Source organism: Salmo salar, chromosome 09 (assembly GCF_965601325.2).
Source record: "Salmo salar chromosome 09, fSalSal1, whole genome shotgun sequence".
Taxonomy (NCBI): domain Eukaryota; kingdom Metazoa; phylum Chordata; class Actinopteri; order Salmoniformes; family Salmonidae; genus Salmo; species Salmo salar.
This window is the reverse complement of record NC_138299.1, coordinates 119,789,200-119,933,378: the sequence shown is the minus strand read 5'-3', so window position 1 is coordinate 119,933,378 and position 144,179 is coordinate 119,789,200. Positions and strand designations below refer to the sequence as shown.

The 144,179-nt window shown below is 43.8% G+C and overlaps 4 protein-coding genes, 1 long non-coding RNA gene and 2 other non-coding genes across 9 annotated transcripts; 6 read left to right on the top strand and 1 right to left on the bottom strand.

Moving 5' to 3' along the window:
• The first annotated feature begins 4,431 nt into the window (after nucleotides 1-4,431).
• LOC123723727 (bone morphogenetic protein 2) lies at nucleotides 4,432-15,965 on the top strand. Of its 2 annotated transcripts, XM_045724373.2 has the most exons (4): nucleotides 4,432-5,068; nucleotides 11,711-11,788; nucleotides 12,213-12,565; nucleotides 13,239-15,965. In XM_045724373.2, exons 2-4 carry the CDS (start codon nucleotides 11,739-11,741, stop codon nucleotides 14,309-14,311), a joined length of 1,476 nt encoding a protein of 491 aa, XP_045580329.1. In that variant the 5' UTR covers nucleotides 4,432-5,068; nucleotides 11,711-11,738; the 3' UTR covers nucleotides 14,312-15,965. The 2 variants fall into 2 exon arrangements, with proteins under 2 accessions (XP_045580329.1, XP_045580330.1); XM_045724374.2 differs by lacking the exon at nucleotides 11,711-11,788 and having other exon boundaries at nucleotides 4,434-5,068.
• A 24,472-nt stretch (nucleotides 15,966-40,437) lies between these two features.
• On the bottom strand, nucleotides 40,438-50,736 carry LOC123744718 (uncharacterized). Its single transcript, XR_006771127.2, has 3 exons — nucleotides 50,597-50,736; nucleotides 50,176-50,225; nucleotides 40,438-41,002 (listed from the first exon to the last, which is right to left on the bottom strand). It is a non-coding gene; the product is annotated as an uncharacterized LOC123744718 (long non-coding RNA).
• Nucleotides 50,488-108,551, top strand: LOC106612384 (protein phosphatase 1, regulatory subunit 37). Of its 2 annotated transcripts, XR_014378862.1 has the most exons (14): nucleotides 50,488-52,495; nucleotides 80,896-80,993; nucleotides 91,981-92,026; nucleotides 92,112-92,212; nucleotides 93,693-93,812; nucleotides 95,397-95,547; nucleotides 95,677-95,832; nucleotides 96,370-96,482; nucleotides 102,783-102,924; nucleotides 103,109-103,275; nucleotides 103,516-105,913; nucleotides 106,134-106,232; nucleotides 106,356-107,322; nucleotides 107,495-108,551. XR_014378862.1 is itself a non-coding variant. In XM_082956163.1 (13 exons), exons 1-12 carry the CDS (start codon nucleotides 51,706-51,708, stop codon nucleotides 106,220-106,222), a joined length of 4,371 nt encoding a protein of 1,456 aa, XP_082812289.1. In that variant the 5' UTR covers nucleotides 50,488-51,705; the 3' UTR covers nucleotides 106,223-106,232; nucleotides 106,356-108,551. The 2 variants fall into 2 exon arrangements, 1 of the variants encoding a protein (XP_082812289.1); XM_082956163.1 differs by having other exon boundaries at nucleotides 106,356-108,551.
• A 9,928-nt stretch (nucleotides 108,552-118,479) lies between these two features.
• On the top strand, nucleotides 118,480-124,918 carry LOC106612386 (proton-coupled zinc antiporter SLC30A1). Its single transcript, XM_014213470.3, has 5 exons — nucleotides 118,480-118,785; nucleotides 119,640-120,431; nucleotides 120,562-120,921; nucleotides 122,344-122,800; nucleotides 122,904-124,918. The coding sequence occupies exons 2-5, from the start codon at nucleotides 119,645-119,647 to the stop codon at nucleotides 123,223-123,225; spliced, it is 1,926 nt and encodes a 641-aa protein (XP_014068945.2). The 5' UTR covers nucleotides 118,480-118,785; nucleotides 119,640-119,644; the 3' UTR covers nucleotides 123,226-124,918.
• Nucleotides 124,919-127,848: 2,930 nt separating this feature from the next.
• Nucleotides 127,849-127,935, top strand: trnastop-uca (transfer RNA opal suppressor (anticodon UCA)). Its single transcript has one exon. It is a non-coding gene; the product is annotated as a tRNA-Sec (tRNA).
• Nucleotides 127,936-138,779: 10,844 nt separating this feature from the next.
• Nucleotides 138,780-138,866, top strand: trnastop-uca (transfer RNA opal suppressor (anticodon UCA)). Its single transcript has one exon. It is a non-coding gene; the product is annotated as a tRNA-Sec (tRNA).
• A 1,017-nt stretch (nucleotides 138,867-139,883) lies between these two features.
• Nucleotides 139,884-140,948, top strand: LOC106612387 (large ribosomal subunit protein bL28m). The gene is given in 6 exon segments (XM_045724375.2): nucleotides 139,884-139,896; nucleotides 139,899-139,994; nucleotides 139,997-140,133; nucleotides 140,269-140,403; nucleotides 140,610-140,699; nucleotides 140,853-140,948. Coding segments are annotated over 6 exon segments (567 nt in total).
• Nucleotides 140,949-144,179: the final 3,231 nt, after the last annotated feature.

Below are 144,179 nucleotides of genomic sequence, written 5' to 3'. Positions count from 1 at the left end.
TAAGGCAACACGGAACCGTGTAGAACCTTGAATGAAGCAGCTGTCTGTTATTTCAATGTTCCGTGAGATCGCCAATTAAAAACAGGTATTTTGCTGACGATTACGGACGAGAGTGGACAGGTTTTCGAGAAGTCGTTCAAGACAAAGCTTTACTCCTCTGAGGTCACTGTCATTTGCAGTCACACATTTGTGTGTGTGTGTGCTTGTGTGTGTTGCATAGACCGTTTGAGCAGATGGATGATGAAAAGGCTTGGCCTGCTCTAGACAGCTTGAATGGGGCTAGTGGGGAAGTCCCCTGTGCTGCTCTAGACAGCTTGAATGGGGCTTGTGGCGAAGTCCCCTGTGCTGCTCTAGACAGCTTGAATGGGGCTTGTGGCGAAGTCCCCTGTGCTACTCTAGACAGCTTGAATGGGGCTTGTGGCGAAGTCCCCTGTGCTGCTCTAGACAGCTTGAATGGGGCTTGTGGGGAAGTCCCCTGTGCTGCTCTAGACAGCTTGAATGGGGCTAGTAGGGAAGTCCCCATTGCTGCTCTAGACAGCTTGAATGGGGCTTGTGGGGAAGTCCCCATTGCTGCTCTAGACAGCTTGAATGGGGCTAGTAGGGAAGTCCCCTGTGCTGCTCTAGACAGCTTGAATGGGACTCTAACCTCCACACACACGCTCATTTATAAAATCATTGTCTTGATAACAAGGACGAACACTCCCCCCACACGCATACACACACAATCTTCAACACACACCCTGGTCCACGTTTGCCCGCTCACCGACCTTGTCTTCAGTATTTGCTCTGATGATGTCATTGAATGTGTTTCTGGGGGAAGGAGCGGCGGGATGTCAGATAGTCAGTGTGTTTGTGTGTGTTAGGGAGAAAGTAAAAGTTTCATCAAGTAACCTGAAAGGAAAGTGTTGGTACTGCAGGTATTGTCATGCATTTGCAGGAAAAGTTTCAGTCAATAGGACACAGAGAGGAAACCTGTTGGCTCTCATAGTCCCCCGATGAGGTGGTGGTGGAGGGGGAGTCTGAATGAACAAGGGGGAGGGAGGCCAGAGGGTTGTTTGCATGACTGACCTCCTCCTGCCACCATCTCCCTCTCCCTGACTCTGTCTCGGAAACAGTGAGCTCAGGAGAATGGAATCTTATCTCTGCAAAAATGCACTTTGGAATTCCTTGCCAGTGAATTCAAAACGTCAGCTCTGTGTGTGTGTGTGTGTGTGTGTGTGTGTGTGTGTGTGTGTGTGTGTGTGTGTGTGTGTGTGTGTGTGTGTGTGTGTGTGTGTGTGTGGAATGTGTTTGTGGGTGTGTACGTGGTGTGTGGTTTGTGTGCACGAGAGTCTGTGCGTGTGTGTTTGTTTTGTGGTCCATGACTTAACCCAATTATTTAATGTGAACTGTTAATGAAAGTCTTCCTCTGTGTTCCTCCTCGCCCTTCACACTGCAGTCCACTCTCTGACATCAAGATCAAATTGTACTACCCAGCACGCTACACTCACAAATCATCCATTCCACTTTTTTTCTCGCAGTGCCATTCTTTCAGAGGCCAAACCCAGTATAATTTGTTCTCAACCTTCTAATGGCAACTGCATGCACTTTGGATTATCTTTCCTTCAAATGATTAAAGATGAATACTTTAATTTGATCTTCAGTATATTTTTGAATACCGTATTAAGCTGGTGGTGCTGCCAATCAAATTTCCCCATATACAGAGTTAGGATCTTAATTTGAGACAGTTTGCTACAGCAGGAAAATAATCCTGCAGCAACATGAAATGTGAATTATTATGTGAATTATAATGAATGGCCATTTTTTGTTCGGGCAAATCAAGTCTGACATTTTAAAGTGGAAATTACAAACTTTAGAAGCCTTTTTAAACCTTGAATACACTACAAGTTTGCATTTCCTGCTGTTTTGGAAAATTCTCAGCAACAAAAGAGTGATCAAATTAAGATCCTACATCTGTAAATAATTGTTTTTTATTTTCAATGGAATTTTTTCATCCAATATTGGTACAAAATTACCAGTGCACAGTTAAGCAATAAGGCCCAAGGAGGTGTGGTATATGGCCAATATACCAAGGCTAAGGGCTGTTCTAATGCATGACGCATGATGGATACAGCCCTTATCCGTGGTATATTGGCCATATACCACAAACCCCCTAGGTGCCTTATTGCTATTATAAACTGGTTACAAACATAATTAGAACAGTAAAAATACATGTTTTGTCATACTTGTGGTATACGGTCTGATATACCACGGCTTTCAGGCAATCAGCATTCAGGGCTCGAACCACCCAGTTTATAATAGGCTTTATAGCACACCATTGGCTATCTTATATACTTACATAGTGAGGTCAAAGAACGTGTGTCATGCACCGTGTGTGCAGTTCTAACTGAGTTTAATGAGGAGGTTACCTGAGCAAACAGATGTTTAGTTGTGCACAGATAAGGAGTGCGGTTTGGACCACTCATTTGGAACTTTATCGCAGATATAAAGTGTCTCGTAAACTCTCCCATTATCGCCTGCGAAGCAGTTATGCTCAAGCTGAACACTAGTTCAGCTGTTTGTGTTATTGCTGAGGCCAAGGATCACGCCATTGTCTATACAGCTGTACTGCTCTTCTCCCCACCTCACTGCCTGATTTTACGCCTAGGCTACACTATTTTCAGTCCCACCTGACTCTACAATCCATCATCTTTAATTCAGCAGTAACATGGATGCGATGTCTCTGGATGGTTGTCAGCCATGTTGAAGTTCAATGAATCAAACCACAACAAAATTAGGCCCTTGTGTGCAAGGTCTATTTCTTTGTTGACTTTTCCCATTTCAGACACACCAAGGGGCAACAATGTTCATACAATACAGCATTCGTACATTAAGTGTGTGTGCTGAATGCTAAAATACGCCGTGATGATGATATAGGTAACAACTTCAAGTGAAGGGTACAGAGGGATTAAGGGCCCTCGTCTCTGTCCCCTCTCCTCCAGATGTGACTCCAGTCAGGGTAGTGGACAGGAAAAGGATTGAGAAATGGTGGGGGGGGAAGACTCCGGTCGGCTTGTTAAGAGAGCGGTGAGCGGTATTACTTTAAAAGCTCCTCCACCCCCGTCGGAATGTGGAGGGGGACGTGGGACAGCGGACGTCTTTTCCAGAGGACGGGAAACCTGGAGGAAGAAGTGGAGTTACCACTGCTCTTGTGATGAAGGGTCCTTGCAGTAGCCTACTCTGACTGAAGGGTCCATATGTAGCAGATGGGAGTCTGTGAAACTCACTCCTCAGCCTGAACTATCCCCACTTACGCTGCCGAATAGCTAGCTTTTCGGTGGTGTAATTGGGTAAGACACTTAAGGACGGTGGTCACGTGTTTGCAAGGCAGAGGTACTGGGTTTGAGCCTCGGTAAGAGCTGAATCAGGAGGAAGTGGTACTCGCTAAGCAAGCAACGTGATGTCCTTTACACATACGTTAGCCTACTCACTGAAGGGTCCATCCTGTAGCCTACTCACTGACAGACTGGACAGGATAATGTTATGGTCACACCAAACATGTAACAGCATGTGTTGCTTCCTAGTGGCCTCTTATTTGGTTAGAATGTCCTCACGAATCCATAGGTACAATGAAAAATACTGCTGTGAAACATACTGTAAATAATTACAGTGTAATTGTTCAGATGACGCAGATAACATTAGATAACTGTCCTGTAAATTGTCAGAGCCCACAGATGGGAAGGCGTGTGTGTTGTCCCTCTGGCCCAGGGTAATTCATCAGACTGGGTGAATTGATGGGAGTTGGGGTTGTGTGTGTGTTTGGGTGGGGGAGGGGCAGACGGACGGGAAATAAAGTGATTCTCCAGATGAAATCTAATATGTGAGACGATACATCCTAAAGAGACGTTTCCTCATAGCCCTGCCCGATGAATACCAATTCGGTGGCCGCCGCTGGAAGGACGATTGCACCTTGCTTGAACAATGCAGTGGAGAATTACAATGTACCTTTTTTTGGGCTCGTTCCATCCAATCACATCCCCCAAATTGTAGTGACTTTATCCTCTCCTATGAGTCATCCATTCATGCCTTGGTCTGGTAAGAGAATATGTTTGGTCTTATTCAGTAACATAGTTATGAATGAATTGATAATGGAGATTGTATTGTCTGTGAACATGTCAGCATGTTAGCTGATAATGAAAATGGTGTCAATGAAAATCAGTGGGTGAGTTTGTAATAATGGAAAATAAAATAATTTGCCAGTCCACCCTGACCTTATCTCTAACTGTGTGTGTGTGTGTGTGTGTGTGTGTGTGTGTGTGTGTGTGTGTGTGTGTGTGTGTGTGTGTGTGTGTTTGATGGTAGTGGGGGTGGTCTGACTTAGTGACATCACGATCAGGGAGGATCCAAATGACCAGGAAAGTCAATTAGAGTTAAACTGAGTTTACCAGCTGGACTCTCGGTATAGCATAAGAGAGAGGGAGAGAGAGGAAAAAGGGGAGGAGAGACAGATAGAGAATGAGAGACAGTTAAAGAGAGGAAGGGAGACACATTTAGGAAACTGAGGAGAAGAGGGCATTTGTTTTTTGGCCAGTTACAGAAAACTCTCCAGACTTATTTGTCTTGTGCAGGTCCATACAGTAGATATATTGCATGTCTATCTATCTCTCTGTGTCTGAGCAGAGGTGGAAGTGTCGGCGACAGAGAGAGGGAGTTGCCTGTTTGAAGAGGTCAGGCAGGCAGGGGAAAGCCGGTGGATATTTTTTAAGAGGCCGCTTATCTGAAACTGACAACAGGATGAGAGGGTGAGTGAGAGGGGAAAGCCCAGCAGTACAGGGGGAGAACCATGGAGAGTATAGCATCCTCATCCACAGCCCACTCACAGAGGAGACACAGACACAGGCTAACCTAAGAGAGACAAACAGAGATAGAGAGAGAAAGAGAAAGAGGGAGAAGGAAAGAGACAGGAAGAGAGGTAAAGAGTTTACTTTGTCCATTCTGTCCAACGGAGAGGGAGCGAGAGACGACGGTTCGTAACACTGGAGCTCAAGGATAAACCATGGACTCTGCACACCTCCTACCACGCCTGGACGTGAGTACAGACACACTCTCTCTCACAACACACGCAAACACACACATATACATGTATGCCAAGCCAACTCTGCCTGGCCACGGGAACTTCACTGCTCAAACCATTAGCCACTCTAGGGAGAACAAACACATGCTCACATACACGCAGATGCTGGCATACTGTGTTGCTTGCAATCAAACGCATATAAGCGAGGGTCCAAGAATAATGTCACTATTATGTTTTCAGAAGACCTAACTTACTTCTCTGTAGGGGTGTAAAGGCATGAACTATTCCTCAGTGTTGATGGTAAACACAGGTTTCATGTGAACCAGTGCCGTTTTTGTCTTTTCCACCTCTGTCTGTGTCGACAGGACGTGTGAAGTATTTGACGTGTCTGATGTCACGTGTCGTGCATGTCACTGTTTCCACCAATGCTTCTGCCTCCGCAAGCCTCCTGTTAACTACAACCCAGCCTCCCGGTGTCTGTCACTTAACTCCCTGACTCTCCAGTCATCCGAACATAGCTCTGAGTGAAACGTGTGGATCACAGCGAAAAATGGCGTGAACACTGAGGCATGCGATTGTGAATGTCCTAGTTGAAATAGATGAAGATATACAAGAGCTGAAAAGCTTCCACTGACTTATAGTTCTGGTTGAAATAGATGGAGGTAAAGGGTGACCTGTTGATGTCCTGCACTGTATGTGCTAGTTAGAGTCTTTTAAGAATGTACCTGGGAATGAAAGTCCTGGCAGTGGTGACTACTATACTGTACATTGTGTATCTGGCTAAATGTCTTTCCTAGGGTACAGGTAGCTAACGTTCCAAATCAAATCAAATGTCTTTTGTCACATGCTTCGTAGACAACAGGTGTAGACTAACAGTGAAATGCTTACTTATGGCTCCTTTTTTAACAATGCAGAGTTAAAGATAAACATATAATACATTTTAAAAAGAATAGAAATAGTGAGATGAGGAATAAAACACACTGAATAATGAATATAAATAACATGGGTATATGCAGTGGGTTGCCAGTACTGATTCGATGTGTAGGGGTACGAGGTAATTGAGGTAGATATGTAAAGTGACTAGGCAACAGGATAGATAGACAGTAGTAGCAGCGTATATGGTGACTGTGAAAGTGTGTGTGTGTGTGTGTGTGTGTGTGTGTGTGTGTGTGTGTGTGTGTGTGTGTGTGTGTGTGGTGTCAGTATGCAGGTGTGCTCGTTTTATATGCGTGTGGGTGTCTGTAGTGTGTATGTCAAATCAAAGAAAATTTTATTGGTCACATACACATATTTAGCAGACGTGATTGCTGGTGTAGCAAAATGCTTGTATGTATGTAGGTGTGTGTTGGGGTGTATGTATGTGTTAGTGTGTGGGCAGAGTTCAGTGTGTGAACATAGTCAGTGCACGAGAGTTAGTGCAAGAAAGGTCAATGAAGGTAGTCCGGGTAACCATTTCTTTAGCAGGTCTTATGGGTTGGGGGTAGAAGCTGTTCAGGGTCCTGTTGGTTACAGACTGGTACTGCTTGCCATGCGGTAGCAGAGAGAACAGCCTATGACTAGGGTGGCTGGAGTCTTTGACAATTTTCTGGGCCTTCCTCTGACACTGCCTGGTATAGAGGTGCTGGATGGCAGGAAGCTCGACCCATTGATGTACTGGGGCCATACACACCACCCTCTGTAGGGCCTTGTGGTCGGGTGCCTTGCAGTTGCAGTTTCTAGTGATGTTGTGAGAGTGTTGGTTGATTCCCCAGTAGCTGGAAAGTGTAATCTCAACCCTGGCAGCAGACACTGCATTCTCCTCCGAGTGTGTGTGTGCGTGTGTGTGTGTGTGCGTGTGTGTGTCCAAGCATCTGACATTTTTTGCGATTGTACGTGTGTGTGTCCAAGCATTTGACATTTTTGCGATTGTGTGTGTGTGTGTGTGTGTGTGTGTGTGTGTGGGGGGGGGCGTCCAAGCATTTTACATTTTTTGCGATTGTGTGTGTGTGTGTGTCTGTGTGTGTGTGATGCATGTGCAGCGCTATGCATGAAAACATTCTTATCGATTGGCTTTTTCCATCATATGCTTTCACATACACACACACACACACATATTTGTACCTCCTGGCTTGTATTTCCATGTACGTGTTTGCACTCTGCCTGCGTGGTGCGTACGCGTGGAGCCGTGCATCATGGGCAGTAATTACCATAAAGGTTTGTTGAGGAAGGCGAGCGGCGGGCTGAAGTCTGGGCTGCCCGTGTCATTAGCCTCTTAATCGCCCCAGCTGGGATAAATTATAATACACTTTAATAAAACCCCACAGCAGGCAACCAGGAATATTATTCTAATGATTTCAACTGTCATGCTTCGAACAATGTCACTCTTACCTCCAGCCTGATACATGAAATCATAAAGCAGTGAATGCGGTAGTCGTTAGAGAGATCTGCCGCGTGTTAGCGATGGATAGAGAGGTGTGAGGAACATTCCAGATGCATTAGGTGTAGGTTTCAGGTGATTTTTGAGAATGGTCCACAGAGATGCGGGTTGAGCAAGTTTGAAAAAACAACATTCTTGGGATGTGTGTTTGTGAGCTTGTACAAAAGCTGAAGAACATAAGCACATCCAGGTACTTTCTGAAAGGTGCTGGAGTTGTAGACAAACTCATGGAAAAGAGAAAGGAAAACACTGCACACTGCTGCTCATGCAATATTTATTCATTTACTAGGCAAGTCAGTTAAGAACAAACTCTTATTTTCAATGACGGCCTAGGAACAGTGGGTTAACTACCTTGTTCAGGGACAGGACGACAGATTTGTACCTTGTCAGATCGGGATTTGAACTTGCAACCTTTCGGTTACTAGTCCAATGCTCTAACCACTAGGCTACGCTGCCGCTTCATAACAACGTGTCGACCGTTAGGTCCTCATCAAGCATCCATATCCCAGGTGGGGGTGGAAGGTCCTATATATAGTGGCAGTACTTAGTGACATCACTTCAATCAGGGGGGAAGAAACACAATAATTTGGACATTTTGAAACTATAAAAACAGTTTCAAGTCAAACTCCTGGTTAAGTCCAAGAGGAGTGTGTTGTGCCTGTGGATCCAGGCCATGAGCAGCAGTGTGTTTGTGAGCTTGCACATGTCTGTGTGTGTGTGAGTATAAGATTTCCAAGACATACAGTAATTATGACATGGGCAGAGAGTCTATGTGTGTGTGTTAGAGAGCAAGGGAGGGAGGGAGGGAGGGAGAGAAGGAATCTGGGTAAAGAAAAACGGGAAGAACAACAGGAAGGGAAAGTGGAGGGACCAGGCGTAACACGAAGACAGCGGCCGCGGATAAATCAGCCAGCTGCGGTGACACTGGGCCCTCTCGCCCGGCAACACTCAGCAGCACTCTTCCGCAAAAACACCATTCATTTAGAGGGCTTAGGAAAAAGACCAACACAAGAGAGAGAGGGGTAGATAAATAAAGATAGGGAGAGAAAGAAAAATAGAGATTGGGAAAGAGAGAGACATGCAGATAAAGAAGAACGGGGAGACAGGGAACACAGAGGGGGGGCAGGGGAAGAGATATGGAAAAGGACAAGTGGTGATAGAGAGACAGAGTCAAAGAGAGAGAAGGGGGATATATCTCTGTATATCTTCTTCCCTTCTCTTTGACTCTCTCTCTATTTTCTAAATCCATCTTTCCTCTGCCCCCCATAGAAGATATACGAGAATAGATTTGAAAGAAATGGAGAGGAACTAAGAGAGAATGAGAGGAACAGAAACAGAAAGGGAGGGATTGATGCAGAGACAAATTAAGGAGACAGAGGAACTAAGAAAAGGAGAGACTAAAAGAGAGAGAGGGAAAGAGATATACTTATGTTGGTCTGTTTTGATCTGTGAGTTCAGAGGAACAGCCTGATTACCACCCATCTCTCGTCTGCGTGCGCCTGGGGTCACGCTACTGTCTGCTCTGGGTCAAACACCATCTAATATGTCTGAGAGCACCACCTCACCCCTCACCTCCCCTGGAACACTCAATTAGTCCCATTTCAGCAGAGAGAGAGGGGGGGGGATGGAAGGAAAGCAATCGCATGGATGTCGCCATCCAGGATGAATGGAGAGGGGGGGGCAGATAAAGAGGCCAAATTAAGTTTAGGAGCTTTTCTCCCAGCTTAGATTAGCTGGAGAAACACAGGGAGATGGGTGGACGTACTCCTCTCGATGGATGTACGGCAGGGTGTCCTCTGACCCCCCCCCCAACCACCACCTTCACCCTCCTCCCACTTCTGAAACAAACCTTTGAACCTTCATTAAGGGGGTGGGGGGAGGGAGGGGTATCCTTAATCTAGTTGACGAGCCACAGGACGCCATGGGAAAGGGTGTACAGTCATCCTCTAATTCTCCTGTAGTGTTGCCTCAGGTGGAGAAGCATGGGGTGGAGAGACATTACTTGGGGTGGTGGAGCTGACTGAGCTAATGGGTAGTGAACAAAGTCCCACGCTCACAGCTTATTTTCCCAGGGTATTGCTGTGTCTGTTCGCGCACACACACACACACACACACACACACACACACACACACACACACACACACACACACACACACACACACACACACACACACACACGCACACACACACACACACCCTGTGACCTCCTTGTAAAACTTTACTCTGACACTATGGCATGATTCGCTGTGATTACGGCGCAGTTATGTGTTCGTTGTGCCATAAACGCCTCAGTTATCCTGCTATGTTGGACTTAATCAATCCTCAGCTCAGTACAGGGATGTGATAGGCAGGGAGAGTTAAGATAAGAATGAGAGCTTCGCTCTAGTCTGTAGGGAAAAACAGGACGTTGAGTTCTATTTCGTTTACATTCACTGAGACGTATCTTTTCTTCTTAGAGTAATGATGACACTTCTCATTTCTTTAGCTGTAGGAAGTAGGATGATGGTAAAGCAGATAGGTTGGGAGAAGAAAAGTCATGGCCCAGCCCAGGTCTCAGTCTCTACAAGAGCCTACTAGCTTTGAATGCCTCGAACCAAATCTAGGGTCAGCTTACCCTCTTGCTAACGGCAAACTGACCTTCTCGTTAAGTGTCCGGGGCCAACTTCATCCTACTTTGAACAATAGACAGGTCAGACACCACTACCCTGACCCCTGACCTCCTGACTCCAGAGAGCACAAGGCCATTAAGGCCTATAGTTTCTAATTAGTCACTCAATCATTAACACCTGTACTACAGAGACATGGGGTGGTAACCTGGCTGGCTGGGGCATGAATGCTATGACCTCCAGCACTGGGTCTTTTCCTGCTCAGCACATAGGCCAGTTAGCAACTATGGTCTCAAGTATTTGGTTGAAGTTACTGTATAGGTCCATTCAGCAAATATGCTCTGGAGAGTAAATTAGAGCAATAGAGATAAAGTACAGTAGCTACACTAGTTATTATTCTCCATTAAAGTCAACTAACTTTAGCTAATTTATGATCTTAGCAATACTACTATTAAAGCTGTGCTAAATCACACAGACACACTGAATATAGTCTCTGCTTAATCACTCGTATCCCCTTGTGATTGAGTTTCCTAGGAGATGGGGCCTTGGCAACACATAGCAATAAATTAACATTAAGGAAAACAAAGTGGTGCTGTTTTTACAGCCATGTGTATCCAGCAAACAACTTCACATGGACTCCAGCAGTACATTTCTTGATATCGCACCAGTATTACATCATAATAGCCTGATGAGCAGTGTGTGAATTACAGGGGGGCTTTGGGGGGGGGGGGTTCTAATTGAGCCATTCTCCTAATGGTTTAAAATGCAAGTTTGTACTGCTACAGTGGTAAATATGAAAATATTTAAAAAGTTTATTCCAAATTAAACAAACACCCCCACCTCTCTCTCATGGTTTAAGGCCAGTGACAGTTGATTCAGGTTCTTTTAAATCGCATTCATCTCTCTCCTCAGCCGGAATTCCTCTCTCTCTGCCTTGAGCTTGCGCTAGAAAACTTGCAGCGTCGTATCGACTGGGCCGCGCCCACTAGCGACCTTGCAACATTATCAACCGGGTCCAGTCCGCTAGCCGAACTTACATAATTGTTTCAACCGGGTCCTCACAGTTTCCTGTGCCAATGCACTCGGGACAGACAGAGCTGTATTTGCATCCCGTATTTTAGCCCCTTTTTCAGATGTCCCGACTTTTCTTTTGACAAAAACATGTACATTAGTCAGCAAGACTCATCTATTAGACCTCGGGTTAAGACCCAGATGCAGACAGTTCAAAGTAACAAAAGTTTTTTTTACAAAAACAGGGGACAGGCAAACGACAGGTCAAGGGCAGGCAGAGGTCAGTAATCCAGGGCAGAGTCAGAAAGGTACAGAATGGCAGGTTCAGGGTCGGGGCAGGGGAAATGGTCAAAACTGGGAAAACTAGAAAACAGGGACTAGAAAGAAAAACAGGAGTACGTGAAAAACGCTGGTAGGCTTGACAAGACGAACTGGCAACAGACAAACAGAAAACACAGGTATAAATGCACAGTGGCTAATGGGCGACACCTGGAGGGGGGTGGAGACAAGCACAAGACAGGTGAAACAGATCAGGGTGTGACAGCATCTATTCATTCAGGCTACAAGTTTAGTACTAATGGCAATTGCCCAATGTCATAAAACGTTTTGATGTTTTGTAACAGATGTCTCTTTCCATTCATCAAATGGGAGATGCACTGTCTGGATGCTGGACCTATTCTGGAGAGGATGAACATGCGCAGGTAGCCTACTTTTTTAAGTGACTTGTTTGGCAATCAGATAAACATCACGACTGGTTGTGTTCAAGCCACATTAAAAGGTAATACATGTTTATTGTCTGAATGTCACGGTACGATTCATACTCTGCTGACGAGGAATTAGTATGGTGGGGACTGGGAGAGGAGAAAACAAGCTGATGATATAGTGGTAGTAGTTTCTCTCATAAGGTTTAAGTTGTGAGTAGTGGTATTTAAACCCCCCCCCCCAACTCCAATTTACTGAAAGACATTAAACATATGGTATATGAATCTCAATGAACACTTGTGACTTTAAAGGGCACCACTGGAAGCGTCAAAAAGTGACAGACTTAAGCATTCCGTTTCCTCCTCTCCCTGAAATAAACCCTAACTTAACTCCTCTCCTCACCTTCTCCTCCCCCTCATCTAGATCCACCATGTTCCCTGCTAAACTCTTGGTCCTGATGGTCCTACTGCTACCTCAAGCTTCGTCTGGTCGCCAGGGCTTTGCCACCGAGCCCGATGGCAGTGTGCCGTCGTTGTCACCGTTATCACCCACCCCCCTGGAGCCCAGCCTGGCCCAGACAATCCAGAACCTGTTGCTGAGCCGCCTGGGCCTGCAGTCCCACCCCAACCCCCGGCCAGGTGCGCCCATCCCCCAGTACATACTGGACCTCTATCGCTTCCACTCCCAGCAGTACCACCTAGTCCAGGATCCACACTTCAGCTACCCCAGCCAGCATGTCCAGGAGGCCAACACCGTACGCAGCTTCCACCACACAGGTAACAATACACATAGGCCCATATCCAAAAAGCACCTCCGAGTAAGAGTGCTGATCTAGGATTAGTTTTGCCTTTTAGATTATAATGAATAAGATCATATGGACAGATCCTAGATCAGCACTCCTAATCTGAGCCAGTTTGTGGATAGTTTGCAAAGCTGTTCTACCTTGTCCTGCCCCCGTTTGGTATCAGTTCCCCAATACGTTTTTAATGGACACTGTTCTACACATTCCATTTGTAGTTTCAGTCAGGGTTAGATGGCATTGATGACGACAGGGCTGTGATACCCAGTCTCTTTCTGTTATGACTCCACCTTAGCAGTTAGTAGGCTCCAAATCCAGACCATCTATTTTCCATTTGATAACATGGATGTTTCCATAACACTCACAAGCTAACCAGCAACAAGTGGAGGTCCTATTCTGATGCTAGTGTGTGCAAAGAAAAGCTTATCTAACTGTTTATGGTACTGAATGTGTCTGACATTTAAGTTAAGGGTTGACAGGTCAATTTACATTGTATTTGACATTGTGAGATTACAATGTTTGATTTAGAAAATCCTACAAGAGAGACCTCCAAGGAACTGTGGAGGACATCAATTTTGTTTTACAAAAGGAACCACCTTCTTTGACCGATCTTAACCTCTCTCTCTTTCTCTCTCCCTCCTCTATCTCAGAGTCTACCAGCCCCAAACTCCCCCTTGAAAAGAGGCTGACCACCGTGAGCAACAACAAGGTCCCCATCTCCTTCAACGTGTCCTCCATCCCCCAGGATGAGTGTGTGGTTTCTGCCGAGCTGCGTTTCTTCCGAGGTGGTGGGGCTAGCCTAGGCCCCGGCGCCCACAAGGTCAGCCTGTTCCTCGATGGAGGCACTGGGGACTCTGAGTCTGAGCCCACTCTGCTGGAGTCACGGCTCCTCACAGGGGCCCCCAGCACTAAGCCAGCTGGCTCCTGGGAGGCCTTCAGCCTCAGCACTGAACTCTTCGTAGGGGCCCACGCTCAGACCGGCAGCCTGGCCTTCCTCCTTGAGGTGACCCCTCTGGGTAACACCACCCTCCTCACCCCCCCTGACCATGATGCTCTACCACTCTCCACTGGGGAGGAAGGGCGCAGAGAGGGACACCTGAGGGTGCGCAGGTCTCTGGGACAGGACGAGCACAGCTGGGCACGGGAGAGACCCCTGCTGGTTACTTACAGCCATGACGGGCACGGGGAGCCACTAGCCGCCCATGGCCGGAGAACCTCTGACACCGCCCAGAGGATGAGGGGGAGGAAGCGGGCCAGAGAAAGGGGCAGGAGCAACAGCAGGGACCGGGAAAGGGACAGAGACAAGGACAGGGACTGGAGCGCCAGCCCTGGCTGGGGCGGCAGCTGGAACGAGGGTGGAAGGGTGAAGCGCAATGGTGGCCGGGCAGCGAAACTGAATCGTCTGTCCCGCGCCCGCTGCCGCCGCCACCCGCTCTACGTGGACTTCAAAGACGTGGGCTGGAACAAGTGGATCGTGGCGCCTAGTGGCTACGACGCCTTCTTCTGCCTGGGGGAGTGCCGCTTCCCACTCACCCACCACATGAACTCATCCAGCCACGCCATGGTGCAGACGCTGGTGAACTCGGTGAACGGAGCTGTGCCGCGGGTCTGCTGCGTACCCACCGCTCTCAGCCCCATCGCCATGCTCTACCTGGACCCGCAGGACCGCGTGGTGCTCAAAAACTACCAGGACATGGTGGTGGAGGGCTGTGGATGCCGGTAACGGAAAACAAAAGAGAGGGAGGGAGGAGAGCAAGGGAAGGAGAGATTGATTAGCTAGGGAAAGAGGACAAGGACAGAACCCAGACCAGCAGGACCATGTGAGGCAAGAATACCTGGACCTTCTGGTGGAGGGATGAAAATTCTAGTAGCAGGGGGGGGGGACAGATTGATGAGGGAGGAAGGGAAGAGACAGGAATGTAGAACCCAATCCAGCAGGACCAAGTAGTTTCTAAGAAGTATAGGTGTTGGAGGGCCACAGCTGTCAGTAGTGGAAATAAAGAGAGGATAGGGAGAGAGAGAGAGGAAAACCAGAGACAGAGGAGCCCCCTTAGAACACAGTGCAGTGCTTCAGAACTACCACATAGTGAGAGAGAAGAGACGGAGAGAAACACGAAGCAGTCTTCCACATCCCAGTAGGGGTAGAGGATGCTGCTGACAGACGAGAGAAACGACAGCCAGGAGTAGAGGAGAGAATCCTCCCATTAGCCCCACCTCTTCTCCTTCTATAGAACTCCTGGGCTTGTTCAATGCTCACTCGCCAGCCGTGTCTGTAATGTGTCTGTGTCTCTCTGTGCTCAGTGTGTCGCTCACATCCTCATTGCAACATCAATCTGTAAAAGAGATGCACTCGACCAGTGGAGTGGAAGACCAAGGGGACTGGCAAGAGATGAAGATATCAGTGCCAGAGTATACTATCTATACGGTGGACATGTTATCAAGAGTAACCTATAGTACAGAGAAAGCTGTCATGTGGCCCATATGAGGAGGATGAAACATATAACCTTTGCATCAGTAACACCATCCTTAAACTAACTCATCTAACATATCTGGGCCAATGGACAGCTACTGATCTCTCATCAAGAGAGACATTGACAGACACTCCTCATAGACTGAATGGATGTGGACTTCTCAGATAGACACACAGACAGACAAATTGTCCGCGCCAAGCATTCCGTCATGAGATATTTAAAACCACAACAATAATACGGAGGAATTATTATGCTATTGTTTAAATGTACTACTATCATTATTATTTAAAAGATACATTTTTTGTACATTTCCTTTGCAGAGATTAAGAAGAAAATTCTGAAAATTTGTCATCAAAGTAATTCCATTAAATCTAACTTAAAAGTCACATTAGGTATTTAAATAGCAACCACATACTGTGTATTTAACCTTGAAAATATTTAAGATATCTGCTCTACAAAGCCACATTTACAGTACCGTAATACGTCTAAAACTGGAGCCTGCAGTCCTTATAGTAGCTTTGGTACAGCAAGTTATGGTGGCTTTTGGTGTACTACACATAATGGAGCAGTCATAAGCTCAAGAAATACCACATATCAAGGCTCTGTGTATTGCAATCTACTGAATCGTGTAACAACAACACAATGTCATCATCACCACAGATGTCTTTTCTAGCAGAGTGCATGTTTAAAAAAATTTAAAATAAATAAAAGAACGGCTAACGTTAAAGCAGTTGATTTCCAGTGCCTTTTCGGGGCTTTGCAGGTGTTTTTGAGTATTTTGAGCATCTTTTCCAGTCATTTGCTTTTCCCTCTATTTAAATGGAAGCGTTTAAACAACAGTCTGTAAAATGTTTGACATTGTCTGAAGACGTGGTGATACCTGTAATAAACAGAGACAAAGCAGCACCTCTGTCACGTGATTGAGTTTTTCAAATCAACCACATTTCCTTGCTGTTGTTCCTCTGCTAGTGTTCTGAGGACATATTGCGCTGAGCCTATGCACAAGGACAAAGGGAGAGCAGAGGGAGACTGTCAAATCCTCCCATTGGTCATACTCTTTCAATCACAAATTGCCTCATAGATTGACAATCGAGCTAACATTATCCATGATCAGAAAGGAGGAAGGAAGCCAGTGCTCCCTTGGGGAACCCGGAACAAACCAGATTTGGCTATAGGCCTCGAGTACCTATATAGTCCCACTAACACATACAGGCCTGGGATAGAAGGGCATGAGGAGAATGCTATACATGGGGCAGATCTCTTACTGGCAAAACCACTGCACCATCTTATCAATTCACACCCGGCCTATGATGCAGCCCACATATGTTTCTGATCCCCAGATGTTACCCAGATAGCTTCTGAGTCTCTGAGCTTACAGCAGTCAGTGTACTCGGCCACGGGTCATTCCTCACGTTGTGAATGTGGGGGTCAAACCAACTCAACAGCTTTCTTGAACCCGCATTCCTGTGTGTTGAAAGGAACTACCCCCCCAGATGGATCGGCTCACTGCTTGTGAAGGATTGGGAGGTGAACAGTGTGAAACCCACAGCCGCGTTGCTCTATCCTAGGGAGGGGCGACCCTCCTCCCCTCCTGTCAGACGCTGGACGGGGTCCAGAGCTCATCGGCTACAGCTGGAGCTGTCCAGATTCTTCTTACATATCGCCTCTCAACAGCTGTCAACAGCAGCACGCTGCCACTGGGGCTCCTGTGTGTGTGTGTGTGTGTGTGTGTGTGTGTGTGTGTGTGTGTGTGTGTGTGTGTGTGTGTGTGTGTGTGTGTGTGTGAAAGTGCGTGCGTGTGTGTGTAAGTGCGTGCGTGTGTGTGTAAGTGCGTGCGTGTATCTGTCTGCCTGCGTGCGAGAGAGCATTTATGTGTTTGTATGTAGATGTGTTTAGATAAGTAGCGAAAACCATCTCATGAAATACACACAGCATGAGTCACCCATGCATGGGCAGGAGGATAACCTTTGCCCCATAGAGGGTCTGTATCCTCCCTAACTTCCCGAACTCCCCTCTAACCTATCCTTCCCCCAATTCATCCCTCCCTCACACATCTTCCCTCACCACCCAGCCCATCCCTCACCCACTGACCCATTCCTCATCCCACCCTCCCCTCTCGCCAAAAGCTCATTTGCTTATCACCCACCTCACTCCTTCCATTTTCTCTCATCCCCCCCTCCGTAACCCCTCCCTCACCCTCCTCTCCCAGATGGTGGATTATGACTGTGTTCAGGGTTTGGAGCAGGATTGGGGGGTGGAGACAGGATATGGCCAGCTTATCTTGTCAGGTGTGTAGGCTCTATGAGCCTGGATAGCAGTGGCCTTGACCCAGTCAACCCTGTGGAACACCTTCCCTCAGCCCTGGGGGCTTCCAAACCCACCCGACCCACAGAGACAGGGCCCCAGGGCTGCACCTACAACCAGGTGCCTGTGATGGACCCCAGACAGGCAGGGGATTACACATTTCTCACATTACATAGCCCTCTTTCTGACGTACAGATTTTAGCTGCATTCAGGGAAAAGTTTACGATAACCGCTTTACAGGAGCCGAGCCATGTTCAACAGGCCCAGTGCAGTTCCAGCCACAAATGTATGGAATGTTCAGATAATACAGTTGTGATTATAACACTATGCCTCTAGAAAAGATTTTACTGCGGAACTCAAAGTCTGTGTTACATGCAGATGGAAGTTAGATTGGAACATTCAGTACTGCGTTACAGCATTAGTAGAATGTTCATGTGAACAGGGCCAAGGGATAGGCCCAGAGGTGCCTCCATGTTGGAGTGTGGAGTTCATGGAAATTAAGTTAAACCCAGGTTTGACAAGCTCTCCGTCAACCTGCCAATCCAACCAGCCACACAGGCAGGGCCAAGGTAAGCCCAGAGCAGGCCCCATCCCTAGTGTACCCTACTAAGTGACAGGCTCCTCCCCCCCCCCCCCCCCCCCCATTCACCCTGGCATAGGGAAATAACCCCACTGCCGTCAGTTCCTCTATACTCCTGTCTGTCAACTTACTGTGTGTCAACTGTACAGCCCACCCACTGTCCACATCTGGCCCCAACACACATACTTGTTCATACACCTACACAGACTCGCACAAACACACACAAATGACCATGTTGAAAATCGCTCTGTGCCAACCTACGGTGGTATTCAATCCGAGCGCACTTTGTCGGCAACGCATGTTTTAAAGGCAATGCTCCCACGTTCGTCAAAACCACATGTACGGTAAACGCTGCATATGCCGGGCTCAATCTGAAATTACCTTTAAATACCGCATTGTAAAAAATCCACGATTGGATTAAATCCTGGCCCTAGACTTTCCACATTTAGGACCACAAGGCCCAAAGCATGGTTTAGCATCAGAACCTGTCACGCTGGTATAAATGATTCGGGAGACAGGCGCAGGAATGCGTAATCGTTTTTTTTTAAAACTCAAATTACGGCGTGCCGTGTAAAGGCACGGGGACGAAGACCAAACAAACACGTAACAAAACACAGGGTAGAAACCCAAAACAAAAGAGCGAGGAGTACCTCGAATAAATAACACGTGCACAATGATTAACACATAGGAAGAGACCCGTAATCATCTGCGCAATCCACAAGGGCACGAAAGCTAAAACACACAGCACAGGTACTCACACGCACCAACGGACATGGGACCAATAATCAACAGCACCATGGTGCACAAAGGGCACATATATACAAACACAATCAGTGGGAATAGGGGCCAGGTGTGCACAATGAAAGTTCCAGAGGGATCCATGACAGAACCAGTGGACTGACTAGTCTGGCTACATAATAGGTTGACGTTATCAAGTAAAAGCTCCTGGCTTGACTTCGCTTTCGAATAGTCCAAAATATGCTTCAGACTAGTTTAAAACTCTGTAGTAGGATAACATCAGTGATGTAGGAAAGAGCAGTACATGCTCCAAAGTGATGTATTTGTTCCAGGTCTGATTTCAATAAAACTCTCAACAGCAGGTCAGTGGGGCCACAAAGGTTTCCATGTAATATATCAAACCTGGTTTTCAATCACGGATCACCCCACATGTAAAATATATGATAGATATTCTGTTTCATAAGATAAAACCCTCCATAGCAGCTGTGGTCAAAGCCTCCCCAGTTAGCATATTTGGTTCCTTGGAAGTTGTGGGAACGAAGCCATAAGTTTCCTGACCAGTAAAACTGAACTTTTTTTTTATATTCTGAGAACGGAAGTTAATTTTTTTCCTGTCCTGGGAATGTGAATTTTTAGGTCGCAGGGAGGTTCTGATAGCGTTTTATTCCGGTTCCTAGAAAGTTTTCCTGAGAGGTTTTAACGTTCTGAGAACGGAAATGATAGGGGATTTGAAGGTAGTTAAATAACATTCTGAGAACAGAATTTTAATAACACTGCTAGCTTAGGTTAACTGTTTTGAGCTCCAAGCAGAGATAGGACACATGGAAATGAATTTGCTTAGGCATTATTCACGCAAACACATTTATTTTTTATTGTGGCACGGCGTCAATAAGATTCAAACCTATGATCTTCTGTTTTTTATTAATGGAATTAGTCCACAGCGCCACCAGGATGGAGCTAACATGCCGTGTTTCTTTTACACTTACAAAGAGGTTAATTTTAGTTTATTCAAACAGACCCCATTTCAAAGGAAACTAGCACTCATTGAGATCAGGTGTGGCCAATTAGTAGGCATGGCCAACACACCTGAACACATTAAACAAAAAAAAAGATAACAGTTTTGTTGACGCTGAGAACAGAATGTATACGTTTTGAAATAGACCATGGCTACTGATACAGATTTTTCACCCACGCCCCGCCCCTCCGGAAACCTATTTCTTAAAGCTAAGGATCCGGATCATGTCCTGCGCATGTGTTATTTTACGCACGCATTCGTTTTTCTAACATACCTGCTGCTCACACTCCCCCCTCACTTCTCTCTTTACACAACGTCGCTTTGCCATCAGCGTCGTGTCAATGTGATGTTCTACCTGCTACACAGAATGCGTTGTTTTGAGAGTGGAGAGGAGCAGAGGAGAAGAGCGTTTTTATTACGTTAATATTTTTTGCATGGGCAAATTGGGATACAGAAACTCAGTATCCGTAGCCACTCTGTTCTTTGAACGTTACTAATGTTTTCCTGTGTTTTTTATGGAACGTTTTGTTAATGTCAGGAGAGCATTACTTTAAATAGAACCATGAGGAAAACTGTAGAAAATGTTATGCTGAAGTATTGAAATTCCCAGAGAAGAACATTCTCGGAACTATTTGAGAACATTCTCAATGTCAAACCAGTTGGAGAACGTTCCTAGAACACTACCAAAATTGAAATGAAATGAAACCATGTTTGAACTTTTAGGAAACGTTCTGTTAAAGTAATGAAATACCAAGAAATAATGTTTTTTTGTTAAGTTCCTTAAATGTGCTGAGAACGTTCCAAAGCCAAGCAAATATCCTGCGCCATTCCCAGAAAGTTGTGAAAAGATTGTGTGCAAGATAAACATATGATAACCACGCTCTCACCAAGCTCTAAGAAACGCATGGTTCTCAGAACGTTATGTGCTAGCTGGATCCAGTTTGCTGAGTTGGTGGTTGGTCTGGAACACAGAAAATAGATAGCCAGGGTTTTGGGTTTCACCTATGGGCTTCAAAGATGGACCCATTCTGGAATGATTGACAAAACATGGACCTCTGGGTGAGTGGGTCACAGAACGAGGCAGGTGCTGTGGAAGCCAGCCTGTCATGAAGCTACGAAGGCTGACCCGAATCCCCATCCTGGAAGCAGACCGGAGCTCCGGGAGAGCTGGGGTGGGAGTCACAGGGTCTGGGATTGGTATGGTGGGCTGGGGGTGGTTTGTGGAATTGGAGGATGATGGTGTGGGTAACTGGGGGTTATGGAGGTTTGTTTGGGGGATGAGTTAGGACCAGCTGGTGGTCTCTGTTTGTGCTTGTTGCATCCCTGTATCCCGTTTCTTCCTGGAATCCCTGTTGAAGTCTTGTACCAGAGTCCTCGCCATGGAAATGTAAGGCTGGATAACGACTTAGGGGCGAGAGAAAAGCATGAATCCCCCCACCCCCACCCCCAGTCCCCACCCTCCGGCCAGCCATGCTCCCGTTCCCCCTCCGTTTCTCCCCTTCCCTCCTCCCCTCAGTCCCGGGATGAAAAATTATGTTTTTACAGGTGTCTCACGATGCGGATGCTGTCTGCACTCGAATGGAAATCGCATTCGTCCCTCCCTTCCCGCCGTCTCTCCTGCCATACTCTCCCTTCTGCCGGCTTTTGCTTTGCTGTCAACGCTGGAAGCGGGCGTTAAGGGGAAATATATCATCAAAGTTGAGAGGAGGGAAGTGATCTTCCTTAAGTGTTGCTTTAATGAGCAACTTGTTGACAATAAAGGCAGTGTTTTGAATCCTGTCATCACCTCAACCCCTAAACTCCTCACTCCCCTCATCCCTTCAACCCCCCACCGTGTAGACCAGACCCTCGTTTCTCTATGGGTCAGCCCCCTTAATGACCTGATGCTCTTCTAACCCTAACTCCCAGAGAGGGGCTTCAGACGAGCCCCAGATACACCCTCCTCATCTTTCCTAACTGACTGATTCAGACAGAAATAGCAAGGCAGAGAAAGGGAAAGAGGGAGCGAGAAAGAGAAAGGAGCTGGTGGAGGACAGCTATTGGTCTGTTTACTTGGCTGTCACTCTTCTCCAGATGTTCTGAATCCCACAGAGGAAAGGGAGTGGGGGGACAGAAGCGAGAGAGGTGGGGGTAGAGGGGCAGAGGGGTGTTTGTGGGTCGTTGCCAGGATAGAATCATCATAGAACGCATTTTATGACTTTCACATTCAATGTGCTACGTGGTCAGGTACTGAGGGTCAACAGTAGGAGTACCAGGCCCCGGGGCCCCGGTCTGTGGCAAACACATTCCAAACAGTCAGAGCCCAGCAACACAACAAACAGAGATTCCCTGTCCAGCTGCTCTCCTTGATTAATTCACTGATGTGTTTGGTTTTTATATGCCTACATATGATAGATATCATTGTGTTGTATATTGAATCGGTCTCCAGTACTGTACAAATGATGGGTCATAGCAGACTCCATTCCCATTTACTTCTCAACACTTCATGAGAATCTCACGTCATTGATATTATTTGTGGACGTTTCTGATAGTACTTCTGTTTCTTGTCTAGCGTGTCTGGGGTGATACAGGTTAAACCACAGGGTTGAGGTTTGCAGTCACATTAGGAGAGTACAGTTCCTGAACATGTACATCCGTTGAGTCGGGGGGAGCTGTCACTGTATTTCAATGTGATTACTGTATTAGACAGACTACTCTTCCTCCCTGGCAAGAGATTGAAGGAAGGAGGAAAGGGAGAATTGTGGCGAGGAAAGGACCAAAGGGGGAGGAAGGTAGAGACGGGAGGAGAGAGGGATTCAGTAGTCAAATTTCAAAGTATGCCCTTAAACTTATCCAATATTTTACTATGCGATGGCATTACGATCCCCTTGGTTCTTTACCGGGAGCAAAACTGTAACATTTTGATAGTCAGAATATGGGTAAAGGAGACATGGATAAGCTGAATAACTGCTTGAGTAAAAAATGTGAGTTCATCGAATGTGATGAATGGTCTCCAGGGGTGACATAACCAAACAAGAAACAAGCCCCTCCCTCCCTTCTTCTTCACATTTTTTAAGGTGGCTTTGTGTTTTGCCTGAGTGAGTAGGGATATTTTTATCTCCTTTTTTTCAGGCAAATCTCCCTCATTGCATTAGCACATGTGTCTAAGCCTGAGAACAGGGCCGATAACAGGCGCATGAATAACTGCGGGCGATCTCTGAGCAGTACACGGTGCTCCTGAGGAACATTAACATGGGCTTTAGCCCATCCAGAGTTAAGAAACAAGGAAGAGAATCAAGAAAAAAGGATGGAAGGGAGAGAGGAGGGGGGAAAGGCCTGGCATAGAGATTAGATTAGCACTTTAAAACATCTGTGAATTTGTCCGGCCCAAGCTACCGCTTCCCGACAGATCTGGGCCCGATCTCACATTCTCTTCCCCCTCCCGCCATCCTCCACCGCCATCATCCCCTCTGGTTTGTCTGTTCTGTTTTTTCTCTGTGTGAGTGCATTTGTTTCTTTTTGTGACTCTTCACTTCCTTCACCCATTCATCCCCAAGCTGCAAATGTTAAATTGGTACAACTTATATAAAACAAATGTCTACAGAGCACAGATCCTACAACCCAATGGTTGGATGCTTTGGTGTCTCTTGTGCCTCCATGTAAGTCAGCGTTTCCCAACCTATGGGTCATGGAAAAAAATTGGGAAAAGAAAAGGGTGCTTGGTTCATAGAACCGGGGTTACATGAGTAACCTCCGGTAGCCGCTAAGTACTTTTGTAATACGGTTGTTTCTGTTTTCTTCCTAGAAATTTGGCTCTAACGTTTGAACGGTTTACGTTACAAACTTTTATGACCCCATTCCTGAAAGATAACTCTCACAAACATATATGTGTGGTTTGTTTCCCTCAGAAACCCTAGAACAGAGTGTACTGGACCAGCCAAAAAATAAGACTGGTGAAAAAAGAACATCAATGATGATGTTCTTTTCTACACAGAACATCATTCACAATTACTGCCCGATGATCTTCCTTGATGTTTTCCTGAACTTCCCAATACCTTTCTGATGCATTTCAAAGCATGCTTCCTTCAGATTAAATATTACTACAAATCATTCTAAAGCAGTTTTTGACAGACTGTCATAGCTCCAATTAAAAAAGTCAACATTAGTCGTTGACGACATAACTTCTTTTTGACATGATGGGGTTGAGACTATAATTTTTTTTATATCCTAATGGGGTCACAGAGCAGAAACATTTGGGAACCCCTGATATAAGCCTTTGTGTGACACTATACAGACCATACCCATGGCATAGCCCAATAATGTACAACTAACTACTTCAAGCATAGTACTAATAATCAGTTTAATTGATTATTCTTCCTCAATACCACACCCATCACTAAACACCACCCCATCAAGGGGACCGGACTTGTTGAGTGCCTCATTCTATCATACAGCTCACAAGGCTCACCCCCATGTGGTGTTACACCATCAACACTCCCACCTGCCTCAGGGGCAGTGATTAAGGTCCAGTGATCTGTTTCTAAGGCATGATAATGCTTGATGTGCTAAACACCCTCGCCCGGACAATCCATCCTAGTGAGAGAGGGTGTGAAAGGATAACATCCCCCCCCAACCCAGGGAAGGCGTGGGCCTGGTTTGGCGCGACCTACGCCATTCCCTTCCCTTTAATTACGACCTCTCTCCCAGCACCACTGAGCTGCAACTCCAAAGGGAGGATGGGTTGGTACGGCGTGAAGACAAAGCTATGGGGAGGCTGATACGGTATATACCCTCTTATCTCCAGTGGTGGGCCGACCAGGGCTTAATTACTCTGGCCGAGTCGCCGCGCAGAGACTTTGCTGGGAGGAGAGTAGCTAACAGGTGCTAACAGCTAACGTAATACACTGTTAACGGAGCTGCAAGCTAACTGAAGCATGCTACCGAAACCCCTCCCTGGAAACCCAGGCCCAATCTCCACGCCAAACTAGTTCTTGGTAATATAGCGTACCGTATCCTCACTGGCCAGTAAACTCAGTCTGCTGGCTACTGCTGTACTTGGAAATGTAGCACTCTCTCTCTTGCTCTCTTCTTCCTCCACGGACTGAAGACTCAACAACAAGGAGAGGGATGACTAACATGTCAAACATTGTTTCACCCACAGGAGGTTGCTGACACTTTAATTGGGGAGGACGGGCTCATGGTAATGGCTGGAGCGGAATTAGTGGAATGGTATCAAATACATCAAACACATGGTGTCCATGTGTTTGATGCCATTCCATTCACTCCGTTCCAGTCATTATTATGAGCTGTCCTCCCCTCAGCAGCCTCCACTGGTTTCACCCCAAGATCTGGTGATGCCTATGGAAAGTTCTCTAGTGACAGAAACTCAGATGTCACTCAGCCGAACTCAAATGTCACTCATGTCATGTGTCAAATACAAATCTCTCTCTGTTTCCACCTTGTTTCAACCACAGTTTACATTTTTACATTTTAGTCATTTAGCAGATGCTCTTATCCAGAGCGACTTACAGTAGTGAATGCATACATTTCATACATTTTTTTTTTTTTTTGTACCACATTTTACTATAGGAGACATAGATGGGAAATATCCTCTGTCAACACATAAACCACATGGTCTCTGCTTTCCGTAACTTACTGTAAATCACGTTCAGGTGTATAGTCGACTAGCCCGCATGTTCTCACATGTGGGTGATTCAGACTCCGAGCTTTTTTGGGAAGGAAGAGAAAGAGAGGAAGCCCCACTACCTCAGCTTGCACTTCATCCAAAACGCTTATTGGCTACGGACAAAGCCTCCGATAACAATGAGAGCTATAACAGCGCACCATGACCAGATTGTCCTTATTTCACAGTCACCTGGCACAGAGCTCGAGAAAAACATTATTACACGGTTTCCTTTTAATATGTGACTGTATTGTGTTTCATTGCATAGGGAAACTGGGCCAGATTGTGGTTGCTTATGGCAAGAGAACACCAAAACATCCACCCCCAAGGAGGAAGTGACAATGTCAACATGGCGATGACTGGTCCATTTACTACAAATTTCCTGGCTGCTACTAGGGCCAGACACAATCCAAAAGGTCAGCCTTACTCTAGACCAACACCAGACCGACAGTCAAAAATGAAAGGTCCTGCAAAACTGCGATTGAGCAATCAACACCTGTTTTCCTCCATCGCTCTGTCCCTCCTTCCTGTTTTGGCCTGAGCAATAGCACAATAAGATAAATCAATCACAGAATGAGAAAAACAAGCCTGGGAGAATGTTCTAGACTATGCATCTGCCTTCCCAGACCTCCAAGCTCTCTCCACACACACACACACACACACACACACACACACACACACACACACACACACACACACACACACACACACGCACACACACACACACACACGCACACACACGCACACACACACACACACGCACGCACACACACGCACACACAGGCATGAGAAGGGCCTTGGGCGGTCATCAGAGGGACCTCCATCCTCCTGCAGGTTATTTTTATAATCATTGACAGGCACGGAGGGACTGACCTGAGCCCCGTAAGGGAGGGAGGGAGGGAGGGAGGGAGGGAGGGAGGGAGGGAGGGAGGGAGGGAGGAAGGGAGGGAGGGAAGGAAGGCAGAGGAGAGGAGAGTGTGGAAGGGGAGAGGAAAGGATGTAAAGGGAGAGGGCGAGAGGAGGAAGAGAACAAGCAAATGGGAGACGATATGAGAAGTACCGTTACCTCTCTTTCCCCTATGCGACGGCAGACAGGGAGGTTGAGTGGAAACGATCGACCACAGAACCAAATCAGTTCCACAGACGTCCATGTCCCCCATTTCCCTCCTCTCTCCCTTCATCTGCGCATCGTCTGTTCTGGACCACCTCTGAGAGTCTGGGCTCTTCCTCGACAGAGATTTGTGGTCGCCTTAATGTCTGGTTTTCTTGTCTGTTTGTGGCTTTGTGGTGTCAATGTGTAAATCTATTTCAAATCTGAGACCATAGAAAATGTACCTAAGTTATTATGAATCTAAAACACGTTGTTTTTATATTGTTTAGGCATTATTTTTGTAGCCATGCAGAAATAGTTTTAATGGAGAAAAACATCTGGAACGATCATGATTGGCAGCACAAGGGTGGTTTGTGGTTGGTTCAAATCTTGTTAGACCCTTTTATTGGATTTCTGTCCTAGGAATCATACCTTACAAATTCTCGGAAATATCCAGCTGTGAAATAGACTAATATGTTTAGTATATTAGAGGTGAGCCATAGAAGATGTCCTGGGGACGAGAGGATAGTGTTGGTAAGAAGGAAGAGGTTAGCACAACAGCTATTCCATAACAGAATCCCAAGGCCACCAATACCAAATTAACAGTGACCTGTATGGATGGGGACTCTCGCTTTCTCACTTCCCTGACCCTATTCTCTAGCTGGGAATAGGATCGGGAAAAAATGGGATTGGGACTGGAATCGGATGGGAAGGGACACAATACCATGGTTTTCAGGGAAGCGAGAACACTGGGAACAGGAAACCCTTCAGAGCATATCCCAGTCAGACGGAAATGAATATTTGAAATTGTGTGTGTGTGTGTGTGTGTGTGTGTGTGTGTGTGTGTGTGTGTGTGTGTGTGTGTGTGTGTGTGTGTTGGAGGGACAGGAGAAGCAGGAGACGAGAGAAATCTCTACTCAAGAAGAATGATTGAGGGATATAGACATGGGGTGTGAAAGAGAGACCCAGCGAGTTATGGATAGAGAGAGGAAGATGGGATAGAGAGAATAAACAGATGGTGGAATAAAAGGCAGGAACGGACGGAGGCTTAGCACAGGTGGGATGGACGGGTGGCTGGATGGATGGATGGATTGCAGTGTTGGAAAACCGCCCACTCTTTCTTCCCTCTCTTTTTCTCCTAATGACGTGGCAGTGGAGCCGAAGCCCCTCTCTGTTCCTTGTCAGTCCCCACACACAGGTGCTCAGTGACAGATCAAATCCTCATTTGATTTTATATCTCTCAGGGCCCGCCTTGTATTTTCATAATGTTTAAAGAGAAAAGCGTTTTGATTGGGAAACCGGGTGGACATATGGTAGCCATTAGAGCTGGCTGAAAGCTGCAATATATAACTTTTTAGGCGACCCTACCAAATTCACATAGAAATGTGAGTTATAAACCTGTCATTCTCATTAAAACCAAGTCTAAGAAGCAGTAGATCTGTTCTATCTGCATTTTTCTATGCTTCCCGTTCTTACATTTCGTTTTTGCGTCTTTTACTTTCGCTTTTGTACACCAGCTTCAAACAGCTGGAAAATATATCTGACAGCCGTTTAGAATGTACAAGGATTCTCGACACTATACTTGCTTGTTTTGTCACAAACTGAAATTAGGCAAACTTTTAGAATTTTAGCAACCAGGAAATGTCAGAGCGATTTCTGCATAGTGCATCTGTAAGACCTGAGGAGAGGAGAGGCTACCATCAATAACGCCCCTGTACCTACCCCTACGCTAATCTCCCCGACTAGGCCTTCCTCTCTCCAGACTCCCCTAAAACAGAGGAGATCCAGAAATACATTGCACAGGAAATACCAACTCTGGAGACAGAGCACGCATATAGATATTACATTCCCAGAATGAGACTGGTCCTATTTTCAGGATGGAGGAATACTAAACGAACACACAGAAGTCTTCCAACAAAAGTAGTTCCAGTTAAACATGATGACTTTCAGAACTACTGTACTACCACAGACAGACAGAGTTTTGGGAAGCAGCAGAGCATCCCCAGCAATAGTAAACCTCTGCCAGAGACAGCAAAGTGACACAAGACACAAGAGTAGTGAAACACCTTTAAATAATGTAAACCCTGCTGGAAAAAAACAGCATAGACCAGCATAAATTTCAAGCTAGTCAATGCTGGTCCATGCTGGTCAAGCTGGTCTGACCAGCGTGGTCTAGCTGGTTTGGCTGGCCGACTAGCTGGTCATGCTGGTATGCTGGTATACTGGTGACCAGTTTATGCTGGTATACTGGTGACCAGTTAATGCTGGTATACTGGTGACCAGTTTATGCTGGTATGCTGGTGACCAGTTTATGCTGGTATGCTGGTGACCAGTTTATGCTGGTATGCTGGTGACCAGTTTATGCTGGTATGCTGGTGACCAGTTTATGCTGGTATGCTGGTGACCAGTTTATGCTGGTATGCTGGTGACCAGTTTATGCTGGTATGCTGGTGACCAGTTTATGCTGGTATACTGGTGACCAGTTTATGCTGGTATGCTGGTGACCAGTTTATGCTGGTGAGCAGTTTATACTAGCATGCTGGTGACCAAACTGGTCAATGCTGGTCCAGCGTAGTCTATCTGGTCAAGCTGGTCTGCAAAACCACATCCTTCATATTTTCCAGCATGCTCGATTGCAGTTAGATTTTAAGAATTGTTTGTTTCAATATGTTTTTTTATTTGTTGTGTTTTTGCATGTACATTGATTGATTATTGACTTTTAAGCAACACAAAGATAAATAATATACATTTTTCTAAACTAATCCAATCTGTTGATTGGACTTGCACCCGTTACTGAAATGGATGTTCCAGTTTAGATGGTTGAGGTAGTCTCATTCTTTTTCATTCTGGGCATAATTCTGAATGCAGATTGTGGGGAAATAAAAGTTTAAATTGTTGGATATCCACGTTCTGACTGGATTCCAATAGAAATAAACATCACTTTGCAAGCCAGCATAATTTGACTTGACGCTGGTTTTGCCGGCGACCATTTATAGCTGGTACGCTGGTCACCAGTGTCCAAAACACAGCGAAGGCTGGTCACCAGCAAAAACACTGAAGGCTGGTCACCAGCAAAAACACAGTGAAGGCTGGTCACCAGCAAAAACACAGCGAAGGCTTGTCCCCAGTGTCCAAAACACAGCAAAGGCTAATCACCAGCATATGCTGGTAAATGCTGGGGGGTTTTCAGCAGGGAAAGCTATGCGTTTCACATTCTACTGCTATAGTTCATTTTCATTCATGCTCTTTGAGTGTCTGTGTGTTTCTCCAGCTCTGTTGAACATCCCTGTGGTGCATTGGAGAGACTGCCCACACACTGGTTGAATCAACATTGTGGAATAGACACTGAACTGACGTCTGTGCCCAGTGGGTAGAGCCCTCTGAAATGGCCAGAGTTGGCCTCTACATCAAGGCCTGGGAACAGGGTCGCTCCCCATCATACGGCCTGGAACTGTGTGTGTGTGTAGTGTGCATATCATGTATTTGTGTGTTTATGTGTTTGCGTTCTTGTGTGTGAAGATTTGGGTGTATGTGCAACGTACGTGTGTGTGTGTGTGTAAACAAGTGTGTATTTTAGTCTGTAGTGTGCGCACATGCATGGTCTGAGTTTATTACTGACAGTTTACAGTAGACAGTTTACTGTGTGTGTTTGTGTACATAGAGGTCATAGATCAAGTTGCATCCCCCGGTCAGCTAGTTTTTAAGTACAATTTCTGTAACTGGCTCCGTCTCTGCCTGCCCCTAATTCTCTCTTTTTTTTTGGTGTCTTGGTACAAAGCGATACAATTCATTTTTCATATCTGGTGTACCCATGTACAATTTCGATCAGGAAAGTACTGGCTATCAGGTATGAATGTTAGGCCCTAGTTCAAATCAAATCACAATTTATTTAAAGTGCATTTATACAAAGTCTCCACACACTTTACAATTTAAAAAAAAGTCAAAAAACAACAGAGAAACAGACATACAGACAGTACATTGACACCAAAAACAAGACGATACAGGGGAAATACATGGGGTTAAGACAGTAAAAGATGAGGGACATTAGTTGTTTATCATGTTCAATGGGAGGGAGGACAGCTCCACCCAGTGACAGAAGCCATGGTAAACCAATCATTAACAGCCGAGGTCCATTATCGCTTAGGGGACGTGGGAGAAGGGGACAAGTGGAAGGGCCCGCAGGACCAAGTGACCTTAAGAGAGACAGGCTCCACAGTGGGTGTCCATAAAGACTATCCATGGGTATTGTTGTTAGTGACACATCAGCCAAACTGTGGTAGTTGTAATTGGGTCATTACCACCAATTACAGGCAAGTAAGACTATCTGTTTTGTTGTTGTGGTTACTGCATTATTATCACCATTGTCTGTGAATCTATGAAATTGGTTGTTGATAAAGAAAGACATTGCCAACGATACTCAAACATTTGTAGAGGCTTGGTCATTTTCGGAGAGGGTTATTCTGTTTTAGCTACAACGTGGAGGCCCTTGATTCCACCAGCAGCACTTCCTTGCGTGTGTGAAACAGATCAGAGATTGACTCTTGGATTTGGTTTATTTAGAAGATTGATTCCTTCCTCGGGACCCAGGGCGACCTCCCCCAGTCCTCGCCTGACATCTCCATAAAGCAGTGGAGAGGAAAAAGGCATGAGTCAAAGTAACAGTGCAAATCTCCTAGTCGCCACGTTCCAGAATTTATGACCGACTAGTGGGGGAGGCCCCCTGACTGACTCCCATCCATGGAAGATCTGCACTCAAGCAAAACACGCTCCCGTTCCCTGCACAGCACCTGTCTAAGCCACAGCTACACACTTAAAACCGGCAGGTGGCTGTTTGTGATGACAGGTGTTGTACCCAGACGTACTAATGTCATTCTCTCCTTTTGATGATGAATGAATTGATGACGAATTGGAAAATTGCATGGTTCAAAGAAGTGCTGCAAATGAGGTGGCAAACAAACCTTTCGATATTGCCAATAATAAGTCTGAAAATGTGGACGTTAAATGACAACATTGAACAGTGAACCATCATATTTTTGTATGAAAGATCTAATAAGGAAAGATAAGGATTGCTGTTTTGAATTTGATCATGTTAATGTGGGAGAGTTGGAAAATTATTGTTATCCATTAATAATGATAAGGCACCAGATATAGACAACCTTGATGGGAAACTATTGAGAATGTTAGGGACTGTATTGCCACCCCTATTTGCTATATCTTTAACCAAAGCCTAGATAAGTGTGTGTCCACAGGCGTGGAAGGAAGCTAAGGTAATTCCACTGCCTAAAAATAGTAAAGCACCCTTTGCTGGCTCTAACAGCCGCCCATCAGTTTTCTGCCTGTTTTTAATAAACTGATGGAGAGACCAATTTTTCAGAGAGAACTACTGACTTTCAGCATGCATATAGAGAAGGGCACTCAACTTGTACTGCACTGACTCAGATGAATGATGATTGGTTAAAATAAATGGATAACAAGGTAGTTGGAGCTGTATTGTTAGATTTCAGTGCAGCCTTTTATGTTAATGAAGAATCTCACTAGCTATGGCTTTACATCGCCTGCTGTGGCCGATGTGAGTAAGACATTTAAGTGTGTTTGTTAACCCTCGCAAGGCTGCCAACCCAGACGGCATCCCAAGCCTCATCCTCAGAGCTTGTGCAGACTACTTGGCTGGAGTGTTTATAGACATATTCAATCTCTGCCTATCCCAGTCTGTTGTCCCCGCTTGCTTCAAGATGTCCACTATTGTTTCTGTACCCAAAAAAGTGAAGGTAACTGAACTAAATTAACTATATGGCCCAGTTGCACTCACTTCTGTCATCATGAAGTTCTTTCAGAGGCTAGTCAAGGATCATATCACTTCCACCTTACCCGACACCCACTACAATTAATATACAATTATTTACACACCAACAGATCCATGGATGATGAAATTGCCATTGCCTTCGCACTGCTCCATAGTGCTGCAGCATACCCTGATAAACCACAAATGTAAAAATAATTCATGTATAAAAAAATGTAAAAAAGAGAATGTATGGGGGAAAATGTTTTATTAAATTAGTGCACTGGTCCTTTAATGCTTCTGTATGAGCGGAGCCGAGCAAAATACGGCGAGGAATGCCCCCCCAATTGAAGTGGGTTTATCAAGTGACATCAATTAGGGACCATAGCTTTTGCATTGATTCACCTGGTCAGTCTATGTCATGGAAAGGGAAAGAGCATATTGTTTTGTACACCCAGTGTAAATAAACAGCACCTGCCTTCGGAAAGTATTCAGACCACTTGACTTTTCCACATTTTGTTACGTTACAGCCTAAAATAGATTAAATAAAATAAAAATCCTCAGCAATCTACACACAATAATGGCAAAACAAAACTGTTTTTTTAGAAGTTTTTGCAAATGTATAAAAGATAACAAATTAAATACCTTATTTACATAAGTATTCAGACCATTCGCTATGAGACTCAAAATTGAGTTCAGGTGCATCCTGTTTGCATTGATCATCCTTGAGATGTTTTTACAATTTGATTGGAGTCCACCTGTGGTAAATTCAATTGATTGGACATGATTTGGAAAGGCACACACCTGTCTATATAAGGACCAACAGTTGACAGTGCATGTCAGAGCAAAAATCAAGCCATGAGGTCGTAGGAATTGTCCAGAGAGGTCTGAGACAGGATTGTGTCGTGGCACAGATCTGGGGAAGGGTACCAAACTATTTCTGCAGCATTGAAGGTCCCCAAGAACACAGTGGCCTCCATCATTCTTAAATGGAAGAAGTTTGGAACCACCAAAACTCTTCCTAGAGCTGGCCGCCCGACCAAACTGAGCAATCTGGGGAGAAGGGCCTTGGTTGGGGAGGTGACCAACAACCCGATTGTCACTCTGACAGAGCTCTAGAGTTCCTCTGTGGAGACAGGAGAACCTTCCAGAAGGACAACCATCTCTGCAGCACTCCACCAATCAGGCCTTTATGTTATAGTGGCCAGATGGAAGCCACTCCTCAGTAAAAAAGGTACATGACAGCCCACTTGGAGTTTGCCAAAAGGGACCTAAAGACTGTCAGACCATGACAAACAAGATAGTCTGATTGATGAAACCAAGATTGAACTATTTTTGCCTCAATGCCAAGCGTCACGTCTGGAGGAAACCTGACACCATCCCTACGGTGAAGCATGGTGGCGGCAGCATCATGCTGTGGGGATGTTTTTTTCAGTGGCAGGGACTGGGACACTTGTCAGGATCGAGGGAAAGATGAATGGAGCAAAGTACAGAGAGATCCTTGATGAAAACCTGCTCCATAGTGCTCAGGACCTTAGACTGGGGCGAAGGTTCCACTTCCAACAGGACACCGACGCTAAGCACACAGCAAATAATGTCCAACAGGACACCGACCCAACGCAGGACTTCCTTCTGGACAGTCTCTGAATATCCTTGAGTGACCCAGCCAGAGCCTGGACTTGAACCCGATCGAACATCTCTGGAAAGACCTGAAAATAGCTGTGCAGCAACTCTCCAATCCAACCTGACAAAGCTTGAATGGATCTGCAGAGAACAATGGGAGAAACTCCCCAAATACATACCCAAGAAGACTCAATGCTATAATCGCTGCCAAATGTGCTCCAACAAAGTACTGAGTAAAGGGCCTGAATACTTATGTAAATGTGATTCAGTTTTTACATTTTGTACATATTAGCAAAAATGTCTAAACCTGTTTTTGCTTTGTTGTTATGGGGTATTGTGTGTGTATATTGACGATTTTCTTTTGTTAATCAATTTTAGAATAAAGCTGTAATGTAACAAAATGTGAAAACATCAAGGGGTCTGAATACTTCCCAAAGGCACTGTATGTACACTGAGTGTACAAAACATTAGCAACACCTGCTCTTTCCATGACATAGACTGACCTAGGTGAAAACTATGATCCCTTATTGATGTCACTTGTACAATCCACTTCAATCAGTGTAGATGAAAGGGATGTGTGCCATTCAGAAGGTGAATGGTTAAGACAAAATATTTAAGTGCCTTTGAACGGGATATAGTAGTAGATGCCGGGTGCACCAGTTTGTGTCAAGCCTTCCCTGTAGCTCAGTTGGTAGAGCATGGTGTTTGCAACGCCAGGGTTGTGGGTTCGATTCCCACGGGGGGCCAGTGCGGAGAAAAAATTTAAATAAATGTATGAAATGTATGCATTCACTACTGTAAGTCGCTCTGGATAAGAGCGTCTACTAAAATGACAAAAAAAAAACTGCAACGCTGCTGGTTTTTTCATGCTCAACAGTTTCCTGTGTGTATCAGGGAATGCTTGTTCTGATATTTCTTATTTTCTTTCTTTTTATTTTGGGGGATTTGTGTGTACTGTTTTGTATTGTTATATATTACTGCACTGTTGGAGATAGAAACATAAGCATATCGCTGCACCTGCAATTACATCTACAAAATATGTGTACGCGACCAATAAAATGTGATTTGATTGAGATTTTATCTCAAATGGTACGAGAGGTTATTTATCCAATAGAACCCAGAGTATTCTTCAATGGAAGCTTCTCTAGCATACGATACACTACATGACCAAAAGTATGTGGACACCGGCTCGTCGAACATCTCATTCCAAAATCATGGGCATTAATATGAAGTTGGTCCCTCCTTGGCTGTTATAACAGCCTCCACTCTTCTGTGAAGGTTTTCCACTAGATGTTGGAACATTGCTTCCATTCAGCCACAAGAGCAAAACTGAGGTCGGGTACAGATGTTGTGCGATTAGGCCTGGCTCGCAGTCAGCGTTCCAATTCATCCCAAAGGTGTTCAATGGGGTTTAGGTCAGGGCTCTGTACAGGCCAATCAAGTTCTTCCAGACTGATCTCAACAAACCATTTCTGTATGGACCTCGCTTTGTGCACGCGGGCATTGTCATGCTGAAACAGTAAAGGGCCTTCCCCAAACTGTTGCCACAAAGTTGGAAGCACAGAATCATCTAGAATGTCATTGCGTTAAGATTTCCCTTCACTGGAACTAAGGGGCCGAGCCGAACCATGAGAAACAGCCCCAGTCCATTATTCCTCCTCCACCAAACTTTATAGCTGGCACTACGCATTGGGGCCGGTAGCGTTCTCCTGGCATCCGCCAAACCAAGACTCGTCCATCAGACGAGTGAAGCGTGATTCATCACTCCAGGTGAAGCGTGATTCATCACTCCAGGTGAAGCGTGATTCATCACTCCAGAGAACGTGTTTCTACTGCTCCAGAGTTCAATGGCGGCAAGCTTTACACCACTCCAGCAGACACTTGGCATTGGTCATGGTGATCTTAGGCTTGTGGGCGGCTGCTCGGCCATGGAAACCCATTTCATGAAGCTCCCGACGAACAGTCCTTGTTCTGACGTTGCTTCCAGAGGCAGTTTAGAACTCAGTAGTGAGTGTTGCAAATGAGGACGGACAATTTTAAAGCACTACAAGCTTCAGCACTCGGCGGTCCCATTCTGTGAGCTTGTGTGGTCTACCACTTCGCGGCTGAGCCGTTGTTGCTCCTAGACATTTCTTCTTCACAATAACAGAACTTACAGTTGACCGTGGTAGCTAAAGCAGGGCAGAAATTTTACAGACTTTCTTGAAATAGCCAAATCCACTCATTTGAAGGGGTGTCCACATACTTTTGTATATATAGTGTATGTACAGTGCTGTGTCTCTCAGGGCAGTTGCCTTGGGCCGTTACTCTTCTCTATTTTTACAAATGACTTACAACTGCTCTTACACAAAACTAGAATGACTATGTATGCAGAAGTTTCCACAGTCTTCATGTCATCTCCCAAATCCAGTCAGTTCACTGAAATTGTAAATAAGGAGTTAGTCAGTCAGTATCAGAACATTTTACATTTACATTTTAGTCATTTAGCAGACGCTCTTATCCAGAGCAACTTACAGTAGTGAATGCATACATTTCATACATTTTTTTCCCGAAAGGGTGAATAATAATAATAAACTGGTCTTGAATACAGATTGTTTTAAACAAAACAATCTGTAAGACCGCAACTGGAGTTGTACATAATGGGTGTGACCATTGAGCAAGTTGAGGAAGCTAAACTCCTAGGTAAACTCCTAGGTATAACAATGGATGGTCATGTTTTGTTTTTTTTACACAAAAATTAACTGTACTAGTTGTTCAGGCTCTGGTCTTGTCCTATCTTAATTACTGTCCGGTAATATGGTCAAGTACAGCAAAGAAAGACAAAACAGAGCAGCACATCTTGCCCTTAACTGCACATACAGAACTAACATCAACAACACTCATGCCAGTCTTTCCTGGTTGAGGGTTGACGAGAGATTAACTGCTTCTGTTTTAGTTTTTAATGTAAATATTATTGTGATAAATTCCAGATTGTCTGCATGATCAAATAATATTCAGCTCCGAAACCCATACATACCCCACAAGACATGCCACCAGGGGTGTCTTAACAGTCCCCAAGTCCAAAACGAATTCACGGCAACACACAGTATTATACAGCGCCATGATCGCATGGAACTCCCTTCCATCTCCAATTACTCAAGTAAACAGCAAAATTATCTAAATGGATAAAACAACATCTCATGGCACAATAGGGACTGTGAAATGGCACACACACAGACACACTATCACACAATCTACAGACATATTCATTAGTTGTATTGTTTGTATATCGTTGTATTTTAAAGTTGTGAGACTGTTCTTGTCTATCAGTACATCAGTGGTTTGTTACTTGTCATGTGTTTTTGTGTGGACCTCCAGAAGAATAGCTGTTGCTTTGGCAAAAGCTAATGGGGATCCGAATAAACTAATAATCCTATAGGGTGATGGAGTAGGGTGGAATAGGGTGGCAGCAGGAGGATTAGGTGTTTGAGAGGGTTTGATTTCTGCCATGACCAACTCAGTCATGGCTGAGTCATCCATAGAGTACTGATTTGGCCTGCTTGGAGGAAAATTCATGACTACTCCAATATGGTTTGCATGAGTAATCTTGTTACCCCTGACCTTCTGAACTTTCCAAATGTGAGTTCCGAAACTTTCACTGCTTTCCCTAGTCTCTCTTCCATCTTCTCTCCTCACTCATCAAACAGGCCACTGTGACCAGCTACTGTCACTAATAAATACAGAGAGCCTTCCGCCCTTGTCCTGAGCACGACTCTCACAAGATACAGACAAAACAAATAGCTTGTCCCAACGATGACATCCCACATGATGAAAACCTAGACGGTCACATACGTTGATCCATTTTTCGCAGAATGAAAACAAATTGTGTTGGGATCTTCGCACAGTGTGATGGCTGGCTTCACCTTACACACACTCACTCACCTAACAGGAAGACCAGGCGGATCTGTAGCTAGCAGCCTGTCTATGACAGCTAGTGAGTGCTCTCCTATCTCCCACTTCAGAATCAGATCAAAATCTGTCCAAGGACAACCTCTGGGAAGGTCCCAGCTTAATTTGTCTTCCCGTGGTGCAGCCATTGGCCCAATGCCATGTTTAAAGTGAATCTGAACTTTTACTCAACCCCCCCCCCCTCTCTCTCCTCCACCTTTTTTCTTTTAGTATTTAGGGAAGGGGAAACACACAGCGGACACAGTTGGTTTTCCTCAAACTGGGCAACCAGGAGATTGGCAGTGACAAAGCAAGCCATTAATGATTGCTGAGGAAATAGAGTGCTTCCAATTTGATGTTAAAATATTTACTTTTGTCCACCCGTGGGAGGTCTCCGTTTCCCGTCCTGCTCTGTCTCTGCGCGCCAGATTTCAACTAAATCCTTGTTCGTTGCATTAATCTGGAATCCCAGACACATTAGAGCGGCCTGGTAACTGTTTTCAGTCCTCATTCTTTTGCAGGGGGTCACGCACAACATGTCAGATGGTGTTTATGTATCGGGAGACAAATCCAGTGAGCTGTAGGGTAATACACCAGCCTGACCATGTGGGGAGGCCATGATGATATTAACATCGCTCTGGAACTCTGTGTTAGACTCATTAATGTAAATAGACCTATTCCTTCATAGTGAGGCATGCATCCATCAAAAAAGACAGGAGGATGTTCAATACTCTATATCCTGCATAGTAACAGACAGACAGGCAATATTTCTCTGCACCTCTCCATTACAGTTACCTATGTTACCCATGTTGTGTTGAGCGCTTAATGGTCCAGATTATGTTAATCAATATGTAAAGCTCTAGGGGGGGGGGGGGGGGGGGGCGCTTGGGAAAATGCATTCCATTATTAATAACTCAGATGTAGTCCCCTGTTTTTCACTTATAAATCGATAGAAATGGCTTGCATTAAGCGATAGCCCTGGTTCCCACAGACACAGTAGTATATTTTTTGAGCCTGTGTGACATAAGATGTGCAATCTGAAACCACTTGAAGCTGGGATGTTCCTCCTACCGTTTCATTCACTCTTCCGACAGTCCATCAACTCATGGCTGAACCCTACCTCAAAGCACATGCCTGCAACCCTTACATCGTCGCACAGCAGATGAGAATGGTTTCATCACTGTAGCACAGTCAGAGATCGATTTACAGCCATTAATAAAAATAATTCTTGATTTTAAACAACAACAAAAAAACTTTGTTTGTCATAGATGGACTAATATGAGATGAAAGGTGAGTTCCTAACGAGTTCAGGAAGCCAAGATAGAGCTCTGTGAGACGTTCACAGCGATGGGGGCAGACACTTTGATTGATCAAGAGAGACCTTTACAAAATATGCACATTTTCTCTAACACTAAATATACAAACACTGTATGTATTTTACAGTTATAAGAAAGGTGAAATCTTATAGTTAGTCATTTTATAATTTTATTATACTATATTTATAAAGCATACAAGTAATTTCAAACATTATTCAAATAGTTTTGTTGAATAGGAAATATACAATTTCATATATTTGTACTGTTTACTTGTGCTTGTAGCCTCAAAAGTGAGTACACCTCAGCCATTTATATATATTTTTACCAGAAAGATGAGATTTGAACCTTTATGAGTCTTCAGCATTAGTGGTTATTGTTTATGGGCCTCATGATAAATAATTACTTTTGGGGATCACATAGATTACATTTTCAATTACATTGAACTGGTTTTAATCAAACAAAGAAAGCAGCATCTAATTTGTGATTACACACGACATGAGAAGGGTAAATAAAGCCATGAGTGGAGTATGTGTTTATAGTGTTATATTGAATTGGTCTACATAAATCCACTTTCACCATCAATAAATGTTTCTTTCTTTTCTGTATATAAAAGCACCCTGGGACTTACTGCCCTCTAGTGTTATGGTTGGTTATCAGATAATCATTCTGCTGTCAGGTTGGTCGAAATCACACTACTGGTATAACGTATTGTATTTAAGGATTAATGACAAAAGGTTCTCACAAAATGCAGGAAATGTTTCACATACAGTTGTTTGTGTACCTTGATACTGCGTAAATATCTTAAGATGAAGAATATGCACACCTGCCAATCAGGGTTGGGTAAGCTACTTTCTACTACAAATGTAATCCATTAGTTACTATTTACCTATCCAAAATTCTAATTAGTAAAGTAACTTTAGGATTACCCAAACTCAGTAACATAATTGGATTACTTTTAGAAGAAGACAAAAAGGATCCATCAAACACATTTGGTGTGTCATCATAGTGCGGTTGTGGGTCAGACTCGCTCAGGTGGAACAAACTTAAACTTGAGTCTCTTTTTCAATGAATGTCATTGAGAAAACATAAAGGTGTCATAAATTACTTTTTCTGCTTTATGAAGTACACTTCCCACCACACTTCCCACTGGGCACACCATGTCATTTCACTGTGCATAACTGCATAACTTCAATGTGCATAATATGGTTGAGACGTTGATCAAAAACATTTATACCTATATTCACCCCACTCAAAAAAAACTGCTAAAAGTTAGTTGAATTTCCAATGTTATCACTATGCTTTCAACCATTTAAAAGCACAACAACATTCAAATGGGAATACAAATGTCAGATATTTTCTTTATTTATACAACAGATTAATGTGTTATCACTGTGTGCTTCAGCTAGCAGAACCAAATTACCTGGATTGCAGTAAAAATATTACATTAAAAAGACATGGTGCAAGTGATCAATGCCTTTCGAGATGTTGGGTAGATTATTACAGCAATTGTCAAGATCTCCAAAAACCTGCAACGACCTATGCATGCCATGCAATCTTGAACTTGCACGCTTTATATGATTACATAAGAAAACATTTTTAGTTACAGTAACCTCAAAATGTGGCATGGATGTGTTACTCATTTTAAGGTTTAATGTTACATTATTTGTTTAAAAAAGGTACAAATTCAACATATTTTATACAAGGTTTGTCTATGGTGAAATTTGGTTGCCATGTTTGAAATCCAATGTATTTTCCACGTAGAGTCCACATTCACAATACATTGACAAATTACATTAAAACAACATTGATTCAAACAGTTTGTGCCCAGTGGGTTTAAAGGTCTTCATGGGTCCACCTGAACCCGAATACCTGAGACCTGACCCGTAGTAGTGGCGCGTGGGTGAAATCACTGGGGAAGCCAAGCCAGAAAAAAAGCCATATTACAACCTGTGTTTTGATAATTGAGTTTGCTCCATAACCTGTTAGTTCACATACTGTACCTTGACACCATGCTAAATAGGCCTAAGGCCGAGACAATAAGAAGACAGTGGCAGAATAAATTCAAACACACTTTTATTTCATCACAAAACCTAAGAGCAACCTCTGTCATCTGTCAAGTCCACAAAGCATATTGCATGTAACAAACAGTTACATGACCTACAGCATGGTCAAGCAAGTTAATATTTGACATTTTCGGACTACTAAATAACTATTGATTTAGAACCACGGAGAGTTAGCGCAAGTCGCAAAGAAAACAGGAGCTGCCTCCACTATTCCAGCACCATTTCAACATCAAATCACCTATGCTTAGTCTAATAAATACAGTGACAAGTAAAAGATGCCAAAAACAATTTAGTCCAATCAACGTAAGCCAAATATGATATGGCTGTCCATGGTTCTGATTTTGTGTGTTGGTGTGTGTGTGCGTGTGTGTGTGTGTGTGTCCGTTCATGCATGTAGAAACAACATGTTGACTCACCCTACTTATAGAGAAACGAGAAAGCTATCCTCTTTCATGTTGACGAAACGGTCTATGACTCTCATACAGTACACGCTTCTTTTTTTTGATGTCCTAGGTTACGCTAGCCCATCTTCCTTTCATGAACGATGTTAACTAGTTAACATTAGCCTTCTACGTATTGAACTTCCATCCTCTCAGGCCAGGGGCACAATGTATGAATTTATGGTTGGATCAGAATTGCCGTTATAACCATTGGCCAGTACAGAGAAATAAGTAAAACCACAAGTCCAAATCCCTATCTCTATAAATGGCTAATTTAGGAAAGTGACAATTGTAGCTAGCTAGCCAACGGAGGACAACAACAAGATGCACCAATTCAGATTGTTTCTGTCAATGACGTATGCTCTCGATGTGATTGGAGTGAATACAAATCCAAAATGGTTTCCCTTGACACTTTTTTGTGCGCCAGGACCATTCACAGTTGAGCTCACTCAGTTTCGCTCAATGCCAATTGGCCATTATTGTATCAAGGGAGGTCATATGCTGACTTCTCTTGCATTAAATGCTACAGGCGGCAAAAATGTCATAGTCATATGGCCTACACATACAGAGGGGCACTGTTTCACTCACTCAGATGCTTTCTCTGGTGAGATACATTCAGCCTCTTGTGAGGGTTTTTCTTTATTTGTACTATTTTCTACATTGTAGAATAATAGTGAAGACATCAAAACTATAAAATAACACATATGGAATCATGTTGTAACCAAAAAAGTGTTAAACAAATCAAAATATATTTATATTTGAGATTCTTCAAAGTAGCCACCCTTTGCCACAGAATTCAAGTAACAATCTCAACATCAACTGTTCAGAGGAGACTGTGTGAATCAGAAACACGAGCAATGGACATTAGACTGGTGTAAATCTGTCTGATGAGTCCAAATGTGAGATTTCTGGTTCCTTTTTGTGAGAGGAAGAGTAGGTGAACGGATGATCTCCGCATGTGTGGTTCCCACTGTGAAGCATGGAAGAGGTGTGATGGAGTGGGGGTGCTTTGCTGGTGACACTGTCAGTGATTTATTTAGAATTCAAGGCACACTTAACCAGCATGGCTACCATAGCATTCCGCAGCGATAAGCCATCCCATCTGGTTTGCGCTTAGTGGAACTATAATTTCTTTTCCAACAAGACAATGACCCAAAACACACCTCTAGGCTGTGTAAGGGCTATTTGACCAAGGAGAGTGATGGAGTGTTGCATCAGATGACCTGGCCTCCACAATCACCCAACCTCAACCCAATTGAGATGGTTTGGGATGAGTTGGACCGCAGAGTCAAGGAAAAGCAGGCAACAAGTGCCCAGCATATGTGGGAACTCTTTCAAGACTGTTGGAAAAGCATTCCAGGTAAAGCTGGTTGAGAGAATACCAAGAGTGTGCAAAGCTGTCATCAAGGCAAAGGGAGCCTACTTTGAAGAATCTCAAACATATTTGGATTTGTTTAACACTTTTTTTGGTTACTACATGATTCCATATGTGTTGCTTCATAGTTTTGATGTCTTCACTATTAATCTACAATGTAGAAAGTAATAAAAAATAAAAACATTTTTTTTTTTAAAGTAGAAAGTAATACAATTCTTTTTTTAAACCTTGAATGAGTAGGTGTCTAAATTTTTGAGGTACTGTATCCTATATAACTACTGTCCATACACAGCATCATATACATTGTCTTCAGAGTATTCTTACCCCTCGACTTATTCCACATGTTGTTGTATTACAGCCTGAATTCAAAATGTATTCATTTGTATTTGTTTCCTACCCATCTAGACAATACCCCATAATGACAAAGTGAAAACATGTTTTAAGAAATGTTAGCAAATTTATTGAAAATGAAATCTCACTTAGATAAGTATACGCACCCCTGAGTCAATACCTTGTAGAAGCACCTTTGGCGGTGATTACAGCTTTGAGTTGTCTTGGGTATGTCTGTATCAGTTTTGCACATCTGGATTTAGGGATTTTCTCCCATTCTTCCTTCCAGATTTTCTCAATGGGATTCGAGGCTGGGCCACTCAATGGCTTTCACATTTTTGTTCTAAAGCCATTCCAGCATTGCTTTGGCTGTATGCTCGGGGTCATTGTCCTGTCGAAAAGTAAATCTTTGCCCCAGTCTAAGGTTGTTTTCACTCTGAAGCAGATTTTCAATTATTTGCCTGTATTTGTCTCCATTCATTGTTCCCTCAATCTTCACCAGTCTCCCAGTCCCTGCCGCTGAAAAGTATTCCGGTTAGCCATGATGCTGCCACCATCATGCTTCCCGGTGGGAATGGTATAAGACAGTGATAGGTTGTGCCTGGTTTTCTCCTGACATAGGGCTTTGCATTCAGTCCAAAGACTTAAATTGTTTTCTCATCATAACACAGACTCTTTTGCCTTATTCCCTCAGAGTCTTTTAAGTGCCTTTTTACAAACTTCAGGCGTGCCATCATGTGCCTTTTTCGCAGGAGTGACTTCTGTCTGGCCACTCTCCCATAAAGCCCAGATTGGTGAAGTGCTGTAAAGACTGTTCTCCAATCTCAGGCAAGGAACTCTGTATTTCTGTCAGAGTGGTCATTGGGTTGTTGGTCACCTCCCTGACCAAGGCCCTTCTTGCCTGGTTGTTCCATTTGGTCAGATGGCCAGCTCTAGGCAGAGTCTGGGTAGTTCCATATTTTGTCCATTTCCCAACAATGGAGACCATTGTGCTCTTGGAAACTTTCAACACTCTAGAAATTGTTTTGTAACCTTCCCCAGATATATGGCTCATCACAATTCTATCTCAGAGCTCTACAGACAGTTCCTTGTCTCTACATACAGTTCCTTCTGCTCTAACATGCACTGTCAACTGTGGGACCTTATATAGACAGGTGTATTTCTTTCTAAATCATAAACAAACAATTGAATTGGCCACAGGTGGACTCCAGTCAAGTTGTAGCGACATCTTAGGATGATCAAAATAAATTGCATGCACCTGAGCTCTGTTTGGAGTGTCATAGCAAAGGGATGTGAAAACTTAGGTAAATTAGATATTTCTGTATTTCATTTCCAATAAATTAGCAACAATTTCTACAAACATGTTTTCACTTAGTCATTATGGGGTATTGTTTGTAGATGGGTAAGAAATTCAGGCTGTAACACAACAAAATGTGAAATAAGTCAAGGGGTAAGAAAACTTTCTGAAGGCAATACAGTATATACTGAAAAAATATATAAATGCAACATGCAACAATTTCAAAATTACTGAGTTACAGCTGATAAAATTAAGTCAATCAATTGAAATAAATTCATTAGGCCCTAATCTATGGATTTCACGACTGGGAATACAGATATAATGTTGATCGCAGAAATCTTTAATTTCGTGGATCAGAAAACCAATCCGTTTTTGGTGTGACCACCATTTGCCTCATGCATACCAACACATTTCCTTCGCAAAGAGTTGATCAGGCTGTTGATTGTGGCCTGTGGAATATTGTCCCACTCCTTTTCAATGGCTGTGCGAAGTTTCTGGATATTGGTGGAAACTGAAACACGCTGTCATACACATCGATCCAGAACATCCCAAACATGCACAATAGGTGACCAGTCTGGTGAGTATGCAGCCCATGGAAGAACTGGGACATTTTCAGCTTCCAGGAATTGTGTACAGATACTTGCGATATGGGGCTGTGCATTATCATGTTGAAACATGAGCTGATGGCATTGGATGAATGGCACAGAAATGGCCCTCAGGATCTCATCACGATATCTCTGTGCATTCAAATTGCCATCAATAAAATGCAATTGTGTTCATTGTCCGTAGCTTATGCCTGCCCATACCATAACCCCACCGCCACCATGGGGCACTCTGTTCACAACGCTGACGTTAGCAAACCGCTTGCCCACACGACACCATACACGTTGTCTGCGGTTGTGAGGCCGGTTAGACGTACTGGCAAATTCTCTAAAACGATATTGTAGGTGGCTTATGGTAGAGAAATTAACATTACATTATCTGGCAACAGCTCTGGTGGACAATCCTGCAGTCAGCATGCTAATTGCACATTCCCTCAAAACTTGAGACATCTGTGGCATTGTGTTGTGTGACAAAACTGAACATTTTAGAGTGGGCTTGTATTGTCCCCAGCACAAGGTGCACCTGTGTAATGATCATGCTGTTTAATCAACTTCTTGATATGCCACACCTGTCAGGTGGATGGATTATTTTATCAAATGAGAAATGCTCACTAACAGCGATGTAATCAAATTTGTGCACAGAATTTGAGAGAAATAAGCTTTTTGTGCATATTAAACATTTCTGGGATATTTTATTTCAGCTCATGAAATATGGGATCAACACTTTACAAGTTGTGTTTATATTTTTGTTCAGTGTATATTTATATTCCCAGACTCTGACATTGCTCGTTCTGATATTTCTTAATTTTTGCTTTTGGGATGTGTGTATTGTTTTGTATTATTATGTATTACTGCACTGTTGGAGCTATTACTGCACTGTTGGAGCTAGAAACATAAGCATTGTGACACCTTGTGACCAAAAGTATGTGGACACCTGCTCGTCGAACATCTCATTACAAAATCATGGGCATCACTATGGAGTTTGTACCCCCTTTGCTGTAATAACAGCTTCCACTCTTCTGTGAAGGCCTTCCAATAGATGTTGGAACATTGCTGCAGGAACTTGCTTCCATTCAGCCACAAAAGCATTAGTGAGGTTGGACACTGTTCGGCAATTAGGCCTGGCTCGCAGTCGGCGTTCCAATTCATCCCAAAGGTGTTTGATGGGGTTGAGGACAGGGCTCTGTGCATGCCAGTCAAGTTCTTCCACACCGATCTTGACAAACCATTTCTGCATGGACCTCGCTTTGTGCACGGGGGCATTGTTGTGCTGAAAAAGGAAAGGGCCTTCCCCAAACTGTTGCCACAAAGTTGGAAGCACAGAATCGTCTAGAATGTAATTGTACGCTGTAGCGTTAAGATTTCCCTTCACTGGAATTAAGGGGCCCAGCCCGAACCATGAAAAGCAGCCCAGACCATTATTCCTCTTCCACCAAACTTTACAGTTGGCACTATGCATTGGGGGCAGGTAGCGTTCTCCTAGCATCTGCCAAACCAAGACTTGTCCATCACACTGACAGATGGTGAAGCGTGATTCATCACTCCAGAGAACGTGTTTCTACTGCTCCAGAGGTCAATGGTGGCGAGCTTTACACCACTCCAGCCAACGCTTGGCATTGTGCATGATGATCTCAGGCTTGTGTGCGGCTGCTCGGCCATGGAAACCTAATTCATGAAGCTCCTAAGAAAACAGGTATTGTGCTGACGTTGCTTCCAGAGGCAGTTTGGAACTCGGTAGTGAGTGTTGCAACTGACAGCTAATTTTTACGTGCTACCTGCTTCAGCACTCTGCTGTTCTGTTCTGTGAGCTTGTGTGGCCTACCACTTTGCGGCTGAGCCATTGTTGCTCCTTGACGTTTCCACTTCACAATAACAGCTCTTATAGTTGACCGGGGCAGCTCTAGCATTGCAGACATTTTACAAACTGACATGTTGGAAAGGTGGCATCCTTTGACGATGCCAAGTTGAAAGTCACTGAGGTTTTCAGCAAGGCCTATCTACTGCCAATGATCGTCTATGGATTGTATGGTTGTGTGCTCGATTTTAGACACCTGTCAGCAACGGGTGTGGCTGAAATAGCAGAATCCACTAATTTGAAGGGCTGTCCACATACTTTTGTAAAAACAAAATCAGAATTGGGCTGCCTTTGTAAACGCAGACATGTTTGTTCTACATGGTATATGTGGTGTGTATTTCAGGAAGACAGTGTAAAGACGCTTTATATAATTAATAATTACTGATAATTTATGAGTGGTAGTGGAAATGTGGTCATAATTCATGATCATGGAGTAATCCTACAGATTCCCATCTTTCAATGACAAACTGATTTGAATTTGATCAATTAGGGGTGACATTAATGACATTAACATATATTGCTAAGAATGTGAGACCCCTAACGGATCTCAAACCCAGGCCACCAGCACCGATGATGAATGCCCCAACCATTTGTCAAAATAAGGTATATCCCTAGGGCATTTGCTTATCAGGCCAATATAGTAAGGGCCTGTCCAGAAGCAAACCCTAACCCCTTCTCTTTAGACACTTGTGTCGATTTGAAACAACTGGATAGGTGTAAGCAATAGGATGAATGCACTTTCAAGTAAATTTCTGCTCTGTTAAAAGTACTCAAGTACTCAGGAGTAACATTAATACAGGGTAAAATGCCCCACCAACATTAGACCACTATACAGAAAGCTCTAAAATTGCTGAAATAAGTCAATCAAATCAATGATGAGAAAATTGTCAGATTAACTGCTAACTGACACAGACATGGTGGCGTAGCAGAAAGATTGGAATGTCGGGAACCTATGAGGTTGTGAGTTCAAATGCCAGGTGACGACATACTGAATTATAATTACTGTATAAATTAAGATTTTCAGCAGACACTCTTATCAAGAGCAACTAGGGTTAAAGGCCTTGCTCAAGGCCACATTGACAGATTTTTCACCTAGTCAACTTGGGGATTTGAACCAACAACCTTTCGGTCACTGCCCAACACTTAAGAACTGGGCTACCTGCCACCCACAATGTAAGTCACATAAATACATTGAAAACACTATGTTAAAAGCACTGTCTGTGTCCCTAACCTTGCCAACAGACTAAGCGATGTGAATGGATCAGTGGTTCACTAATCAGGGCATTGATGGGCAACAGTAACAAGGTGTGATGTGTAATGAAAACATTTTTTGGGGGGCAGAATGTTTCTTTGGGACCATCAGGTGACGTGTTCTGAGAACTTTCCAATGAAACGTGCCTAGAACATTAATATTGGCTATTCTGAGAACATGATAACCACGTTCTGGGTAAATTCTGTTTGACATTTAGGGAATGTCCTCCTAACTCTAATGCCAAAACATGCTTAATAGGTTCTCATGAGGTTTTTGCTAACATACATAGAATGTTCCTATAACTAACAGAAAACTGGACACTCAAACATTACAGGTCACATAACAAAAACATTCTCTCTCCATAGAATTGTTAGCTGGGTTTACAGTGGCTACATATATCAACATGCAGATATTTAGGCTACTTATTTTTTGCCTCCACTTAAGATGTGTTGGAATCGGTATCAAATGCTAATGAATATCCATGAACAACTTATTGATAATGTATTATTCAGCTCTACTGATCATATGATATCATTTTCATGAAAATAATTAATTTAGGCGCCACAAACTATTCAGTTCCAGTAGGAGGAAACATGTTTGTCTCAACATTATATAAATTGAGAATACCAAACATGAGGAACACCTACAAGGTGTCAAAAGTGTTGCGCAGGATACTGGCCCAATGCTTCCCACGGTTGTGTCAAGTTGACTGTATGTCCTTTGGGGGTGGTGGACCATTCTTGATACACAAGGGAAACTGTTGAGCGTGAAAAACCCAGCAGTGTTGCAGTTCTTGACACAAACCGGTGTGCCTGGCACCTACTACCATACCCCCTTCAAATGCACTTACATGTTTTGTCTTGCCCATTCACCGTCTGAGTGGCACACATACACAATCCATGTCTCAATTGTCTCAAGGCTTAAAATCCTTCTTTAACCCATCTCCTCCCCTTCCCTTGCAGGTGTCCTTAATGTTTTGTATACTCAGTGTATATTTTTAGAAAACACTACAGACATGAAAAATAATGTTTGATTCAGTATTCTGATTAAGTGCATAAAGAACTCTTCACACAAAGAACACCTGGAAGGCGGTTTGACATTAGTTGTAATTTTTTTTCCAAGTCTGTCATTTCATTCTGTTCACATAACACTGTCATAAGGACACTGTAAGTGTGACCCAACAATCTAATCAATTAATTATTGTCCCAGAGAATTAGGAATTAGACTAGTAATTTAATAGGATATCTATGGGCTGTCCCTCCTTGGGGGGAGATAAACAATTGACCCATTGTTCTGTCCATTCCAGTGTTCTATTGATTCAATTACTGGTAGGTCTATTCAGAGTTCATTAACACTGCCATCTGAGTCTGTATGCAATGAGATGAATTGGGATTTGGAGGCGATGGAACTGTAAACAAAAATGTTTGCTATCTCAAAACAAATCAGTTCAAGTATCAATGTGTTCACTGTGTTCAAGTATCACCACCCTTGGTAGTACATGATGCAAAGATTAGGATATTTTCAAAGTTAGTTATCGTAATTACAGTATTGTCGTCATCATTCTGTACAGTTGTGTGGTGGTCACTATTGCCACAGTCATAAACCCTGCCTATTTCTACAATTTCTAAAATGTTTATACGATATAGACAATTTTGACTTTGTGGCTGTGTTATCTAGTGGAAACCCAGTTGTGTCCACATGTCACAATTTGACATGGTTAATTACAAGCGCCAAGGGGCGATGATTTGCGAATGTGCATCACACTTTCTTGTCAGACATAGCGTCAGCACACACGTATTTGTAACATCTATTGCGACAGTAATTATCTATGTTTCACCTGACTGTATGTTTTAGGCGAGAGTACTTACACCAAATGATCACGGAGCATCGTAATCATTCTCAGCAACATTTTAAAACGCTGCAAATAGAAATAGAAGATATGGATTAGAAGTGTTCCATGTCAAACATATTAGCGTACCTACGACCGTTCTTTTTGCAGCGTTCTGCTACGTTGCGTCTACTGAACATGCCCCTTGGCGTCACTAGTTACCACAGCCACAAAGTAATAAACCACGCCCATTTCTACAGTTTCTCTCCTTCAAATCTGATTGCATGCTTTATACCTAACCATATTAAATTAAGACCAATTTTGACTTTGTGGCTGTGGTAACTAGTGAACCCCCCCATGCCCATGGATTTGCGATGACGTAGAGACAACAAACAGTTGTTGGACTTGAGTAAGCTAACGTTAGCTAGCACAAGGACGAGGAGATAAAACAGCATATTTACATTCAAGCGCTTCTCTGGGAACGTCAATAAGCGGCACGTCTTCGTTTTACAGTACCAATCAAAAAGGAGATTACTGCTCTACGGTTAAATCATTTTGGGCACGAACGAAACATGCTCCGGACTATGACGCTTGTTTTTTCCTTGCCTATTCGGGGATTGTGATGAGAGGTGCTCGGGTGAGACCGCGAGCGACATTAGGAAATCATTAAAAAAATATATAATGATAAACTCGAAAACAAAGCATTTGGGTTTACCGAAAGGTGCATCAAACTAAACTGGTCTAGATGTCATTGTTGGGTAACTACTTTAGCTAGGTAGCTAGTTTGCTTAATGCACAATACATAGTATTTTGCTAACGTAATGGAGGCACCGTGAGCGAATTGCACAGTTGTAGCTAGTTAGCCAGGTAACGTTAGCTGGTCAGCCAAAATATAGTTATAACGTTAGCTAGCTTCCACATCCACTTTTAGAGTGTGCTGACGAACAAAATACAGAATACTGTAACTAAAAACGGCTATCTATGCACTTCATTGATATCTATCGTGGTTACCTAGCATTAAATTAGCTAGCTAAATAAGTATAAACTAGATTGAGACTAGCTACTGTCGCAGGAGAATACGTTATTTCTCGGTTAGGATTTGTTTGTCACAGTCGTTTGACACGAGGTGTGTTGCCTTTAGGTCTTGATCATTTGACAACTATTTACAGTTGCTGGACATGTGATATGGTGAATTTATCAAAGGTTTTCTGAATTACAATTTCAGGCTATAAATATTCTGAACTGCAGGAACGCATCACGTATCAAACCAGTCACCAGTCAAGAAATTATATCTTGAAATAGTTGTGCATGTGAGCACAAATAGCTGTTTTGTCAATCAATTACTTTTAACACTCAGAATGCACTTTATATTGTCGTTGTTGACATGTCAAAACAAAGTTGTAAACATTCTTGATGAAAGTACTTATTTTACAAATTGTTAGCTATTTTAGGATCAAAGACCAGCATTCAAAAGCTTGACTAGAAATCAACCTTGTGTCACGTTTAGAGTTCTCGAATCCCGTCTAATTGCTAGATCAATTGCCAGCACTATCTTCCTGGAAATGAAAATATGAATATCGAGGAGCAAACTCTAGATTTGTGCAACGTCAAAATGAAGAGTAATGTCGATGACAATACTACCAATAACTCGGAAGAGATCATACCCCGGATTTCGGAACTGATGGATGGAGACTTGTGCAAACAAGACATTGGCACCCAGGTCGCCGACATGTCCTCTCTAGCCAGGCTCACAGACAACCCGCGGGGGGAGGACAACCACCGGTCAAAAGAGACACTAGAAATCGACGAAGTGAACGGGAATAAGAACAACAGCGTCCCAGATACCCCTGCAATAGTCAGTTCTGACTTTGCCGTTTCTAATGACGACCAAGACCAAGAGGAGAGTTTCAAGGATACAACACCATCGGCCCTCATGTTTGCTATTGAGGAAGGGGATGATGGTGGGGATATGGACATTAGTGTGGATTTGAGCCTGGATGAAAGTGGCATGTTGGAGTCAGAACCTACGGACCAGGGACCATCCCTAGCAGAGGAAACATTCTCAAGTGGTACCAATCCAGATTCATCTACCCCAGATGTTGTCACGGACAAGGAACCTGATAAACCCTCGGAACAGGGGGTTGCCACAGGAGAGGCACTCTCTCCAGATTCATCTACCCCAGATGTTGTCACGGACAAGGAACCTGATAAACCCTCTCCTGTCATTGCCACAGGAGAGGCCCTCTCTCCAGCCCAGGATGAGGGGGATGAGAAACACAAAAATGGCAAGAGGGTGACTTTTCCTTCAGATGAGGATATTGTCTCTGGAGCAGTGGAGCCCAAGGACCCTTGGAGACATGGTAATTTCTCACTCAATTTTCTAAGCAATATCTGTGACCGTTTCATATATTTTTAGGCCTTGTTTATATGGTGTCCTTAGCCTTGCTGAGACCTCAAGCTGGGGATGCCACACAGTGTAGACTGGCGCTCTTGAACTCCTTGACTGGCAGAGGGACACTGTCACGGACTACCTTTCTGTTGTCCCTGCCCTAATAGAGGGTTTTTGCACTCACCAGACTTTGCGCTTTTAGTGTTGGGTTGTCGTGAATTAAATTTCTTGATGAAAACACTCGTAATGTTAGAAACAGCATTATGTTGTCACCTAGAGTCATGTTTGTTTTTGCAAGCTATAGCACCCACAATTTGACAAAGTAGGTTTTTATAGAGCCATAGAGTTTAGTCTAATATTTTTTGCCATGAAATATCTGGTATCGTAGTATCGCTATAGTAATAGTGAATCCTATTGGATTGTTTCATTCGGTCTTACTTCTCTGCCTTCCATGGCGACCATTGGACCCCAACATGCGACCACAACATTATACATTTCATATCGATTCCATCCCCAGGCAATACCTAGGGCCTATATAAATTTGTCAGACCCCCTTGTAAAAATGAAGAATTGAATCATCTTACACAAATGTCTTGACACATCAGAATACAAGGTGAGGACCAAAGCTAGTTCAACACCCAGGTCATTTATTTTTGTCACTGATGTCTTGGGGACTAAAAAGCCCACTAGTTGGCGTCATCCCTGTTTTCTTTCTTATACATTTGATAATGGTTCCACATGAGTTTCTCCACAAGCGCAAAATTAAGTAGGTTCCCTTAGACGTCTCTGTGTGTCTTAGTCATCAGCCAGACCAGGCACTCCTTAAAGGTATGCCGTTTTAGTAGTGGGCAGTGTTTTATTTAGTGAAAACAACTCCGTATTATCCTATGTTGTTGTATGTGGCTGGCTTATAGTGATATTCCTTAGGTCTGCTATGGGGGTAGAGGTGCACTAATTCTGAATGGGCAATTTGTTTTTCAGTTTTGTTTCCGTTTTGCATACAGAACAAATCATGTAGGACTCCCAGTCTCAAGTATTTGAATGCCTGTGGGTTTATTCTTTTAAGGATTCTGCAGTTTCTCTTTATTGAACATTCCCTGTAGGCACCCCAAGCACTTGCAGACTAGGTTTATTTAATGTAGGAGGGTCGGGTGGGGAGATTTCAGGTATTGCCAAAAAGCAGCACGGTTGACATGCATGTTCAATTGAATTGAAATTATATGGATAAAGTCATAGTACTTTAACACCAAAACAAACCTACTCAGACAGTCATGTCCAATGAGTGTCAAGTGAATGACATTTACCATGTCACTAACTCAACACAGTTCAATTTGTTTTACGTTAGTTCCTAGATAGGAGAACATGACTAGAAATGTTGATTTCACGTCTAAACAGGAATTCTTTCGATGAGTTCATTCATGGCTAATATTCACGGTAAATGCAAACATCCAAATGGGCATGTGAAAATTAAACTTAATCAGGCCGCAGGCGACGTCTCTCCCCGTTACATCATGGGGTTCCTGAGGTTAGAGCCATGGTCGACAAGAAGTTATCAGTTTTATTTAAGTTTCAAAGGTCCAGTGGCTGGAGAGGGAGGGTGCCAGGGATATCACATGATTCAAGATAACGTTCTGCCATCTAGGGTAGCGATATGACTGTTATCTTGATCAGTGAGTGCATTCCTATATTTCTACCAATACAATACTATCAGTCATGTCAGTTACACTGCCAACTGAAAAAGGACTAAATGGTACTAGGGCTGGGGGATAAGGACAAAAGATCATATCACAATATCGTTGTCATTTATGATTGTATTTTGTTTTTTTTAATAATAGAAGTTCTAAATATGCTTTGAGTTGTTCATGACTCTAGGGTGGCAGCACATAAATTCTGAGTGATTTCAATGGGGCTTTCTCCATTTTTATACTGTTCAATCCAACTCAAAACAAAAATCATTGTCAGCATTTTCATCAATTTCTGTGTTTCCTGCAGTTTTATTATCATTTCCACACTGCCACACAGCATGAAATATAGGCCCAGTTAATTAGTGAACTGTTGGAATCATGGAAATATAATTATTATTTTAATTCTATAGTTGGAATAGAGTGGTCAGCACCTTGAACACATTGTTTGACATGACAACGAATTAATAAACCAGGGAGGAATTATTGACAGGAACCAAAGTGTTGGTCAGTGTTTCCAGGTGACCCAAGTTAGATGTTACATTACATGTTTTCTTTCTTCATGTAGCTAGCTAGCCACATATTAATGTTTCGCCTATTACTCTCTAAGATAAGATAGAATTGCACAAACATGCTTATCTAGGCCGACACCGGCACCAGGCAGCATTAGTTAGCTGTGTTTGCTCTGACCCTTGGTACCTTTAGCAAGCTAGCCAACTAACTAGTGATTAGCATTAGCGGCTAACTCAAATTATTTTAGCAACACCTTGCTAAGAAAAGACAAACTAGCAGATAGTTTACAGAGAGTAAGATACACAAACTAAAAGTGTATAGAATGCTTGTGGAAAGCAGCATGTCACCAACATTGCTGCATCCATCTGACCATGCTGAGTGAACGACAAGAACGTGCTCGTGACTCCGTGGTCGAGCAACCGCTCTCTCCTTGAGTGACGGGGCAGGGCTTGGTGTGGTTATCAGCATTCAGGAAAGGAAGAGAGAGTTAACTATAAAAACTGACATTATATACACTGGAGTTTCATATCACATTTAACAAACCAAACTTTGAAATGCAGTTATAGGTAAAGTAAAATCTCAAACCAGTTCGTGCATCAATACCAGTATATAGTCAAATATGGTATACTGCCCAGCCCTAAATGGTAGATAAAACTCAGGCCAATGTTAAATGGCTTTAATCATGATGATAACCCGTCTATTGTAAGTGAATCAGTCATGCTGTTGAAGGGTTCTGCAGAAGATTGAGTGATGTTGTATACTGATGTTTTACTCCCTCAACACGTTCATTATTTCACCATCTGAAACATCCAGATCTAGACATCCCAGGAAGTTTGAGGCATAGGCCTAATATTCATAACAAGCCTGCATTGTGCTCAATCCCCATCCAGTATCCTTGTCTGTCTTCGTCTTAACCATCCTCTTCACTGCTATTGCATGAAGGAGTAGGCCTAGCCCAGATCTCTCTCTCTGTGTCCTGATTCAGCAGTCTTTCCCAGGGTGATGTTCACTCATGGAGAAGTGTGTCTAAGCGGGTGTGATGGGCAGTGACTGAACTGAGGCCCAGGAAATGAAATGTATCTCCATCCCCGCCCCCAAGCCTCTTCATGGTTCACTTGAACTCATTGCCACAATGGATCTGGCCTGGATACTTCCTTGACTCGCTGGTCTAGGATCAGCTCTTCACAGCCCAAACCTCATCTTAGCCATCAAGAGGAACAAAACTGGCCTCAAATGAGTGCTTGGTGCTGCTCTCTCCACCAGACCCAGCGATGGGATGCTGCTCAGTGTTAGACTAAACTGTAGGCTGTTATTTCCATAATGGTTTAGGCCTAGTTGTAATCTTAGCTACAAGTCATGCAATTATATAGCCTCTCCTTGTTGTCTTACATGCTGACATGTTCAGAATGGTCACAGTTTACGTGGCCCCTAGGATAACAGTCTCACGATTGTGTCTGTTTAGTTTCTGCGGTGCTTCGCTAGTTCAAAGCATTGAAGATGTGGATAGATCACTATGCAGTTTGCCACTGAAGTACAGATCCACTCAGTATTGTAGAGCCTTGATAACGTTAAAGGTGAATTTTAGCCTGAACAAATTGATAGATGACACTACTTCCTACATGGTGTTTGTTTGTCACCCTGCAGTGAGATTGTACAAGGAGTCCTAGCCTCTTTGTTTTGTTGCACTTGTCCCTTCCCTTCAGTCCTGGCTGGGCACATGTTGCATCATTTCCTCAGATTCCTGAACTTCCCAGCATGACTCTTAGCGGCTTTGCTTCCTCTTCTCCCTCCTTATTCGCCCCTCCCTTTCCCTCTCCTTCCCTCTTTCATTCTTCCCCGTTCCCTCTCTCATCCATCCTTTCTCCTTCTCTCGGGCATTCATGGGAAAATCATGTGCTGACTCCTTAACATCAGCGGTTCCCAACCTTTTTTCGGTTACTGTACCATCAACTGAATTTTGCTCTTCCCAGAGTACCCCGAATGTACCCCCTCATGTGCATTTTACCAGTAAGCCTATAGTCTCATTAGTCTTCTCAACTATCCTCTGTGGATAGGCCAAGTACCCCCAGGGCTCCTAGTAACCCTGGTTGGGAACCACTGCCTTACATTATGCAAGAAGCATGTGGGCTGCTGTTGGTTCTTCTATTGACATATACAAATTAGATTAGTTGACAATTGTAAATATTTGGCTTTTGTAAACAAGTAAGCTAAATCTCCCCCAAATTTTTGGGTGAATTTCTTATCTAAGCTACACTGCATTTTGTTATGAATTTAAGTGAAAGTATTTTTCCATTAATAAAATAATATGTAGAAACCTGCGTAGCCTACATGTGATCTCATGTCAACACAAAGGCCCACTTGGAAATTGGCCCGTGTGCCCTGGCCGTGGCCTGGGCCCGGGGCCTCCCCGGTGCAGTTTGGGCGGGACTGGGCGGCGCCGCCGCCCGAGTGGGACATGACAGCCCTGCCCTTTAACTGTGTGTCTGTCTGAACTTCAGTCATGGACCTTGGGACTGCAGCCAGTGCAGTCAGAGGCCACCATTTTGACCAGCGTGTTTACAGGGGGGGAGCTGCTCTGCTCCACTTATGAAAACAACATACCTCTAGGAGTTTGCGGTGTTTAGGATGACAACCTTGTTTTTGTACTAAAAACTGTTCTTCAGCCACCCCCGTCCTTCATTATTTTTCTCTTTTGGAAACTGTAGCACAAATTGAAGCACAATTTTTGCCTGAGGGATGGCTAGCTTCCCACATAAAACACCTATCACCCCTCTTATCTGTTTTAAACAGGGCTGGCCGACACTCATCACAAAATGCCTGCTCACTTATAAATAGACAGGGCCCTGTGGAGAGCCAGTTCAGTCATACTGTTTTTAGCCCATGATATTACAATCCTTCTTTGCCTGACAATGCCTCAGCTACTGTGTTGCTGTTCAGTGGCATCACAGTTACAGTGAAGCTGTCTTGAAATTGAAATGTATTTTATTTATTTTTTATTGAACCTTTTATTTAACTAGGCAAGGCAGATAAGAACATATTCTTATTTACAATGACGGCAGTAGGTGAACTGCATTCAGGGGCGGAACGAGAGATTTTTACCTTGTCAGCTCGGGGATTCAATCTAGCAACCTTGCAGTTACTACCTGCCGCCACAATTAATTACAGATTAACACGTCACTAAGATGGAAGAAAAGATTTATCTTGCTTCCTCAGGAGTAGATGGCTCTTATGACCTGTTATGATGACACGTTAATTCACTTATAACATGTTAACAAATGAAATTGGTGTAAAATGCAACCGTGCCTGCATCTAAAGGTGAAATCGCTCCACTTGGGCAGTGAGAGAAACAGAAATGTGTCCATTTCCCCTGTGTTAGCCTCTCCGCTACGTGCCCTCTGTTAATTATTGACAAGCAGGCTAGCTCTAAATTTGCATTGTTTCATAATCACGTTCCATGTGGTTCTGGAGCACTTGATTCCCTGCTGTTGCTGGATCGATATTGTTACCAAATCCAGACATGCTGACTTTTCAGGAGGGAGAAAGTTGGAGAGGGGACTGAGGTGCCATTGTGGTTGTGTTGGTTTCTTCTAGATAGCCTGGCCTGGACATTGTGTGCTTGTTTCTCAGTGTGTCCCTGAGTGAGTGGGGCCAGACGTGGTCCAGGGGGAAAAGCAGGGGTTACAAACTGATCTTCCTTATTATCAAGTTTGGATTAATATAACTTAAATAAAATGATCATATGTGTGTGCTAGGTGGGTTCCTAATAGGCTATTTTTTATATTTGCAGCTACTTTTTAAGTAAATACCTGCATTTAACTTGTGCAATACGTTACAAGATAAAGCAGATCACATTAATTTAATCTCACATTTTTACATTATGAAGCTTACCGTAGTTCTCCAGAACAGTTGAGCCCAGTCACGCTATTGTTTGTAAATAGCACAACGGGAGAAAGCGGGAGCATGTGAGTCCAGCTGTTTATTGACGGGGGGCATTTTTATATTGAAAGACAATTATTAATTTTTTGCTTCAATCAAGTGATCAAGGACGTGCAACTATAGTTTTTCTTCACAGAAAATACATTAGTGCAACACATTCGGCAGAATGTGAACAGAAGTGCAATGAGTAAATTAGCATACAATCGAAAAGCAAGGTATTTTTTGCAAAAACGATGCATGGCCATCATATTTCTAATGTTTATCATAGGAAGAATGTAGCCAGCTGCACTGACCAACTATATAAACGTAACATATGAAGTGTTGGTCCCATGTTTCATGAGCTGAAATAAAAGATCTCAGAAATGTTGCATATGCACAAAAACCTTTATTTCTCACAAATGTGTTTATCCCTGTTAGTGAGCATTTATTCTTTGCCGAGATAATTAATCCACTTGACAGGTATGGCATTTCCAGAAGCTGATTAAACAGCATGATCATTACACAGGTGCACCTTGTTCTGGGGACAATAAACGGCCACTCTAAATTGTGAAGTTTTGTCACAACACAATGCCACAGATGTTTGAAGTTTTTAGGTAGTATGCAATTTGCATGCTGACTTCAAGAATGTCCACCAGAGCTGTTGCCAGAGAATTTTAATGGTAATTTATAGGGATGCACTGATATGACATTTTTGGCCGATATCCAATATTTTCCTTGCCAACAAACCCGATAACGATAACCAATATTTAAAATTTGAGCAGCCTTTTAAGCATTCTAGTACAGTTAAATAGTTGAAACACACACACTGACCAAAAAGTAATTTTGTTGGCATTTCTGTACGTCCCCATTACCAGTAAAACATAATCAAAACCTATTTCTTTCACTTTCTTACTGGGCTGTTTCGTTGTTCATTTGTTCGTTTCATTCTCAGCCAGGATTTCATCATACATGTCAAACAGTGAAGTTTCAGCTCTGTCAGTGGCCTCTTCTGTTGTGGGTCCTCTTCCTTGGTGCGCACTGTCACTGTGTCCATTTCCATCTTGTCCAGCTGTGTCTGTAACATTTCACGTAAACCCTGTTTCTTGTCTGCATCGAAGTAGCTGTCCTTGTACCTAGCATCGAGCATGGTGGCGACACAGTAAAGAGGCTCAGAGAGAATGCCCCCGAATCATTTGTTCACAGCCTCTAGTAGAATACTTTTGCCAGTTTTAACCCCACGGTCTGTGTTGGCAGTTTTGTTGGCAGGCGTTTCAATGCCATGGCAGAGGGTGTCACGTCTGCTGCAGACGCCGTTGATGATGCTTATTTCTCCAGTCAGTTGTTCGAATGGAGCAAGGAGTGTGTTCACGTTCTCAAATGCCATTGAAATGGCAGCAGCGGTATGAGAACCAGGAACATTCTTGAGCTTGCAATACGGCTTTCCTCAGTAGGAAATCCTCGTCGACCCACTGTGCTGTCAGACTCAGCATGCTCATGGGGCTGACATCGCTGGTCCAAATGTCAGTTGTGAAGCTAATAGCAGTGACGCCCATAGCAAGTAGCCCATAGATGTGCGTTTCAACAATACTGTGTAACTCCGGTAGGGCAACATCTGAAAAATGGCACCTACTTGGAAGTGTGTATCGGGGCTCGAGGTGCTCGACCAGTCGGCAAAAGCCAACATCATCCACGACAGAGAACGGTTGATTGTCAAGGGCAACAAATTCCATTATCTTGGCTTTAACCTCTTACATCTAGACGTTCCGCTAGCGGAACACCTGCTCCAATATCCAATGATGGGCGTGGCGCAAAATACAAACTCCTCTAAAATCCGAACACTTCCATTTTTCAAACATATGACTATTTTACAGCATTTTAAAGACAAGACTCTCGTTAATCTAACCACACTGTCCGATTTCAAAAAGGCTTTACAGCGAAAGCAAAACATTAGATTATGTCAGCAGAGTACCCAGCCAGAAGTAATCAGACACCCATTTTTCAAGCTAGCATATAATGTCACAAAAACCAAAACCACAGCTAAATGCAGCACTAACCTTTGATGATCTTCATCAGATGACAACCCTAGGACATTATGTTATACAATGCATGCATGTTTTGTTCAATCAAGTTCATATTTATATCAAAAACCAACTTTTTTACATTAGCATGTGACGTTCAGAACTAGCATACCCCCCGCAAACATCCGGTGAATTTACTAAATTACTCACGATAAACGTTCACAAAAAACATAATTATTTTAAGAATTATAGATACAGAACTCCTCTATGCACTCGATATGTCCGATTTTAAAATAGCTTTTCGGTGAAAGCACATTTTGCAATATTCTCAGTAGGTAGCCCACACATCACGGCTAGCCATTTAGACAACGACCAAGTTTAGCCCTGACCAAACTCCCATTTACTATTACAAAAGTTTGATTACCTTTGTTGTCTTCGTCAGAATGCACTCCCAGGACTGCTACTTCAATAACAAATGTTGGTTTGGTTCAAAATAACATCGTTATATCCAAATAGCAGCGTTTTGTTCGTGCGTTCAAAACACTATCCGAAGTGTAAATAAGGGTCACGAGCATGGCGCAATTCGTGACAAAAGATTTCTAAATATTCCATTACCGTACTTCGAAGCATGTCAACCGCTGTTTAAAATAAATTTTTATGCCATTTTTCTCGTAAAAAAGCAATAATATTCCGGCCGGGAATCTGCGTTTAGGTAAACAGACGAAAGAAGACAAGGCATGGGGTCGACGCGGGCACGCGCCTGAGTCTCACAGTACTGTAACCAGCCACTACCCAAACGCGCTACTTTTTTTCAACCAGAGCCTGCAAAGCCATGATTCAGCTTTTTGCCGCCTTCTTAGAGCCCATGGGAGCCGTAGGAAGTGTCACGTAACAGCAGAGATACTCTGTAATGGATAGAGATAATCAAGAAGGGCAAGAAATTGTCAGACAAGCCACTTCCTGCATGGAATCTTCTCAGGTTTTGGCCTGCCAAATGAGTTCTGTTATACACAGACACCATTCAAACAGTTTTAGAAACTTTGGAGTGTTTTCTATCCAAAGCTAATAATTATATGCATATTCTAGTTTCTGGGCAGGAGTAATAATCAGATTAAATCGGGTGCGTTTTTTATCCGGCTGTGAAAATACTGCCCCCTAGCCATAACGGGTTAATGGATTTTGCCTTTGAGTTGTCTCGCTGAAATGTTCTTACTCTTTCAAATGACTGCTCGACTTGAACTTGTTTAGTTGTTGGAAGTGTGCGCTTAGTTCCGCTTTTGTTCTAAGCAGTCGCTCAACGTCTGAGGGTGATGCACTTTCAAATGAGTAGTTAGGTTTGTGGTATTGAAAGATTTCACTTTCTCCCCTCGGGAAATAATAGCAGCACAAACATTGCGTGCGGCCTTTTTGTTATCTTCCTTTGAAATATAAAAATATATCCACACAGCAGACTTCAGGAGCTTAACGGCAGAATCTGCGAAGGCCATCAGCAGCAGAGGGTCATGAACATATATATATTTTTTTTATTGATCTCTGGCTCTCTCTTGAATCATCTGTCTTCATTCATTAATCACAGTGTGCTTAAAGCATCAAACAAGCTCAGTAGCCTACATATAGTTGATTTTACTGAAAAACACAGGGTGTGTCTATATAGGGGGGGAAAAATGGTTGAAAGAACAGACGACTAGGTCGACCAAGATTTTATTTTGACGTGGACAGCCCTACCTAGCAGGCATCCATCCAGGGAAATGTCAGTATGGCTCTGACCTGTAGCATAGGCTGTTCTCTGGCATGGCTCATGCGTTCCTCTCCCCCTGTGACCAGCATCAGCTGTCATGTGTGAATGACGCTGCTGCAACCCTGTGCAGCATGGTGGTGTGAAATGGCAGGGATGAGGACGGGGGAGCAGGGCGCTATTTAAGACTTTTAACACTCAGTTGTTAAGTAGGCGTCAGTTCCAGTCCCGGCCCCCTCCCTCCTGGAGGCTCGTCCAGAGGGCTCCCCTCTTTCCACACAGTCAGTGGCCTGTGACTGCTGACTGACTGACTGCTTCACCAGGCCCAGTCATCCTGTCTATTCCATCTGAACCCTATGCCCAGTCCTGGTGACCTCTCAACTTTACAAAATGGCCGCTTTGCCAGTTCTATTCCTCCTCGTCCCCTCAATGTGGGGACCGATCGATACAGGTCACAGAATGAGTGTCTATTAAAAAACCTGTGATGTTGCATGCCGCAGTGTTGCGTGGATTTTCTCAGTGACAAGTGCAGTTCCTCATCGGGTGTGCCTAGCTTTACTCTCTCTCCTTGTCTCCTTTTCATCCTTTGTCAACCCTGATTGTTAGACCACCATGTCTATTGGCATGGCCCAGCATGTCTCAATCTCACCATGTCATCAACACCCGGAGTCAGTCAGTGTTCACCCTTGAGCCACAAATGATTAGCTCAGGTGACTTTCACTTTCCGTTGTGCCCTGACTATAAGTCAGTCAAACATTCATGCTTTCTCTTCCATGCTAATTTGTCGGTCATTGCAGAACGGTAATATTAATTGACAACCGAGATCATAGTTATCTTTCAGAAGGGATTGTTTACCACAGAACGTCAGAAGTAATATGCTGTTATCTTCAAAGCAGCATTCAGTTGTGCACCCACTCCCTCTCCTCCTTTCTTCTCCCTCCCGTTTGAAGTGAAGACAACCCTATCCTCTGAAGTCCCAGTCCTACATGCAGTCTGCAGATGACTTGGATGCTCTAGCTAGTGCAGACATGGTGGGACACCTGGTTCCAGTCCCTTCACATACTGTGCCCAGCATAGAATGAGCAGAATGGACATGGCTCTAAAATCTTCAGGAGATGTCACTGTCCACGCAATAGAAAAGCATTGCTCCACAGGTCAAAAACTGAGACTCGGCACAGAATTCTTATAGGTGTTGATAAACAAACGTTAAAACATGGACACAGCCGGTCCACCCTACCACAGAACATTTGCTTTTAATCTACTCGATCTAATTCTATGGCACCGACTGCTTTCCCTCTCTAACCCAGACAGTCCCCCTTAGCACTGATAAGTGTCTCCGCTCTACGCTCCTCCCAGCCAATGTGGTGAAGGGAAAACGCACGGCACCGATGGCAAGTGTGTGTTTGCACTTTGTTCCTTGTCAACGAGAGAGTGAGACCGAGAGAGGAGGAAGGGAGGGAGATTGACACGCAGGGAGAAGTTGCCAGACTGCACTTGGATTCATTTAGAAGGCTGCATCTAGCTTGTTTTGCATTGGCTGTGCATAGTAAACCCCTCCAAAGCAGTAGTAGTGTAAACATACTTCTAATACTACTTATAATATTCAATAGGGAACTGTAGGCTGTATTTGTATTTTTTTGCCCCAATTTCGTGGTATTCAGTTGGTAGTTACAGTTTTGTATCATCGCTGCAACTCACGTACGGAGTCGGGAGAGGCGAAGGTCGAGAGCCGTGCGTCCTCCGAAACACAACCCAACCAAGCCGCGCTGCTTCTTGACACAATGCCCACTTAACCCGGAAGCCACCCTCACCAATGTGTCGGAGGAAACACCGTAAACCTGGCGACCGTGTCAGCGTGCACTGCGCCCGGCCTGCCATGGATTTGTTTTTAGTGCGCGATGGGACAAGGACATCCCTGCCGGCCAAACCCACCCCTAACCCGGACGACGCTGGGCCAATTGCGCGCCGCCCCATGTGTCTCCCGGTCGCGGCTGGCTGCGACCGAGCCTGGACTCGAACCAGAATCTCTAGTGGCACAATGTAGACTGTATCTGGAGGTAAAAGGAGACATTCCTGTCAGCTTAAAGGTCAGATTTGTTTAGACTGATTTAAATGACCGTTACAGTGCCTTCAAAAAGTATACATACCCCTTGACTTTTTCCACATTTTGTTACAGCCTAAATTTTAAATGGATTAAATTGAGATTTTGTCACTGGTCTACATACAATACCCCATAATGTCAAAGTGGAATTATGTTTTTAGAAATTTTTACAAATTAATGAAAAGCTGAAATGTCTTGAGTTGATAAGTATTCAACCCCTTTGTTATGGCAAGCCTAAATAAGTTCAGCAGTAAAAGTAGCTTAATAAAAAAATGTTTTTAACCTTTTTATTTAACTAGGCAAGTCAGTTAAGAACAAATTCTTATTTTCAATGACGGCCTAGGAACAGTGGGTTAACTGCCTTGTTCTGGGGCAGAACAACAGATTTTTACCTTGTCAGGTCGGAGATTTGATCTTGCAACCTTTCGGTTACTAGTCCAACGCTCTAACCACTAGGCTACCTGCCACCCCAGGCTGTGATTGGAGAAAACTGGGGATGGATCAACAACATTGTAGTTACTCCACTACACTAACCTAAATAACAGAGTGTGAAGGACGCCTGTACAGAATCCAAATATTCCAAAACTAAAGTAAAACTGCTAAAAATGTGGCAAAGCAAGTATCTTTTTGTCCTGAATACGAAGCGTTGGGTTTGGGGCAAACACAACACTGAGTACCACTCTTCATATTGTCAAACATGGTGGTGGCTGCATCATGTTATGGGTATGCTTATCATTGGCATGGACTAGGGAGTTTTTTTTTTATGAAAAAATTGAATGGAGCTAAGCACAAATCCTAGAGGAAAACCTCTGTCTGCTTTCCAACAGACATTGGGGGACAAATTAACCTTTCAGTAGGACAGTAACCTAAAACACAAAGCCAAATATACACTGTAGTTGCTTACCAAGAAGACAGTGAATGTTCCTGAGTGACCGAGTTAGTTTTGACTTAAATCGGCTTAAATCTTTGGCAAGACTTGAAAATGGCTGTCTAGCAATGATCAACAACCAGATTAACAGAGCTTGAAGAATATTTAAAAGAATAATGTACAAATATTGTACAATTCAGGTGTACAAAGCTCTTAGAGACTTACCCAGAAAGACTCACAGCTGTAGTCGCTGTCAAAGGTGATTCTAACGCATTGACGCAGGGTTGTGAATACTTAAAAATATATATACACGTTTTCACTTTGTCATTATGAGGTATTGTGTTTAGATCGGTGAGTAAGAGAATCAGTTTATTCCATTTTGAATTCAGGCTGTAACAGAAAAATGTAGAATAAGTCTAGGGTTATGAATTCTTTCTGAAGGCGGTGTAGGTTTCTGAGTAGATAACTACTGCACAATATAAAATGCCCACATAGACTGGCCCAGAGCATTGTATTTAGACTGCCCCTTCCCTGCTGCCCTACCCAGACCAGTAACTCAATAGGGATTGCTCCTCTCCGTTCAGGCCCCAGGAGAAGCGAGCAGGTTCTGCCTGTTTCACCAGGGCTCACTTTAATGGCTTCTAATTGTTTGAGTCCTCTTCATATGTCAAGCCAAATTTTCCCGAACTTGTTGAAGACTCTTTTTTTACAAAAAATCTTATGAGACTGTACTCCCTTTTGGCCTGTGCTTTCATTCTAGTTCTACCAATCTGCCTAGCTAGTGCAAAGGGAGCAGGGCCAAGTGTCTAACACTTGCTAGGCTAATTCTATGCCGCACCCTCAGAACTGCCTGCCTTCTACCCTCTTTCTCAGTGGCCTGCCTGTATTCCCTCCATTCTTCACCCCTGTCTCACTTCCACATATCTGCTTACCCTCTTTGTTCTCCTTCCACCTTTTGGCTCACTCCCCCCCCCCCCCCCCCCCTGTTTTTCTTCCGCTGAGTTTTGTGCTGTCAGAGTTTAGCAGAGCTCTGTCTCATCCAAGTTTTTTCTTTACCTTTACTCTCATCCTTTGTTCCTTCCTTCCCAATCATCTCTTTCTACCTTACTCACCTGCCTCACTCTCGTTTAGTCCTGTCCTCTCCATAATGCAGTGGCCAATACCGTTTTTCCTTACTCCCATCCTCCCTCGTTCGCCTATACGGTTTCGCTCATTCAGCTCTGTACACTGCCATATAGGCCTACAGTGTGTTGCCGGACGGACAGTGTAGTGATGGTACATTGTCTCTGATGGTGTACAGTGCCTTCAGAAAGTATTCGACTTTTTCCACATTTTGTTGTGTTATAGCCTGCATTTTAAATGGATTAAATTGTGATTTGTTTTGTCACTGGCCTACACACAATACCCCTTAATGTCAAAGTGTAATTATGTTTTTAGAAAATGTTACAAATTAATTAAAAATGACAAGCTAAAATGTCTTGAGTCAATAAGTATTCAACCCCTTTGTTATGGCAAGCCTAAATGCGTTCAGGAGTAAAAATGTGCTTAACTAGTCACTGAAGTTGCATGGACTCACTGTGTACAATAAGTGTTTTAACATGATTTTTGAATGACTACCTCATCTCTGTACCCAACACATACAATTTATCTGTAAGGTGCCTCAGTTGAGCATTGTGTTTCAAACACAGATTCTACCACAAAGACCAGGGAGATTTTCCAATGCCTACCAAAGATGGGAACCTATTGGTAGATGGGTAAAAATAAAAAAGCCAACATTGAATATCCTTTTGAGCATGGTGAAGTTATTAATTACACTTTGGATGGTATATCAAACAGTCACTACAAAGATACAGGCATCCTTCCTAACTCTGTTGCCGGGGAGTAAAGTAAACCACTGAGGGATTTTAACATGAGGCCAATGGTGACTTTAAAACAGTTAGTTTAATGGTTGTTTAAAGGAGAACTGAGGATGGATTAACATTATAGTTACTCCACAATACTAACCTAACTGTCAGAGTGAAAAGACTGTTCAGAATAAATATAATTCATACAGCTCTGGAAAAATTAAGTGACCCCTGCAAAATGATCAGTTTCTCTGGTTTTACTATTTATAGGTATGTGTTTGGGTAAAATGAACATTTTAGTTTTATTCTATAAACTGACAACATTTCTCCCAAATTCCAAATAAAAATATTGTCATTTAGAGCATTTATTTGCAGAAAATGACAACTGGTCAAAATAACAAAAAATATCCAGTGTTGTCAGACCTTGAATAATGCAAAGAAATAAGTTCATATTCATTTTTAAACACAATACTAATGTTTTAACTTAGGAAGAGTTCAGAAATCAATATTTGGTGGAATAACCCTGATTTTCAATCACAGCTTTCATGCGTCTTGGCATGCTCTCCACCAGTCTTTCACATTGATGTTGGGTGACTTTATGCCACTCCTGGTGCAAAAAGTCAAGCAGCTCAGCTTTGTTTGATGGCTTGTGACCATCCATCTTCCTGTTGATCACATTCCAGAGGTTTTCAATGGGGTTCAGGTCTGGAGATTGGGCTGGCCATGACAGGGTCTTGATCTGGTGGTCCTCCATCCACATGTTGATTGACCTGGCTGTGTGGCATGGAGCATTGTCCTGCTGGAAAAACCAATCCTCAGAGTTGGGGAACATTTTGTCAGAGCAGAAGGGAAGTTTTCTTCCAGGGCAACCTTATACGTGGCTTGATTCATGCGTCCTTCACAAAGACAAATCTGCCCGATTCCAGCCTTGCTGAAGCACCCCCAGATCATCACTGATCCTCCACCACATTTCACAGTGGGTGCGAGACCTGGAGAGGCCTACAAGCCACAGTGTCTCACAACCACTGTGAAATTTGGTGTAAGATCAGTGATGATCTGGGGGTGCTTCAGCAAGGCTGGAATCTGGCAGATTCAAAAACAACTTGACAGTTTAAAAATGAATGAGCATTTATCAATATTGTATATAAACTATTGTAAAATACTACGTGTGATTTAGTATGTTTGTACGCACAGAAAAAGTGTGATTTATCAAACAATCCCACAAGTCATACATCCACCTGTAGGAGAGAACCAATGATAAATACCAATGGTTCTCAGCCTCGGTGCTCGTGCACGACCTTGGCTATTTGCAATTCAAAATGATGCCTTTAAAACCCGTGGGAAGTATAAAATGCCATACCGTGAGATACAACGGCGCAAACAAAGAAGCTTAGGAACACAAATAAAACATTTCAGCGACTGAAATAGAGGTGCTATTGTCAGAGGATGAGATGTTCTTTTTGCTGATTGCCTCCAACACATTGGCTCATCGGTGGCTGTGAGATTCCAATTAGCAAGTTCCAGCTGAAAGTGCCTGTTGCCAAACACCCAAGAGTGGATAGCACCGGAATGGCATGTTTGCCTTCTGATGTAAGTCTTTCATCCTCGCAAAAATCTTAAGGTGGGCTCATCAGATATCGTTTCCCGAAACCAATCTGTACTTTCTGCAATAAAGTCCCATCTGTCTCTAGAAACACGCTCTCTGCTAAATGCATAATGTGCCAAATCATCCAGCAGAGCAAGATCGGCCATCTCATTCCATTTTATAGTATTTCAAGAATGGTTTCACTTTCACACGTGACTAATTCAACAAATTACTGTACTTTATATGCACTGATGTGGTCATGATATCACTATATGTTCCATGAATTCACAATGAAATCAAAAAATTATTTATTACTCTCACAATTTCACAAATTTCCAACATATTTTCCCCATTCCATGTCTTGACAAGCAGTTCCCTTATTCCACCACTTGGCACTGCGTACTCATGGTCATGGCTGTGCATAAATTTGCGCTCACTCTCAAGCAAACGTGTTCATATTGATAAATCTCACACCTTGAGTGGAAATGATTCCAAGCATGGTTTACGCACAGATTCGTGCCTACGCATTATTGATAAATGAGGCCCCAGATGTGCAAAGCTCTTAGACTTACCCAGAAAGACTCACAGCTGTAATTGCAGCCAAATGTGGTTCTGATGTATTGACTCAGGGGGCTGATTACTTATCTAATTAAGATATATTAGTGTTTTATTTTTCATGAATCTTAAAAAAATTATACAAAAAGAATCCATTTTAATCCCATTAGTAACAGTGAAATGTGGAAAAAGTCAATGGGGTGTGAATACTTTCTGAAGGCACTGTACATAAACTAATGAAAATGCTATTATGTTCTTTGAAATACATTTTCTTTCGTATTCTAATGTTACCTAAGAGCTTAGTAAACACAACCAAATGATTATTTTTCCAATGGCATATGTGATTTAAAAAATAAATAATTTAAGACCGTTAGTGTTGATGTCCAAAATATTTGTCAATTGCTTGAGGGGTCCCTCAAGGCCAGGCTTTTCTAGTGTTAATTTTCGTGTTGTCGGCCTATTGATTAGGAATCAGCAAGCTAAGCTCAGGAGCTGGGAGTGGAGGCTCTGCAGCAGCACTTGAGAACTTGTGCATTCCATGGCGGCTTAATGAAGGCTGGCCAATACCTACAGTAGTGTTGTAATCGCATAGCAGCCCCAGAGACTGACTGTACAGGTTCTCTCATATTATTTTGTCCATGCCTCGCCTGGCCACCAGCTCACCACTGAGGTGAATTCTGTCATTGTTTATAACATGTATTCCAATCAGGGACCGTCTGTTGAACGTTTGCTTGAGCTCATAAAATATGGTTCAATGGCTCAAATACCTGCATTTGTGGTGAAGGTTTTAGGCTCCATTGTTCCTGATGGGATACATTTAAATAAACCCAATTCTGCCGAACAAAGAAAAGGAATGCAAAAGAAAATCGATTGTCATCCAATTTCTTTTGACACTTAACTTATTTCACAACAGTGCTAACGAACCCCACAGGTTTTTTTTTTTTTCCTGGCCTTTGTGCAGCCAGGTGCCGTACAAACAGGTTATTGATGTCGGCTATAGGTAATCCTAGTGACAATACGTGTTGGTTTGTGCCTGCTGCCTGCACATTTTTGTCATTTAAGGAGGGATAAAATGGTGCGTTTGGCACAGTTTGGCTTGTCCTCAGAGCTCAGACAGACAGCATCTCCCTTTCAAACTGTAGGTTGGTTTTAGAAGTTTTGTTTAGACCCAGGGATTGTGCGATACAGCCCCCCCCCCCCCCCCCCCTCCATACAGTAGGGTTTGTGGTGCTTAAAGGTGATTTAGTGATCAGTGCTGTTGCAGTAAAAACCCACAGATTACTGGGGGAGGGGAGCAGCCCAGACTTTATGGCCCTGTAGCTTGTATTGCAAGTCTTTCCCTGCTTTTGTTTACCTTGAGCTGTAGCCGGCCAGGCAGCTATATGGTACACAGTGTGCCCCCGGCTTCTCAACAGAACACTCTCCCACTCCAACTCTAGTTCCTTACTTGCTGAGGCCTAGCGCTCTACTGTACTGACAGTAGGTAACAAAGTGATCATGAATGTTGTATGTGTGTGCATGCTGTGAGAACCAGGGGAGTTTCTCCACCTCTGGGCTGTGGGAATGATGCTCCCTTCCTGCGCCTCACGTCTCTCTATTCCCCCCTCCGGAAAGCGTTTACGCTCACTCCTGCTCTACAACAACACTGCAAGCTAGACCCAATGCTTTTCCAAGGACACGTTTTACACACACAGAGTGTTGACACGAGCTGACATGTAGCTCAGTGCGAGTCTTACTTAGGCTACACTTGGTAGAATGCAAGCGAAATGTTCTACGTTGAGGTTGAATGTTTTTGGGTGTGACGTTGGTGGCGAAGGAATGGTCTTAATGTGAGGGGGAGGGATTGTGAAGGTCAATTCACAATCTGCTTCTAGAGATTTGGTTGGAAGGGAAGATGCTCAATCTCTGTTAGTTTGAGGAGATCTCACGAGACTTTTGTGTTGTATTTAGAGACGGGCAATTGAGTTGCTTCCTGTCCTGGATGTCCAGCCAGGTGGTTCTAATTCAATCCAGCACCTCCTGGATCAACAGGTCTGGGTGCACACGCACGTAGCCTACAGTCTTTATTTCTCGCTCTGTCACACACACACACACACACACACACACACACACACACACACACACACACACACACACACACACACAATGCACTTGCACACGCACTCACTCGCCCTCTCTTCAGACACATTTTGTTTTGACCCGCTTTTGAAAGCCTTGCTCCTCTGTTGTCCGCTCTGCCGTATCCTCATCAGTCCTGATATAGCCCAGCCTGGGCCTAACAGCTGATGCCCTGAACCTTTTGCTCAGTGTGTGTAATTGAGCGGTAGGTGTGTTGCATAAGCAGCGCAGCTCTGTTTATGTGCTTTCCAGGGCTCTTTAGTGCAGCCTGCCAGGCTTTTCTTTCATTCTGGGTCTGAAGGCAGGCAGAGCCTTGTGATACTGATCCCTGGCTGGGCCTGTCTGGCCTGCAGGAGAGCTTTAGAAGCAGGCCATGGCAGCAGAACTATCTGCCTGCAGTTGCAGGTCATTAGAATTGGCACGGGAAGAGGAGGACTGTGGGTTATAGGTGTTTTGGAAATGGACTTAATCTGTTTTGATTACATGCTTTAGAGGGAAGCTAACACCTGGACTATAAAGTGGGTTTATATCTCTGTCTCACACACACACACACACACACACACAGTGTTGTTGTCCGGTGGTGCTCTCTGGTCATGAGTTATTTGGGCTGTGATTGGAGCAGATCAGACAGCCTTGTGTGTGTTGGGGAACACTGAATACTTGTCTCTACTGTGGACAGACAAAGCCACAGTATGTAACTCCCACTAGCAGATCATTTTTACATTTACATTTTAGTCATTTAGCAGACGCTCTTATCCAGAGCGACTTACAGTAGTGAATGCATACATTTCATGCATTTTTTTTTTGTTGTACTGGCCCCCCGTGGGAATCGAACCCACAACCCTGGCGTTGCAAACACCATGCTCTACCAACTGAGCCACACACACACACCCTCTCATTTTTATTCTTTTATTCAACCTTTATTTAACTAGGCAAGTCAGTTAAGAACAAATTCTTATTTACAATGACGGCCTAGGAACAGTGGGTTAACTGCCTTGTTCAGGGGCAGAATGACAGATACCTTGTCAGCTCGGGGATTTGATCTTGCAACCTTTCGGTTACTAGTCCAACGCTCTAACCACTAGGCTACCTGCCGCCTCATTCTCGCACTGTGCACTGTACAGACTAACATCTGTTAGACACACCCACACACACACAGGCCTACACCCTGTGCATATGCACATGGACGGACACACACACACACACACACACACACACTAACATGTTCACACACATGTAGACCCGGTAAGCCTAATTGTGGGATATTCCCTGGCGACTCATTGCTATTATTACATTGTCACTTGACCATGAATAGGTTAGAATGACTAAAGCCTCAGGTTTCCTAGAAGCCACTAGGACACAGTGTTATCTTTGTTGTGGATTCATATCAAAAAGCTTGGTGTGTTAAGATCCCACACTAGGAAAATGCCACTGCAGCGCCTGAATGTCTGGTTGAACCATACTGTATGGAGTCAAACCGCGCAGAGTCTGTGTGCATTTTTATCTTCAACGTTCACCGTCTTACACAATCCTTAGCCTGGTCCCATGTCTGTTTGTGCTTTTGCGTGATTCATTGGCAAGCTGAACATAAATTCCATTAGGAGTTGGCAGGAGACTGACTGGCACCCAGGCTATGGATGACTGGCCTGTCACTCAGGAGTGTGGTTGGGTTAGAAGCAAAAGGCGGGAGTCAAATGAAGGGTGGGGAAGAAAGGAGAGGGGGAGGGAAGGGAAGAAAGGAGAGGGGAAGAGTGGAGGCAATTTGTCTCACTTTAGCGTAAGTAGCCAAACTGCTGATGGCAGCACAAAATATCAGACCTTTTATGCATTGTGTGTGTGTGTGTGTGTGTGTGTGTGTGTGTGTGTGTACCCCTGTCCCGTTGTCTGCATTTCTCTCATTAGTCTCTCTGAGCTGAAACAACGGGGCTGAATCTGCACCCCAGTCATCTGACGAGTTGGCTCTGAGCGAGAGGGTATTGGGTGGCAGTCGGTCTCTCACACACACAGTGGACTCTTTACAAATCTGCAGTACAGAGGCACCTTGCGGGGTATTTGGTATTTTATTAGGATCCCCATTAGCTGTTGCAAAAGCAGCAGCTACTCTTTCTGGGGTCCACACAAAACATGAAACGTGACATAATACAGAACATTAACCTCTATGGGCTAGGTGGGACGCTAGCGTGCCACCCGTGGTGCACTCCATCAACAGCAGGTGCATTTCAAGAGCGGCAAATTTGAATCCAAATAAATGTCAAAATTCAAATTTTTCAAAAATACAACTATTTTACACCATTTGAAAGATAAACATCTCCTTAATCTAACCACGTTTTACGATTTCAAAAAGGTTTTACGGCGAAAGCATAAATTTAGAGTATGTTAGGACAGTACATTTACAAGAGTTGTGTGTAATGTTTTGTCAAGTCAAAGACAGGGTCACCAAAACCATAAAACCAGCTAAAATGATGCACTAACCTTTTACAATCTCCATCAGATGACACTCCTAGGACATTATGTTAGACAATGCATGCATTTTTAGTTCTATCAAGTTCATATTTATATCCAAAAACAGCGTTTTACTATGGCATTGATGTTGAGGAAATCGTTTCCCTCCAATAACCGGCAGTCAAGTCAGCGTCACAAATTAAATAATTAAAATTAGAAAACATTGCTAAAATATTATATTGTCATTTAAAGAATTATAGATTTACATCTCTTGAACGCAATCAACTTGCCAGATTTAAAAATAACCTTACTGGGAAATCACACTTTGCAATAATCTGAGCACTGCGCCCAGAAAAATACGCGTTGCGATACAGACTAGACGTCATGTTGGGGAGATCTAAAATCGAAAATACTATGTAAATAATCCATTACCTTTGATTCTCTTCATCAGATGTCACTTCCAGGTATCACAGGTCCATAACGAATGTAGTTTTGTTCAAAAAAGCTCATTTATGTCCAAAAATCTCCGTCTTGTTAGCACATGATCTAAGCCAGCCGGACTTCTCGTCATGAACGAGGGGAAAAAATATATTTCCGTTCGTTCAAACATGTCAAACGTTGTATAGCATAAATCATTAGGGCCTTTTTTAACCAGAACATGAATAATATTCAAGGTGGACGAATGCATACTCTTTTATAACGTATTGGAACGAGGGTACCCAACATGAACTCGCGCGCCAGGTGTCTAATGGGCCATCATCGTTCCATGGCTCTTGTTCGGTCAGATCTCCCTCCAGAAGACTCAAAACACTTTGTAAAGGCTGGTGACATCTAGTGGAAGCAATAGGAAGTGCCAAAATATTCCTCAGCCCCTGTGTTTTTCAATGGGATAGGTTTAAAGTCAATACAACACATCAGGTATCCACTTCCTGTCAGAAAATGTCTCAGGGTTTTGCCTGCCAAATGAGTTCTGTTATACTCACAGACACCATTCAAACAGTTTTAGAAACTTTAGAGTGTTTTCTATCCATATATAATAAGTATATGCATATTCTAGTTACTGGGTAGGATTAGTAACCAGATTAAATCGGGTACATTTTTTTTATCCAGACGTGCAAATGCTGCCCCCTAGCCCTAACAGGTTAATTGATAAAGGACAGAACTACATTCATTTAAAAATGTAACTTAGCCTACATATCAATACATGCACACAAACTATCTATTTCAAATAGGTGAGAGGCGTCCCCCCCCCCCCCCTTTATTTAACGAGGCAAGTCAGTTAAGAACTGCCTAGGAACAGTGTAAATAAGAATTTGTACTTAACTGACTTGCCTGGTTAAATAGAGGGAGGGAGCGAACCTCTTACATCTAGACGTTCCGCTAGCGGAACACCACTCCAATATCCAATGATTGGGCGTGGCGCGAAATACAAACTCCTCGAAAATCCGAAAACTTCCATTTTTCAAACATATGACTATTTTAAAGACAAGACTCTCCTTTATCTAACCACACTGTCCGATTTCAAAAAGGCTTTACAACGAAAGCAAAACATTAGATTATGTCAGCAGAGTACCCAGCCAGAAATAATCAGACACCCATTTTTCAAGCTAGCATATCATGTCACCAAAACCACAGCTAAATGCAGCACTAACCTTTGATGATCTTCATCAGATGACACTCCTAGGACATTGTTATACAATACATGCATGTTTTGTTCAATCAAGTACATATTTATATCAAAAACCAGCTTTTTACATTAGCATGTGACGTTCAGAACTAGCATTCCCACCGAACACTTCTGGTGAATTTACTAAATTACTCACGATAAAAACGTTCACAAAAAACATAACAATTATTTTAAGAATTATAGATACAGAACTCCTTTATGCAATCGCGGTGTCCGATTTTAAAATAGCTTTTTGGTGAAAGCACATTTTGCAATATTCTGAGTAGATAGCTCGCCATCACGGGCTAGCTAATTTGACACCCACCAAGTTTGGTACTCACCAAACTCAGATTTACTATAAGAAAAATTGGATTACCTTTGCTGTTCTTCGTCAGAATGCACTCCCAGGACTTCTACTTCAACCACAAATGTTGTTTTGGTTCCAAATAATCCATAGTTATATCCAAATAGCGGCGTTTTGTTTGTGCGTTCAAGACACTATCCGAAGGGTGACGAAGGGTGACGCGCGGACGCGTATTGTGAAAAAAAAATATCTAAATATTCCATTACCGTACTTCGAAGCATGTCAAATGCTGTTTAAAATCAATTTTTATGTGATTTTTCTCGTAAAAAAGCGATAATATTCCGACCGGGAGACGTCCTTTCCGTTCAAAGACTCAAAATCTAAAATGGACTCTTCACGTGCACGCGCGCACCCGTCTCATTGTTCTCAGATCGACCACTTACCAAATGCGCTACTGTTTTTCAGCCAGAGACTGCAAAGTCATCATTCAATGTTCTGGCGCCTTCTGAGAGCCTATGGGAGCCTTAGAAAATGTCACGTTACAGCAGAGATCCTTTGTTTTGGATAGAGATGACAAAGAAGGCCAAGAAATGGTCAGACAGGGTACTTCCTGTACAGAATCTTCTCAGGTTTTGGCCTGCCATTTGAGTTCTGTTATACTCACAGACACCATTCAAACAGTTTTAGAAACTTTGGAGTGTTTTCTATCCAAAGCTACTAATTATATGCATATTCTAGTTTCTGGGCAGGAGTAATAACCAGATTAAATCGGGTACGTTTTTTTTATCTGGCCGTGAAAATACTGCCCCCTATCCATAACAAGTTAACTGCCTTGTTCAGGGGCAGAAGGACAGATTTTTACCTTGTCAGCTCAGGGATTCAATCTTGCAATCTTTCGGTTACTAGTCCAACGCTCTAACCACTAGACTACCTGCCGCCCCAGGTAGCCAAGTGGGGTGTTGCTTTATCTGTTATTTTTTAACCAGTTTTGTCATTCATTTGAGCAGTATGAGATGGAAATTCCATGCAATAATGGCTCTATCGAATACTGTACGCTTTCTTGAATTTGTTCTGGATTTGGTGACTGAAAAGGCCTCTGGTGACTTATCTGGGGGGTAAGTGTGTGTCAGTCAGAGCTGTGTGTAAGTTGACTATGCAATTTAGCATTTCACATTTGTTTCTTATAAAAAGAAGTGATGCAGTCAGTCTCTCCTCAACTCTTAGCCAAGAGAGACTGGCATGCATAGTATTTATATAAGCCCTCTGATTACAATGAAGTGGAAGACATGCCGCTCTGTTCGGGGCCAGCTGCAGCTTAACTAGGTCCTTCCTTGCAGCACTCGACCACATGACTGGACAATAATCAAGATAAGACCCAACTAGAGCCTGCATGACATGCTTTTTTAAGTGCAGTGTCATAAAAGCAGAGCATCTCTCCCCGTCTTTACAACAATTGAATCTATATGTTTTGACCATGACAGTTTACAACTTGTTCAACAGCCACACCATTCATTACCAGATTCAGCTGAGGTCTAGATCGTAGGGAATGATTTGTACCAAATACAATGCTCTTAGTTTTAGAGATGTTCAGGACCAGTTTATTACTGGCCACCCATTCCAAAACAGACTGCAACTCTTTAAGGGTTTCAGTAACTTCATTAGCTGTGATTGCTGATGCATATATGGTTGAATCATCAGTTACATGGAAACACATGGTTTGTTTAATGCCAATGGCAGGTCATTGGTAAAAAAATAGAAAAGGGGGCCTAGAGAGCTGCCTTGAGGTACACCACACTTTGCATGTTTGACATTAAAGAAGCTTCCATTTAGGAAAACCCTTTGAGTTCTATTAGATAGATAGATAGATAGATAGATAGATAGATAGATAGATAGATAGATAGATAGATAGCTCTGATATGGCAGATGTTGAAAAGCCATCACGCATACATTTTCTCAACAGCAGGTTATCGTCAATAATGTCAAAGGCTTTTATTATCAATTGATTTCAACCAATCCTCAGTCATTTGTGTCAGTGCAGTACATGTTGAGGACTTGTCTATAAGCATGCTGGAAGTCTGTTCATTTGTTTAGAGAAATAACATTGCTTTGCTAAGAGCTGGCAGCAAGCTGGTTGGTCTGCTGTTAAAGCAGCCTTTACTGGTTCTAACACTCTTGGGTAGTGGAAGGACTTTGGCTTCCCTCTGGCCTGAGGACAAAGACTTTCCTCTAGGCTCAGTTTAAAGATATGACAGATAGGAGTGGCTATAGTCAGCTACCATCCTCAGTAGCTTTCCATCTAAGTTTTCAATGCCAGGATGTTTGTCATTATTCAGCGATAACAATCATTTTTGTACCTCTCCCACACTAACTTTACAAAATTCAAACTTGCAATACTTTTCATTAATAGTTTTTTTTTATGCATGAGTATGATGGCTCACTGTTCGTTGTTTGCACTTCCTGTCTAAGTTGCCAATGAAGGAATCATTTTAACGAGGCAACATCAAATGGTTTTGTGATGAATAAGCCATCTGATTTGATGAGATGCAGTTGAATTTGTCATTCTACCATAATTTATACATCTGTTTCTTAACAGGTGCATGTTTATCAATAATTGGAAGAAGCAATTTCATTAAGTCATCAAGTGCAGCATCTGGATGCTCCTTATTAATCACATCAGATCAACAAATATTTTCAACATTATCCACAAGTCTTTTGTATGATCTCTAATACACTATTTTATGCCCAGTTTTCAGAACTTCAGCTTTCCTGGATATAGCCACTATATTGTGATCGCTTTTTCCAGTGGGTACAGATGCAGCTTTTGAATAAAGTTCTACAGCATTAGTAAAAATGTGATTTAATACATGTGGATGATCTTGTTCCTGTAGTGTTTGTAAACACCCTGGTAGGTTGATTAATAATCTGAACCAGATTACAGGCACTAGTTACAGTGAGAAGCTTCCTCTTGAGCAAACAGCTTGATGAAAACCAGTCAATATTCATGTCCCCAAAAAAGTCGACCTCTCTATTTACATTACATATTACTATCAAGCATTTCACACGCATTATTTAAATACTGACTGCTAGCACTTGGTGGCCTATAGGAACACCCCAAAAGAAAAGGCTTTAGATGTGCCGATAACACTTGACATAATATCTCTAAGCATTACAGGGATATGTGTGTGTGTGTGTGTGTGTGTGTGTGTGTGTGTGTGTGTGTGTGTGTGTGTGTGTGTGTGTGTGTGTGTGTGTGTGTGTGTGTGTGTGTGTGTGTGTGTGTGTGTGTGTGTGTGTGTGTGTGTGTGTGTGTGTGTGTGTGTGTGTGTGTGTGTGTGTGTGTGTGTGTGTGTGTGTGTGTGTGCTGTGGGGTTGAAGCTATGAACCAATAGGCTTGTCTCTCTTTCCTTCCAGGCTTTTGGGAGGGTGGACAATGAGCCTGTCATAGTGGATGTAAGCAATGTCCCCAGTTCTTTCCTCTTCTGGCGCACAGCGCCCGGATAGTCCTCGCTGAGGAAGATAAACGTTTCTCTCAAGTTCTTGGCTCTTTCCGGAACAGCTACCTTGTCCTTGAATCTCAGGAACTTGACCACTATCTCCCTGGGCCTGTCACCTGGGCTGGTGGTGTGTTTTCCAGTTCTCTGTGAACAGCTACCTTGTCCTTGAATCTCAGGAACTTGACCACTATCTCCCTGGGCCTGTCACCTGGGCTGGTGGTGTGTTTTCCAGTTCTCTGTGCACGTTCCACTTCAATCTTCCTGTGGTCCATCATCTGTTTCTTCGAGATCATTTTCCTCACTTCGTCCTTAGACTCCGTCCAGGTCTTGTGGAGATTCTGCAATTCCGTCCACAACCATGTTCCGCCTTGATTGTCCCTCTGATTTCTCTGTCATTGTTATCATGGATTCACATACAGAACTGATGTCCTATCACAATGACTTACAGATTGCTGTCATCTTGCTGTTATCCTGTTTATACTCATCGAGCTGACCCTGGGAGAACTGCAAACTGTTCTTCAGGTCGTGGACCTCTCTGGTCAGGTCGTACATTATTTTATTAGTTGACTACACCAGTATTTGGACACAACACTTGAAGTTATTTTGTTGTTGTAACAACTGCTTGTAGAACTCTTTTTGTTTTTTGTGATAGAGCGACACCACTGTCCTCAACGGTACTCCTGCCGACTGTAGTTTTTGTCGTTGTAGCAAACTTGGTTATGCTCTTACTCTACGCAGTCCCAGACAGGGCATGTTGCAGGGAAGATTAAAAACAACAAACAGCAGGGATCTAGACAGCCACAAGCTCGGGACAATCCGCGGTCCCAGCCACAATCGCTAACCACATTGCAGGCTGCGTTCAAGCCCTCAAGAAAACCCTGCTAGCTAGTTAGCAGCTAGGCTAGCTGCTACGCCAAACAGCTCCTCAGACCCAGCCTTGGTCGGCAGGATCTCTGGACAGATAGTAGCAGTCCCACCTACTGATGCTAACTGCATCGCGGGATCCAAACACACAAGGTAGCTAGTTATCAAGAAACGTTTCAATAGACTTTCAAAACTTTCCAAAACAACAAACCGCGCTCTCCCTCGTTCTGCGGGGGTCTCCATGTTGTGCCCCTCTCTCCACTGATGAGTCAGATGCAGTCTGAACACTCACACCAGCCATTTTATAGAGACTGGATCCGATTGGCTTTGTTCCTTGTCCCTTTGTTAAGGAGATTGCAAATCCCATATACTTACTGTGTGTCAAAATACCACTTGTGTATGACTCACTCACCCACCAAGGAAGATGTTTTTAATGTGTGAAATCGCCACATTTTTTGACTGTTTTAACTCACTAGCTGCAAATGTTTTATAAAGAGGTGAGAACATACCTAGAAAATGGGAGTGTTATGTCACCATGTTGTCAATCGTACTGTGCTATGTCTGTGATGCAAACTGATGTCATCAACAGGCCGCGTGTGTGTGTGTGTGTTTTTGTAGTGTGTGTAATCATGTGTCTCACCTTGTTGCTCTGACTCTTGTTTTTCAGCCCAGAATGTGACGGTGGATGAGATTCTCTCTGCCTACAGACAGGCCTGCGTGAAACTCAACTGTAAACTCATCCCCAAAGTGCTCAAACAGATGCAGGTAAACCTGATTGAAACGCACACAGGCTACTTCAGTAGCCTAATAACAGCACTGAAACACTAGACATCATTCAGGCTAGAGTCTTGTCGTGGAGCTGGATTAGGCCTACATCTGGACTTTAAATCCCCAACACCATCACCACCTCACCGAAATCTGGTACCAGTGGAACCCTCTCACCCCTCATCACTCCTGACACCCAATCAAACATCACCTGACCTCAAACCACCCTGCTGGGGCAGCTCACTCACACCCACCGTGGGGATAGTCATGTCGCTGGCTGGGCTTTGCTGACAGCAGCAGGGGGATGTATGTGCTGTGTCTTTGTTGTTTGTTGATGTTTGTTTTTCTGTTTGCAAGGTCATGTGCTCTAATCCCTAAGAATAAGCAGCTCCTGAGATCTGATAGGGAATGCCTCTACTGTTTAAAACTTTCCTTTGTCTTGGCAACAGAACAGGAATGAATGGGGAAACCTGTGAAAGGCCTATTTCACCTTAAGTGACTGGGCAGAACAGGGGGAGGGCTCATGACTGGATAACCGATTATGACACGGACCATGCCTGTTTGTACTTGGCTTATCGCTGTGATTCTATTGTCCAGTAGTCTTTTTCCTTTCCGTTCATGTGAGAGGTCAACCAATGCAGTATTGATACCATGATATTTGCTTGTAAAGAGCAATAACAGATGGAATTAGTAATGTATTGATTGATGGATGGAAATGAAGAGCAAGACCGAGGCACAGCCATAAGTAGCATAAGAGGGGGGAGTGTGTGACCCTCCTACTGTAAGTTGCCATGGTTACCTCCTCAGCGACCCGCGCACTCCAGCATGTCTCTGTCTGCTGTGCCATGTCATTGGAAAGTTTTGAGTGAGTATTTACGGAAGTGCTTACTCCTCAAGATCCACCCCAGAACTCTGGCCACCCATCCATCCACCCTTAACAGACTCACGCATACGCTCACACATGCACACAGACATTCAAACACATTCTCAAACACACACCCTTGAACAGTACATATATATATATATATACACACACACCCTTGCTTGCATACAGAAGTATAGGTGGGTTTTAATTCCCACAGTATCTTCCTAAAGCCTCCTGAGCAGGTTAGTCTTTCTCTGTTGTGTGTCTTGTCTTAGCAAGACAATGGGCTTCAGGGTGTGTGCACGTGGGATGGCAGTAGGAATCTGCAGTGGGTGAGGATGAGCTCATATGGACGAGTCACTGAGGGTGAGCGACAGGCGGGCTGGTAGCAGGATGTGGAGTGCAGGGACATGTTATAACTGTCGGATGTTTGCAGTTTGCGCTGCCACTGCCCACACACAGGACACTAGGGCTTAAAACTTTTTTCAAGTTGCGATGTATCGCGATTTTTGTGATGTTTTCTCTAAATAAGCTTTGTTGTATAATTAAAAGTCAAATCCACTGCATTTAAAACAATCTATTGAATTCAGAGCTCGTGTAGTTATACCTAGGCTGAATATATGCTTTCCACAACCTTAAGACCCACTAATAAATGTAATTATTTTATCAAAATACTTCTACCTGCTTTTTTTGCAATAATCACTGATCTGGCTTTCAGGTATGTCTTTAAAAATTACCTTTTTGTTAGGGGATCCGGAGTGGCGCAGCGGTTTAAGACACTGCATCTCTGTGCTAGAGGCTACACTACAGACCCTGGTTCGATTCCGGGCTGTATCACAACCGGCCATGATTGGGAGTACCATAGTACGGCACACAATTGGCCCAGCGGCGTCCGGGTTTGGCCGGGGTGAGCCGTCATTGTAAATAAGAATTTGTTCTGAACTGACTTGATCAAGTTAAATAAAAAATAAGAATTCACAAGCTCTGAATTCAACTAACAAGGCAAAACCGTTGACTAGTAATGAACACACCCTTCTGTCCGTCTCCAACTGTTTGAACAGCATGCTAGCCTGTTCACTGTGTTCAGAGGTTGAAATCAAGAGGCATGCCTTATTTCTCTGAATGAGAACGAGTTGCCAATTCCTTTATATAATAGTTTTGTGTTTATTGCACAAACACTGAACAGCTAGTATTACAATCTTTATTTGACCAAAATGCTGCTAGTGAAACGTGGTACTGTAATGTACGCGCGACAAACTGAGCATTCATTTTCCAGAGGCAATGTTGATTGGTACATCTGTTTCAGTAGTATCTGCTCTGCTTGAAATTTGAGGAGTTGAAACATAACCTTTCTAACCATACCCTGTTTAACTTCCTCTATTACAGTAAAATTATGTCTCCATGTGTTTCGGTGTCCGTATTACCGATTCTGTTGGAACAAACCTCAAATGCAAATAGCGAGTTGAAACCGTTTGTCAGAGAGGAAGACGTGATCTCTCATCTTTGTTGTGGGAGGGGGAGGGGCTTGGGAGAAAGAGGCGAGGCGAGAGGTTTCACACTTGCCAAAATCTGTCCAAAATAATCCCTATGCGCTTATTTTTAACCTAAGCTTGTTGCCTACTTTCCCGCCTTTGGGACAACGACTCCTGTTGTTCTGGCGGAGACATGAGCATCTCTTCATTATATACAGATCTCTGGTGTAAATGGGAAGGTGTACACAGCACAGAAAGGAGCGAACGAGACGAGACCAAAAAGACAACATGAGAACACGCGGACATAAACGCTCATAAAAACAAAATAAAAATAAAAAAAATATTTGCAATACAGGCATTTGGAATATCATGCCGAAACATACATTCAAATGAATTGAATTCATTTGATTTATCGCCCAGCCCTGCAGGACACACACACTGTACAAACACACATGTTCCTGGTAGAAGAATTGCCTCCCCCTTACTTCCCTCTCAACCCTGGTACTGTCGCCAGTCTATCCCTCCTGCAGCTCTCTCTCTACCTCACTCATTCCTCGCAAAAAAACTTGCTCAATCCGCCTTCTTTCTCTCTTTTGCTCTATCTTGCTTGTGTGTGTGTTTGTGTGTGTGACGGAGGTTCAGGGAATCTCCCATCACCCCACTCAGGCTGTGTTTAGTCATTGGCGAGAGAGGGGGTGACATTATGCACACTTGTGGAAAGACTCATCACTGCGCTTAGCTGGCCTTCTGCTCGGGCCTTAAATAAAGCCTGGGTAACTTTCCACTGTGGGGTTAACAGCTAGTGAATAAATACACTGTCGTCAGTGTGTTGGCTACTGGTCTGCTCTGATCCACTATGGCACAGTTTTTCTGCTTAGTCATCCTTGGAGCGAAAAAAAAACGGCTGTATAAACAGACCCGTCAAACAAAATGGCTTCCCAGAAAGAGGAGTTTTTAGTGGGTCCCCCCCCTTCCCTGTAAATGCACTCTTTATTTAGTGTGTACTGTGCACGTGGTGTCCGGCCAGGGGCCTACAGGTTACCTACATTACGTTTGTGTGTTTAAGGGACTCTAGCCTATTCGGGGCTGTGTGTGGAATGCCTGAGCCTCAGTGGCCCCAACGCTTGACAGCCCTGTGTCACATTTCTGCCTCTACTGCTCCCCCTCTGCACAAGGACATTGACTCTCCCTCTTTGGTACACACACCCATACTGTGTACACACAGCTATAGATCTATACCCGCATGTACACTCACTCAGATATGACACAGATATTCACTTTGGCATACTGTTGACTCATTAAAGTGTATAGGCCTACACACACATACTCATTATTCAGGTGCAGACATACGTACAGCCACATAGTCCTATTGCTTCCTATTGACGGGGCCCTGTGCACTGCCGTATCGGGTTCCCCTTTCCATAGTTCCTCCCTCACCCCTCTCAGACACACACACACACACACATACACATACATACACGCATACACGCATGCATGCATGCATAATCACCCCAGGTTGTAGTGGAGGACCTGCCAATCCCAGAATGCCACGGAGGGTCACCCAGAATGCAGGACACACACACACCATCAGCTCCAGAAAAGTGTTCAGTCAGATTAACATATCTGTACCGGAGTAGGTGCCTCACACTATACAGTACCCCTGTGGGTCTCACATGTCTTCACTGTCTGCTGCTCACACACTCACTGACCTGAATAGGTCCATCTTTCCTCTCACACTAAGCCACATTCACATGCATCTGCTGTAGGCTTCTGGCAACATAGTATATTGCACTAATGGCTATGTATTATTCATGACAGGTGACTAAACCAGCTGTAGTAATGGTACAATTACTATTTAATTTGCTCCAGAGGGGTGTGTTTGTATTCATGAATGATCCCCATTACTCTTCCTGGGGTCCATCAACATTAAGGGAGTTGTATACAATTTAAAATATTACGTGACATTACATTTCCTAACACTTTACCCAATAAGTTTAGTGTGTTCCCTCAGGCCACTACTCCACTATCACATATGTACAATACAACATCCATGTGTACATATGTGTGTGTCTTATCATGTGTCTGTGCCTTTGTCTCTTCATAGACCCCGCTGTTCCATAAGGTGTATTTTTCATTTTTTTAAATCTGATTCTACTGCTGCATCAGTTACCTGATGTGGAATAGAGTTCCATGTAGTCATGGCTCTATGTAGGACTGTGCGCCTCCCATAGTCTGTTCTTGTTTTGGGGATTGTGAAGAGACCTTTGGTGGCATGTCTTGTGGGGTATGCATGGGTGTCCGAGCTTGTGTGATAGTTGTTTTAAACAACACTTCTTACAAAAACAAGTAGTGATGAAGTCAATCTCTCCGCCACTTTGCGCCATGAGATTTACATGCATATTTTTGTTAGCTCCCCATGTACATTTAAGGGCCAGCTATGCTGCCCTGTTCTGAGCTAATTGTAATTTTCCAAGGACCCTCTTTATGGCACCTGACCACACGGCTGAACAGTAGTCCAGGTGACTCAACAAATCGAGTCTGTAGGACCTGTCTTGTTGATAGTGTTGTTAAAAAAGCAGAGCAGTGCTTTATTATGGACAGACTTAGCTACTGTTGTATCAACATGTTTTGACCATGACAGTTTAACTTGATTATTTTTGGAGAGGCTTCCATTAAAGAACACCCTCTGTGTTCTGTTAGACGGGTTTCTCTTTATCCACAATATAGCAGAGGGTATAAAGCCATATGTTTTTCCATCAGAAGACTATGATCGATTTAATGTAAAAAGCCGTACTGAAGTCTTACAAAACAGCTCACAATATTTTTATCAATTTCTCTCAGCCAATCGTCAGTAATTTGTGTAAGTGCCGTGCTTGTTGAATGTCCTTCCCTGTAAGCTTGCTGAAAGTCTGTTGTCAATTTGTTTACAGTAAAATGTGACCTGTTTCAGGAAACTAGGCGTATGTCATGGGTCACTACTTCACAGGGGAGACGTTTTTTATTTAACTAGGCAAGTCAGTTAAGAACAAATTCTTATTTACAATGACGGCCTACCAAAAGGCAAAAGGCCTCCTGCGGGGACGTGGGCCTGGGATAAAAAAAAATACTATATAAATATAGGACAAAACACGCATCACGACGAGACACAACACTACATAGAGACCTAAGACGACAACATAGCAAGGCAGCAACACAACATAACAACAACATGGTAGCAACACAACATGGTAGCAGGACAAAACATGGTCCAAACATTATTGGGCACAGACAACAGCACAAAGGGCAAGAAGGTAGAGACAACAACAACATCACGCAAAGCAGCCACAACTGTCAGTAAGCGTGTCCATGATTCTTTGAATGAAGTGATTGAGATAATACTGTCCAGTTTGAGTGTTTGTTGCAGCTCGTTGCAGTGAACTGAAAAGAGGAGCGACCCAGCGAAGTCTGTGCTTTGGGGACCTTTAACAGAATGTGACTGGCAGAACGGGTGTTGTATGTGGAGGATGAAGGCTGCAGTAGATATCTCCGATAGGGGTGTGTGAGGCCGAAGAGGGTTTTATAAATAAGCATCAACTAGTGGGTCTTGCGACGGGTAAACAGAGATGACCAGTTTACAGAGGAGTATAGAGTGCAGTGATGTGTCCTATAAGGAGCGTTGGTGGCAAATCTGATGGCTGAATGGTAAAGAGCATCTAGCCGCTCGAGAGCACCCTTATCTGCTGATCTGTAAATGATGTCTCTGTAATCTAGCATGGGTAGGATGGTCATCTGAATCAGGGTTAGTTTGGCAGCTGGGGTGAAAGAGGAGCGATTACGATAGAGGAAACCAAGTCTAGATTTAACTTTAGCCTGCAGCTTTGATATGTGCTGAGAGAAGGACAGTTTGCCTTGGACTGTTTTCCAAAACAAACAGGGAGCAAATAGAAAGGTCATTGTTTTTCTGCTGTCGTCTGTAGTTTCTCACATTAATGGCTGTCTGGCTGGGCTATGTTCAACTCAGTCAGATCCTAGCAGAGCTTCAGAGCCATGATCCATTCTCAGCTATCTATCACTGCTGAACTTGAACAGACCTGGCTTTATTTTATCATCTGCATTTTGAAGTATTGACATTAACATATGAACGGATGGCTCTAATGTTGGTCTTGGTTGTGTAGGTCATCTCCCTGGAAATACGCTCCGGTGAACTTTGCTTTTGATACGAGGACACAGGTCTGTTTTAGTTAATGTACTCAGTGTTGGCTATCTGATGAGCAGCCGGCGAACGGTGGCGTGGGAGGTGAGGTTATTGAGTGCATGTTCACTGTGCCGTGTAGTGCAGCGCAGTGGGATTTGCTGGGGGGGTTAGTAGGGAAGGTGACAGGTTTTGTCGGTGGGCTGGGGAAGGGTGGATTGGAATAGCCCCCCCCCACCCCCCCTCCGGGGGTGTCGTTTTCATCTAGAGTGGGAATACAATTCTTTGAATGCAGCAGCATTATGACACTAACCGTACAGAATAGAATTGGTTGCTGTGGAGTGAGGACACACGCGTCATGTAAACAGTCTTGTGGGGTGTATAGAGAGGTGACTGAGGGCAATATCTGCCAAAGGCCTCAATAACACACTGTAATCACAATGTGTACAGCTCAGGTTTCATGGACCTGCTACATTTCAGATGCACTATTTCCCTTGTCCTTTGAACGTGTGCATTTTATTGGCACAAAATGGCTGCTGTGCGTCAGCCAGGTGAGTGTCGCAACCAATGTTCCCTCTAAACTGAGTGTTTGGGCAGTAGCTCCGAGACTGCCGCACAGAAATATCAGCCCACAGAGAGAAGCACGAGATTGAACTTCACTCAACTTTCTAGAGCAGTGGTCACCAACTGGTTGATCGCATTCCTTGTCGATTGCCAAACATTTCTGTAAAAAAAACAACGATAAAGCCTTGATCCTATTTATTTCTTTTTTTGTCTTGGGCTGTTGGCGGTAGAAGCACCCGATGCAGCTGCCCTGTGCCCGGGAGGGGAACTGTTGCCATTTTGAACCATTGCATGTGTCTGAAGGTATAAACTCTGCCTTCCCAGGCCTACCGCTGGCCAATCAGATGGCTCAGATGACTGCGTCTGCAGTAACGTAGCAGGCGCAGAAAAAGCTACAGCAAAAGTTGATACTTTGAGATTTCAATACTTTTAAAACCATGACTATTTACTGTCAACAAATGCAGCATAGACATGCTGTTTATGAGTGAGTTCATGTTTAAGTTCTTACCCTGCACTGTCAACACTTTGTATTCAACACTTATAAGCCATAAAATGCGCGTTCTTCCTATTTCCACTCAGCGCTACAACCAGCACTGCAGCAGTAATGAATGAGGAGGAAAGTGTAGCTATAGGCTTGCATTGTTGTTAGCTGCTTGGGTCTTTTTTAATATCAAGGAATATTTCACTTTTTCTGTTCATAAGTGTAACAACATGAGTTTGTGCATGAGACAGAAATAATTCGCCAGCTGGAAGACGGTGAACCCTTTTTGGTCAGTGTCAGTGGAGGAAAGGGAGAGCGGAGGGCTGTTGAGTGGTGGAACCTCAGTCTGCTGCTCTCTCCCTCCGCTGAGACTGACCATCAGACGCAGGCACCATCAGCCCAGAAAAATAAAAAGCAAATTATTTAAGTGTATGCTCACTCAGCTGTGCTTCACAAGTAATAAAGTGTATATATATATATATATATATATATATATATATACATGCAACAATGTATTGGCAGGCCAATTCAAGCAAAGCCAATATGCTGTGATAATGTATTGGTCCTATAGCTTATTGTACAAGCCGCATTGCTATTGTACTGTTTTTAATTGGTTAATGTTGCATAGGCTTACGTTTGTCATGTTATAAAAAAAATTAATCTGAGTGGTAGATCTCTGCTTGCTTTTTGACTGTGATCTTGACTCAAAAAACTGTTGGTGACCACTGTTCTAGAGTTTCCCCTGTTAACACTACCAACGTTTCCCTTTACTTTTGATCCACTCAACACAATAGTAGCCACTTTCAATGCAACATACCAGAAAGAAGAAAAAACAACGGAAGAGATTTTGTTGTAGGCATCAGAGTAGGATTCTATTGTATTGACACGCGCTACTCAGCCCATACTCTACACAGACCGCTGCGGCATAAACAATCAGAGCTGCAGTAAGCATATATCTATCTATCTATATCTATCTATCTATCTCAATTGTGACCGATATGACCGACCACCTTGACTTTTATGTATCAAAATTTGAAATTGTGTTTTTTGCATTGGATAAAAGCAGAGCGACAGAGTTACAAAATGGTATATCATACACTGCATTTGAGGAACAATGGGAAAGTAATTCTGCTTTGAAAGTTGTTAAACATGTAACCTCACTTTTGAGAAAATGGCCTTTGAATATTTTGGTACCTACTGGAGAGCTCTTCTTTGTCTACACCCATTCAGCATCATTCACACACTCTTAAGCTTTAGCCCCTGCCCAAACTGACCAGTTTACTCACCCTAGCATAGCTGGTTAGGCTGTTTTCATGTTATACAGAGTGTTGGTGACTAACTGTGCTGCTGGCAACAATTTAATTATGTTTTTTTTGCCAACGTTTACTGACACAAGCCATATTCAACGGGTGTTGAGCGTTCTTAAATTCATCAGTTATTCTGCGCTCTGTCACACTCAGGCGAGAGTGCTCTGAAATCGGAGTAGATGGCCAGACTGAATTTACGAACGCACCCGAAATGGTTACTTGCATAGTGGAGTCTTTTTGTTAAGACATGTAGCTAGCTAGCTAAACAATGAACCATGATCACAACTCATGACGTTACTACCCTGCATGGATCTGCAGGTAGCTAACCAATATCTGAAAATGTAGCTAGCTAGACTATCTTACCCGTATACATCATTCATGGATGGACACGTCTCCTATTGGATGCCATGGTTGCCCTTAGTTTGAAAATGTAATCCGGAGACGGGTGTTTTCTCAATCTCCTTAGCTATCATACTCAATTTCCATTGATTTCAAAACTTGGTCCTCCAGAAAGTGGAGAGCAACACTTATGCAGGATTACCTAGACATAATGACCAGCTCAACTAGACAGAAGTGTGCTACAGTATATGGCACACCAATCCAAACTCATCTGTCAGCATGTCCAGCCCACTCATTATCTCAGCCAATCATGGCTAGCAGGAAGGTTGCGGGCTTTTTCTGTGGCTAAACCAACTAGGCTCATAATTTAACAATTTTATTCATATTTACAGATGGCATACAAGTTTATTCAGGCACATGAAAGTTCACATGTTCGAGAAGGCATTTTGATTAAAAAAATAAAGTTTACATTTAGACGGCACTCCTGTGAAGTAGTGACCCGCGACATGCGCCTAGTTTCCTGAAATGGATCACATATGTGTCTGTCCCATTTACTTTGAACTGGACTGTGTTTACAGCATGAGCGGTCGTGAGTAGATACAGCTCTCGCTTTGATCTCAAAAACAAGCGCGTGTAGCCACATGTGCACATGTTGTTCACATCCTTTGCTAGTTAGTGAGTTATTAGCCTAGTTATAGATAATTTGTAGTCAGCAATAGGGGAGGGATTGCTTCCTACACAAACCGTATACATTTCTAGACATCTTTGAAAAGCGAGTCGGGTAAAGAGCTTCTTTTTTTTGTCATAAAGGGGCAGTGTTGTATTTCGAGACACAGGCTTGAATAAGCTAAGTAGCCAGTAGGCAGAATGTAGCATAATGTGTCTGATTCTCTGTAATAATGGTATGTGAATAATGCACTTTATTTTAAGTGGTTTCTTGCATCAGTCTGAAGGACAAGTGGATAAACAGGTTAATTTCAAGCCCTGCATTTTTTTATTTTATTTTTGTCTCATGGAATGTAGGCCTACATTGAAGACCAAACATTGGCTGCTACCATAGGCTGAATAATATATCAGCTATTTCCATTGCTTTTGATGGTAGGCCACTATGGTAGGCCTACATTATGATCGAATAGCCACAGTAGCCTATATTGCCACTGTTTAAGCTGTAACTTAAGGCAAGTACAGCCTCAGTGTTCACAGTAAATGCTTGCTGGAAGTTGCACAGAATTTTCACAACGTTCAAGTAACTTTCAAGTTTGCGCTCAGCAGACAAAATTTGCTCAGTGCCGGGAAAAATGAGGGAACATTGGTTACAACACACACACACACACACACACACTGTGTGTGAACGGGCAGAATCCCTCTGTACCTATGTGGAGATCTGAGACATTTTAACAGATAGACACTGGATATTGTTATTGGCACACTATCATACTATGACACTAGTCCAGATATCAGAAGAAATGCTTTGTCTGCAGTTTTCCTGTCTGTTCAGGCAGGTCTTGGCTTGATGTTGTATTCTACGGATGTAAGAGTACACACACACACACACACACACTTTAATCCCATTGAGCATTTGTATTTTACCGATCTGTTCTTCGTGTCAACGTTTTAGGTCTATGTACACAGGAGCAGTTTTTCATTTACATGGGTTCAAATTGGTCACATTTTTATGTGATCAAAGTCAAGTCTGTCTGTGTGGTGACATTTTCCTGCTGTGTCGTCCGTCTGAATGATTGGGTTTGTGTCTGACTGAGGGTTGTTCTGTTCCACTGTGTTTCTTAGGAGCTGAAAGACCTAACTCATCGAAATGAATGCCTGGACCTTAAAGGTAAGCCTATACTAAGACACACGCATACAAAGACACGCATGCACACTACCGGTCTTACTTTAGGTGGAACTGTGTGTCCCTCCAGGTGAGAAGCTGGACTATAAGGCGTGTGAGTCCCTGGAGGAGGTGTTCAAGAGGGTCCAGTTTAAAGTGGTGGACCTGGAGCAGACCAACCTGGATGAAGATGTATGTTTGTCCACACTCTTTACTCTCTTTCCCCCCCTCTTCTCCCTTCCCGGTTTCCCCCTCCTATCTTCCATTTACCGTCTCTCTTCAACTCCTTCTCATAATTTTTTCCCCTCCTATGTCCCCGTCCTGTCATCCCCCCCTCTCTGTTTTCCTTTCCCTCCCTCCCTCCCTCTGACAGGATGTCTAGTGTTTCCCAGGGTTGTGTGATTACTCTAGAGCTCTGAGTGTAAACACCATTCGAGAGGGTTGGGTTGAGAGAGAGAGACAGACGGACGGACGGACAGACGGTCAGACAGACAGAGCTCCATTGAGTCTGACCACTTATTTCCTCAAACAGATATTTGTAGGCTTGGCTCGATGAGCGGATGAGAGACACAGACGATCAGACACAGACAGACAGCTCTACTGTAGGGCAGAGGGACACAAACCGACGCTGCTGAGTTCTTATTTCCTTTTGTAGGCTTGGCTCCATGAGCTACTCACTCATGTACAGTAAACGCACACACGTGTTGTCCATGCTTGCACAGACTATACTGTAGACCTACACTTTTATACATTCATGTGTGCATGCATAGATGCACCGACAGTACTGAAGAAATACGTCACGGTATAAATGCAGGCGCATCCCCACACTTGACTACCACACTCACTGACTGCCCTGAAAATGTTACTGAACTGACTAGGTGAGCTCATTTACCTTCGTTTCAGTGGCACTACCACAGAGTCTCCCCCCGAGGCAGAGGGTCGTGGAAGGGTACGGGGTTGGAGGGAGGCCTAACCTGGGCGACAGAGGGAAAGGCAGCGAAAGAGTGGGTGAATGAGAGAGGCAGTGGTGGCGGCAGAGCCATGGACCAGCCCAGTCGCTCTGTAGTGTGTTCCAGCTGCCTCACTTCATCAGGCTCACTGTTAATGAGACTTACTGGGCTGTCCTCCATTCTTGTTCAGGAAGTGTTGTAGCTACACCAGCCAGTCAGGGTCATCCATCGGTACTTATTTGTTTAGTTTCTTTACTTTTGGACGGTCCTCTGTCATGGTTCTGGTCAGATAGAATCTGGTGGAACATTGTCTTAGCTTATTTAATTAAAGACAATGTTCTGTTTGATTTGATTTGCATGAATAATTCCACAGGCACGGTATTATTGCTGCCCTAGCCGCAGTCATCTCGTCCACACACTCGCACGCACACTCAACAACCAGTGGTATGTTCCAGCAGGCCCCCCCCCCCCACCACCACCCTTGAGCCGGCTGGCCGTTTCCGTAGTAAGAGGTTGTGCACAACACTGTCAGCCCTTCCTCCCATAACACCTCTCTCTACATTTTTTTTTTTTTTTTTTTAGAACATACGGCGACACTTGTTTAGAATATGTTTAGGGAATATTTCTCTTTTCTGATCTTAGTAGTTAGGCCACACTTTACACTGGCCTTATATCCTAACATTTGATCCTCTCTAATCATGTCTCTCCTCTCTTCCTCCCAGGGTGCGTCAGCTCTCTTTGACATGATTGAGTACTATGAGTCGGCCACACACCTCAACATTTCCTTCAACAAGCACATCGGCACCCGCGGCTGGCAGGCCGCAGCCCACATGATGAGGAAGGTGAGAGGTCTTGACCTCTGGGGGTGTGAAATCAATGGTAGAACAGAGGATGTGTGATGCATGATGTTATCACCAACTATCTTTTATGGATTTTCTAAATGATTTTCGGAATGTTTTATTAGTCGTATGTATGGTATACGCCGTCCAACGAAATGTTTACTTGCAGGTTCCTCCTCGACAAAGCAACAACCAATAAGAAAAGTTAAGAATACATGAATGAAGTAAATGGCTCAGTAGAATAGAATAAACATTGTATAATACAGGAAGGTGCCATTTATAGTCCAATATTTTGACTTTTAGGGAATGGGGTCAAGTGTTTTTAAATTTGACAGTATTTAGCAATCATAAGTAAGGGATTGGCTCTTTAAATGACACAATGGGTAGAATCCAGCAGCATGTGTTGAATGCATTTAAATCAACGGGGTTTGCAACGTGTCCTATCCCCTGAGTTGATGAAACACAGTGAGTCATTAGTACTTAGTCCACGTCGGTTTAGAAAGACATCTCCCCTGGGCATGTATGATGATGAGACTTGCCTGCGGTCTCCAGCTTAAGCACCTCCTGGGGCGGCGATCGGATGCTCGGGCATGCCGAAGGTTTTTTGTAGTCATATGTTCAGAGCACATACACGCATGCGCATTTTTTGGCTTACGTGTTAGTGTAGCAGGCGGGGATCTGTGAAACTCACTCCTCAGCGTGAAGCGCCGCCCCGTGCGCAATTTGAAGGCCTTTTTCAATAGTGTGATGTATAGAGAGACGCTTCAGGAGGGAGGTCACGTGTTTGCAAGGCAGAGGTCCTGGGATTGAGCCTCTGAGCCAAATCGCAGGCGAAGCAGTACTCTGAGCAAGCAGTGCGACGTCCTTTACATTTGCAGAGGTGCTGTGCGTGTCTGGACATGGTTATGAAAATGTTATCATCGCTGTATGGGAGTTGTACGTATTTGTTAGAGAATAATGGTATTGGCTTCCAGTACCAGCCAGGGGATAATGCTCTTAACTGGCGCGGTGACGTGAGTCATCACTATCAGAGCTCTGATTACAGATTACGGGAGGTTGCTGGATTATGGAAGAGGTCAGGTCACAGTTAAACCCGAAGGGGGGGTGTGTGTTTGTGTGTGTGTGTGTGTGTGCGCGCCTGTCTGCGCACGTTGTTCCCACACCCAGGGATGCTGGGAGGATTATCCAATATATATTTCAAGGACGTCCTCTATACGAGCGCGTTTGTGCACACATGGTTAAGGGCACATCGGCATTTTTCCCCTAGCGACCTTTCGGTTACTGGCCCAATGCTCTAACCGCTAGTCTACCGGCGGCCCATATTAGCCCCAGCGTACAGTACGTGGGCTATAGATCACCGGCTTACCGAAGACGCAAGCAAAACTGTCTGCTGTCATGGGTTAGCATGTCTACACGGAGGAGAAAATGTTGTTTCTACCTCTGATTGTAACAAGAATGTGTCAGTGACTCATGAGGTCTGTAATGAGATCTAGAAAACAGGGCTCCTTTCTTTGTACAACTGCGTATGTAAAAAGGGCTAAATAAAATAAATGTGATTTTGAAATTTGTGTTTTTGTCTGTCCCCAGACGAGCTCACTGCAGTACCTTGACGCCCGCAACACGCCCCTGCTGGACCACTCTGCCCCGTTCGTGGCACGGGCTCTCCGCATCAGCGGTAGTCTTGCTGTACTGCACCTGGAGAACGCTGGGCTCTCTGGACGACCACTCATGCTGCTGGGTAACAGGACAGGAAGAGGGGAGACAGGAAATCATCACTGTGTTAACCGAGAAGTTTTTTTGCCTCCATTTCCTCATCCTTCAATCATTTGTGTCTCCCTCCCTCCCTCTCTCATCTCTCTCTCTCCAGCCACGGCTCTAAAGATGAACATGAACCTACGGGAGCTGTACCTGGCTGATAACAAGCTGAACGGCCTGCAGGACTCTGCACAGCTGGGCAACCTGCTCAAGTTCAACTGCAACATCCAGATACTGGACCTCCGCAACAACCACATACTGGACTCTGGTAGGGATACAGCTCGCTGCTATCATCTCACCAGCCTCTTCACTCTGTTTCTCGTCCAGTCCTCTCTCGCTCCCTTTCTCTCCCTGTCTGAACCTTTCTTTCTCACTCTTTCTCTCTCATTCTCTCTCTGTTTCTTGTCTCTGTCTCTCTCACACACCTTTTCTATCACATGACAACCTCATAACCCAGTGTTGAGTTTTCCGTCTCGTAGTCCAAAATACAGAAATAGTTGCTCTCTGGCTCTCGTTTCCTTGTAACAAATAATCTGTACATGTTTTGAAGAACAGCATTCTCTAACCACAAACGTATTTTTTTTTATCCCAAACTAACCGCATGCTCAACCCTTACCTATGACCCTAACCTCAATTCTTACCCATGACCCTAACCTCTCTCTACCTCTGTGTGGTGTACAGGTCTAACCCTAACCTCTCTCTCTCTGTGTGGTGTACAGGTCTAACCCTAACCTCTCTCTACCTCTGTGTGGTGTACAGGTCTAACCCTAACCTCTCTCTACCTCTCCCTCTGTGTGGTGTGCAGGTCTGGCCTATGTCTGTGAAGGCCTGAAGGAACAGAGGAAAGGCCTGGTCACTCTGGTGCTCTGGAACAACCAGCTAACGCACAACGGCATGGGCTACCTCGCAGCTGCACTGGTAAACACACACACAACAAAAAATAAGATGTTTTAATGTCACATGCACAAGTACAGTGAAGTGCGAAGCATCAGCAATCATGTGCGTGCACACACATACAAATGTAATACAGTCATTAGGGTTGAGGAAACTGTGGTTTGCATGTGCTCCCTGGACTCTGCTGATTAAACAGGTCTGGAGCCTGCCTCACATGTCCCCCATATAAAACACACTATGAATCCCTATGGGTTCCCTGCAGAACCATAGACATGCGTTAGTTACATTGGACACCATTCTGTACATGAAGTTCATAACACGGTCGAGGCAAGTTATACAGTTAAATGAACTGTAAAGAATCCCACCCATATGGCTAATGTGACTGACGGTCAGTCAGGTTTTGCTTCCAGTGATGTCAATAGCAGTGCAATGTAACTCTTTGGTGTGCCCTTTCCCTCCCACTGCTATCTCCCCCGCCCAGCCTGTCTCAGGCTTGTCCTGTCAGGACAGAGAAGCTGGGTACAGGCCATTATCACTGATCCGGTTGCCAGGAGAACTGGGCTCAGCTTTAAAGGCTGTGCCTTGAATTAGGCATGGTAGTGATGTCTATATCTAGGCCTGTCAGTCAGTGGGATGGTGGCTCATGCACATACTAGTGCTGCTCCCAACAGTCCGTTTATCATAGAGAAAGATCATGTTTTGACCGTGTGGAAGACTAGCAGGCATGTTTTTCAGACTGGGTGGAAGATATTGTGATTAGGGATGCACGATATATCGGCCGACATTAGCTAAAAATGCCAACAACGGTATCGGCCCGATGTCTGTCTAGTTTAACGCCTACGTTAAAAACCGATGTCAAAGCTACCGTGCATACCTATATAACGTAAGGGCATGACGTAATAACGCCGCGTAACATTTTGCGCTACACGTGCAACACAGCATTCCTAACCTAGCCCACACACTATCTGCTGTGTGGATTGAGCAGTCAGCAAGTCGAGCAGTCATTTGAAAGAGTAAGAACATTTCAGCGAGACAACTCAAAGGCGAAATCCATTAAAGCCAAGATAATGGAATTTGTTGCCCTTGACAATCAACCGTTCTCTGTCGTGGGTGATGTTGGCTTTCGCCGACTGGTCAAGCACCGGTACACACTACCAAGTGCGCTATTTTTCAAATGTTGCCCTACCAGAGTTGCACAGTAATAGCGTCACTGCTATTAGCTTCACGACATACATACTATGGAACGCCGTTTGGGTCTTTGCATGTCAAAAAAGCTACAGTAGCACTTTCAAAGCTGTACAAAAAAGTCTGCAAACAAGCAAACACCGGTCACGACTGATGCGTTTACAATACCGCGTTGGTAATGAAGCATAATTTGTTTGACCGCAACTTTTGGGGTAGCTAACGTTAGCTTTAGCTTGGTACCTAGCTAGCACAAATACAACCAGCCTGAAAACAATGACCAGTAGAAACTACAGTCATTTTCATTATTATTAGCAATGATTTAGGAATCCTTGTGAGTAAGTATTAGCTAGGTAGCCACTTGTTGTTTGCCTATTGAAATTGAACTTCAGTTCAGGAAAATAAATAGCTAGCCAGCTACTTAACCCTGTTTCCCAAAGCTAACGTTATAAGCAGCCAGCTAGCTTCATCTGGCTAGTGATGCTCGACCAGACCGGGTTATGTGTTGTGAAGCTAGGATTATGCACAATAGTGGAATTTGCGTTTTGCCTTCAAAATAAAAGTATGTCATTGACAGTGAAGCAAATTAATACAAATGGTATAATTATGCCAAACTTTGATTTTGAAGGCTAACCGCAAAGTCCACTATTGTGGCTAATCCTTATTGTGGCTATGGGTCCGACCACCATTAATCAAATAATAACTGTCTTATAAATTAGGGTTATTTTAGATGACACCTAGCTCTGAAACAGATTATGTTGTGTTATTTGACACGTCAAATAGTGTTATTTGACATGTATCTTTTTTGACACGCAAAGACCCAAACAGCATTCCATTTATACGCAAAGACCCAAATGGCATTCCATAGAAATCCTGGTTAAAAATGAAACGACTGAACAAATGAACATCGAAACAGCACAACAGCAAGTAAATGAAAGAAATAGGTTTTGATTATGTTTTACTGGTAATGGGGACATAGATAAATGCCAACAAAATAACTTTTTTGTCAGTGTGTGTGTGTGTGTGTGTGTAACATTTATTTAACTAGGCAAGTCCGTTAAGAACAAGTATTTATTTACCATTTACAGATGACGCTGGGCCAATTGTGCGCAGCCCTATGGGACTCCCAATCACGGCCGGATGTGATACAGCCTGGATTCGACCAGGGATTGTAGTGACGTGTGTGTGTGTGTGTGTGTGTGTTAACTATTTAACTGGACTGCTTATCGTTTTTTTTGGCAAGGAAAATATTGGATATCGGTATCGGCCAAAAATGTCATATTGGTGCAGCAGTATAAATCATTGTGATTTATACTGTATATCATCCAGTTGGCATGAAGCCTAGTCGGACCCCCAGATGGACAGGTTTGGTATGACTGATACTTCCTACCTCACCATATCAAAATATAGAAATGAAAGGCAGCAGCTACTAGAATGATGTCCCTTTAGATTGAGGAGTGTGGGGGGTGTTGGGAATACTGAGGCCTTCTGGGAATGTTGGCACGTAGACACGAGATTCCGGGTCTTCGGAGAGGCCTGTCAGCTAGCATTCCCATCAGGGACTGGGTCCAGTGGTGCAGAAGACACGCTCTGGACATTCCTCTAACACTCATGCAAAAGATCCCATGACTGCAGACCTGCCAGCATGCACGCATTTTGCGTACCAACTATGCAATTCTCTGTCCATGTACGCAGGTACGAGATCCAATTTAAAAGTACGCAGAAATGAATAGGGCTTGATTTATTTGTAGTTTTTTAAACATTTTAATAAAAATAAATCCACTGAGTAAATCTAACATCCTGATTCTCGAGCTGCAACACACAGACATGTACGGAGTTTGTGTCAATGGACATTGAGATGAATACATCATTATTTGACGTTGCTACCCTGTGTCTGCCCCTCCTCCTGTTTGTTGTGATGCTGAGTTTGCCAACTGTCAGCTGTACGTAAACGCATGAACAAATCCCTTTTCGAACATAAGATGGACATTCAGTGGGCTCTAAAGTGACAGCAGTTCACTCGCATTTGCTAGTGAAAGAAATTAAATGCAAATATGAAAAATAACTGGTCGCATTTGTGCGAGTATGATATACATATAATTCTGCGTCCCATTAGTTATATTTTCCACGTAATGTTACGAGGATCACGCAACCTGATAGACTGGTACTGTAATTATGATCCAGGTCACAAAAAGCATTACAAAAGTATAATCCAAAATAAATATAAACGTCTTGGCATTAAATGGAGTCAGGGGTTTACAAGACTGCCCGATGAAGAATGAGTGGGTGTCCGGGATTAGCTATAGAGGCAATGCTTCTAAAATGTCTTTGCACTAGACTTGCGAGTTGCGCGCGCCAAATTGGAGATTCGTCTGGTACTCTAAGAAGTTGGACAGAGTTGGCAGGTCTGTGACTGCCTCCACTGCACTCTCATAATGGGAGAGAGACATGCACATGTAGGCACCACGTACAATACATTGTTTTTACTATACTGTACCAGTCAACAGTTTTGACCCACCTACACATTCAAGGGATTTTCTTTATTTTTACTGTTTTCTACATTGTAGAATAATAGTGAAGACATCAAAATTATGAAATAACACATATGGAATCATGTAGTAACCAAAAAAGTATTAAACAAATCAAAATATTTTATATTTTAGCTTCTTCAAAGTAGCCACCCTCGTCTTGATGACGGCTTTGCACACTCTTGGCATTCTCTCAACCAGCTTCACCTGGAATGCTTTTCCAACAGTCTTGGATGAGTTCCCACACATGCTGAGCACTTGTTGGCTGCTTTTCTTTCACCCTGCAGTCCAACTCATCCCATCTCAATTGGGTTGAGGTCGGGTGATTTGTGCAAGCCAGGTCATCTGATGCAGCACTCATCACTCTCCTTGTCGGTCAAATAGCCCTTACACATTCTGGAGGTGTGTTGGGTTATTGTCCTGTTGAAAAATAAATTATAGTCCCACTAAGCACAAACCAGATGGGATGGCGTATCGCTGCATAATGCTGTGGTAGCCAATGCAGGTTAAGGGTGCCTTGAATTCTAAATAAATCACTGACAGTGTCACCAGCAAAGCACCATCACACCTCTTCCATGCTTCACGGTGGGAACCACACATGCGGAGATCATCCGTTCATCTACTCTTCCTCTCACAAAGACACACCGGTTGGAACCAAAAATCTCAAATTTGGACTCATCAGACCAAAGGACAGATTTCCATCGGTCTAATGTCCATTGCTCATGTTTCTATGCCCAAGCAAGTCTCTTCTTCTTATTTATGTCCTTTAGTAGTGGTTTCTTTGCAGAAATTCGGCCATGAATGCCTGATTCACGCAGTCTCCTCTGAACAGTTTGATGTTGAGATGTCTGTTACTTGAACTATGTGACTCTAGTTTACATACACATACACCTTAGCCAAATACATTTAAACTCAATTTTTCACAATTCCTGACATTTAATCTTAGTAAAAATTCCCTGTCTTAGGTCAGTTAGGATCACCACTTTATTTTAAGAATGTGAAATGTCAGAATAATAAAGTGATTTATTTCAGCCATTATTTCTTTCGTCACATTCCCAGTGGGTCAGAAGTTTACATACACTCAATTAGTATTTGGTAGCATTGCCTTTAAATTGTGTAACTTGGGTCAAATGTTTCGGGTAGCCTTCCACAAGCTTCCCACAATAAGTTGGGTGAATTTTGGCCCATTCCTCCTGACAGAGGTGGTGTAACTGAGTCAGGTTTGTAGGCCTCCTTGCTCACACACGCTTTTTCAGTTCTGCCCACAAATTCTCTATAGGATTGAGGTCAGGGCTTTGTGATGGCCACTCCAGTACCTTGACATTGTTGTCCTTGAGCCATTTTGCCACAACTTTGGAAGTATGCTTAGGGTCATTGTCCATTTGAAAGACCCATTTGCGACCAAGCTTTAACTTCCTGACTGATGTCTTGAGATGTTGCTTCAATATATCCACATAATTTTCCTCCCTCATGATGCCATCTATTTTGTGAAGTGCACCAGTCCCTCCTGCAGAAATGCACCCCCACCACATGATGCTGCCACCCCCGTGCTTCACGGTTGGGATGGTGTTCTTCGGCTTGCAAGCCTCCCCCTTTTTCCTCCAAACATAACGATGGTCATTTTGGCCAAACAGTTCTATTTTTGTTTCATCAGACCAGAGGACCTTTCTCCAAGAAGTACGATCTTTGTGCCCATGTGCAGTTGCAAACCGTAGTCTGGCTTTTTTATGGTGGTTTTGGAGCAGTGGCTTCTTCCTTGCTGAGCGGCCTTTCAGGTTATAGGACTCGTTTTACTGTGGATATAGATACTTTTGTACCTGTTTCCTCCAGCATCTTCACAAGGTGCTTTGCTGTTCTGGGATTGATTTGCACTTTTCGCACCGAAGTACGTTCATTTCTAGGAGACAGAACGCGTCTCCTTCCTGAGCACTATGACGGCTGTGTGTTCCCATGGTTTTTATACTTGCGTACTATTGTTTGTACAGATGAACGTGGTACCTTCAGGCATTTGTAAATTGCTCCTAAGGACAAACCAGACTTGTGGAGGTCTACAATTTTTTTCTGAGTTCTTGGCTGATTTCTTTTGATTTTCCCATGATGTCAAGCAAAGAGGCACTGAGTTTGAAGGTAGGCCTTGAAATACATCCACAGGTACACCTCCAATTGACTCAAATGATGTCAATTAGTCTATCTGAAGCTTCTAAAGCCATGACATCATTTTCTGGTACTTTCCAAGCTGTTTAAAGGCAGTGAACTTTGTGTTTGTAAACTTCTGACCCACTGGAATTGTGATACAGTGAATTATAACTGAAATAATCTGTCTGTAAACAATTGTTGGAAAAATGACTTGTGTCATGCACAAAGTAGATGTCCTAACTGACTTGCCAAAACTATAGTTTGTTAACGAGAAATGTGTGGAGTGGTTGAAAAACGAGTTTTAATGACTCCAACCTAAGTGTATGTAAACTTCCGACTTCAACTGTACCTACATCTTCAAAGTGATCGATACAGTCATCTGGTGGTACTGTGTTGTACTTTCCTTCGTATGTCACAGTATATTTTCTGCCCACTGTCCTATGCTATGTGTAAACCCTGTTCCTCTCTCTCGCTCTAGCCCTGTACCCAGAGTTTGGAGACCCTAAATCTGGGCCATAACTCTGTGGGGAACGAGGGGGTCCACAAGCTCAAGGACGGGCTGATCTCCAACCGCTCGGTGCTCCGGCTGGGCCTGGCGTCCACCAAGCTGTCCTGCGAGGGTGTGTGTGTTTGTGTGTGCGCATGTGCGCATGTGGTATATGTCCTTATTTTGCTATTTACAGCTATTACAATCATTTTGATTGAAAATAAAACTCATTGTGCATGTAAACGGAGCTGTTGGCGTGTGAAAAGGCATTGAGCTGAGCCCTGTACCACCATCTCTCCCCCTGTACTGTATGTCAGGTGCCGTGGCGGTGGCAGAGTTCATCGCCGAGAGTCCCCGGCTGCTGCGTCTGGACCTGAGGGAGAACGAGATCAAGACGGGGGGTCTCATGGCCCTCTCTCTGGCCCTCAAAGTCAACACCTCCCTCCTACGCCTCGATCTGGACCGAGAGCCCAAGAAAGAGACTGTGAGAGATGGGGGAAGGTGGGGGGGGTGATGGGGAGAAGTACAGAGTGGAGGGGGAACTGTATGCAATTTGCCCTTTTTGTAATACATTGTCAAGATGAATTGTGTTGTCCAGGGAAAAATATTTTTTAGGAATGGGGGGGGGGGGGGAGTAGGGTTGACGTAGATGGGGGAACATCAACGTATAAACCCCCGATCTCTCCTAGTGCTCATCCCTCTCTTTTTTCCTTCTGTCTCCCAGGTGAAGAGCTTCATCGATACACAGCGTTCCCTGCTGGCTGAGATCCAGAACGGCTGCAAGCGGAACTTCATCCTAGCTAAGGAGAAGGAGGAGACCGAGCAGCAGATGCATTCGGCCTCCATGGCCGAGATCGCCACCGAGGACAGAACCGTAGAGGAAGAGGAGGATGGAGCTGATTCCGGCGAGCATGTTGAAAAAGATGGGAAAGACAGTGAGTGTGAGGGAGGAGAGGAAGGAGTAAAAGACACTGAGAGCCTGACTGACAGCCAATCGGCAGTGCGCTCTGAGGGAATAGTGTTGCCTTTGCTGTTGGAGTCAGACTCGGACACAGACGACGATGAGGAGGAAGAGGTGGTTCTCTCTAAAGCTCCCTCCGTCTCCCCTGTCCCCAAACACACTAGCCCTTCACTCAGGGCAGCGACAACCCAGCACCCCCTCAGTGCCTCACAGATGCCAACCGCCCCCTCTACCCCACCAGCTACGGGGGCTTTCATTTCAGGGATCACCGTCACGGAGTCCACGGGCTCCCCCGGTACGCCCCCTTCGCCGGGCCGCTGTATCTCTGTGTCGAGCCCCGGGAGGGGCCACAAGATCTTCATGGTGACCAGAGTAGAGAGCCCCTCTGACCAGCAGCAGGTTCTGGGGAAGATTGGCCTGTCCAACCCCCAGGCCTCAAAGGAGCCAGTGGTGTCACTAGTGAAGCAAACCACACATCGACCACAGCCCCCTTCACAACCCTCACAGGAGGAGGTGAGAACAGAACAGGCACAACCCCAGACCACGCCACTGACACAGGAGGTGAGACAGAGCCTGACAGAACAGACACAACCCCAGACAACGCCACTGACACAGGAGGTGACACAGAGCCTGACAGAACAGACACAACCCCAGACCACGCCACTGACACAGGAGGTGAGACAGAGCCTGACAGAACAGACACAACCCCAGACAACGCCACTGACACAGGAGGTGACACAGAGCCTGACAGAACAGACACAACCCCAGACCACGCCACTGACACAGGAGGTGAGACAGAGCCTGACAGAACAGACACAACCCCAGACAACGCCACTGACACAGGAGGTGACACAGAGCCTGACAGAACAGACACAACCCCAGACCACGCCACTGACACAGGAGGTGAGACAGAGCCTGACAGAACAGACACAACCCCAGACAACGCCACTGACACAGGAGGTGACACAGAGCCTGACAGAACAGACACAACCCCAGACAACGCCCACGCCACTGATACAGGAGGTGAGACAGAGTTTAGATGAACCACAGACAATAGATCCTAAACAGACGGAGCAGAGTCCTGTTGCGCCAGAGGAACCTTCTTCAGAGGAGGCCGTGGTAGAGACTCCTAATGACCCGTCTGAGACGCTAGAACTACCATCCAACCTCCTAACCCAACCCACAGAGGAGGAAGTCGAGGGCGTTCTAGACAGTTCGCAACCTGTACTGGCGGAGCAGAGCCCAAGAACAGCAGCCCAGCTATCACACACACCGTCCCTTCCTACAGAAGATGTAGCAATTCAATTCCTAGCATCACCCCAACAGACAGAGCAGATGGTAGAGACGACTACAGAGCCCCAGCTAGAACAGTCTGCTGTTGAGCAGCAGTTCACTGAAGCTGTGCTGGAAGGAGAGGAGGAGGAGAGTCAGGACCCAGTAGAAGAGACACTTTGTGAACAGGCAGAGTCTCAAACCAACACAGAGGAGGAAGATGAGATGCAGTCAGAACGGCTTCCACAGCAGGAACAGAGTTCGGGACAGGCTAGTGACACAGTTCAGCAACCGTTAGCGCCTCAGCTAGCGATGCAGACTAACACTAAGCCCCTGGGGGGTCTGCTTCTAACAGCACCACTCCAGTCACAGCCTGAAACAGTGCAGCCGGACTCTGAGCTTCTGCCCCCAGAACAGGAACTGGCAGAGACACTTCCACAGGCACACCGACAGGTGGTGACAGAGAATCCCTCTGAGCAGGGAGCCACGGAGAGTGTAGCAGAACAGGGACTATATCTGTCAGAGGAGGAGCAGCAGCAACTAGCACAACAGGCACTTCCTGTGCAGGTGGAACAGCAGCAACAACAACATCCTGTTCTAGAGCAACTACAGCAGCAGCCTCTCCAACCAGAGGGGCAATCACAGACCACCCTTCCCACCGAGCCCTCACCTGTTCCAGCCGAGACAGACACTTCTCTGGAGGTGGAGGACCGTAGCTCCCCTCCCAAGGCAGAGGAGTCCCCAGACGAGAGCTCCACAGACGAGGGGGAGAGCGTGGAGGAGGTGGTGGGCTCGGCCCTGCCCAACGGCCTGAAGCCAGAGTTTGTCCTTCACCTGCTGGACCCCGAAGGCCCCAAGCCTGGGCCTGGCAGCTGTGTGATGGAGCACGGTGAGTCACAGGCTCTGAGGGAACACCCTGTCTGTAGTGTGACAACAGGGTTGTGACCGACACATGATACAGTACACACACACACATAGTACACCTGCAGACACACACAAAGTCTGACAAAGTGTGTGTGTGTGTGTGTGTGTGTGTGTGTGTGTGTGTGTGTGTGTGTGTGTGTGTGTGTGTGTGTGTGTGTGTGTGTGTGTGTGTGCGCATTCTGCAGTGAGTGTGACAGCAGAGCTGAGCTGTGGTCAGGACCTGGAGGAGCTGTTGCTGGAGGCCAGCCTGGAGACTGGGAGAGACGCACCATAGCCCTGTCATGGTACGCCTACACTAACTACAACGACACATTTGCGATAACGCACAAAATGAGACGTCGTTATTTGATATAGTGTAGGTTGGCCAATGTGTTCTCTAATGTTGGTCCTTTCTGTTTTTTCTGCAGTGGTTCTGTAGGAGAGAGGAACACAGGACTCGTATCGTCTGTGTCTCGGTGACTCTTGTTGCTCCTACAATTTTTTTTCTTCCATTGTCATAATCCCACAACTCACCACCACCACCTCTATGACAACAGAGGACCAGTTGTCATCTAAGTAAAACACCAACAAAATAGAAAAAAGACACAAAACAATAATCATTGAGCTTCATCACAGCACATAAGGAATTAACTACGTCTTCACTCGAAACGCACACACATATTTTAAAGAAAGTAATAAAAAAACAAGAAGAAAGGAAGAGAATCACACTAACCTTTTGCCTATCACTACATTCCGTCAATCAGGAACCACACTCATGCAGGTACCAGGGAGCTGGGGGGGTAGAGAGGGAAGGAGGGGCTTAATCACTGCTCTAACCCAAGACACAGGACACACACTGCTCACCCCCTGCTCCACCCCGACCTGTGTTCTTGAAAGTGTTGTGAGCGTGCACACTGAGACAAAACCTTACTATTGCCCTCTGCTGGAGGAAAGAGAATGTGCACAGCTGTGTGTGACAGTGTGGGACCCAGCCAAGAGGACCCACTGGCTTTTTAGTGTGTCATTCTCTGACAATGACAGTTAGGCACAGAGGGTTTTATAACCAAGGAGGGCGTGACAGGAGAAGGTATTTGTCTTGTTAGTTTTATTTGTCCCCCCCACCTCGTAAGGGATCTCTGCCAAAGTGACCGCTTTCTTTTCTGTTCCTTCCTCTCCGTTCGCTTTGGTCCCCTCAGGAATCTTCTCCTCCAGTCTCTCCAGCAACGCTCTGGAACACCCAAACCATCTGTCATCTGCCAAAAACGCGCTGTCTCGGTCAAAATTTATTTTGGGATCAGATAGCAGAGTTACTCTAATCTAAAGCCTTCTGGAAACCTCTGTAAATGTTGGATGACAAAATATCTGCCTTGATGGAGTAATGCTGTTCATTACAGAGTAAGTCTACCCTTCTTTTTTTCCTCCACCGGACAGTTATCAGACATTATTTTCCAGATGGATTTTCATGTTTGTCTGACCAGAGTGATTAAATGTAGTGTGACACTCAATAGGAGTATAAAGAAAAAGTAGTTCTGACTTTGTCTTTCGTGTCCTCCCCTCTTTCTTTCAGTCTTCTGCTGGTACAACACTGTGCCATCTCAACACAGGATTAATGTTGCCTTTGACTCGACTAGGTTTAAATTTCATCTCCTTTTGTTTTGCTGCTTGGAGAAATCAGTCGTTTTGTATTTATTTTATATGAGCCTTTAACTTTGTGATTTATTGTTCTCCCCTTCTCTCCCTCTTTTTATTAGTTATTTTCCATGGGGTTTGCTTTTAAAGATTTCCCCCCTTTGGTGTATATTTCAGATTCAAATTAGAGCAATTATTCCGTAGAGTTGTTTTTTTTTGCGGGGGGGGGGTCTGCGGTAAATGAGACTGCTGGGTGGAAGGATCAACGGTTATGGCAATAGGGAGGGAGAGTGAAGTTATGAAAATAAAGGAAAAGGACATTTTCCTAAGGAGGGGCAGTGTGAATGGTGGTTGACATCACTCTGATAACACATCGACTGAGAGACTATCCCTGTTTTGAGACTTCACATCTTAAACACTACTGTGCTCGGTTAAGCTATGGCCACCTGGGGCTGCTGGTGTTTTCCTTTCTAGATATAGATATACTGTATTACTCAACAGCAGCTACTGCTTAAGACTCTTGTAGGCCAGGAGGACATTGATTTGAACACAAACAGGTGGGTGAAAGTTTGAGTGAACGTCCCAACAACACTGAGGACACGTAAGCCCTGAATGCCCAACACTGTGAACCTATGGGCCAGCTACCAAGGGCCCTATTCAACTGGTATCCAAAAGATTCCAGGGTAAGGCAAAAAGGTGCTTTCTTACAGTGCAAGAAGAATACAGGTTTTTCTCAACTGCGGGATCCTCTGGATATAGGTTTTGGTTGAATAGAGCCCCTTGTTTCAATCCCTCTGTTCCGTCTCCCCTGGTCAACCAGGTTGTTTTTCAACCCAAATCGTCATTGCTGTGCAGCCCTCACTATTTGTAATGCTTAATTTCTTTTGTCATTTTTAATTATTTGTTAAATTAATTGAAATGTGCTGGTAATCACATATGTATGGCAACTCTTTTTGTTCCTCTCTCTCTCTCAAATAAATGCATGTAATGACTAATGAAGTGACTGGGAGTGTTTCACTTAAAATACTCTTTGGGAACTGCATTGATTTATTGGATATTCTGCATGGAAGTGATTGGGAGTTTTCTGAAAGTACTTCATTTGACGGACCATCATATTTAGTACAAAGTACTGCAGGTCTGAAAATCTGTTCTGCACTGCTATTCCGCTGGTAAGTACTATTCAATCACCAAGCAAAGTAAATGCTGCTAGTGTTTCCATAATGTTGCTCAACGGTAATACTTTTTGTTTGTTTAAGCAAATTAGCCAATGGCTAATTTATTCCGATGTAGAGAAGAGGAATTTATTGGTCAACATGGCATGGACCTAAAAAGGCTTTCTATAAGAGGAAGGAAATGGGATGGGTTTAACTGACAATGTCACAGCACAACAGTTTTATAGAGACTCTCAAGTTAATAAAATTGGTATTTGTAGGAGGCCTTTGGTAGTGTTTCCTAGGCCTGATCCAAGCTGTTTCTAACCTACATTGTACAAATTCTGGAGCTTTGAGACATTAGAACCAGACTAGAGAGAGACGGAAGGGATGGATGGAGTGAGATGCCTATGCAAAATGACAATCACCTTTGTTGGTTTCAGGTTGGTATGATGTTCTAAGGTGGCGATATAGAATTAGAATACCCTGCATCTCAATGAGTGTTGCACTGTCTTATGTTTTGAGGTAGGGGATGTGACCTGGTCTGAGGTGTATGAGGCAAGGTGATACTGCTTTGTATGGAAGGAATTAAGACGGTTAATGTAAGAGGGTTACATGTAGTAATCCACTTCACTTAGAACCACGGACACAATCAAATCAAATTGTATTTGTCGCATGCGCAGAATACAACAGGTGTGGACCTTACTGTGAAATGCTTACTTACAAGCCCTTAACCAACTATGCAGTTCAAGAAATGGATAAGAAAATATTTACTAAATAAACTATAGTAAAAAAAAAATCTGAAAGTAACACAAGAAAATGACATAACAATAACAAAGCTGTATACAGGTGGTACCGGTACCAAGTCAATGTGCGGGGATACAGGTTAGTTGAGGTCATTTGTAAAGTGACTATGCATAGATGATAAACAGAGTAGCAGCAGTGTAAAAACAGAGGGGGTTTGTTCAGCAGTCTTATGGCTTGGGGGTAGAAGCTGTTAAGGAGCCTTTAGGTACTAGACGTGGCGCTGCGGTACGGCTTGCCATGCAGTAGCAGAGAGAACAGTCTATGACTTGGGTGACTGGAGTCAGACAATTTTTGGGGCCTTCCTCTGACGTACCTAGTATAAAGGTCCTGGATGTCAGGAAGCTTGGCACCAGTGATGTACTGGGCCGTAGTCAGATGCTGAGCAGTTACCAAACCAAGCGGTGATGCAACCGGTCAGGATGCTCTCTGGTGCAGCTGTATAACTTTTTGAGAATCTGGGGACCTATGCCAAATCTTTTCAGTCTCCTGAGGGGGAAAATGTGTTGTCATTGCCCTTTAAAAAAAAAAAAAAAATGTTACCTTTATTTAACCAGGTAGGCTAGTTGAGAACAAGTTCTCATTTGCAACTGCGACCTGGCCAAGATAAAGCAAAGCAGTTCGACACATACAACAACACAGAGTTACACATGGAATAAACAAAACATACAGTCAATAATACAGTAGAAAAATCTATATACATCATGTGCAAATGAGGTAGGATAAGAGAGGTAAGGCAATAAATAGGCCATGGTGGCGAAGTAATTACAATATGGCAATTAAACACTGGAATGGTAGATGTGCAGAAGATGAATGTGCAAGTTGAGATACTGGGGTGCAAAGGAGCAAGATAAATACATGTATTTTTGGATGAGCTATGTACAGGTGCAGTGATCTGTGAGCTGCTCTGACAGCTGGTGCTTAAAGCTAGTGAGGGAGGTAAGAGTCTCCAGCTTTAGTGATTTTTGCAGTTCGTTCCAGTCATTGGCAGCAGAGAACTGGAAAGTGAGGCGGCCAAATGAAGAATTGACTTTGGGGGTGACCAGTGAGATATACCTGCTGGAGCGCGTGCTACGGGTGGATGCTGCTATGGTGACCAGTGAGCTGAGATAAGGTGGGGCTTTACCTAGCAGAGACTTGTAGATGACCTGGAGCCTGTGGGTTTGGCGACGAGGATGAAGCGAGGGCCAGCCAACGAAAGCGTACAGGTCGCAGTGGTGGGTCGTATATGGAGCTTTGGTGACAAAACGGATGTGATAGACTGCATCCAATTTGTTGAGTAGAGTGTTGAGGCTATTTTGTAGATGACATCGCCGAAGTCAAGGATCGGTAGAATGGTCAGTTTTACGAGGGTATGTTTGGCAGCATGAGTGAAGGATGCTTTGTTGCGAAATAGGAAGCCGATTCTAGATTTAATTTTGGATTGGAGATGTTTAATGTGAGTCTGGAAGGAGAGTTTACAGTCTAACCAGACACCTAGGTATTTGTAGTTGTCCACATATTGTAAGTCAGAACCGTCCAGAGTAGTGATGCGATCGGTTGAAGAGCATGCATTTAGTTTTACTTGCATTTAAGCAGTTGGAGGCCACGGAAGGAGAGTTGTATGGCATTGAAGCTCGTCTGGAGGTTAGTTAAAACAGTTTCCAAAGAAGGGCCAGAGGTATACAGAATGGTGTCGTCTGTGTAGAGGTGGATCAAATAATTACCAGCAGCAAGAGCGACATTATTGATGTATACAGAGAAGAGAGTCAGCTCGAGAATTGAACCCTGTGGCACACCCATAGAGACTACCAGAGGTCCGGACAACAGGCCCTCCGATTTGACACACTGAACTCTACCAGAGAAGTAGTTGGTGAACCAGGCGAGGCAATCGTTTGAGAAACAAATGCTGTTGAGTCTGCCAATAAGACTGTTGTGATTGACAGAGTCGAAAGCCTTAGCCAGGTCGATGAATACGGCTGCACAGTAATGTCTTTTATCGATGGTGTTTAGGACCTTGAGCGTGGCTGAGGTGCACCCATGACCAGCTCTGAAACCAGATTGTATAGCGGAGAAGGTACGGTGGGATTCGAAATGGTCGGTAATCTGTTTGTTAACTTGGCTTTCGAAGACCTTAGAAAGGCAGGGTAGAATAGATATAGTTCTGTAGCAGTTTGGGTCTAGAGTGTCTCCCCCTTTGGAAAGCTGCCGCGGTCATCCCCCTCTTCAATCTATGAGAATCTCAGACGATACGAAAGAGGTTGAACAGGCTAGTAATAGGGGTTGCAACAATTTCAGCAGATAATTTTAGAAAGAGGGTCCAGGTTGTCTAGCCCGGCTGATTTGTAGGGGTCCAGATTTTGCCGCTCTTTCAGAACATCAGCTATCTGGATTTGGGTGAAGGAGAAGTGGGGGAGGTTTGGGCGAGTTGCTCTTGGGGGTGGAGGGCTGTTGATCGGGGTAGGGGTAGCCAGGTAGAAAGCATGGCCAGACGTAGAAAAATGCTTATTGAAATTCTCAATTTTAGTGGATTTATCGGTGGTGACAGTGTTTCCTAGCCTCAGTGCAGTGGGCAGCTGGGAGGAGGTGCTCTTATTCTCCATGGACTTTACAGTGTCCCAGAACTTTGAGTTTGTGCTACAGGATTCAAATTTCTGCTTGAAAAAGCTAGCCTTAGCTTTCCTAACTGCCTGTGTATATCGGTTCCTAACTTCCCTGAAAAGTTGCATATCACAGGGGCTGTTCGATGCTAATGCAGAACGCCACAGGATGTTTTTGTGCTGGTCAAGGGCAGTCGGGTCTGGAGAGAACCAAGAGCTATATCTGTTCCTGGTTCTACATTTTTTTAATGGGGCATGCTCTTCACAACTGTCCTGGTGTGTTTGGACCATGAATGTTTTTATGTGATGTGGACACCAAGGAACTTGAAACTAACGACCCGCTCCACTTCAGCCCTGTCGATGTTAATGGGGGCCTGTTCGGCCCTCTTTTTCCTATAGTCCACGATCAGCTCCTTTGTCTTGCTCACAATGAGGGAGAGGTTTTTGTTCTGGTACCACACTGCCAGATCTCTGACCACCTCCCTATAGGATGTCTTGTCGGTGATCAGGCCTACCACTTGTGTCGTCAGCAAACTTAATGATGGTTTTGGAGTCGTGCTTTGCCACGCAGTCTTAAATGAACAGGGAAGGTGTTTAGTCCCAGGGTCCTTAGCTTAGTGATGAGCTTTGTGGCACTATGGTGTTGAACGCTGAGCTGTAGTCAATGAACAGCATTCTCACGTAGGTGTTCCTTTTGTCCAGGTGGTAAATGGCAGTGTGAAGTTAGATTGAGATTGCATCATCTGTGGAGCTGTTTGCGCGTTATGCAAGTTGGAGTGAGTCTAGGGTTTCCGGCATGATGGTGTTGTGAGCCATGACCAGCCTTTCAAAGCACTTCATACTAATGTCCCGTTAGTAGGATAGTCTTAATCGTAGATCGTCCAGTTTGTTTTCCAATGATTGCACGTTGACCAGTAGGGTAGTGGTGGTTTACCTACTCGTCGGTAAATTCTTACAAAGCACCCATCCCCCTTTTCCTCAGTCTTTTCTTCACGCTGATGATGTGGATTTGGGCCTTGTCTTGACAAAGCAGTATATCCTTCGCGTCAGACTCACTAAAGAAAAAAAAATCTTTGTCCAGTTCGAGGTGAGGAATCGCTGTTCTGATGTCCAGAAGCTCTTTTCGGTCATAAGAGACAGTAGCAGTAACATTATGTACCAAATGAGTTAAACAATGTGAAGAAAAAAAAACAACGGGTTAGTAGCCCGTAAAATGGCAGCCATCCCCTCCGGGGCCATTATTACACAATGTGGAACTACAATAACAATAGTGGAAATCTGATTCTCAGAACAGTCCAAGGCCCAGTACAAGAGCTGACGGAGATAGTTCGGTCAGACTAGTGATCCCACTGTGCAATATGTGACCTTTCACCTTTCAAGAGAAGTGTTGAGAGAACTGTCACTGTCTATGCTGTTTTGGTTGCTTGCCATTAAAAAAAAAACAATCTAATTTCAGTTTACTCAATGAATTTCATTTTTTTTGTACTGATAGAGATGGCTCTAAAAACAACAGTGAGACCACTCGGATCAGCGATTGCATACTACAACGACATGGCATACTTGAAGTATTGAAGTGGCATCTTGGCCAAGCATCCAGTACTATTCTGGTATGGATATTTTGATTCTCTGTTATGTCAAGACTCAAAAGGTTTGTCTTTTAAATCAGATTTCAGGGGATGGCAGGTTCAGTCTTAACTTTCCAGAATGTGACCAAACGTTAAGATGGGACGTTGAGGGGTGAGGCGGTTCACCGGCCCCCCTGAGACAGGCTCATGGGGCGAGGGCATTGTGTGTATGTGGGGGGGATCTGTTCTCTTTATATTACTAATTCTGTTCTGAAGGAATTCCAGCCAATACTAATCCATCCCCACCCTCCCCCCCAGCTGCTTATATGAAGAATGATCATGAGCTAGAGAGGGGAAAGGAGAGGGGGCTAGAGAAAGCCTTAAACATTAACTTCAGAAGTGGAACTATAGAGGACAAAAATGGAATGAAGGACCATTCTCTTTCTGTACAGTAGACACGTGTGACTTGATTGGATCGAGAGACTAAGGGCAGGACCTGGAATGAAAAACGCAATACCCCATGCTAACGTTAACATTTAAGAACTTTTTCTTTCATGTTTTTCCTTTTTCTAGTGTATCTATGCAAGTATTTCCTTTGTTCTACTTTTCCCCAGCCCAAACTGCCACCCATGAATTGGCTTAAATCCACAATGAAAGCAACACTGAAAACTAATTAAAACGTGACCTTCAGTTCTAAGTCTGCTTTTCTCAGCTTCCCCGTTTTACCTTTTCATTTCAGTAAACCTAGAAGTAATGCAGTGGGTTTTAGCTCCCAGTACACCTCACCTGAAATACATTAGTGTTGTCTTTAGCGCACAGGCAGACTACTGAGGTGAATCATAAGCAATGGCTGTGCAACATTGTGACCTGTAGTGTTTTGTAGCTTCGCCTACGTCTCATAATGTACTCTTCTAAACTATCTATGAAGGTAAAGTGTCTCTTGTTTTTGTTTATTTGTGTTAAAGTTTTTATGGGTTTTGTGTATAATCTTGGTTGAAATAAAGGGTTTCCTAATTTCCCGTGTCTCTTGGTTTCATGTTTGTTACCTTGCCTGACTCTTATTTAATGCTGGGTTCATATACACGTCTCCAAACTATGGGGGACAAAAGCCTTCATGCTCCCGTGCCCCTCACCTATAGAATATTCTCCTTAACCATCTGAGAGCTGCTCTGTCCCCGGGGAAAAAAAGGGCCTTAAAACCGACTTCTTACAGGCTCTTTTTCAAAGCCTAGATTGCTGGCCCACTGTTTTTATTGTATCTATATTTATTTTCTCTGTTAGAGTGTTTGTAATGAAAAGTGCTTTACAAATTACATTTATTTACTGTATTTTCCCCAGTTGTTGTTTTGGTGAAATAGTGTAGCATTTGTAAGACAGAAACCCAATGGGCAACCTTCAGTGTCAACCATGTTTCTCAGCTGTAGTTTTCTGTTCCAGCAGACTGAGTGAAACCGGAGGTGGGACAAGAGAAGATGTACCATAAACATTAACAGGTCAACAATCTGGTGTCTAGTAAATAAACCAATGTGGATGTCTTGGAAAGTTACGGGTCAGCAGTGTTAGCTATTAAACTATTTGGGAGTCAGTGGACAGTGTGTCCGTTCTGGCTAGTGATTCCCTTTGGCAACCGGACAACATACCCAAACATCACTGTCATAACTGTGATAACAAACCCAGTGAGCACAAGATGTCTTTTCAACATCTTATGCTCATAGAGGGAAATTATTCACATCCACAAATGTCCCGTAGACTTCCCAGCACCTGTTGATTCTTTGTGAGGTAATATACTGTGTAGGCTGATAGATGAACAAATACTCCACATTTTGTTGTTGATGTTATGTCTTGTAATATTACGCGAGTTCTCAATCAACCACTGGAGAGCGATTCGGTTTGCATTTTGCAAAGATTGGTTTGAGTGTGCCTGTGATGCTGAAAGAGCAGCTGTAACCGGAGAATGTATATGAGGAAAAACTTTACTGATTATCTCCTACTCTGGCTGACGTCACTCATACCTTTTATTCTCGTTCATCAAAGGATCACAAAATCTGTAGGAACCAGCTATTTACCCTTTTTAAAGGAGTGTTCTTTTTTTTTCAAAGGATAGTGGCACGTGATCAAATGTTTCCTTGCCGGGCCTTTCCTTGGGCTTAGCAGGGCCTGAGGAATGTGCAGGCGTGTTGGTATAAGAGAGAAAGGGACTTTTCCGTGGTGTCAACCCTCATCTAGCCTGTTGGCTCACTGTCCACTGGACTGACCAACCTTCTGCACGTAGACAGGGAGGAGCTGTCAGAGATGGGGCTCTGGCACCGCTGCATCTACACGTGGATGGAGGGGTAGTAGAGGGTTGTGAGTTCGCACCCAGGTTGAGTTGGAATTTCCACTCTGTTACAGAGGGACGGGTTTGTGTGTTTCAGTATGTGGTGCTCATATGGTTTGGTATCCAGTATGGTTCGCTCATGGGATGCTGAGTTGATCTACAGGTACTCCTTCGTATGTAATAGCTTAATATTCCCAGGGCCCGGCTAAGCCTTCTATTTGTGTATCATGTGCATTGTCAGAGCAAAAACTAAGTCATGAGGTCGAAGGAATTGTCAATAGAGCTCCGGAAAAGGATTGTGTTGAGGCACAGATCTGGGGAAGGGTACCAAAAAATGTATGCTAAAATGAAGAACACAGTGGCTTCCCTCATTCTTAAATGGAAGTTAGGAACTACCAAGACTCTTCCTGGAGCTGGTCTGCCCAGCCAAACTGAGCAATTGGTGCCATGATTACTGTATATATGGGATAACCTTTGTATGCTTGCAATGATGGAAAAGTACTGGGTAAATGGAGATGTACTGCTTTAGTTCTCAGGCTGAGAATTGTCTGCACCTGCTGATAGTCACGCAGCCTCAAGGCCGAGATAGCAGAGTGAGAAACCACAGTCTAGACATGTTTTTCTCATCTTAGATACTTTATCTAATCCAATGCAACAATATGATTGACGGTAGGTTGTCCACACCAACTAGTATGAGGGTTGTTTCGCCACACAGATCTTTACTATAGACTACTGAGGTACTCTGTATGTGAATCTTTATTACGAAAGAGTTTTATACCAACGTTCCTGTGTCTGTGTCATCTATCTGGAAGACTGATTGTTGAAGGAAACTTACGTCACCACATGCAAAGGACCACCCAACAGCTGCATCATGCTGTGGGGATGTTTTTCAGCGGCAGGGAGACTAGTCAGGATCAAGGGAAAGATGAATGGAGCAAAGTATAGAGAGATCCTTGATGCTCCAGAGCGCTCAGGACCTCAGACTAGGGTGAAGGTTCACCTTCCAACAGGACAATGACTCTAAGCACACAGCCAAGAGAATGCAGGAGTGGCTTCGGGACAAGTCTCTGAATGTCCTTGAATGACCCAGCCAGAGCCTGGACTTGAACCTGACCGAACATCTCTGGAGAGACTTGAAAATAGCTTTGCAGCGATGCTCCCCATTCAACATGACAGAGCTTGAGAAGATCTGCAGAGTAGAATGGGAGAAACTCCCCAAATACAGGTGTGCCAAGCTTGTAGCGTCATACACAAGAAGACTCGAGGCTGTAATCGCTGCCAAAAGTGCTTCAACAAAGTACTGAGTAAAGGGTCTTATGTCATTTGACATTTCAGTATATTCTTTTTATAAATTTGCAAACAGGTTTAAAAAAAAATGTCTTTGCTTAGTCATTATGGGGTATTGTGTGTAGATTGGGGGGGGACAATTGAATACATTTTAGAATAAGGCTTTAACGTAACAAACGGTGGTAAAAGTAAAGGGGTCTGAATACTTTCCGAATGCTCTGTACATGTATTTTGAAGATTGTATGCTATTCATACGCTGCTCTTGCTGACCAGTCGTCAATAAAGCTTGAGTTGGACTCAAGTGTCTATAGTTTGTTCTCTGTCATCACAACCTTCAAGACATGGAATCCCTCTGCTCGGGCTCTATTTGGGTCTTGAAGAGCAAGACGTGGTCACTCAACTATGGTTAAGTATAACAATGAGTTTTCATGATAAATATGACATTATTAGGAACTTTCCCCTTGACCTTATAACACATATTTATTCTTATTGATACTATGTGTATGTACTGAACAAAAATATGAAACGCAACATGTAAAGTGTTGGTCCCATGTTTCATGAGCTGAAATAAAAGAGCCCAGCAATTTCCCATACGCACAAAAAGCTTATTTCTCTCAAATTGTGTGCACAACTTTGTTCACATCCCTGTTAGTGAGCATTTCTTCTTTGCCAAGGCAATCAATCCACTTGACAGGTTTGGCATATCAAGTAGCTGATTAAACATCATAACCATTACACAGGAGCAACTTGTGCTGGGAACAATTAAAGGCCACTCTAAAATGTGCAGTTTTGTCACACAACACAATGCTGCAATTGGCATGCTGACTACAGGAATGTCCACCAGAGCTGTTGCCAGAGACCAGCCACCCAGACAGCTGATGAAACTGAAGAGTATTTCTGTCTGTAATAAAGCCCTTTTGTGGGTGGGCCTGGCTCCCAAGCGGGTGTGCCTATGCCCTCCCAGGCCCACACATGGCTGCGCCCCTGACCAGTCATGGGAAATCCATAGATTTGGCCCTAATCAATTTATTTAAATTGACTGATTTCCTTATATGAACTGTAACTGAATGAAATCGCTAACATTTTAGCATGTTGCGTTTATATTTTTGTTCAGTATAGTATAATCTTTGCTCAGGTTTAAATGATTTTCACTCAGCATCACCTTTTCTTGAGGTGTGGTCAGTAAAGGGTTAAATGGGTGGGTGGGCTTTCCTCTTGACCCCCACAACGGAATGGGACAGCGGACTGCGGATAAATGAGGAGGATGATGAGAGCGAATCACCTCACATGACAACGATTATAACCTGGGAGTCTGGTGGGCGTGGGAGAGAAAGAGAACGAGAGAGAGAAAGAGAACGAGAGAGAGAAAGAGAGAGCGAGCGAAAGAGAGAGAGAGAGAGAGAGAGAATAACGGAGCACAGAACACATCAAGAAATGTCTTAATTCGGCGCGCAAATGTGCATGTATTATCTCACCACCATTTACCGGGTGATTATTTGACGCTTGTGATCTACCGTTCATCAAAGGTAAAGAAACTCTAAAACAATAATATATTAATTCCTACCATTTAAAAGTGATGGTGGCAAACCATTTGCCAAGGAGTTTTGTTTGTTGTCAGACTAGCATACATTTAAATGCTCTGAATTTAGAGCACATTGACACTGATTTTTCATGTATTTCATGTGGTAAATTCATGTGGTAGTGTGTGTGTGTGCATGCGTGCATGCGTGCCAAGCAGGTTATTCATGCTGTGAAACATTAATTCCTATGTGACTTTTTAGGATCAGCTAGGCTAGAGTATTAGTGAGTTTGGTTGGGACCATTGCAAGGTAACACATTCCACTGAACAAGAGACATGCTAAAGCTCCTTTGATACATTTCAAATCAAATTTGTCAATTTATGGCACTGGGCAGACAGGCTAATACTAAAGGTTAAAGAATGTGCCTGGTTTGTTTGTTTCTATCGGTGCACTCTTAGAAAAAAGGTGCTATCTAGAACCTAAAAGGGTTGACCCCATAGGAGAATTGGAGAACCCTTTTGGTTCCAGGTAGAACCCTTTTGGTTCCAGGTAGAATGCTTTTGGGTTCCATGTAGAACCCTTTTCACAGAGTGTTCTACATGGAGGCCCAAAGGCTTCAACCTGGAACCACAAAAGGGATCTATGGGGACAGCCGAAGAACCCTTTTGGAACCCTTGTTTTTAAGAGTGTATGTTGTTCTTTGGGTAACCAAATAACCTTTGCAGCAGTGGTCATTGATAGAAAGTCCTGGCTTTTACAGACCATTCTGTCATTTTTTACATTAACTTGCATCTGATGGGCTGCTCCATCAATATCGAGCATGAAATGTGACTTTTTCGTGTGCCTGTATCCTCTGACAGGTGAGATGGCGAGCAGGTTGGGGCTCCCCCACGGCAGTTCCCTGCACAGATGCATGCTGGTCCTGACCTTCCTGCTCCTACTGTGTGAGATCGTTGTCAGCCGCCTCTGTAACTCCCTCATCACCATGGTGGATGTCTTCCACACCCTCTTCATCCTCATGCACATGGCTCTTCCTCAACCCACCCTGGGCAGAGGTTCCCCAAAAAACCCACCTGCCTCCCCTCTCTCCACCCCCAACACCTCCACCCCCACTCAGTCACCTGTCAAATCTCCCCCATATGCCCCAGCCACCTCCTGTGTGTCCCCCATCCCCTCCAGCTCAACTCCCTGTCCTTCTCTTCCGCTCTCAACCCCTGTTCCCACCATCACTTCCCAGTTTCCCTCCAAACCTCTCACCCCTACAACCACCCATTGTTTCTCCTCTCACCACTCTGGTTCCAACCACCCCACCTCCACCCTGTCTATTCCAGCCAACCCTTTCCCCAGACCCCTCACCCCTCTGGCCTCCCTGTGTGGCCTGTCCTACAGTGGGGCGAGGGTCCAGCCCCTGGGGGCTCTGATCTCAGCTCTCCTGCTGTCTGCCTTGTGTGTCTCTGTCTCTCTAGAGATCCTCAGCCACACCCTGCAGCCCCACCCTATACAGCGCCCTCTTTTGGCCACGGTGATGGGGGCTGTCAGTCTGCTCTACAACCTCCTGGTGCTGGGGCTCAGCTGGGGCAGCTTGCTAGAGACCAAGACTAGAGCTGCCTGGGAGGGGGAGGAGAGCTCTGTCCTTGGTGGGAATGAAAAAGGTACAGTGAATTCTTTGCTTTTAATATTAATGTATGTGTGGGAGGGTGGGAATTGTGTACAAGTTCACTAGAATATAAACAATGAACATCTGTTGTTTGTTTTTCATTCCTTCTCTCCAACACACCACAGTCAAGGCCAAGGTCCAGACCAAAGACAGCACGGCAGTGGGGGGAGAGAATTACGTCAGTAACCTCCCTACATCTCTAGATGGTGCCTTCCAAGATGGAACACTTGTACTCTGTAACCCTGGGACATCCAGTGTCCTGAGCCCTGACAGTGACTCACAGCACCCAACCCAGACATCCCCACTCCATACCATGGTCCCTCAGGGTCCCCTTTCAGACCACTGCCATGGAGCACACACACTCCCTGCAGACTGCAGAACTTCAGAGACACCAAACAGCTTCTCACATCCAGAGGCCAGTGTCTGTCATCCAAAGGACCCCCACTCTGAAGTGTCTAAGTATAGTGCCTGCATGGGACACAGAGGTGAGAAATGGTATCTTCCTGTCTTTGGCCTTGGCAGTACTATGCTTGGGGACCATGTTGCATTTTATGGTCTTATCTGTCCTAGTCTGGAATTTAAACAACAAATCAAAAGGAGGACTAGGGAGTCGAGACATGGTCAAAGACTATCCAGTTCTTTTTTGGGGTGGGTGGGCTACACCCCATCCCCTGATTGGAGTAAACTATCAGACAACAATACTTGTACTGCTACATACAGCTATTTTCACTCATGTACATGTAGTTAAATAATTATACACACCTGTATATCCCTAATTTCCTTTTTCTGCAAATGCTGGATTTTCACTCACAGCAGCCAATCCACCATTCATTCTGATTTTAACTCCAACCCTCCGATGTCCACAGATCAACCCATCTTTCCCAGTATGATACCATTTTGTGTTGCAAAAGGAAATAGCATCTCCCCATTTTACTGTGATGTCTTACGAGGGTCTTGAACCTCCCTATTTTGAAAATGTTTACCGATATTTCCCTATAAAATAAATACTTTACCCAAGACTATAATGATATTTCCCATTGACTGATCATGATTTTTCAGATCCCCCCCAACAATATTTTGCAGGTCCATCTGAACCCTGATTTTATGACAAAACCATCACAGAAGTGAGCCACCGATGGAGAGTACTAGAAAAGATGGCTGACCCGGTCAGACTGTTCAATGCCCTATATATTGAGCATTCTTTTTATAGCAAGTATTTTATATAATAGCTTAAATTGAAACGAGCGGATTGATGTGTCAATTGTTGTTTTATATATCAGTTCATAGACCCGATGCCAAGGTATTGGACATCAAATACCTGTTCCGAACTGACTTGAATTTTATGCAGCATTGCTGTCAAACCTTTTGACTTTAAAGACATGCTCCAGAACTTTGGCCACTACTTTTTTTGTAGTGGGCTGGAAGTGTCAATGTCTACTTCATAAATGCATAATCTATGATCAAAATTACTTACCTCAATTAGGCACAAAATCACTAGTTTGAAAGCAACTGTTTTTCTGGAACCTGTACTGCGCCATTTCCCCCCATCTGGGCCAGCCCCCCAGCAATTCGATTTCAACCAATGAGCTTCAGCCCCTTGCTATATGAGTGACAGCTAACAAGATGCACACACACAGCAGCACGACAGAGAGAATAATGACATGGTGCACTTATCTGCACATTTTCAGGGACCACTTTTGACTCATTAACACTACTTTCAGAACTACTGGGTAAAAAGTAAACAAAAGTACCGGAGAATCTCTCTAAGTGAAATCGAGGTGTTTTTCAATGTTAATACTAATCAAGTTAAGCCATTTCATGGGTGGCAGACAGACTAATTATTACATTATTTCAGTTTTGTTTATTTCTTCCTACCTTACCCTCTTTTTAACCTGTCTCCTCCTCAGAAAATCAGACAGACCCCACCACAGCCTCAGCCCTAAAGTCAGAAAGCCCTACAAGCCTCAGGGTCCAACTTCCCGCCTATCTCCCATCCGTCATCTCCCTCACTCAGGCACTGCTAGGCTCCATCCTGGCACTCACCAATGGACTTACCCTGCTACTCCTGGGCCCAGACTGCCTGCATGGCTCTGGGGCCTGTGGCCCCTTCGTCTACCTGGACCCTGGCTTCTCCATGGTGGCTGTGGTGCTGCTGCTGGCCACCACTCTGCCCCAGGTGTGCCGCTACGGTTGGCTGCTGCTCCAGGCCGTCCCGCCCCAGGTGTGTGTGTCTGATCTGGGCCGGCGGATCGCTAGTGTGCCAGGGGTGCAGGCGGTGCACGACCTCCACGTGTGGCAGCTGACAGAGAGCTGCCTGGTGGCATCTGTACATGTCCACTGCCACGCTGGGTTCCAGATACACAGGTTTGTGTCTGTTTTTATAGTACAATACAATGCATGTTGATGATGATGGGGAAATGGTGTTGGATGGACAGTAAATATACTCAATATGCATCTATTCCCACAGGTGTGGTGATCTGTTGTCGGGGGTCACCAAGGTGCTGCAGAGTGTAGGTGTGAGCTGCTGCACCATACAACCAGAGTTCCTCCTCTCCACTCCCACAGCCAATGGCAACCTGGATAACAACACCACCAACCCCACCATCATCCATAGGGAGATACCCCCACTGCCCTCACACCTGGCCTGCAGCCTGGCCTGTGGGAAGGGCTGTGCTGGGAAGATGTGCTGTGCTCCTTTGGAGGAAGGGTCTGCAGAGCCACTGGCACCCCCTGTTGGGGAAACTGAGGAGGAGCCTCACACGCTGATCATAGAGAACACCTTTCTTTGAGGGAAGGACCTCTAGGATGTATCTCAATAGAGTGGGCTCCTTGCATCCTTTCCTTCATATGGAACTGATGTGAGAGGACTGAAGTGGAGCAAACCACTTTTGGCAATTAAGATTCAGCTTGGGGATTGAATAGAATACATTATTATTGTCAGAATATTCTTAAAGACTTCTGTCCCCGTGTCATTGAGGTCATTTTAGAGAGCTAGATAGCCTAATGTAAGAATTAGGCTCAGGTAAAGAGTAAAAGTCCCAGTAGTCATCGTGTGTGTGTGTGTATTTTGGGATGGGGTGGGATAATAAACAGTATTCCTATGGGTACTCAGAAAGGGCCTGTATGTGTACTGTATGTATTGTATTATGTATGTATGCATGTACTACATCGTTATGTTGGGATTGTATTTCATTGTATTAACACGGTGCCATACCAAAGAAACAGTAGATTGTAAGCCAAGTCACTCACCTAATTAAGTGTTCATTCAATAATGCCATTTCAACATACATTACCGTTCAAAAGTTTGGGGTCACTTAGAAATGTCCTTGATTTTGAAAGAAAAGCACAAAAAAAAAAAAGTCCATTAAAATAACATCAAATTGATCAGAAATACAGTGTAGACATGGTTAATGTTGTAAATGACTATTGTAGCTGGAAACGGCTGATTTTTAATGGAATTTCTACATAGGCGTACAGATGCCCATTATCAGCAACCATCACTCCTGTGTTCCAATGGCACGTTGTGTTAGCTAATTCAAGTTTATTATTTTAAAAGGCTAATTGATCATTAGAAAATCCTTTTGCAAAGGGTTAGCACAGCTGAAACTGTTGTTCTGATTAAAGAAGCAATAAAACTGGCCTTTAGACTAGTTGAGTATCTGGAGCATCAGCATTTGTGGGTTCGACTACAAGCTCAAAATGACCAGAAACAAAGGACTTTCTTCTGAAACTCGTCAGTCTATTCTTGTTCTGAGAAATGAAGGCTATTCCATGCGAGAAATTGCCAAGAAACTGAAGATCTCATACAATACTGTGTACTACTCCTTCACAGAACAGCACAGACTGGCTCTAACCAGAATAGAAAGAGGAGTGGGAGGCCCCGGTGCACAACTGAGCAAGAGGACGAGTACATTAGTGTCTAGTTTGAGAAACAGACGCCTCAAGTCCTCAACTGGCAGCTTCATTAAATAATACCCGCAAAACACCAGTCACAACGTCAACATTGAAGAGGCGACTCCGGGATGCTGGCCTTCTAGGCAGCGTTGCAAAGAAAAAGACGTATCTCAGACTGTCCAATAAAAATAAAATATTAAAATGTGCAAAAGAACAAAGACACTGGACAGAGGAACTCTGCCTAGAAGACCAGCATCCCGGAGTCACCTCTTCAATGTTGTCGTTGAGACTGGTGTTTTGTGGGTACTAACATTAACAATGTCTACACTGTATTTCTGATCAATTTGATGTTATTTTAATGGACAAAAAATGTGCTTTTCTTTCAAAAACATGGACATTTCTAAGTGACCCCGAACATTTGAACGGTAGTGTATTTTCACTGCCATTATTGCACATTAATGACAAAGTTGTATGTCTAATCATTCACTTTTTGTGTACATTGAATGTGTAAAATATTTAGGGCTGTCAAACAATCACAGTAATTAATGGAATTGATTGCAAAATAAAGATTTTTACATTTAAAAGGCAGTGCATTGAGGTACAGGCATACTATGCTTTGATTGTAAGGGACGGAAACACAACATTATCTACAACAGAATTTTCACCATAAACAGCACAAATGTCACTAACGTATAGCTATTAATGCTCCCAATGTTTAAGTAGGTCTACTCCCTCTTATCAATGTTCTTGAAGTTTAACACTTGCGCACAGCAGACAAACACACATATGCTCTGCTCTCTCTTTCACACACACGACTTTAAGTAGTGTTACAGGTTTTTTAATCGCTTTGGAAATGTATTGAGAACATTGGTTTAAGATAGGCGTCCCGTTAACGGGACAGTTGTAAATCATGCGTCATGATCGCAGATTTTAGAAACACCAAATGTCGGTACATATAAGTGTCTTATATCAGCTGAAAGCTTACATTCTTGTTAATATAACTGCACTATCCAATTTACAGTAGCTATTACTGCGAAATAATGCCATGCTTTTGTTTGAGGAGAGCTCCTAACAACAAAACACTTTTTTCACCGCGATAGGTTTGATAAATTCACCTCTGAAGGTGAAATGTGTACTTAAATTCTGAAATCTTGCTCTGGTTTATCATCCAAAGGGTCCCAGAGATAACATGAAGTGTCGTTTTTGTTAGATAAAATCCTTTTTCATATTCTAAAAAGGTCCATATAGCATGCACGATCGATTTTGTATTTCCACTTGTTCAATTTGCAAAGAAAGGAATCTGAAAATCTAACCCTAAATGTTGTTTCAACCAGTCAAATACATGGTCCCGTGTGGCTCAGTTGGTAGAGCATGGTGTTTGCAACACCTGGGTTGTGGGTTCGTTTCCCATGGGGGACCAGTACGGGGGAAAATTGTATGAAATGTATGCATTCGCTACTGTAAGTTGCTCTGGATAAGAGCGTCTGCTAAATGACTCAAATATAAATAATGTTTGTATATATTCCTCTGAGATCATAGAACGTAACCAGAATTCACTATATCTTTAGGGGTATAGTATATCCTATAGGACACCAAATTTGGTCAGAGAGCGACGCCTTGATGACGCGGCCGTATCTGTTGCAGAATTTTGCTGCTAACCTTGTGCGACAGCAAGCCTTTTCTTTTGGGGCAAAAATCCTAAGAATATGGAGAGTTATGAAGTTATGAAAACTGGGTGTTTTGCAAATGTTGAACTTATAATATGGCTACTAATACTGGAAAGCTAAATCAAAGTCCAAGTATACAGATTTGACGATATTCTTGCAGAGAAATGTGAATGTGAATATCTTCTTCACGATTTGCCCAAATATACCTGGGTGACTTCACACTAAATGGTACGTAGATGGCTTATACTTCAACTTTGCACATACACTGCTGCCATCTTCTGGACACTATCGGAATTACAACCAGAATGATGGCTCGATGTGGGACCTTTCTGTTGCATTTCAAAGATGGTGATGTATTGTGATATATTCTCCTACAATCAATTCACATTTCCACAAACTTCTAAGTGTTTCCTTTCAAATGGTACCAAGAATATGCATATCCTTGCTTCAGGGCCTGAGCTACAGGCAGTTATATTTGTGTATGTCATTTTAGGCAAAATTTGAAAAAAAGGGGGCTATCCCTAAGTCTCCAAAACACAACATAATGATATATTTTCAATGTAGTCGTTTTAACTACCAGTTAATCCAATAGCAAATGTAAGATATGTGTTTCAAATCAAGTGCTGAAAGTAATATGGTACAGTACTATAAATTACAGTACAGTTTTCACATTAGGCTTATATTACACTTATATTACCCAACAAAATTGACAGAAAATCTATAATTTCCATAATACAGTACTGTATATATCCAATGTGTAGTCAAAGGTGTGATCAATGAAGACATCCTCTACAAAATAGGTATACTATCTGTAATCAAATGTAAGAAATTAAATTAAAATTAATGAATAAATAAAAAACAAACAACGTTTAGCACACATTAATTTGCATCAAGCCTGTCTTGAGCATTTGGCCATAAATTCTCATCCACATCACAGTGAATGTCCTCATTGTTCATGGACCGTCGGAAAAGCCTTTTGGCATGACGAATCCAAGCTGGACATTGGTCTGCATTGATGTTGTCGCATGCTTCATCCATGGCCAGAAGGAGGGTGGCACACTCATAGGGATGGCGATCGTACACCTTCCACCTCCATGCTTAAAAACATTCCTCAAAAGGGTTGAGTGAAGGAGAGTATGGGGCAGGTATAGGGTCACGAATCGGGGATGGGCCCGAAACCATGCCGGAATCACCTCTGCATGGTGGAACTTAACATTGTCCTACACAATGACATAGGTGACCCCTTTCCCTTCACAGGCCTGCTGAATTTCATTGAGAAACACAGTGAAGTGTGCAATGCTGTAGGATCCAAATAATGGACTACGTCCTACCAAACCATCTTAAGAGATAGCTGCGCACACAGAAATGTTTCCCCCACATTGTACAGGCACTTGGAGGGTTGCCTGTTGGCCGATGAGCTGGTTTCCATGTATTTGATAATATTCAATTTACTCCGTTCCATACATTATTATGAGCTGTACTCCCCTCAGCAGCCTCCTGTGCCTCAGACACCCTCGGAGAATGGGGTCAGAGCCAGAGACCAGCAATTATTTTATGGTGACCCTGGATGCACATTATAAAAACTCCACCCCTTTTGTTATCAACCAGCCAATCAAATCTTAGCTATTTTGCATTATTTCAAAAAGCCCTCCCTTAACAAGAAACTTCGTTTAATTTCTGTGTTTCTTTCATTATAAAGTCACTAAAATGCTTGCGATTTTCATTGTAGGAAAACGTACATTCCTTATACTAAATAGTACGATTGCTTTTACCACAACATTTTGTCACCGGTACTGAAACACTTATGTACACGGTTGGGTATAAATAAGCACTGGGAACTCTCTTTCAAATGCCCGGATGATCCTCGGTGGTCCGGGGTGCAGGCTTCAAACCTGTAGCTGCTTAGCGGCAGAGTGGTTCAATTCCACCTTTCGGGCGTAATTTATAAACGCTCCAATATATGGACTTTAATGTTCATACGAATTTGCTGATTTATATACGACGCAAAAAAAACGTCATTGTGTCACAAATTGTGGATGGGCCTGAAACCATGGTGGAAATTAACGGAGTCCCACACAATGTGACCCTTGACAGGCCTACTGAAATTCTTTGTGTGGTGTTGTAGGATCCAAGTAATGTCCTACCCTGTCTTAAGAGATAATTGTGCACATTTATCTGGCAGCCTCTGCCATTGTAAGGCTGTTGTTTACCACATGGTTGTTTACCACATGGTCAACAACAACGGCCCAGACTTCTGCCTCTCTCTTTGACGGGCCCATGCCTACCTCTCTCACAGACCCCTTGTCCACAAGCTCTTTGATTTCCGTATTGAAATCAATTAGCAATAACAACTAGTCATTATACATGGTTATCATGTATCTTACATGTCATTTAGATGTTTATACTTTTAACACATTTAATTTCTGTAGTTCTTAAAATCCGTTAAGCGCAGTTGGATTAAATGATGGTCAAATGTATTTAAGGAAATGAGAAGAAAATCACATGAAAAGTATTGTGAGCATTGCACTGTGAAAGGCAGTTACTTTATATGAAAGGTATTTCAAGATGAAACTGATTAGGTTTGGTGAAAAAGCTACTGTGTGATTTTGTGTGTTGTACTTGAGATTGTGATTACATTTTTGGAAAAAAAACAGCCTTTTTGATGATCTGTTTTGAGTTTTGTACTAAGAGTTGTGAAATGTATCACATACTTGTGAATATAGTTCTATGCATTGTAAACGACTATAGGAAATGACTATTGGGAAAAATAACTGGCTCTATAGATACAAAGAACAGAGCTTTAAAACCCTACTGGGAAGGAAGGGAGCTCTGACCCTACCAGGAAAGAAGGGAAATGGACAACTAGGTCAGGGGACACATCAGGGGTGACTTCTGGCAGGTCCCCTGAGACAGGGTCTGGAGGTTGCAGGACCCTCGGACCGGAAATAGCACGGCTCTTGCAGGTGGGGCTCCAGGCTGTGACTGGAGAGGCCTAAACGTCTGGGCTGTACTTGACGTCCGCTGTATACTTATAACTGATTGGTTTGGTTCTGTCCTCTATAGTGCTGTCTGGTTAGAAGATGATGTTGAGGCCCATCACTGTGCCCTTGATAGTCACCACCACACAGTTTCCTTTGAAGTTGATTTTGGTCATCCGAATTACTTGGAATCTTATTGTTGTGGTTATTTAGATACACGCACCACATTCAGACATTCAGGTTACTGTCGACAATAAAAAGTCCTCAGAAACATGCGACTTCTCCCTTTGGATGGCAATAACACTCTGACCTGAGTGGGCGGGTGCAGTGTCCAGATGCACATTTCCAACTGCTCTGATTGGTCGGTAATGGCAGGGCTATAATGGGTGGGGAATAACTTAGGTAGGCTGAGCAGCAAAACTAACGGGACTTAAGGGAAGCTGAAGAGACTGTGAGGGGAAGTTGGGTAGAGAGGAGAGGAGCAGGACGGACTTTTTTACGCTCTCCAAATGGACGTTAGCTGTGAGGGCCGAGGTGCACATACATGCTATGCAGATACACGCTATACATGCTATTCACAAGGACATATTGTTCTGTCTCACGATAATTGATATTTTGTGTATGTGAATAACTCATGGCGAAGAGTTTGGTAAAATGCAAGCATAATCCTTTACTCAGGTATTACATATTACCGGTCACTACATCCTCTTCAGACACTCATAATGCACCTGTTTATATTTCGAGCACTTCATACCATTTTAATACCACAGTGAAAATACCTATTTACATGATCACAGTTTTTTATATATATATAAGATACAAAAATGAATTGTCCATCTCTTAAGGGACATGGTCCCCGTACTGCAGGGGCGTTATTATGTTAGCCCTTGTCCTAGTGTATTGCACCGGTAGCATATTGGGCACCTCTGGGATCCTCAGGTCCTCTCCGGGCACCTCTGGGATGTTGGGCACCTATGGGAGTCTCAGGGCCTCTCCTTCCTCTTCCACAGCCTCCTGAAATTGTGGAGGCACGGTCGGCAGAGATAACTGCCCTGGTGGGGTCTTCACCGTCTCCTCATTATGTGTCCTAACCACCATCCAGAGGATATTCACAGTCTACCTATGTGGGCGATCCTGTGCTCTATGCTCTCCTGAACTGAGCGTATGTCCTTCCGGTTCGTTCGATACTTTCGGCCCTTTACTTCCACTTCATATGAACTTGCGCTGATGTGCCCTATGCATGTGCCAAGACTCCATGTGGCATCACTGGCATGACAGGAGCACTCTGACAGCTTGGCTTTGTTTTATTACCGGCAGATTTTTGCATGCTGGTCATAGTAATGTTTTGACTTGCACGTTTGTGTGCCTGAACATCCCTAATGACTTTTGGTGCGAGGAGCTTGGAAGTTGTTGGCAACAGAGAGCGAGTGCGTCTAGACATTAAGCGCTGTACAGGGCTGCTGCTGAAGCCCTCTGTGGGAGTATTTCTCCATGCCAAAATGGCTTGCCACACATCTGTGTCTTCCTGCATAGCCTTTGTGATGAGAGTCTTTGCTATTTTCACTGCTGACTCCGCCTTACCATTACTCTGACTCTGGTAGAGTGAGGAGGTCACATGATGGAACTCCCAGGTTTTTGCAAACAAAGCAAAGTCTTGACTCGTGAACTGGGGGCCCATTATCTGGTACTACACCACTGTCAGGTATGCCATATCTGCTAAACTGCTGCTTACAACAGTCGACGATGCAAGCGGCTGTTGTGACAATCACTTTCTCCACCCCCAAAAAATCTGTATAGTAGTCCACTATAAACTTTACTGTGAACAGATCCATTCCCACTTTAGACCAAGGATGTGTGTAACCGATGTGAAAGGGCTAGTTAGTTAGCGGTGGTGCGCGCTAATAGCGTTTCAATCGGCGACGGCACTCGCTCTGAGACTTGAAGTAGGGTTTCCCTTTGCGTTGCAGGGGCCGTGGCTTTTGTGGCGCGATGGGTAACGATGCTTCGTGGGGTGTCAGTTGTTGATGTGTGCAAGGGTCCCTGGTTCGAGCCCGGGTTGGGGCGAAGAGAGGGACGGAACCTACACTGTTACATTGGTGCCGTGACCTGGATCATTGGTTGCTGCGGAAAAGGAGGAGGTCAAAGGGGGGGTGAGTGTAACCGATGTGAAAGGGCTAGTTAGTTAGCGGCGGTGGTGCGCACTAATAGTGTTTCAATCAGTGACATCACTCGCTCTGAGACTTGAAGTAGGATTTCCCCTTGCGTTGCAAGGGCCGCGGCTTTTGTGGAGCGATGGGTAACGATGCTTCGTGGGGTGTCAGTTGTTGATGTGTGCAAGGGTCCCTGGTTCGAGCCCGGGTTGGGGCGAAGAGAGGGACGGAACCTACACTGTTACATGTGCTAGTACGTCATGTGGGTGCAGCGTTTCCTTTTGCTGCTTAGGTAGATTAGCATTACATATGCTGGACACAACCACAGGAATATTGAGTCTCTGGCTTTCCTGAGACTGGCTTTGATCTCTGAGTACCCTGCAAGGATACAAGAGAGAATCCTTGGTCGTAGTTTCTGGCACTACCACCCTGTCGCCTTTGCAGACGAACTCTTCCTGCATTGTGAGATTGTCTCTGTATGTCCAGTAGTCCCTCAACAAGATGGGCAGCATCTTAGGATAAAAGGCTGAAGCATTTGAGAAGTCTTGTCCTCTGCTGAATGAGCTTTGATAGCATCCCGTGTCTGCGGGGAGATGTTTTGATCAGTAGCATGGTTCACATCTTCAACCTCAGCCTGTAGAGCATATATTGTCTCATTTGTCCGATATTCCGGGTGACAAGTTGTTGATAGTGCTGCTCTAGACAAGAAATCTGCAACGTGAAGCTCTGTTCCTTTCTTGTGTACTACCTGTAGTTGACAACGCTGAAGCTTTAGCATCATCCTTTGAAGTCGATTCATGGAAGACAGAAGAGGGTTTTTGAAGATAACCTCAAGCGGCTTGTGATCAGTGAACACCGTGATAAAGTCCCTACCATGAAGGTATTGATCAAAACGGTCACAGGCGAACACTATGGCTAGGCACTCCTTTTCAGTTTGGGCATATCCTTGATCCGTGGGTGTCAATGTCCTTGAAGCAAATGCAATGGGCTGCACCTTCTGCAGGATCCCTGCCCCTAGGCCTTTGTAACCTGCATCACATTGTAGGGTCACTTCTTCAGAGAGGTCATAGTACCTCAGTATTTGTTGGTTGCTTGCCAATTTCTTGATTTGCTCCAATGCATCATCATGTTGAGGAGGCCATGCCCACAGCACATCTTTATTGGTCAGCTGACGCAATGGTTCACATATGTCAGATACATGAGGTAAGAAATGTACAAAACCAAGCAGTCGCTGCACTGCTTTTGTGTCTGTAGGTGGCAGCATTTGCTGTACTGCCTCTACCTTCTTCAGTCTGGCTTCAGGCCTTCAGCTGTCAAAAGATGTCCCATGTATGTAATACTTGTGAGCCTGAGCTTAACTTTGTCTTTATTCAACTTAAGATTTATCTCCTTTGCTCTTTGTAAGAGCTGAGTCAGGTTGTGGTCATGGTCCTGCACTGCTTCTTCCATTGTAGCACCACAGACGTATACCAGGATGTCATCAGCCATGACGCTTATTCCTGGCAGTCTATGAAGTGCATCATGTTGCCTTTGCTGATATTAATCTGCAGCTGGTTTCACTCCAAAAGGTAACCTTGTCCATCGGTATCTGCCATTGGGGGTCCAAAATGTGGTGAGGTAACTACTCTCTTCATCCAAATGTACCTGCCAGTACCCATTGTTTGCATCCCTAACCAAAACGATTTTAGCTTTTGCCAGGCTTGGCAGGACCTCTTCAATGGTAGGCATTATTTTTGTTGTTGTTTGTTTTCAATGGTAGGCATTTGTTCAGGGCACTTGGATCGAGGCGGACTCTTATTTTGCCTGGCGGTTCCACCACAACCATGTTGCTTATCCACTTAGTAGGTTTGATGACCTTCGTAATGACACCCTGTTCCTCCATTGAATCAACAGGCTTTAGTATCTTTTCCTTCAGTGGAATGGGGATTCAGCGGGGAAGCTATTGAACTGGTCTAAGAGACTCATCCACCACCAGGTGGAGCTCACCTGGCAGTACTGCCTCAGGTGTTCAAATCTGATGGAACCTTTTGTTTTTCTTTAGTGCTGACATGATGAACAACATGTTGGTGGTTGAGCTCTAGCAACTTAAGCTTTTCACATGTTTCTGCTGAAAGGAGAGGCTTTTGCAAGGTTTTCACCACTTGGAACTTTAGCACATATGTTTCCTCATCATGATTGGCTTGTAGTTCACAGTCCCCTTCTGGTGTAATAACCCAGCCATCGTACAGCCTTAGTCTTGCCTTGCTTAGTTGTGACTTTGCATCTCCATCCTGCATTACTTGCATGAAGTCTGTGTAGCTGAGTATATTGACAGTTGAGCCACTGTCTAGCTGGAATTTGATAGTGCTGGTTGTATCATAATCACAGTTATCACATGTCAGTGGGGCAAGCTTTGAAGTCTTTGCCACTTTGAACAGATTTGACATCTGTCATGCATAGCATGTCCTCTTCTTCATCATAATTTTGATCACTGCATGTATCCTGTTCTAGTAGATTGACAGGCTGACTTTGTCTTTGTCTGCACACTTTAGCAAAATAGTTATTTTTTTCCACAGAATTTGCATATAACCCCATACGCAGGGCATTTGGCTCTTGCATGTGTTGATCCACAGTACATGATCCACAGTACATCTTTAGTATTTTTCCACCTTGCATCACTGTCCGATTAATTATGTTTCCATTTTTTATTGACATGGTCTCTGTATTTGTTCTGAGTGGCATAATTGACAGATTCTGCCTGTTCAGGGACAGTGTTCATCTTTTTTAAGTGAATCTGCGTCTGTTCGCTTGTTCTCCTTGCTCACCCCTGCATCCTAGCTGGAGGGGTGCTCTCATCTTATCTACGAACATAGACAGGGCTCTAACTCCCCTAGCTCCACAATGAAATAGGGTGCAGGCCAGGCAGCAGGCTGTTAGCCAGCCTGCCAGCTTAGTGTAGTCTGCCACTAGCACAGTCATTGTAGTCAGCTCAGCTATCCCCATTGAGACCGTGTCTGTGCCTCGACCTAGGTTGGGCAAAACTAAACATGGCGGTGTTCGACATAGCAATCTCACTAGAACAAAGACCTCCTCCATTCCTGCCATTATTGAAAGAGATCGTGATACCTCACATCTCAAAATAGGGATACTTAATGTTAGATCCCTCACTTCCAAGGCAGTTACAGTCAATGAACTAATCACTGATCATAATCTTGATGTGATTAGCCTGACTGAAACATGGCTTAAGCCTGATGAATTTACTGTGTTAAATGAGATTGTGTACCAAACTCACTAAAAGTGGCAGTAATAAAGCCTCTCTTGCAAAAGCCAAACCTTGACCCAGAAAATATAAAAAATTATCGGCCTATATCGAATCTTCCATTTCTCTCAACAAACAAATAAAGCTCTCTCCACTGGGATTCTCTGCCTCTAACCATATTACAGGGGCTGAGTCACTGCCTTACTGGTGCTCTTCCATGCCGTCCCTAGGAGGGGTGCGTCACTTGAGTGGGTTGAGTCACTGACGTGGTCTTCCTGTCTGGGTTGACGCCCCCCTTGGCTTGTGCCGTGGCGGAGATCTTTGTGGGCTATACTCGGCCTTGTCTCAGGATGGTAAGTTGGTGGTTGAAGATATCTCTCTAGTGGTGTGGGGGCTGTGCTTTGGCAAAGTGGGTGGGGTTATATCCTGCCTTTTTGGCCCTGTCCGGAGGTATCATTGGATGGGGCCACAGTGTCTCCTGACTCCTCCTGTCTCAGCCTCCAGTATTTTTGCTGCAGTAGTTTATGTGTCGGGGGGCTAGGGTCAGTCTGTTATATCTGGAGTATTTCTCCTGTCTTATCCGCTGACCTGTGTGAATTTAAGTATGCTCTCTCTAATTCTCTCCTCTTCCTCCCTTTCTTTCTTTCTTTCTTTCTCTCTCGGAGGACCTGAGCCCTAGGACCATGCCTCAGGACTACCTGGCATGATGACTCCTTGTTGTCCCCAGTCCACCTGGCCGTGCTGCTGCTCCATTTTCAACTGTTCTGCCTCCGGCTATGGAACCCTGACCTGTTCACCGGACGTGCTACCTGTCCCAGACCTGCTGTTTTCAACTCTCTAGAGACAGCAGGAGCGGTATAGATACTCTCAATGATCGGCTATGAAAAGCCAACTGACATTTACTCCTGAGGTGCTGACTTGTTGCACCCTCGACAACTACTGTGATTATTATTATTTGACCATGCTGGTCATTTATGAACATTTGAACATCTGGCCATGTTCTGTTATAATCTCCACCCAGCACAGCCAGAAGAGGACTGGCCACCCCTCATAGCCTGGTTCCTCGCAAGGTTTCTTCCTAGGTTTTTTTCCTAGCCACTGTACTTCTTCACCTGGATTGCTTGCTGTTTGGGGTTTTAGGCTGGGTTTCTGTACAGCACTTTGATATATCAGCTGATGTAAGAAGGGGTATATAAAAAAATAAAATACAAATTGATTAAATAAAATTAGCCTATCAGAAGCTTCTAAAGCCATGACATCATTTTCTGGAATTTTCCAAGCTGGTTAAAGGCACAGTCAGCTTAGTAAACTTCTGACCCACTGGAATTGTAATACAGTGAATTATAAGTGAAATAATCTGTCTGTAAACAATTGTTGGAAAAATGACTTGTGTCATGCACAAAGTAGATGTCCTAACCGACTTGCCAAAACTGTAGTTTGTTAACAAGAAATTTGTGGAGGGGTTGAAAAACAAGTTTTAATGACTCCAACCTAAGTGTATGTAAACTTCAGACTTCAATTGTAAATCACATTACGAGTGGGTTCAAAATGTCTTTGTAAAACGTCAAGGATTTTCTTAGAATTGTTTCTATCCTCTTCCCCCTGATCTAGGTGACGCTGAAGCATATGGCACTCTCTTCCAATAATACTGAGCAGTGTCGCTACTCGCACATGTGGGTCTTTTTTATCTAAGCTCGTAGCGATTTCATAATTCTCCCACTCCTCACGGAAAAACAACCAGTTTTTATACAAATCACCTAGTCCGTGTGGCTAGGCACCGGAATTTCAAATCAAATCAAATGTAATAAGTCACATGTGCTGAATACAACAGTGAAATGTTTACTTACGAGCCCCTAACCAACAATGCAGTTAAAAAAATATGAATAAGAAGAAGAAATAAAAGTTACAAGTAATTAAAGAGCAGCAGTAAAATAACAAAAGCGAGACTATATACAGGGGGATACCAGTACAGAGTCAATGTGCGGGGGCACCGGTTAGTTGAGCTAATATGTAAGTAGAGTTATTAAAGTGACTATACGTAGATGATAATAACAGAGAGTAGAAGTGGTGTAAAGGAGGGGTGGGGGCAATGCGAATGGTCTGGGTGGCCATTTGATTAGATGTTCAGGAGTCTTATGGCTTGGGGGTAGAAGCTGTTTAGAAGCCTGTTGGACCTAGACTTGGCGCTCTGCCTGTTTGATGGTTCATCGGAGGGCATAGCGGGATTTCTTTTAAGCTTCCGGGTTAGAGTCCCGCTCCTTGAAAGCGGCAGCTCTAGCCTTTAGCTCAGTGCGGATGTTGCCTGTAATCTATGGCTTCTGGTTTGGGTATGTACGTCCGGTCAATGTGGGGATGACATCATCAATGCACTTATTGCTGAAGCCAGTGACTGATGTGATGTACTCCTCAATGCCAATCGGAGGAATCCCGGAACATATTCCAGTCTGTCCTAGCAAAACAGTCCTGTAGCTTAGCATCTGCTTCATCTGACCAATATTTTACTGATCGAGTCACTGGTGCTTCCTGCTTTAATGTTTGCTTGTATGCAGGAATCAGGAGGATACAATTATGGTCATATTTGCCAAATGGAGGGCGAGGGAGAGCTTTGTATGCGTCTCTGTGTGTGGCGTAAAGGTGATCCATTTTTTTCCCCCTCTGGTTGCACGTTTAACATGCTGATAGAAATTTGGCTACAATGGATTTAAGTTTCCCTGCATTAAAGTCCCCGGCTACTCGGAGCGTTGCCTCTGGGTGAGCGTTTTCCTGTTTGCTTATGGCGGAATACAGTTCATTCAGTGCGGTCTTAGTGCCAGCATCAGTCTGTGGTGGTATGTAGACAGCTACGAAAAATACAGATGAAAACACTTTAGGTAGATATTGTGGTCTACAACTTATCATGAGATACTCTACCTCAGGCAAGCAAAACCTAAAGACTTCCTTAGATATCGTGCACCAGCTGTTATTTACAAAAATACATAATCCGCCGCCCCTTGTCTTACCAGACGCCAGCTGTTCTATCCTGCCAATGATGTTCAAAATTATTTTTCCCAGTCGGAGCTTGTTTTTTTCCTGAGTTCTCAGTTATTTCTAACACACTGAAGTCGGAAGTTGGAAATTTCCATTTTCCCAGTTCCCAGTTCCCAGTTGTTTTGAACAAAATGCTCCAACGCTACAAGCATCAAGCACACCCATCTCATTAGTGTTGGTGAGACAAGAGACATTATGTCAGACTAAATTGCAATTGAGTCCCACATTAAAAGTATGTGATGGTGAGTTGAGAAGACAATCAGAAATACGGTTAGAATGTTTTTCAATTGACTACCATAGCCCCAAATAAACAAGTAAACATTGGCTGTTAATTAGGCTGTATAATTTTTTTCACATGGTTGGGTGAGCAATAATTTTTAGATATCTAAATGGGGACGTGGTGCAAAAACGTTTGGGAACCTAGGTCTTAGTATATATGAATATGTATACATGATCCTGAAATATCATTTGGATTGCTTTTTTACAGTCGTGTGTCTATCTTCACCAAAAGTGCTGGAATAAAGTAATTTAACCAAAGATATTCTGCTTCCTTTGTGCGGAAAACATGCTTGAAATGAATGAACCCATAAATAAGAGTCCTGCTCTTCCTACCATAGAGACGATGATTACATAGCCTACTGTAATGCATTTTGTCATAATTTCTCTTTATAATGGGCAATTCTACCCTCAGTGTCCTGCCAACCATATACAGTAAATAGGCCTAAAAAGACAGTATTTTGCCTAAGATACCTCACTTCAGAGATAATAAGATAAGATAATTAGGTGGGTGCTTACATTTGTCCTATTTCACACATGTAAAAGTGCGTGTGTGAATTAGAAATGACATTTTTGCATATCCCACTCCCCCTGAGACCACAGGAGGTTGGTGGCACCTTAATTGGGGAGGACGGTCTCGTGGTAACGGCTGAAGCGGAATCAGGGGAATGGTATCAAATAAATCAAACACATGGTTTCGATGTATTTGATAACATCCCATTTAGTCCGTTCCATACATTATTATGAGCTGTACTCCCCTCAGCAGCCTTTGACACACTCAGAGAATGGGGTCAGAGCCAGAGAACAGTCATTATTTGATGGTGACCCTGGATACACACCATGAAAACTCCACCCCTTTTGTTATCAACCAGCCAATCAAATCTTAGCTATTTTGCATTATTTCGAAAAGCCCTCCCTTAACAAGAAACTTCGTTTAATTTCTGTTTCTTTCATTATAAAGTCACTAAAATGCTTGCGATTTTCATTGTAAGAAAACGTACATTCCTTCTACTAAATAGCACGGTTGCTTTTACTACAACATTTTGTCACCGGTACTGAAACACTTATGTACACGGTTGGGTATAAATAAGCACTGGGAACTCTCTTTCAAATGCCCGGATGAGCCTCGGTGGTCCGGGGTGCAGGCTTCAAACCTGTAGCTGCTTAGCGGCAGAGTGGTTCAATTCCACCTTTCGGGCGTAATTTATAAACGCTGAAATATATGGACTTTGATCCCCAACAATACTTAAACAAATTCGCTGATTTATATACTACGCAACAAAAACAATCTAAGTGTCTTCTTGGAGATAAATAAATATGCTACTTTGTTTGAAAGTTTTATTTCAACAGTCACGCTTTCTGGTACATTTGGATATTGATGATGAGAGGTAGTATAGCGGATAGAGCTTTATGTCAGTTACCGAAGGCCCGGTGGTTCGAATCTCCGACAAGGTGAAAAATCTGTCAATGTGCCCTTGAACAAGGCATTTAAGGCTAATTGCTTCTGTAAATCGCTCTGGACTACAGCGTCTGCTAAAATGATTATAGCGTCACTGAAAACTGTAAAAAAAATTCTGGTGCAGCGCGGCGCAAATTATATGCATCCTTCAACGAACCAGACCGGAAGCACATAATGACTGCCAAGCTCGATAAACCAATCATCGCTTCGACGTCTTTTTTCTTAACCAAGCAATGTCCTTGTTGGAGTAGGCGGCACCATCTTTGACGGAATTGTTGCATGTCCTTGTTTTTGTAACGTGGAGAGACGTAAACTGCAGCTGATGATGTAATTTGTCGTTTATGCAATTCAAAGGTAAGTTGCTGTTTGAACTGAGTAGAGACTAGTATCTGGCAACAAATTTGAAATGAAATTATAAATAGCTTCGTAGCTGTTCTATCCAGCTACTGTAGCTAGTTTAGTGAAACCGAACGTGCGGCATTGCTCGCTGTTGACCTCCAGACAACCCAACCTCCAGACAACCCAGCAACAACATCTAGCTAACGTTAGTGAGCTACACCGACTCTTCCATATTCACATTTAAATAGCTATTTCACACTACCTTACTGTTGTCTAACAATGAGTTTAACAAAAGCACAATTAAATATAAAGAGATTTAATTTAACAAAGGAGTAAAGGAATTGTAAATAAGTCTACGCTTGGCCCAATTATATTTTTGTTTTCCCAGCTAGGCATGCGTCAATACCAACCCAGTGACCATGCCTCTACACAAGTACCCCCAAAGATCTGGGAAGCCCTTAAACTGAAGCAGGGGATCTATGCCCGCCTCCCCAAACACTACCTCTGCTCTCTGGAGGAGACCACGCAGGCCACCCGTTCCACTGGAAGGCCCTGGGAGTCAAATACAGGGCCAACCCCAAAACAGGGCACAAGCTCACCATCACCGTCACGGCTCGCACCCTAGACCTCATTGATGCCGCCTTTGGCTTTGACTATTACATCCTGAGGGTGAGAGAGGAGTCTGCATGTTGTCATCTTTAGCTATAGCGTGTGGATATATGTCAATTGTCCAACGTGCCGTCTTTTGAGAAGATGGCACAGCGTGGGTTTCATCATCCAATGACTTGATTGATTCTCCTCCAGACACCAAAGGAGGACCTGAAGTCCAAGCTTGGAATGGACCTGAGGTGGGCCATGCTCTTGAGGCTGGCCTTTAAAGACACCCAGCTCTACCCAGAGGACCCTGTCAAGAGTTAGAGGATCTACACCAAGTACAAGGTCGGTTCGTTATGTTTTGGACCATGGCGGTTTGAAATTCCAACACACTTTTGTCTTGAGCTTTCATCAAGCTGCTATAGGAGATGATGCAACAACCGTTCATAAAGTCAGTGAAAGTGCTACACAAAGTTTATAGATGATGTAATGAGGTCTCCCTCATCTCTCTCCCTCTCATTCTGTCCTCGCCCCTCTTCCATTGCCCCCAGCAGCAGTTTGAAATCCCTGCAGAGGAGGCTGAGTGGGTTGGCCTGAGTGTGGATGAGGCCGTGGAGAAACAGAGACAACTGGAGCACAAGGTAACTGCATCGTTTCAGTCACATGGAGCATATGGTGTCCCTCAGTAATCACCCTGCCAGGGTAAAAATGCACGGGTGATATTGACTGATTTTAGATTGTATCTGCTTTGTCCCATACTCTCTCTAACTGGACTCTATTGTTTTGTGTCCCAGGAGCCGGGGCCTTTGTTCAAGAGCTGTGTGGAGAACCTGGTGAAGGAGCTGGCCATCCAGAAACTCTCTGAACCACAGCTGGTGGAGAAAAGGTAAGGGCCATTTCCTGAGGAGCACTGAGGTCACTTCCTGTTGATGGTGACACTTGGGGACACTTGGTGGTCACATGGTCCCATTGAAAGGCACTTATTTATTCAGGTTCTGTTTTTCAGCAGCTGATTTGGGCTGATCCATCTGGGTTGTTACCTTGTAAATATTTCCCATTCAGTGCTATATCACTTGTCTAAGGAATAAAATATTCATTTTCTATCTGTTTTTATTGGCAAATTTTTAAAGTTAATGTTGTGGTTAGTTGTACGGTACTGGGCTCTTGATGCTTAATCTAGGCTGTCATACTCATGTTTATCCTCTAGATGGGAGTGATTACCACTTTTTCTGTATCATCATTTAAGAATGATAGAAGACAGCCATGGGCCCCATTTATCAAAGGTGCGTGCACACAGAAAATACTCTAAACCTGGCGTGTACCAGTTTTTCCACAAAGGTTGGTATTTCTCAGTTTTGAAGTTTATGGGAAAATGTGCGTATTGCACATACAGCTCAGACCATATGTGGAACGACTCATTTCGTTTGAATGCATTCAGTTGTGCAACTGGCTAGGTATCCCATTTCCCCATGCGTATGCACAACTTCTAGTGGTTGAACAATTGTATTGCAAGCAAATGTTGTTATTTTGGGGGTGTTTGATGTATGGGTATTATAGTAATGGTAGGCTAATAAAAACATTAATGTAGGCCTAATGATAAAATTGATGAATAAGGAGATCAGATAGCAGCAGGAATCCTAATATTTATTTTGCTTTTATTATATAGCCTAGGCCTAAATCATCATATTGCAGGACATGTCTCTCCATTTCTGTCATGACTGGTTTATTCCTGCTACACAACAAATAGGTTATTCCACGAAAACAGTGCCTTTTGCATCCCTTTGATATTTTAAGTGGAAATTGTGCACCAATATTTAATTTTATAAAATGAATGCCCTTTTAGTAAAGACCACATGGAGAAGTCAACAAATCTGATTTTTATATGAAAAGGCTTGCTAAAGTGACAAAACTTAGCATCTTGACATGTCAATCCCGACATGTCTCCCAAGTTTCTCCAGCATTGTAAAGCGTTACTTATTTTGATTCTTTGACATTAATTTCTGAAGATTATCATTCAGTGACTCTTTTACGTCTCTCCCTCATTTTAAGGTCAAGCGTTAACTGAACTTTTTTTTTTTAATATGATGAAACAATTTCTTTTAAAATATTTTTTCCCAAAAGAAATATCTAATAGTCAAATCATAGTGTAAAAGCAGGTGAGCTGGTTCTACTCTTTTTGCCCATTTTGTGCTGGAAAACTGAGCAGGTTGAGCATCCAACATTTTTGTGAAGCTTGCATTCAATTGCCACTCCCTGTTGCACACAAGCTTCCATTCCCCCTGTCACAAGGGGATTTATGGCTGATTTAAGAAGAAATCGTCAACCCTGTTACTTTATTTGGCACTTACTATAGTTATTTTTTATATATAACCACTTGAAGTTGAACATATACTCTTTAAGACAATGTTAAAATTAGCTCAAATCAAGTTTGTTTTTAACCAAAGGCACTGAATTGGTAGAACGACCCAAATATTAGGCTACTATTATTCATCGATTATTCAATAGCCAAGCATGCTCTGAAGTAAATAGACCGGTAGCCCTATTAAATATATTTGTTGGTATTGCTGTGCGATAGGAGCGCAACCTCATAGCCTATATAATCTCATAGCCTATACCAAGGCAGGAGATCGAAACACAATCATGTGTTGATAAACTAACAATTCATATACTGAACAAAAATATAACGCAACGTGTAAAGTGTTGGTCCCATGTTTTATGAGCTCAAATAAAAGATCCCAGAAATGTTCCATACGCCCAAGAAGCTTATTTGTGCTCACATGTATTTACATCCCTGTTAGTGAGCATTTCTCATTTGCCAAGATAATCCATCCACCTGACAGGTGTGACATATCAAGAAGATTATTAAACGGTATGATCATTACACAGGTGCACCTTGTGCTGGGTACAATAAAAGGCCACTCTAAAATGTGCAGTTTTGTCACACAACACAATGCCACAGATGTGTCAAATTGAGGGAGCATGCAATTGGCATTCTGACTGCAAGAATGTCCACCAGAGCTGTTGCCAGAGAATTTAATGTTAATTTCTCTACCATAAGCCGCCTCCAACGTCATTTTAAAGAATTTGGCAGTACGCCCAACCGTCCTCACAACTGCAGACCAAGAGTAACCACGCCAGCCCAGGACCTCCACATCCGCCTTCTTCACCTGCGGGATCGTCTGAGACCAGCCACCAAGAGAAAGTATTTCTGTCTGTAATAAAGCCCTTTTGTGGGGAAAAACAAATTCTGATTGGCTGGGCTCCCCAGTGGGTGGACCTGGCTCCCAATTGGGTGGGCCTATGCCCTACCAGGCCCACCCATGGCTGTGCCCCTGCCCAGTCATGTGAAATCCATTGATTAGGGCATAATATATTTAAATTGACTGATTTTCTTATATGAACTGTAACTCAGTAAAATCGTTAATTGTTGCATGTTGCGTTTATATTTTTGTTCATTATATTTTGCATAGAAGTGTGGGCTGCGGCATTTACTTTTGAAATTGTTTGAATAGACAATCAATGTTGCAGAATATGCGGACAGTGTTTGGCACTTGCTATAGGCGGCATGCATTTGGTTTGAAAAAGTAACTTCAGAACATTAACATTCTGCCCACACCTTTCCAGAAATGTGATAAAATTGGCCCTTGTGCTTTCTTTTAGAGACTGTCAGGGACCAGTTCCAAAATCTCCAAATCATACAGCAAATGAGGGTGTTTTTGTTACCATAAAAGGTGAATGGACGGTGTTTTCCAGACAGGGTTGTAACGCTGGTTCACGAGCCAGCGTTACAACCCTGTCTGGAAAACGCCGTCCATTCACCTACTGAACAAAAATATGAACATGTAAAGTGTTGGTCCCATGTTTCAGGAGCTGAAATAAAAGATCCCAGAAACTTTGTAGAAGCACCTTTGAGTCGTCTTGGGTATGTCCGTTTCAGCTTTGAGTCGTCTTGGGTATGTCCGTTTCACCTTTGAGTCGTCTTGGGTATGTCCGTTTCAGCTTTGAGTCGTCTTGGGTATGTCCGTTTCAGCTTTGAGTCGTCTTGGGTATGTCCGTTTCAGCTTTGCACATCTGGATTTGGGAATTTTCTCCCATTCTTCTATATTTTCTCAAGCGCTGTT

Coding starts and splice junctions, on each gene's coding strand:
- LOC123723727 (XM_045724373.2), top strand. CDS start 11,739: ATGCACTGTCTGGATGCTGGACCTATTCTGGAGAGGATGAACATGCGC. Junction 11,789..12,212: donor GAGAGGATGAACATGCGCAG/GTAGCCTACTTT, acceptor CCCCTCATCTAG/ATCCACCATGTTCCCTGCTA. Junction 12,566..13,238: donor ACGCAGCTTCCACCACACAG/GTAACAATACAC, acceptor CCTCTATCTCAG/AGTCTACCAGCCCCAAACTC.
- LOC106612384 (XM_082956163.1), top strand. CDS start 51,706: ATGAATATCGAGGAGCAAACTCTAGATTTGTGCAACGTCAAAATGAAG. Junction 96,483..102,782: donor GCTACCTCGCAGCTGCACTG/GTAAACACACAC, acceptor CTCTCGCTCTAG/CCCTGTACCCAGAGTTTGGA. Junction 103,276..103,515: donor GAGAGCCCAAGAAAGAGACT/GTGAGAGATGGG, acceptor TCTGTCTCCCAG/GTGAAGAGCTTCATCGATAC.
- LOC106612386 (XM_014213470.3), top strand. CDS start 119,645: ATGGCGAGCAGGTTGGGGCTCCCCCACGGCAGTTCCCTGCACAGATGC. Junction 120,432..120,561: donor CCTTGGTGGGAATGAAAAAG/GTACAGTGAATT, acceptor AACACACCACAG/TCAAGGCCAAGGTCCAGACC. Junction 120,922..122,343: donor TGCCTGCATGGGACACAGAG/GTGAGAAATGGT, acceptor TCTCCTCCTCAG/AAAATCAGACAGACCCCACC.